Source organism: Pseudonaja textilis, chromosome 3 (assembly GCF_049901715.1).
Source record: "Pseudonaja textilis isolate UNSWEBS1 chromosome 3, rPseTex1.2, whole genome shotgun sequence".
NCBI classification, from domain to species: domain Eukaryota; kingdom Metazoa; phylum Chordata; class Lepidosauria; order Squamata; family Elapidae; genus Pseudonaja; species Pseudonaja textilis.
In genome coordinates, this window is record NC_141992.1 from 176,297,995 (window position 1) to 176,429,015 (window position 131,021).

The 131,021-nt window shown below is 36.6% G+C and overlaps 1 protein-coding gene across 4 annotated transcripts; it reads right to left on the bottom strand.

The window, feature by feature from the left end:
- Window positions 1-36,981: 36,981 nt before the first annotated feature.
- STK3 (serine/threonine kinase 3) lies at window positions 36,982-109,438 on the bottom strand. 4 transcript variants are annotated; one of them, XM_087931539.1, is made up of 11 exons: window positions 109,154-109,438; window positions 103,712-103,792; window positions 99,205-99,333; window positions 95,982-96,096; window positions 92,297-92,461; window positions 91,188-91,355; window positions 57,606-57,743; window positions 55,664-55,789; window positions 44,361-44,559; window positions 40,966-41,141; window positions 36,982-37,591 (listed from the first exon to the last, which is right to left on the bottom strand). In XM_087931539.1, the coding sequence occupies exons 1-11, from the start codon at window positions 109,174-109,176 to the stop codon at window positions 37,568-37,570; spliced, it is 1,344 nt and encodes a 447-aa protein (XP_087787665.1). In that variant the 5' UTR covers window positions 109,177-109,438; the 3' UTR covers window positions 36,982-37,567. The 4 variants fall into 4 exon arrangements, with proteins under 4 accessions (XP_087787665.1, XP_087787666.1, XP_087787663.1 ...); XM_087931537.1 differs by lacking the exon at window positions 36,982-37,591 and adding an exon at window positions 37,628-38,901; XM_087931540.1 differs by lacking the exons at window positions 36,982-37,591; window positions 55,664-55,789 and adding an exon at window positions 37,624-38,901 and having other exon boundaries at window positions 109,154-109,402.
- Between the last annotated feature and the right edge of the window lie 21,583 nt (window positions 109,439-131,021).

Consider the following 131,021-nt stretch of genomic DNA (forward strand, 5'->3'; position numbering starts at 1 on the left):
TACTGGAACCATGTCAATCAATATGGTGCTCTTTAGGCTAGCATTCCTTACCTGAACTTGCAGGAATAATCCAGTTTCAGAAAAGAATATTAACATAACAACAAAATTCCAAATGAGAATTCACTGCAGGAAAAACTTTCTTTAAAAATGCGACAACAGCCGATTATTTGAAATTAGAGATATTCCTAAGAATGTTTATCAATAAAGGAGAATATTTGTAGCTCAGGGTTGAAATGAGTATGTTTACCTAAATATGTTTAACCGCATTTCTCAACTGGATTTAATATATACTTTAATTTTTATTACTAAAAATTGTCACGATTTTTTTTTGTGCCTAAGAAGTGGATTGAAATAGAAAAATGAATAACTAAAAATAGAAAATATGCATAGTTATAAAATATACTTTTCCTGGAAAATCATCGACATTTCCCTTTTGTTTTCAGTATAGTGCCTTTCTTAGGCTGCAAATATCCAATCAATCATCAGATGGGAACAAAGAGATACAGAAAACTGTCTATTACTATCTGCTACTATCTAGTGGTTGTCCAGAGTTCTGTAAGCTTAGATACGCTAGCTAGAAATGCTGTGTAAAATGTGCTTGCACATTTATGTGTACAGAGAATAATGCACTAGGTAGAAAATGCAACTCACCACTGTAGTAACTGTTCCCTACAAAAAGCTGTTACATCAAAAATGAACAAGAATTCATTGAAACAACGAATAGCCGGAATAAAGAGGAAATGATTTAGCAAAACAATTAAGTAAAAGCTGAGAATAAAAATACATAAACGATTCAGTTCAGCTCAGAGAGGGAAGTTTAAAGCTATCAATTTGATTATTTCCATCATGATTACTTAGACTTAAACAGAAACTTTTATTTCCTGTTGAAGAAAACTCTGGCATGAATATGCCATTGCTTCATCAGATAAAAACGATTTCCTGGTGAAGCTATTCTGTGGTCCAAAAACATCATTTTGTCTACAAAACTGAATATTATACTTTTAAGTTGTATAGCAGAAAAAAATGTGTAATGCAAAAACATCCCACTTGTTTTTATAAAATATTGGTTGAAACACAATGACTGTACTACTGAGAACCAACCTGTATTGTATGTGAAAAGGAGGTCATGGTATATTCTAATGTGCTAGCTGCGAGAAAATGGGCAAGGTCTTTAAATAACATTATTTTTTAAAAATAAATTTGAATCAAGCAGAATAAGCCATTCTCTTAGCTATAAGGAAGTATCTCCAGTTGCATTACTGCTATGCTGGAAATGAATAATTGAGAATAATAAGGGCCACCTCCATTCTGCAAATAGATGCACAAATATTCAGCTCAGATGTAAAGAGGCTTAACAAGTTTCTGTCCCTGTCTCAACAGACTTTCCTAGATGGTACTACACCTAGCACACTGAAACAGTATGCATTCTACAGGTGCAGATCAAATTCTTTGTATCATAGCAACAGAATTAATCACATTTATCTAACCAACTTGATAGTCTATGCAGTGGGTAGAGAAATTTACTTGAGTTATGTACGCATTGCAACTATATTTTTACAATCCTTTTTGGAAAATTGCAGAAAAACCAAATATATCATAGAGAAATTGTTTCATGCTCAAACTCTTTTTTTTCAAAATGGATTTCTTTTTCTTCATACAGCTAAACTCTGGAGTCTCCAAAGAAAAAAACAAGAAAGTCCAGCTGCCTCCTGAAAAAGCACCTTCTAGACCAGAGGTCTCCCAACCTTGGCAACTTTAAGACCTGTGGACTTCAACTCCCAGAATTCCTCAGCTGTGGAATTCTGGAAATTGAAGTCCACAAGTCTTAAAATTGCCAAGGTTGGAGACCCCTGTTCTAGACAACCCTGATCTAGATGACTGAGAACCCCCATAAGACTTTAGCTATACACTTTGGGATAAACACCCTTCAAATGGTGTGGGAATATGAACGGATTTCCAGAAAAATTGCAAACTACAGGAACCATTTGCACTTCAGTTTGAAATGCATACAACATAGATTCATCCCCAACAGCCCGTGTTCAAAACATCCTGCAGCCAAGAAGGTGCCACACCCATTTTTACTACTCGGGTGATCCTGAGGACAAAGATAAACCTCCAAGTGGCCTCAACAACTCTCTAAAAGGAGGCAAATGACCAGCTGTGTGCAAGGAGTATAAATCCTTCCATTCCCCACCATCCAGCCAGAACTGAAGAAGCTTCTTGGATGAGAAGTGAAATGTCTTCAAAACAAAAAGAAAGTCCAGTTGCCTCCTGAAAAAGCACCTTTGGGATCTGGAGTTTCTTCTTTGATGTTTCTGGTCTTGGCTTCTGCAAAAACTTAAGTTTTATTTTATGCTACAACAGTAAAACTAGAAAATGAAGCAGAATATGCAATGCTATAATTTTTGTTTTCTGCATAAAAGGATAGGAAAATGATTAAAGTATTTAAGTTAGAAGAATATTATACAGCACTGCTGTATAGTATTCTACTTAACTGAAATACTCAAATCGGACTTGTCTTTGGAACCCAATCATTTATAAGGTAACTAGTATAAACAGTGAGAGCCAGTTTGGTGTAGTAGCAACCAAGAAACTGAGTTCTAATTATGCCTTAGGTATGAAACCAGCTGTGTTTCATACCTAAGCCAGTCACTCTGTCTCAGTTCTAGGAAGGAGGCAATGACAAACCTCTTCCAAAAACCTTGTCAAGTAAACTCCAGGGACTAATCCAGGCACTTGCTAGTAGTCAGTTTTGACTTGAAGGCACTTACATACAAACACACAGGCACAGACCAAAAAGTATAAATAATACATTTTAGATGCAACTATTGCTTTAAAAGATACAGAACTGTTGGAATTAGACACTTTACAGCTTGGAACAATCGTGGAATATTTTTAAAAACACTTTGAAGCACCAGTTGTAACATTCAAGTGCCAAATAGGAACGGAGAACCAATATTTGGATTTAAAAGAGTCATATGGTAGTACACACAGAGAAACTGCTTTGTGAACAGCAGCACTGGATTTTGAAAGCAAACACAGCACTCCAAAGCCAAAAGCAGACAGTTGGAAATACTGTTTCAAAATGTTACGTTCCAAGCAGGAGCAATTTATCAAAACTCTTCTTGAATGTTTCAAGAATTCCCAAGAAATTTCACAAAGGTACTTGCCAAATATTATGATACCTTTCTTCCCAACAAGTTTTAATGAGCGTAAGCTTTTAAATTTTAAAATAAATAATGAGAGTTACTGAAAGAAAAACATTCGGCAGTAGAAAACTTGGCTGAAAATTTGTATTTCAGAATAGAATATGAAACTCTTATTTACCCTTTAGGGTACGTCTAAAATAGACAGCAAGGTCTCATTTCCAGAATAGCTTAAAAAGCAGGTTTCAAAACTCATTAAAGAGCCAGGAGTGAGAGAGAAAGTAATTGTCTGTCAGTTTGTAGTGTGGTCTTTAAATTATCGTGAAATATCTTAACATAAATACACTTGGAGGCGGCAGCAGCCACGGGAGGAGGGATGGGCACCAAGATGGCAGCTACGACCATGTGGTCAAAATAAACGACGACCTTTTTACATGCATCACACATGGAGTCAACATGTCAACATTTTTCACACTTCTCCCACCCCATAAACACCTCTGCTTGAGGGGAGAATGAAATATTTGCGCTCCTTTGGTTCTTCTGAAAGAATACTGCATCAGTTCTTCCTTTCCTTACTGGCAAAAGAATAGATAGAATAGGAATAGAATTCTTTATTGGCCAAGTGTGATTGGACACACAAGGAATTTGTCTTGGTTCAAATGCTCTCAGTATACATTAAAAAAAAAGATACATTCATCAAGACTCATAACACTCAATGATAGTCATAGGGTACAATAAGCAATCAAATCATACTAGGAAACAGTCAATATAAATTGTAAAGGTACTAGTGACAAAGTTACAGTTGTACAGTCATAAGTGGGAGGGATGGGTGATAAGAAGTGATGAGTAATAGTAGTGCAGACTTGTAAATAGTTGGACAGTGTTGAGGGAATTATTTGCTTAACAGAGTGATGGCTTCAGGGAAAAACTGTTCTTGTGTCTAGTTGTTCTGGTGTGCAGTGCTTTATAGCGTGGTTTTGATGGAAGGAATTGAAACAAGTTTATGTCCAGAATGTGAGGGGTCTGTAAATATTTTCACAGCCCTCTTTTATAACCACTTGGCTATAGCCACTGCAGCAGACTGCAATGAAGGCTACACCACCAGACTTGTTCTTTCTGTCCCCATCTGGTGTCTACCACAATAGGCTATTATAAAAATGACTTAAAGCCATTTTTAAAAAGCACCGGCTTCTTTACTTGGTCTTTTTTAAAATCCCTTATCCTTTTTTCTTTTTGATTTTATCAATGAATCTACAGCAATGATTCTACAATTAATCTATTTTCAGCTGAAAATCTATTGAACTGAAATTAGTCAATTAATAGATAATCTTGGAAGTTTTAAGTTCCTTAAAGTATTGGGCTTCACTTCTGTAAACTTATAATGGAACTGTTAATTATAACTTGGAATTATAAATATAACTTGGTTCCTAAGTATGTAGTCTAATAAATAATTACTTAAACAACACTGCCAGATTTCTGTTCAGAGATACTCAGAGACCATGGGACTAGAGTATCATACTAGATCACATTATATGCTACTAATTATATAAATGGAATCCATCAGATTTCCCTCATGGTAAGAAATTAGTTTTGCACTTAGGTAGGAAAAACCAGATGCATTGATATGGGAGAAAATCTGGGTAGCCTTGTAAATCCCCCATGAGCCAGCTGCCAAAAGAGCAAATGCAGTTTTGGGCTGAATCCACTGAGTACAATGTCAAGACAATGTACAAAGATTGGAAAATGTACAAAGATTGTAAGGGGTCTGAAGACTAAATTCTATCAAGAATGATTAAAGGAAATATCTTTAGCTTAAAGAAGAGAAAGATAAATCGTTTAGAGAGAGATTCAAACTCAAAATAGGAATAAGTATCCCAGAGTTGTGGATGATCTATCACTGGAAGTATTCAAGCAAAGACCGGAGAGCTATTTTTCTGGGATGGTATGAGGATTTCTGTCCTGGACAGAGAATTGGACCAGAAGAATGCCAATGACCCTTCCAACCTTATAATCCCATAATGAGTGAAATTATTTAAAAGTGTAAATAAAACCAATATTTACCCACAAAATGTGTTATAAATTTGAAACAAGATGTTTACTTCAAGTTCTTCCTAGCAACTATTTAAATAAATCTAACAGATGCAGTAATCCTTATTAGTTTTTTTATTAAAAAAATATGGATTGCTAATACTGTATTTCTGAGTCATCTGTTTTTCCATCTGCTAGTAATTCCTACAATATGAACTATCAACATAACGACTAACAATAATTTTCTATGGCAATTGCAATAGTGGCTTGCCTGTAGCACTTTCTAAGATTTAACTAGTGCATGCCTCAGATTGTTTTGAGTTGTTAATAGATTCAAGTAACAGACACTGTTTCTTCTATTCCACATTGCCATTCTAATTCATTCCTCTACTGCCTGCAAGAATATGGTTTTATTTTATGAGGTTTAGTCCACCAAGGAGCTCATTTTGTTGAAAGCTGTGCCTGAAATAAGAACAAGTATATTAAAAGCTAGCCAGTTTATTTATCTGAGCTCCACAACCTGCAGCCAAAAGCTGCTCATTGACAGCATTACTGGTCTCATTTAGCAACATATATTTATAAACTTTTACACAATAGTCAACTCATATCAGAGAAACAGAGTATTAGTGCCAAACAAATACAGACCTTAAAGATCAGCCAATGTTATTATTTACTTATTTATCAAATTTATACACATCCATCTCACCAAAGTGATTCTTTTTTAACATACAAATTTTCATGGATTATGTCCACTTTACTAGATGAAGGACAAATGTCAATTATTTTGTAAATATGCATAGTTGGATGGCATAGGTCAGTGGTGGCTAACCTTTTTGGGCTCCTGTGCCAAAAATTGTGTGCGCACTTGCATGCTCACGTGCCAGCACCCATAAGGCAATCTGCACTCTCCCATGCTCCTACGCATGCGCGCGCATTCCCCACCCACCCATCCCCCCCACCGCCTCTTTACCTGCACTGCGCTTCACAACTGATTTTCGGTTGGTTTGAGGTCTTTTTCAGCCTCCCAGAGGCTTTAAGGCTTCTGCAGGCTTTTCAGGCCGAAAACTGGGCTCGTTTTGTCACTTCTGGTATTTCTAGAAAAACAGGAAGTGATGGAATGGGCCTAGTTTTCTTCCTGAAAAGTCTGCAGAAGCCTTCCTAAAACCTCTGGGAGGCCAAAAAAAGCCTCAAACTGGCTGACAATCAGCTGTGAGGTGTGCGCATGCGCAGTGAGGTAAGTTTGCCTGCAGCTCGTGTGCCGGCACAAATGGCTCTGTGTGCCACCTGTGGTACGTGTGCCATAGGTTCACCATCACAGGCATAGATAAAGGTGAAAAGAGGGGAATAAGAATGGGTAAGGCTACTTTGGGTCACTTCATCTACAATCTCCCTGATTAGTTTCTATTCTGAATGTTTGTTGTATTCATATTCTTTCCCATGTGCTCCTCAAATTGTAGGTTTTTTTTCGTTATTGTTGTTTCTTTTAGACTTAGCATATATTTGGCCAATTTTTTTTGGCCCCCTATCTGATTAAGACATTTTTTTTTAAGGAAACCTTGCTGTTGAACCCACCTCAAAATTTTGCACTATATCTATTAGCATGGGCTACTGTAGTCCTATTGATAAATTTATATTTCCTTATGCACAAATAGTTTTAGGAAGAGGAGTGATCACTGAAATGAGCTTATTTGACTGCACTATGTAGCACAGGGAGAATTTTACCTTGAATGAACAAGTGATATCTTCTGATTTCAAGAGCCCTTCTCATTCCTTTTGCTCTCTCTTAGCATCTGCCCTCTCTACTAAATAGTAATTTTGCTAAGAAAATTCTGCATCACAGTATAAAGAGCTCACTTTCCCAAGTGCTCAATCTATTTTTATGTATTGTTCTGATTGAATTTTGGAAAGTATGTGAAAGAGAGAAAGAGGAAGCAATTGACTGATTATTTGAAACCCCAGTGTCAGAATAGTTCAACGTACAGATGAATTAACTATGTAGCTAAATGGGATCCCACAGAAATTTCAGTCTCAACTAATTTTGGGATTTAAAAGGGTGGGGGGGAGAGAAACCCTGCCTCAAAGGAAGCAAATGCTAATTTGTGTAGACAAGAGCCAGTTAAATAGAAAATAGATTATTAATTTAAAACTGAATAATGAATTTCAAAGCGGGCTCTCAAATGTATTCTGGGGCCTAGGTTTAAGAGGTTAAGAAACCCTGCTTTAACTTTTGACCTTGCATGTTGGTCTCTCTAACATCCTGTCCTGATTTGAAGTATATATTCAAACTGAGATTTTTATCTCTATAGTTTTAAATATTCTTAAATGTGGAAAAAATGGAAGAGGACCTTCTTAGCTCTCTCTTTTAAGGTTTGCCTCTTTGTTTCTTCAGTATGTAATAAATGGTTACCTATGTTGAGAATTCTATATACTGTAGGCTAAAGTGTCATACAACAGATCTAATACTGGAAATCTGAAGACAGTACCTTTTGTGTGTGTTTTGCTGAAACTCCTTTAATGTATACATCAATCTCGCTAAACACCATCAAAACAAGGGAAGAATGTGAAATGGGTTTAACTGCTAATAAACAGTCATTATAATCATAACAAAGTAAATCCTAGACAATCCCAGCAAATGGAAAATGATGAAGTTAAGGAATGTAATTTTACGATAAAAATTCAGTATGGATCAATACAACAAGCAGCAACATTTTTTTAAAAATGTAGGTAACCAAAATTGAGTACACTGACTTACAAACTAAATAATAATATTATAGTATCATTATAAAGACACCATGCCCAGTGTATTTTGATATGGGACATTTGCTTTTTTCCCCAAATTCTTCATGTATTGCAGTCTACTGAATAAAATAAAATAATAAATAAAATAATAAAAATAAAATATTCAACTGAATATGTAAATTGAAATTTAATTTTCTCTTTAAATCTGCAATACTGAGGCTTGAATCTAAAAAACATTGAGTGTTTCAGTTTACATTGCTTCCCAAATACAATCAAAGAAAGTCAGTATATAAATAGCAATAGCACTTAGACTTATATACTGCTTTATAGCCCTAAGTAGTTTACAGAGTCAGCATATTGCTCCTGACAATCTGGGTCCTCATTTTACCCATTTTGAAAGGCTGAGTCAACTTTGAGCCTGGGTGAGATTTGAACTGCCAGATTGCAGGCAGCCAGCAGGCAGCAGAAGTAGCCTGCAGTACTGCATTATAACCACTGCACCACCGCAGCTCATTATAGATATTATATTATAGCCAATTTGGTCTAGTGGTTAAGGCACTGGTTAGAAAGCAGAGTTTAAACTGAATTGCCTTAGCCATAAAAACCAGCTGGCCAGTCACTCTCTCTCAGCAACCCACCTTGCAGGGTTGCTGTTGTGGAGAAAACAGGAAGAGTAAGATGTGCTGAATATATTTACCAAGAATAATAAAGGCGGGATATAAATAAAATAAATTATTAAACCCCTTCTAAAAGTAATACCCCTTAGTACGTACAAGTACTCTTCTTTTAATGATCAGTTATCTAATGAGCATTCAAATTAATGGTGGCTTCAGAAAGGGTGCTTTTCTGGCCCACTGAAGCCCTTCTTTTATTTTCCAAATAATTTTATTAAGAATTATACATGATAAAAGTCAACACAAACTACAAAAAAATGCAAACCACAAAAACGGTATGATTGTGTGTCTGTATGTGTGAAAAAGGAAAAAAAAAAGGGAAAGAGAAAGAAAAAGAAAAAAGGAATAGCTTCCTACTTCATCCCAGCAGGTAAAGTTTTTAATAGCTTCTTACCCTCTGCAAATAAAACATAATTTCTCTTCTCCCCAAAGCTCATCACTTAGGTAAGGAAAACAAAATCAAAATGCTACATCCAGTGAGAGCAACCAGATATATATTTTCTTCTTTTAAACCTGATCAAATAAGACGATCATAAATATTTTCTAGTTTCTAATTATTTGACCTCTTAAAAATGGATCTTAGGTAATTTCCTGCTCATTCATATTACAAAGTGAAAATACTTCAGAACTTTATCCAATTTCTCTTGTGTACATAACTAAAATTTACCCTGTTTGTCACATCTAAAAAAGTTCTTCCAAACCTTAGAAAAACTCATTTGTGCATTCAGAGAAAAATATTATTCAAACCAATTTCCTGATTTAATGTCTGTTCATCTCTTGTGAGGAGGAAGTCATCCATCAGACCCATCTGTATTACATTTTAGTCCCTCTTCAAATTAATTTCATAAACATCCACTGCAACTCGTTCTTGTTTTACAACTTCATTAGAACAAGGTCTGCCATTTTTATGAAGTATCTGTTCAAAATTTCACTGACAAGTTTTCAAAAGTTTGCAATAAGAATTTCTGCTCCATTTTCTTTATCCTCTGGCTCTAATGTCCAGCCTTCAAGGTCTCCTTATATAAATCCCCCAAACAATATCTATTTTACCATTTAAATAATGGGAAATGATTTAAATATTATTTAAATAGTTCAAAGCTATAATTCCAAATCCCTCTGGCCCCTTTTGCTGCACGGTCCCAAAAACATGTATTCTTGAAAATCAGATTTATCCCATTATCTTCTAAAGAGAGGGAAAATCATTTGATCAATATAGTACAAGCTTGCCAGTCCAAAGGGTCTTACTCTCCCCATTACATGCAAAGGATAAAGAAAATAATCAAAAAATAATAATTAAGAAATAAAGCTTGTCAAGCACAGTGTCTATAAAGGCTGTTTTGCAAATTGGAGTTAGATGTAAAAATCCCAACTCTCAATCGTACGCCGATATAAAAAATGATAGTTTCCACAGGTTACTCACAAGGAGCTGCTGTCTGGAATCACATGGGTAATCTCCATGATCTTTCCTTTGTTCAGGAGAGATTGTGCCACCTCTGGTCTTGTACCCAGGGCTGATTCTGCTAGTTGACTTGCTAGTTAACAAAACCCAGTAGGGCATTCACTCTCCATGGCACTTGCAGAAAGAATTCTGTCTCTAAATGTCCATGCATGGCAGGTAGGAGGCATCCTCCAAAGCAGTGGCCCCCAACCTTTTTTGTGCCACGGCCCAGTATCGGCATCACAAAATGATCCGCGGCCCGGTACCGGCATCAGCACGCATGACAAGGCAAGGTGAGCCGAGCAACCGGCCAGCCAGCCATCCCCCGCTTCTCCCCGCCACCTTCAATTCCTCCTTTGTATCTTTGTCGATGGGCTTCGCTTCAGGAGGGTCGCTCGGCTCGCCTTGGGTGCTGAAAGAATCCTCGCGCCTTAGTTTCGTTTGAAGCCCCCCCCCTTTCGATGAAACTAAGGCACGAGGATTCCTTCAGGACCCAAACGCCACTTTCCAACCGGAAAAGCTCACCTGGAAGTACTTTCTTGTCAAACAAAATGGCGGCGCCCAGCAAACCGGTGGCCCGGTAGGAAATGTTCCACGGACCGGTACCGGTCCGCGGCCCGGTGGTTGGGGACCCCTGCTCCAAAGGATTTTCCCTTCATGCATGGTGGGAAGGGGAAACCATCCACAGATTACAAGAACAATGCTGAAATCTTTAGGGTTTTAACTTCATTCCTGCCTCCAGCTAAAGGTTTTCTCCTCTATGAATGGAGGAAAGTTGATATAGTTCAAGAGTGTAAAATAGCCTCTCTATTACTACCAGGGGTAATGCTTTCCTTGACCAGTGTTTAGTTGCTTCAAGTGACTATTTTGTTAACTTTTTTCCCATTTCAGTTATATGCAATTCCCTTCCCCTTCGAACTCTCTAAAAGAAGTGAGGCGGTGCTTGAGGGAGGGAGGGAAGATTTCTGCAGGCAGAAGCATTCTGGACAGAATTTTTGGTGATACTAACTACAGGGGAAAAAACACTTCTAAATCTAAAGCAGCAGGTTTATTCATAAGCATGATGAAGTCAGACTCCAATGCATCCACTCAAAATATTCTACTTCAGTGAGTTGATTTGCTTCCATGTAATTTATCTGGTTACAAATGGATAAGTAAATTATCAAACATAGAACAATCACAAGAGACTTCATTATCACCAATCTTCCCAAATAATCTCAAACATGTTTTCCACAGGAGACATAATAATAATAAGCAATATGCATGTCAGTTTTGGGTCAGTTTATTGTGTGTTCAAATGCATATGGTAAACCAATTAAATTTTAAATCAAAAGGTTGTCTTTTAATCCCTGTTCTGCAACAGATTGTACCACCAGAATGTGGAAATGGATTAAATTTCCTGCCTATCCATTTGCTTTGAAAAGTCCACTAACACTGAAAAGATAAGAATAACTGAAGCCAAACTCAAGTGTACTCCCATTTCTCCTAGATTCTCATGCAAATTGTTATTTTAATTCCACAGATTATAAAGTACAATTTATTCATCAACTGAGCATCTTCTACCAGTCTAAACATAGTAGGGCTATAAATTGATGTAACATGGTATTTCTGGTTGTGACAAAAATAAAGTCAGTTGTCTATGAAAATGTGTCTATCCAAAAGACAAATGAAGAGGTTCTTTATATTCTCAAAACTACTTTGGGAAAAAACATATCATAGAGTAGAAAATTTAAAAACAGATATGCAAAAATAAAATATAGTCAAGGGTCAGAGAATATTACATAAATCAAAGTACAAAGCAGGCTATAACACATTTTTGTACTTCAGATCATGTTTTTATTTAATCTGGACAAATCTAGAGTAAAGTACTGACACCATTTAAGCTGTCAGTGGTAGGACTGTATCATGAGGAAGAAAATGCAATGTGCATGATGCTTATTAATAACTTTAATCCTACATAAAAACTAAATTCCTCCTCCACACACTACCCTGCAATATGGATTATGGAAGAATATGAATCATGAACCATGTAATTAATATCACTGGATTTCAAACAAAAGAGACAAAAAATAAAAGCAATGAATGCTATGAGAATGGGGTTTAGGCCAGAATGTACTAGCATCTTCTGCTAAATGCCACGGTTGACCAAAAACAAACAAAACCAAAACCCCACAACCCTTGCCCTACTTCAGTCTATGTGGGACATTGTGTTTCTTTCTTTTTTTTTGTAAAAAATTTATTTGGGTTTTCGCAAAACATAGTACAAATAAAATATCTTTTTTTTTAGAATAGCATGGTCCCGGGTTATCACTTCTCCATACAGACACAAACTCAATTTCATATTCGTCTTTGTGTTCTATTCCATATCTTATTACTATTTTAACATTTTCTCAATAATTTTTCCCTTCCCTTAGTTTTTTCAACCTTGCTTTTAATTATCTCATTCCTTTCTAAATTCAATCATATATATATGGATCTTTGGTTGTTCGGGTTTTCTCCCGCGTAAGATTCGAAGTATCTAGGCAACGTTTCGATGAAGTCTCATTCATCATCTTCAGGCTTCTGTCTCCGGCTCTGTGCTTCTCAGAGTCCCCTGCACTGCCTGCCCCACCACATACATTGGACAAACTAACAGAAGAATAAGTGCACGCATTGAAGAACATAAGAACTCAATCAAAAAAGAAGAAACGACCTCTTCCCTGGTCCAACACCTCAAAGCCACAGGACATGAAATTGATTTTAAAAATACCAGAACTATCGCCAAAACCGAACACTTCAACAGCAGAATAATCAGAGAAGCCATAGAGATAGAAAAACGCCCACACAGCATGAACAAACGAGATGACACCTCCCGCCTTCCAGCCATTTGGAAAACCGCCCTCATGAACAGACGAGTACCTAACATGAAGAAGGACACCAGACCACACCCATGAGAGCCACACAAGATGCCACCACCACACTCCCAAGTAGAAAACAGACTCCCACCCACTCAGAAGATGAGACACGACCATGGACCAGAAGCTGCACGGCAGCTGCATCACTACCCACTTCAAACCCCTCCGAGCCATACATGAAGCAAACCGACACCCACTATGAAGATGCAGAAGGACCACGAACTCGAAGCCAAACAGCAAGATCACAACTCACCAGCTCAAATCCCCCAGCAACTAAGACTAACCTGAGCACAACCAAGCCCCCACCTGAACAGAACACGCCTCCAACCAATCAGAACACGGCTAACCCCCAACCAATCAGAACACAGCCAAACCCCTACCAATGAGAACACACCCCACCCAATCAGAATACAGCCAAGCCCCCACCCAATCAAGTCCCACCCCACTGGCAGTTAAAAGGAGGAAGCAGCTGCAATCTCACATTACTCTGAGAAGCACAGAGCCGGAGACAGAAGCCTGAAGATGATGAATGAGACTTCATCGAAACGTTGCCTAGATACTTTGAATCTTACGCGGAGAGAAAACCCGAACAACCAAAGATCCATATATATATATATATATATGTTATGTCCCACCTTCCAAAATAAACAGATAAGGCTGAAAGCAGCAGTCCTCGCAAATAAAGGCAGCAAACAGGAATCTTCACTGATAACAGCTGTAGATATCCTCCACAAGATAGTCCAAGTTAATAGTTCCAACGAAATAAATCCAAGTCCCAACAAGATATTTCAGGTTTAAATCCTCCAAGCCAAAATCTTCGGTTCTCCTTGCAAACAAACACTTTGTTCCGGACAAAGTGCAAAGTCATCTCTCTCCCTTTATAGAGCAGCAGCTAATTAGTCTAATTACTGATCTGCCCTCCTCCTGTGCTCCCGTTGGTTTCTTCTCATAAGGAGACGCCTGCTTCTGACATCCACCCAGCAATCATCTAAATTATTATCTTCACCTGAAGTCTCCATAAGTTCCTCATTGTCAGCCGTTCCCGGCTGATAACCTGATTGAGAAGCAGAGGAGGTTGAAGGTTCAGGCCGGTCCTGCAAATCAAATGTGTCCTCATTCAAAATATTTATTATCACTGCTGACAGGAACTGTTAGGACTCCTCTTCGAAATTCAAACAGACAGAACTCTTTGCAGTAATGTCCTCATTCAAAACTGCAGGCAAAACTGTTAGGACTCCCCTTTGAAATTCAAACAGACAGAGCTCTTTGCAGTAACGTGCTAATTAACTGGCTTGCCCATCAGATTAACGTTTCCTGGTTCTGACGTCAATCCACGATCTAACAGTCATCAGATTCAAAGTTCCTAACAGGATTGGTCCTTCCAATCACAACATATATATATATATATATATATATATATATATATATATATATATATATATATATATATATATATATATATATATATATTATAAAAAGTTTCAATATCTTTCTAATCATTATATTTATACTTTTGTCTGTCCTGTTTCAATTTCATATTTTCTTTTCTCATTAAACAAAATTTTCTCCTGTAGTTACTGATTGGAGTATGACACCTTTGTATCTTTTAATTTTTGTCCATTCAACTCTTACTTAAACTTCAATTTATGCCTTTAAAATTATAACATTCAACATAACACATAACTTCCAGTCAAATTCTGCTTGGTACATTCTTAAAATACACACTAAGTTCTTAAAGAGGAAGTATATATATATATATAAAACAAAAGCAAATAAAATACTTATTCTAGTCCAATTCAGCTCTATCATTAATGTTAGTTATAATCTTTAACATCTTTAACATTTCTTTTCAATGGGATATCATACTTCCTTAGGAACACTTATAATATTTCCATATTTTTTTCATAACTCATTAATAATTAAAAGGGACATTGTGTTTCTTATAGTTTCACAAGAGAGCTGACCCTCACAACCAATTTTTCCATTCAAGTTTGTTGTTCTATGGTTTTGTCTAGGCTTGTACCCATAGATTTAATTACACTAATCATCTTCTTAAGACTGACTCAGAGGTACAAAAACTAACTTTTGTACAACCTGCTTCTATTTATTTTCTATATTACTATATATATAATAATGATGAAGTTCAATATGAACTTCAGTCTTGACACCTGCTTTTTAAATTAACTTTAATTAAAATAGTATGAACAACATTATTTTTATCTATTTTAGTGATAACTATGTATGTTACTGATGCATTAGCTTTGGTATTTGTTATGTTATATTCAATTTAAATATTTTCTTCATCTGTGTTCATAATAGATATTTATTTACATTGATTATAGGATCATTCTCAAGGAAAGTATATGTGTGACTATCAGACTTCTAAATCTCCACTTATTATAGACATTAAAATTGTGGTTCCATGTTTATTTAAATCCCAGATGCTCCTATAATATATTACATGCTAACAAGCTCGATACTTATTCCTCTTCTAATTCCTCTTTGGAGAAGAACTGTGAAGTATGTGATATAAATCACTCTCAATTTCACCACATGTGGGAGTTGTATTTATTTATGTCTGAAATCTATACACATATACAAATTAAATGGCTGTCATATCAGAGACAAAAAGATGCAGGTACCAATTATTTCGATACCTAAAGGCTATTGAGAGGAAAATCTGAAAAAATATTAGTATTACAATTCAAAGTATAAATATTAACCCATCACATACAGCTCTAAAACCTTTTTAAAATGAAGAACCTATTTTTTTTAATTAATTGAAAAAGCAGGTGTCATAATTTCCTGCAGACTAATCATGCCCTATTGCTTATTGTACATCCAAGGTCCCTTCCAACTCTGTTATTCCATTAGTCTGTTAATAGCATAGAAATGGCAGAGAGAAAAACCTTTTGTTACAATTCTGGAAATCTCCTGTTAAAAAGATCAGATGGCACATGCTATGGAAATTCTCTGCCAACCATCAGACATAGAAGAGATGGAGAATAGGATCTAGTCCTGCAGATGGATCAAGTTTGCACCAGTTTAGGAGTTGAGTAATACCAGAGGATAGCACTTAAGATAAGAGAGGCCCAAATCTGCTTCAAAACTCCATCCTTTGATATTGTTTATCAAGGGCAGTCACAAGTGCATTTGTTGGCACTCAAATTTTTTTTACTACTGGTTCTGTGGGCGAGGTTTGGTGGGCGTGGCAGGGGAAGGATACTGCAAAATCTCCAGTCAGAGGTGGCATTTGCCAGTTCTCCGAACTACTCAAAATTTCTGCTACCGGTTCTCCAGAACTGGCCAGAACCTGTTGAATGCCACCTCTGTTGCAGATCTGGCTTAAGAGGAAATGAATTGAGGCTGGGCTTGGAGATAGGTCACAGCCCTGCTTTGACAGTAGAGATTGCCTAGCTCAGGGCTGTCAAATTCGTGGCCCGCACACTGGATGCATCGCATGGCCACACCATACCCGGTTTAGCGAAGTAAGAAAAAGTCACATGATGCCACTGCGACGTTGCGAGTTTGACGCCCCTGGCTTAGCTGAATTTTCCTCTCTGTAATGTGAATTTGACCTAGGATTATTTAATGTTATATTATCTGTCTTTCCCACCCTTCTCATTTCACTTCAATTCACAGGTGCCATATTTACTCCTACTTCCTGTTTTCAAATGCTTGAATAGGGCCTCTCTTTGCTAATGGGCTATTATGTACTGTACATATGTGCTGTGTTGCCTTCATTTTCCAGCAAACAAGTATAAATGGTTTGCAACACAGAAAGTTGTATATTATAAACAAAATCTGCCACAAGAAATTAATTCCAAGCAAAGTATTTGTCAATTATTGTTTAAATGTAATGGATCTGACCCAATCACAGCAACATTTTTATTACAGTTCTCCATTCACTGATTTCCAGTTTGCATCAGCCTAAAATAATTTTGTCCTGATAAACATTCGTTATCATTCGCATAAAGTTACAGGTGACGGTCTTAACGGCATATTTAGAGAACATCTCTGCTTCAAAAATTAACAGAAACACAGCTAATAAGTTTCAAGAAGGACTAAATATTCATAACAGAATATAAGAAGGTTGGTATTTGACAAAACTATGCAACAAAGGGCCGCATCCCAACTAAATGATACAGGTATTATTCAACAGAAAATAATTTCATTTGATCCCTAAGTTTGCTTTCACTAGCATAAATCAGGATCTAGTCAACCACATTGCTGAAGAATCTGCAATTATAGTATGGTTTTTACAGCTGAAAACCAAGACAAGAATTAAGCTTTTTTGCACATTTGTTTACCTTCAATTATAAATTCAACAGCATACTTCTCTCTTTAATAATATTGCCTTTGTTTCAGAATGATAAAGGCACTTGGCACAGTACAGAATAGCTCTGTGCAATTCCCTCCAGCTGAATGAACCAACAAGTGACTTAGGAAGTTATGAGGAAATCCAAATGAAGTAATTTTTCCAGGTTGCCCTACTTCTGCACAGTATAATAAAGGTAAACATAAAAATGATATCATTTAATCTCTGCTATTCACCTTTCCAATGACCTTTAGTAAAATAACCTGCAGCCAGATTGTGTGTTTTTTTTTAAAAGCACATGACTCATGCAGGCAGGATAATATTACATCCTTACCCACCAGCTAAACACCTTTAATGCATTAATCTCTCTAGAAATAAAAATAAATGTAGTTGGACAGTAGTACGTCAAGGACAAAATTAACTTTTTACGATGATGATTGGATGAAACATGTGCATACACTGTGTGTGTGTGTGTATGCAGAATTCATACATGTATGAATATGCAGAATTCATTCAGAATTTAGTTTTATTGACATTTAGAATTTAAAAGAAAAAAAATGGTGTGCAGAGTTCTGACAAATACTGTATCTATTATCATAAACTGGCATTAGTGGCAATAGTAAAAATTGTCCCGTTATATTATAGGCTGGATTTCTAATTTAGCAAACTTGCTGGTAATCAAGGTTAATGATCCAATTAGCACAATCAAATTTGTTGAGTATCTCTTTATATCAAAGATCAGCAGTCTTTTAACAAGATGAACTTGGTTCACACTGCAGTGAAAAGGTAAAGTTTATGTTCCTATTACAGCTATTCATATTCCTACAACACTGTGACTTACTACGTGGTATGCACTTCATCTAAGCCAGAGGTCTCATTCTCGCGGCCCGCGGGCCAACTGCGGCCCGCAGGACGATATCCTGTGGCCCCCACCATGATATGAAAGTATAATATTAGTGTATAATATAAATATAAAGTATAATATAAAGTAAAATATTATGCGGCCCAGCCTCACCCAGACTCTGCCCCCAGGTAAATTGTGTTTGAGACCCCTGGTCTAAGCCCTAATAATAAAGAAATTTAACAATATAAAAACTATGTCATAACTGTATTGAATATATTGAACCATGAATCACAATCATAGCTAGAAAATGCAACACTGGAAATTGGTGTCACCTACTTTAACAGCTATGACTTCAGCTGTCAAATGTTTCTTGTACTGTAACTTTTGATCAAAGTAGAATAGAAAAATCTGTGTAGAATAGAATAGAATAGAATAGAATAGAAGAGAAGAGAAGAGAAGAGAAGAGAAGAGAAGAGAAGAGAAGAGAAGAGAAGAGAAGAGAAGAATACTTTATTGGTCAAGTGTGATTGGACACACAAGGACTTTGTCTTGGTGCAAATGCTCTCAGTATACATAAAAGAAAAGATACATTCATCAAGAGTCAAGACTCATAAGGTACGACACTTAATAATAGTCATAGGGTACAATAAGCAATCAAATAACAGTAGGAAACAGTCAATATAAATTGTAAGGATACAAGCAACAAAGTTACAGTCATACAGTCACAAGTGGGAGGGGATGGGTGATAAGGAGTGATGAGAAGATTAATAGTAATATAGTGCATAACGTATGTATCAGCATAGAGGTCCTTTAGCCTATTCCTCTTTATGATCTCTCTCAACTCATTGTTATTACGGGGTTGCCTATAATAGGCAGATATGAATTGCTCACTTTGGGTCATGCCAAAAGTTAAGTCCCATTTGATTAAGTCAAGTCCCATCTGGACTATTGCAATGCACTCTACACCAGGACCCTCCAACCTTGGCAACTTTAAGACTTGTCCTAGAACTAACTCTAGGAGTTGAAGTCCACAAATCTTAAAGTTGCCAAGGCTGGAGATGCTTGCTCTACCCAACGCTACACTTGAAAAGTTGGTTCAGTTGGTTCAAAATGCAACCACAGGGGAAATTTTAGGCATTCAAAGAAAAATACATGCAACGCCTCTCTTCTGAGAACTACATTGGGTGCCAGTTTGCTTCCGGGTCCAATTCAAAAAATGTCAGTTGTGACTTATAAAGCCCGACATGGCACAGACCAGGCTTCCTACAGAAACATCTTTGCCCCATTACATCATCTCATCTCATCCGGTCAAGCAGGGAGTATATTGTAGACCCTGTCGATTCAAGAACTCTGATTGGATGGGTTTAGAAAGAAGAGAACATTCCCTATGTTTCCCCCACCCTATGAGATCTTCTCCCCCTGGCCTTCCAAAAAGGAAGTAACACATGGCTCTGAGGCTCAGAGAAGCATGCAGACACAGGGCTGGTTAGTCCTCTGAAAGCTCTCCCTTCACCTTTTATCTAATTTTAATAGCATTTAATCACCCTTGCCTCCTTCTAATTTTTATATATAACTTTTATATTTTAACATTTTACTGTACATTGCCTCACATCAGTAGTGGGAGTTTTTCTTTTTACTACCAGTTTTGTGGGCATGGCTTGGTGGGCATGATGTAACGGTGGGCTTGGCAGGGGAAGGATACTGTAAAATCCCCATTCCCTCCCCACTCCTGGGGGAAGGTTATTGCAAAATCCCCATTTTCTCCCCTCCCCACTAACCTGCTTTCCAGCTTCCTTCTCCTATACAGGGCAACAAAAGAAGACCCAACAGCTGGGACTCGGGAGGCAGAGAATAGATGGGGCCAGTCAGAGGTGGTATTTGCAGGTTGGTTCTCCAAACTACTCAAAATTTCTCGTACAGGTTCTCCAGAACTGGTCAGAACCTGCTAAATACCACCTCTGGCCCAGATCTCTCTGAGGTGGATGGGCAGTTCAGATATATGAAAAATAAATAACATACAGAGTAACAACATAAGGTAACATAAAATAAAGTAACATAAAATAATATAAAATAAAAGTTGCCTTAGCTAGTTAGTACCCTGAAGTGACAAACTGTGGTAGGAGAATTTCAGAGATTTGTACAGGCACTTTGAAAAGCAGAATTAAAATGAATGCTATAATTGTTACTACTGTATACATGAAAGAAGATGGAAAACACATTTATAATGCTATAAAAATGTGGAAAAAATAGTAAAATTGCAGGATGGTGTAACAGAGAAATATTTTAAAAAATGATGAAGTTAACATGAAATGTCTGTGTGACGGTATGTGATGATTGCATCCGTGTCTGATAATTGGAAAAATGCCATTATTGTTTCCTTATACAAAGGAAAAAGAGTGAAGGCAAAAACCACAGAGGGTTTTCTTTGTTAATGTGCCTGGGAACATAAATGGCAGCATTTCATTCAGAGAATATAATAGACAAGGAAAAAAAATGAGAAATGCAATATGGCTTTATGCCAGGCAAAACTAGGATCAGCTTTTAGTGTTTAATTGGTCATTGAGAAATGGATAAATGTAAAAAAGTGGCTTAATTTACTTAAAGCATATTTAACAGATAATCAGAGTTGGAAGGGACCTTGTAGGTCATCTAGTCCAATCCCCCCACCCAAGCGGGAGACCCTACACCATTTCTGACAAATGGCAGTCCAATCTCTTCTTGAAAGTCTCAAGTGATGGCACTACCACAACTTCCAAGGGCAAGTTGTTCCACTGGTTGATTGTTCTGTCAGAAAGTTTCTCCTTATTTCCAGGTTAAATCTCTCCTTGTTCAGTTTCCATCCATTATTCCTTGTCTGGCCTTCGGGTGCTTTGGAGAATAGCCTCCCTTCCTCTTTGTGGCAGCCCCTCAAATACTGGAAGACTGCTATCATGTCTCCCCTGGTCCTTCTCTTTACTAGACTAGCTAAGCCCAGTTCCTGTAACCGTTCTTTGTATGTTTTAGTCTCCAGTCCCCTAATCATCCTGGTTGCTCTTCTCTGTACTTTTTTCTAGAGTCTCAACATCTTTTTTATAATGTGATGAACAAAACTGGATGCAGTACTCTAGGTGTGGTCTTACTTAATACCATAGAGTGGTATTAATTCCCTCAACACTGTTCAATTATTACAAAGTCTGCACTACTATTACTGTTAATCTTCTCACACTCCTTATCACCCATCCCTTCCCACTTTTGACTGTATGACCGTAACTTTATCGCTTGTATCCTTATGATTTATATGGACTGTTTCCTAATATGATTTAATTGTTTATTGTACCTTATGACTATCATTAAGTGTTGTACCTTATGATTCTTGACTTTTAATTAATGTATCTTTTCTTTTATGCATACTGAGAGTATTTGCACCAAGACAAATTCCTACACGTGGTCCATAAAGAATTCTATTCTATTCTATTTTCAGCCATGAAAGTTTATATTATTTGTTACATTTATATGCTGCCTAACTCATTGATAAAGCAATTATGTGTGGCTTAGTTTAGTTTAATTCAGAATACCCATTTTTCCTCAGGAAAATCCAGCCTGCATCAATGGATTATGCGTATGTATTTATGTGTGTGGTGTGTGTGTGTGTGTGTGTGTGTATGGAATGCTATGGAGGCTGTCTATGCAGCATACAAGCGCAAAATGCAAATGTAGAAATCAACTGTGAAACCTTATTTCTAGCACTGAGGGCTTAGAAAGCCAAGTTCCTATGCCTCATTTTGTCAGCTATTATAGTGTAAAATTTGTCCTGAGTAAGATTGTACCTCTGAAATAAACTCTTACTTCTAAAGAGAACTTAATTTTTAGACATGGTCTTCCCCAAACCTGCAGATAACGCACTTTGAGAGCCTTCTATCTTTCCTTCTTAGTCCAGTGAAAATCCCTCTTTCTCATGATTCTCCAAATTTGGACCTAATGCTTCCCGTGTTTCTCTGTTACTAATATAATCATGTCCAGTGACATGTGTGAATTTCTTTCTCGTCCTCTGACAATACTTTTCAAAAAGAGGCATAATAACAGGTCACAGGAGTCAAAGTAAACTAATCATAAACTATTAATTCATCTGTCACTTTCAGGCTTCTTTCAGATTGAAAAGTTAGATGAAAATTAATTCTATTCAAATCCTGTAAAAATTATCTTCTGACCTTTGAACAGCATGAAATTCTCTTAGCAAAACATGCTAATTTTTGTTTATAAATTGCAAACATCAATGTGATGAATGTTGCCAGGAAAATCCATGGCAGTACTGAATATATCATCTTGGATTTAAAAAATGAGCATAGTCTCTCCAAAATAGGCCATAACAAGCAGTCACGCTTGCACAATACAAAATGAACAAAATTGATTTCATGCTGTATAATCATAAGAGCATTAATCATATCAAATATTTCCTCAAAAGCTTGGCAAAAAGTTGACAAGGATTTCTCTCTCTAAATCTAAGCTACATGCTGAGTTATAAACAAGTAATCAGAAGTAAGTAAACACAACCTAATTCACAGGCAAAAATGAACAAAATACATGTGTACGCATGTATTTGGATGTGCAACATTACCATTACTTTAAAAGCAGAATAAGCTCTTGAAACTTAATAAGATTTTTAATAGTAAGAATATTAATAATGTCTCATTAACAAAGCATTAATCCAAAGACATAAAACTATGAGATTTGCCTATGAAATTGAATTTCTGTTTATTTGATCTGAATGATGATAACATCAGAAAGTCACTTCAAAATGAGGTGCTCCAGAAAAAGTGATACATTTTCCCCAGTTTCTTCAAGCCCACTTTAATACTTTATCAAGTTATGTAAATGTGCATCCTTTTTCAGAATTACTGTAGAAAAATAATGCTAGAGCTTTGAGAAAAAGCAAGGAAGAAACACTTCAAAGCAGGATTAATAGCACACACACAGAAACCAAAGTTCTTGTTTAATTAGAAAAAAAATTCCTCAGCTCAAACATTGGTAGCATAACATATGTAGCAATATGATACTATCCTCAGTTAATAACACCACCGAAATTCTAGAGGTGTTATGCTTTATGCTGCATCTTCCTATTTCTACATTTTTAAAAATATTTGCACTATCACACAAACTGCCAAACTCCCAAACTACCATGGATCACAAACAGGAAAGTTTTTAGGCAGTATAAATGTTTTCCAAATAAAAAAAGGAGTGAAACAAAACACTCTATGCAAAATGAAATATCTCTTGTGGTCTTTGATAATGGCTTATGTCCAACTCTCATTCCTAAATGTAAGCCATATTATAAAAATACATTAAGGTTAAAAAAAAAGCCTTAATAGGCATTAAAAGCCTCAGTTCAATAAGTAATAATTTAAAATTATTTATATTATTAATATATATCTTAACGGCATCTGAATAAAATGCTACTAGATATAGCGTCTCTTTATCATTTAATAATCATTTCCATTTCTAATTGTTCATGCCAAGGGATTGATAAAAAGAAACTCAAAGGACTTTGTTTGCAACGAAGTGCATCACATTAAAACAAATATTTTTTGTAAAATCTCAGAAGTGGAAAGGTAGAGTTGCATTAACTTCAATGATCTGGCTTTTTAAAGCAGCTTATTTTTTCAGGCTTGTACAGAAGCCTGCAAGTCAAGCTACTTTAATGAATAGCAAGGAGATGACCTTCTTATATGAAATCCAAAAAATTCCCAGTAGCAATAGCAATAAGCACTTAGACTTATATACTGCTTCACAGTGCTTTACAGCCCTCTCTAAGCAGTTTACAGAGTCAGTCTGTTGCCCCCAACAATCTGGGTCCTCATTTTATCAACCTTGGAAGGATGGAAGGATGGAAGCCTGAATCAACCTTGAGCCAGTGAGGCTTGAACTGCCGAACTGCCAGCAACCAGCAGTCAACTGAAGTAGCTTGCAATAGTGCATTCTAACCAATGCACCACCACAGCTCTTTCAACCACTTTCAAAGGAAAGGTAGAATATTTACTTTGAACAAAATACCTAAGATTTCCCTATAGATAAAAGAATCCCTATCAGTCTTTCATTCTTCATGCAAGTATGCTTTTGTACTATATAATCCCAATGGTAAATGCTATTGCATTAGTTTAAATGAATGAGCTAGGCCCTCTTTGGCTTTAAATAATGCATTATTATTACATACACAAAACTGTGAAATCACAACTGGCAGTTCTTTAGCTGATATTGGCCTTCATACACATCAACTTGTTCCAAAGAACCTAGGATGTTGTAATGTATCGGCAAATCCAAGCAGATTTGTAATTGACAGATGGAAATTTTGTCAATGTACAGATTTTCTGAGTGCTGTTCAAGATTTTTTGGTATGGCACCCACTGTGCTGATAACCCCTGGGACCACCATGGTTAGTTTATGCCATAAACTTTCAACTTATGTTTTCAAGACTTCATAATCTTCTCCAATTCTTTGTCTTCTGTATTTTCAGTATTGCCAACATCAATTTCCATACTTTCTTCTTTTCAACCACAGTTAAATCTGGTACATTATGAGCCAAGATTTTATCAGTTTGCGTTCGGAAATCCTACAATGTTTACCTGCTCATTTTTACTACCTTTTCAACTCCGTGTTTCCACCAATTATTTATTACTGGGACATGATAATTTTTGCAGATGTTTTGAATTTGACATTTTTATCCACCTAGTGAGTCCTTTCCAAGGACCTGGGATAAGAAGATATTGTTTGATAGTGTTAAAGTATTGTTGTAGAAGGTAAACTGTTTCCAGTAAAGCTGACTTTTGCAATTGACTGATGGTGATTTTGTCAATTCCATTCATTCATTCAATTTCTATATCCATCAACCTCAGCAAATGGCTCGCCATTTAAAACATATATTACAATTAAAATTTTAAAAAAGTTTAAAACAATACAAGCATTTGTTCTTAAGGCTTTTAGTACTAGAGGGAGCCTGGAGCATATTATTACTCTTGCTGTTATGATCATAATTCCCTTTTTCATCCAAAATGATTAAGTTTTTATTTTTTACTTGAAACCCCGCATTACAAGACACTCAAGGTTAGCCAGGCCCTTTCAAGGTTTCATCTCCCCCTTACAGAGAATAATCTAATTATGAAGTAGGAAGGGTCCTCAAAAAAACAACTAATTTAAGCATCTCCAGTGTACAAGGAAGCAAATTAAGTCATCCTTCAGAAAAGCCGTCCAGCCTCTTTTTAAAATTGCCTCTTTTTAAAACAGAAGTTGTATAGATCTTACCATCAGAAGCACTAAGAGTTGTTAACTTAATTCTACGAAGTTTCTTTTCTGGAAACATTGTATTGCTAACCAGAGCTTATAAAACTTATGCTAGACCAATCTTGGAGTATTGTTCAACGGTTTGGAATCCCTACCATATATCTGATATTAGCACAATTGAGCAGGTTCAGAAGTACTTTACGAGAAAAGCTTTGCACTCTTCTGTACATAATCGAATTCCCTACGCTACTAGACTCAAAATTCTTGGTTTGGATAACCTGAAACTGTCACTTGTGGTCAGATTTAAGTATTGCATACAAAATTGTATATAGTAATGTTTTACCTGTAAATGACTTTTTCTGTTTTAATTGGAATAATACACATGCAAATAACTGTTTTAAACTCAGTGTAAACTGTTCTAAACTTGACTGTAAAAAATATGATTTTTGTAATAAGAGTCTGGAATGCTCTACCTGATTCAGTTGTCTCAGCTACAAATTTTCACAGTTTTAGTCACAAATTGACTACTGTGGACCTCACTTCATATTTAAGAGGTCCGTAAAGGGGGTGGGCATAAGTGCACTAATGTGCCTAATGTGCCCTGTCATTTTATTTTTATATTATTTGTGTTTTCATTTTTGTTTGACAAATTATAAATAAATAAAAATATTTTTTAAATCTTTAAATAAAATAAAGTAGCATTATTTCTGGTCCTAGTTTCTGTAGCAATGAAAAATAATTCTTATCCATCTTCTCTAAGGTACACTTTTATTCAATAAGCTTTTATGAGAATTAGCTGAAGGTATTTGGGATATTCAGTTTGAAGAAGAGAAATCTCAGGGAAGGCAAAGATATCTTTTCTTCTTCAGACTGAACATCCCAAGCTCCTTCAGCCAGTTTTCATAAAATCGTATTCTCAAAGTCCCTGTATCTCCTTTGGTACCTTCTTCTGAACCTTTTCTTGTCAATATCTTTCTAGAAATACTCCCTGAACTGCACTTTTATCCCAAACTGTTGTGGCGACAGAAACAACAATATGCTATACTAGGTTTGGGATGAGAGTGATACAGGTAAGGCAATCTCTATTCTATTTGCAATAGTTTAAAAAGAGATTCTGACAGTGTTGAACATCTGTACTTCAATCTTCACATCCCAGGTATTTGTGGGCAATTTGTGGGTATCCTGCCATAACATCAAGAGCTTAAGAAAACTTAGAGATATTTATTCTTTTCATCCCACAAGCAACACTTTGAGGTAAGTTGGGCTAAGAGAGTGTAACTGGCATGAAAGTGGGCTTGAACCTCAGTTTTCCCAACCCAAGTCCAACACTGGTTAAGACTGTGCAGATTAAATTGATTTATAAACTGTATTTACAAATTAATTACTGTTCATATAGATGCATGCTACATAGGACAGATTATTTCAGAAAACATGCTATGGTCTCAAATTGGGTGATATCTAAGTTAGAATGTTAATCTGACATGATTAAACTCAACAAACCAAGTCATTTTAATGTATAAATACATGAAGTTTTTTCTAGTATGTAATTTTAAAAACTAAGAAATAATTTATAAATGTTATTTTTATGCAAATTCAAACTTCTGATTGCAATGTTTTTAATTTGAATATTTTTAAATAAGTTCAGTTAGCACACATTTTTCTGAATTTAAACTTTAAGGGAGGAAATGAAAGTTATTAGCATACTTTATATAGACTTCCTAGAGCATTCCCCTGAAAATGATAGATTTAACTTTAATTTCTGGTGGTCAAATTGGACTTGTACCCTGGTCCTTTATTACAGTACTATTTAAACTGATTTGCTCATATTAAGATTAATGAAGTAATATTTCAAAGCTCCCTAGTACATGGGATATCACTATTGAAAGAAGACATATATTAAAGTATGTTGAAATGCTGTATAATAACAGTTCTTAATCAAAACCACTATAATTATAACATTTATTCAGTTCGTTTCATGACTAGACACTAAATGTTATGCAGTTAAAGTTTAGGGACAGATGTAAGAATATAGTTCTAATTGGTATGTAAAAATCTGTGAGTGATTTAATTTAAATGCCGCAAGCAGCAACTTCAAGCAATCCTTGACCATGTAAAATGTATTATAAATAGTTCTATATACAACATTCACTTGGAAGCTCACTAGAGACAAATAATGGCCTTGTATTTTGTTCTCATTTACTCTGAATTATCCAAACCTTCTGTTTCCAATACACCTGGCATCGTTTAATTACACCAAACAAAACTTCATTTAAACAAGAAGGTGACCTTGAGTGTAATCTATCAAAACAACAGCTAGCTTTAAAAGTTAGCAGGTTTTAACAAACTGCCAAGATATACAAGAACAATTTTCATTATGTGCTCAGACATCTTTTAAAGCAGTTTTAGTATATTTAAGGAATAGTTGTATACTCTTTTTGAAACAATGAATCTTCAATAGTTTTTCATAATTATTTAGATTAATAGCTTTTATGTAATTGATAAGCACACATTCATAGTCATGCTCACATTAATTACAACAGAAAATGAGTAGAGTGTTGATGGCTCCTCAAATAACTTTAAAAGGGTTTTTCTTAAAAGTTATTAAAATCTAAAGATGGTAACCAAATTATTCTGGAAATGTAATTTTATTCACTCAGCACACATACAATAAATGTGTATAGTTTCATTCCAAAGCAATAAAACAGAACTCTATTGAAAGCTTTAGATGTGAAATGTAGACAATAAAAAACATAAAGATCTAAGGAACTTTAAGATAATTATTCCAAATAGTGTTATGGCAAAAGAAGGAGCTTACCTTTACACAGACAAGTACAGTATTTATATAAAAGCTATTACATTTTATCATTGTTTACACCTTTAAAAATAGCTCAAAAATACCCTGAAAAGTCATTGTAAATTATTTCTACCCAGCTGCTGACATATAATTGTATTTATAATATAGCCAAAGTTTAATGAGGCATGGTTCAGTAGACTGTAGGCACAGTCAATAGACAACAACCAGGGTTTCTAGGCTTATAACTAGCTGGTCAGACTGGCCATATTCTCCAACTTCAGAGTTATTTTTATGAAAAAAACACCACCACACAGATACACAATGCTATGCTAACCTTGTTAGTTACTATCTCAATATTTGATTATGAAAGGATAACAAGCTTCTGCATCTGATGCAGTTTGAACAATCTGTCTTGCCCTCAATTTCTTTTAGAGTCTGTATGAACCAACTGTTCTTTCGGCAGGGGCAAACTGCTATCAGCACCACCACTTTAATGACATTCTATCTTAATATTTAATAACATTAAACAGATAATCTTGCTAATTTGGAAAAATGCTAAGATAAATCCAAATTATTAGTGTTCATGGTACCTTAAATACATGGCCTTTAACTGCTAATATTAACTAGCTTACAGGAAGATTAATAAAGGGCACTATTCATTATAAATAATTCTTTATTATACTATGTGGCTTGAAATCCTCAGGTATGTATCGTATCATCACAAGGCACAGGGTCTCAATTTCCTGAAAAATATATAACAATATTGTGGAAGTAACATTGGTCACATAACCTGTGCAGTTGCAGGTCAACTAATAAATATTTTTTCCTTATATCCTATCATGAGTGTTTTGGACAGTCAAGAAAAAGCTGAATAACTTCTAAATATCATATTTTTATTAATTGGATTCATTATAGTGAGCTGAACCAGTCTCTGAACATACAATTCTTCTATGAAACTTTTCTTTAAATAAAACTTAAATAACTTGCACAGGAAGTATAAAAAGGCTTCATATAAAGTGGATTAAGATAAAAGTTCAGAACTATTATTCAGGGGGATTCCAGTATTAGCTTTCCTGTTTACATACATTGATCAGACAGCAATCATTCCCAAAGATTGAGGCCTTGCCCTAATAGTTCCTATTTGCAAGAAAGGTAATCAGCTAACTACTGCCTGGTCATTTCCTCAGCAGTATCAGAAAAATTCAGTTATAGACTAAAGGCTTCTGCATATCTATAAATTATATGACAACTATAAAGGTCAGATGCAACTTCCAAGGCCATTATACTAAAGAGATTCCTATTAACAGTTCAGCAGAGATACAGTTTGGTACCATAATTATATCAATCCTATAGTTGCCAAGATTAATAACTTTTACTATCATCTTTTCCAAATTGGCAGAGAAAAATCTAACAATTATCTAGTTATAGTATTATGTAGTTTTGCTCTGGCCCCAAAAGATCACAGGCCAAATACTGTAATGCAGGAACTCAGAAAGGCAGTACAATAAAATCAAGGTGCAGGCCTTTGCAAAATGCCTTAAAATGCACATCTGGAAATTAACCCATCCATATTGCTGCTGTTGGACATCTTCTTCTCTTTGCTTCCACTTTTTCCAGCATTAGAGCCTTTTCCAGAGGGGTAGGTCTTTAAATAATGTGGTCTGAAGTAGGATAATTTGAGCCTCATCATTTAGGCCCAGAGTGAGAATACTAGGTAGATTTTTTAAATTATCCACTTGCTTAGTTTTTTTTTTGGCTGTCCATAATATTTTCAGAAGTCTTCTCCAAAACCAAAGTTAAAAGGAGTCAATACTCTTTCTAGTCTGCTTTTTTGAAAACAATTTTTACTTCTTTGGGGAGGTAAATGGGGGATACCACTGATTGCACTATTCTAATCTTTATAGCATTGGAATATTTTTTTTCCCAAGGTCTTCATGACTGCTCTACCAAAACACAGCATAGTTCCTGACTATTTGTTCCTTTAATATTCAGAGAAGCATTCTATCTTTTTGATATCTTCACTGTCATTGCTAAGGCTAGTCTAAGAGCCAGTTTGGTCTAGTGGTGAAGGCACCAAGCTAGAAAATGGAAGACCATGAGTTACAGTCTCACCTTAGCCATGAAAACCAGCTGAATGACTTTGGGCTGGTTATTCTCTCTCAGTCCAACCCATCTCACAGGGTTGTTGTGGGGGAGAAGAGAAAGCAGTGTTGGATACGTCTACTGCCTTGAATTACTTGTAAAAATAATAAAGGTGGGGTATAAATAAATATAGTAGTTATATTGGTTGTTATTAGTCTGGTCTTCTTTATATTCAATTTTAATTTTAGTCCATTTTTTCATTGTGCTCCTTTGTCTTTACCACTATAACAAATGTTCTTTTGTATTTTCAGCTATCAGCATAATGTCATCATATAACACAGGTTTTTATGTTTCTTCTTCCAACTTTAGAACCATACTCATCTTCCAATACAGCTTGCATCAATATTTATATTCAGCACATCAATTGATCAGTTGAATAAATAAGGAAGCAGCATGCAGCCTTTTTCCACTTCTTTGCCAACCTGAAGGCACTGTTTCACCATGTTCAATTGGTTACGTGGCTTCCTAGTAAATGTATAGGTTTAGCATGAGGACAACAAGATGTTCTAGGATTGGCGCTTTTTCTAAGCACATTCCAAGCTTTGTGTAATCCACACAATCAAAGGTGTTTCAGTAATCAATGAAGTGCCAACTGACATTTTTTTACTTGTTTTCTCAGTTATCCAGCATAAATCAGAAATGTCTCATGTTCCTAGGCCTATTGTAAAGCCAGCTTAAACATCTGGCTTCTCTTTTTCCATATGCTCTAATCTATGTTAGATGATCTGCAAAAGCATTTTCTACTGCAATATACTATAAACCATATTCTTTCTAGATTTAATTTTATTTTAAAGTTTGGGATTTCACATATGGAGTATATCTGCTTGGCATATGCTTGCCTTGGCATATGCAAATATAAAATTAAAAACTAATATATTTTTAACTTTTTAGCTTGATGCTTTTTCACGGGCTCAAGGCAACATAAAGAGCATGCTAACTTTCCCCAAAATGTAGCCTAGGTGATTAAGGTGGAGAGGGAACAATTACAAAAAAAACAAAAAACACTCAGCCATTTTCCTAGTAGAACAGAAATTGAACTTGAGTTTCCAGGGTTCAAGTCCAGCACTAAAAACACGCTATTAGAATGACCACAATACTACGTATGTCATAAATACAATGAATGCTAGTAACATAATTTTTCCCACAAATCTGCTTCAAAAATTCTAATATATATGAAATATGTCTGGATAATAAGGATAAAGGTGTTAAACGGTATCGGATATCAATATTATTTTAACTTACATATTTACCTAGCATTTAACACAACCAAACTTTGAGTGCGACTGGGGTGGGGGTGAAGACATACTGAATATTAGCAGGATCAGCATTACATGAGTGCAAGCATATACAAATGCACAAAGAGAGAAAACTTTCTATCCATATCTCCTTATATAAAATAATAAATACATAGGATGAATTTTGAAGCAACTATACTTCCTCAGTATTCTAAAAGGCCTCTAAATGTTTGAAGGGTTTTTTAAAAAGTCTACTTACATAATATATTCAAAAAGATGACAAAAAGGAGAATGCCATTGATATTTTAATGAATGTTGCAAATGTCATATGATTAGCTTCCTTTTCTAACTGTAATCAGCTTGGCAGATTTGAGCGGGATATTTTTGGCAAGTGATTATTCAACCCTAATAACAGTTAATTAACTGTCAAAGAGTAGAATATTATGATGGTGGTGGTGAATTCCTGCAGGCACTGAAGTATAGCAATATATAAAGTATGTGGATTTTTCATATAGTAGCAAACTACCCCCAAACTTGGTTTTTATCAAAACCTGGTTAAGTATTTTAAGGCAATGTTTCATTATAAACCTAAATACAGACTCTACACACTGGTTTAAAAATAAACCATCTGGTTCTTACATTAGAAAGCTAATGTATCATGTTAAAGCTAATGTATCATGCTTTACATTTACAAGGAAGAAAAAGTATAAATTTGGGGTGCAGCTGTACTTGTAAATGTATTTGACGTGAACATTAAGGAAGAAGACATTAGAATCAACCATACTATTTAAAAATTAAGAATCTTATTAAATATATTGTACTTTTTATGTTCTGGTAAAATCTTTTAATTCTTTACAAAGAGATTAGTTCACTGATTTTGCCATTTTAATACCCTTTCTGTAGAGATTATGTAATGCACTACGTTTTGGGAAATACTTTGTAATGGATTTATTAGTGGCACAAATAAATGAGAATATCAGGTTTTCATTTTGTTGGTTTGGTTTTTTTTAAAGAATTATATCCCACTTTTATTACTTTATTAGTAACTCAAGGCCAGAAATGTACATAATACTCCTTTCTCCTACTTTACCCATAACAACCCATAAGATGGGTTGCACTGAATGAGTGACTGGACCAATTTACCCAGTGGCTTTTATGCCTAAGGCAAGACTAGAACTTAACAGTACTTCCAATTCCTAGCCTAGCACCTTACCCAATACACCAAATAGGATCCCCAGTCTTTGTTTGGTTTTTACTTTCTCTCTCTTTTTTTGCTTAGTTTATTTGCTTGGTTGAGGTATTTTGCTCAATATTTAAATGTCAAAACTTTAAGTCAAAATTGTTTTAACCTTAGTGCAAACAAAAGCACTGCCTCCAAGAAGTAATACCACATGAATTTCCTGGGTTGACTTAGAAACTGGTATGCCCAGGAAAATGATCTTCTTAAGTACTGACAGATTGAGAATAAACCAGTACAATTTAATTTCAAAAGTTAAAACACTACCAATGAAAGCAAGTATTCTGAAATGGCACCTATATCATATATGTCAATCATTGAGTTTAAGAAAAACCTCAACTGGTACAGAGCATTAATAAAAAGGGATAGAGAGAAGCTGCTTATTAACCTAATAAAATACGCTACGTAAAAATGTTCATATTTCTCATCCGTGGTAACTGAGAAATTAAGTTTGTTTTTCAATTAGAAAAAATATGCAAATAACTATTTTGTAAGATAGCACATTCTGCCTGAGTAGGCATGGATGATCAACAACTTCAAACAAGCTTATGTGTGAAAAATTAGAGCATTTGAAGTAAAAACCACTTTTTATGTTTTATATAGAGGATCTTAGGTTACCATCTATGTGCGAAATGTAACAACATATGTTTCTGTAAAAATATCCCCCTCCAATTATAGCAATCCAAAAAGAAAAATTACCTAATTAAGTATTTTTGCCTTAATAACCTCATCACAAGTAAATAAATAAAAAGACGAAAACTGTCTTTGAGTCAAACAAGTCCCTGCAGTTTTCTTGGAAAGATTTTAGAAGTACTTTGTCATTGCCTCCTTCCTAGGGTTGACTGGCCCAAGGTAACCAGCTGGTTTTGTGTCTAAGAGAATTCTAGAATTCATGATTTCTGTTTCCAGCCTGGTACCTACAAATGGCTTTCTATATCAATTTGGAGACACTGAAAAAAGGATTTCACTCTGGGAGGGAACAAAAGTTTTTATTTCTAGATCTTTAATTAATATATTCAAAAAGATTCTGACAATTGTAAAACAACAAAAAGGCCACCAAATAAACAGCACGGAAAAAAAATCTTTAAACCTTGACAACTTTTTAACTAATGTTCTTTCAATTCTTGGCCTGTGGTATCACTTAACTTTTTGTCGAGCTTAGCCAGAACAGGTATAACTATAGTTCGGCCTTTCCTAACTGGGTCCTTTCCAGGTATATTAGGCTAAAATTGCCATTAACCAGGCGAACTGAGAATTATAGAGACTGTGGATTAAGACATCCCATTTAAGGCAGCTGCTATAGCTGATTATGATCAGCTTCTCCTTCCCTGCTTGCCACTTTTCTCCATGAAGTCTTTGCTATATACTTTTCTTTCTTTTCTGGTGTGTGTGGGGGTGGATGTGTGTGTGGGGGTGGGTGTTTTAAACATTATTACAACATATGTAAATGTATATGCATAAGCAAGAATTGGAAAAACAAAAAAAGCCCAGGTGATCCTCAACTTGACTGAAAAAATGGTGGTAGGGAATTTCTGCACTGTGGTTGTGCACAAGAAGGGAATACCCGTAACACGAAGAAGCCTGGTAGGCCTGATTAGACCTAGGTCAATAATTCTCCATCTCCAATAAAACAAACGTAAGTCATAGATCCATTGCTTTTTATATTTTTGATCTAAGGGGGACTAGAACTGTCCTATGAAAATTGGATTCATCTCTGAGGGAAAGAGGGGAAAACTGAACAATGGTTTTCAGAGCTAAAATAGATGTGTCACTGTATTTTCCTTGTTTTTATTTTTAACATGAAAAAGTAGAAGTGATGTTTTGATCGCGATGAGCAACTTGACAGGATAACCTCTGAATTCTGGATAAAGTTCAGAACAAATGCTGTGGAACTGCTTAGGGTAGTCAATCTGTTGCTTTTTCAAAAAGTCTCTCCATTACCTCATTTTCAAAGGTAACACCTCACCCAAAAGCCCTTTAGTTTCATCTGCTATTCAAACTTCACTGATATTTCTTGCCACCCTCAACTTTTGCAGAGGAACGATTAACCCTTTAAAAAATGTACATGGGAGGGAGAGCATTCAATCCAGCTTCATTACTATAGAAGCATTAAATGATTCCATTTGAAGAAGACAGACAAGGGGGTGAAATCTGGAACAAATACCCATTAAAGGGCCAATTTGCTGACTCTGTGAACCCAATGAAAACTTAAAATTGTAATTCTGTTCTCTCATGTGGTTCCTAAGGCAACAATTCTCTAATCACAGAAAACAAGTCCAATGCCGAGAACTATCCACAATTTCCCTCACTAGTTTTACACTAACCAACTTGTTTAAGATCACCAGCAGACTGTTGCCATAGCAGCTGATGTAACAAGTGGAAAGAACAACTGTGAAGAGAGGGCAATTGCCTATAAATCTGATATCCTCCATTAACTCTCCCACATTCTTTTTTCACATTTTGTTTGTACTCTTTTATTTCCAATATATATTTCTGATGTAACTGTAAAGCTATCTGAAGTATGATGGCATGAATGTTCATGGCTTAAGTATGATGGAAAAGACAGTAATATGTGAAAAGGGAGGATTTCTCTCTTCTTTCACTGGAATGGTTCCTCTGGCTCTGAAACTAAAGTGGAAAGCTAGCAGATTCTCAGGTACAATTCATGAGGCAACAGGTTGGCATCCCCCCTCTACCTCTATCTGATGAATACGGAATCAGGGCCTATCCTTGGGACTGTCAAACCCTAAATCAGCTAAAGTTTTCATATTCTGGTTTTGATAACTGCAATATTGTTTGTCGCCCAGAGACAACTGGATTGAGATGGATAGCTATACAATTCTAACTTACAGAATATAAAATAACAGAGCTGGAAGGGACCTGGAGGACTTCTAGTCCAACCTCTGCTTAAGCAGGAGACCCTATGCCCGTGATGGCGAACCTATGGCATGTGTGCCACACATGGCACGCAAAGCCATTTGTGCTGGCATGACACTTAACTCACTGCTCATGCGCATGCCTCACAGCTGGTTTTCAGCCGTCTGAAGCCTTTTTCAGCCTCCCAGAGGTTTGAGGACAGCTTCTGCAGCCTTTACAGGCTGAAAAATAGGCCCGTTTCGTCACTGCCTGTAATACCCGAAGTGACAAAACGGGACTATTTTTCAGCCTGCAAAGGCTGCAGAAGCTGTCCTCAAACCTCTGGGAGGCCAAAAATCAGCTGGGAGGCGCACTGCAGATAAGGGTCTGGCGGGGAGGGGAGATTGCACGCATTGCATGAGCAGGAGGCAGGGGAGTGCACGCATTGCCTTCTGGGTGCTGGCATGTGAGCACACAATTTTTGGCACAAGAGCCCAAAAAGATTAGCCACCACTGCCCTGTGCCATTCCAGACACATGGGAATCCAAACTCTTCTTAAACCCTCCACTGATGTGGCACCCACAATTACTAGGTGCAAGCTGTTCCGCTGATTAATTATTCTATCAGGAAATTTCTTAGTTATAAATTGGATTTCTTCTTGGTAAGTTTCCATACATTACTTCTTGTCCTACCCTCAGGTGTTTTGGAGAATAGGTTGACCCCTGTCTTCTCTGTAATAGCTCTTTAAATAATGGAAGATTGCTTTCATGTAACTCATAGTCCTTCTCTTTGTTAGATTAGGCACACCCAGTTCCTGAAACCATTCATCATATGTTTTAACCACAGCCCCCTAATCATCTTTGTTGCTCTTCTCTGCACCCTTTCTAGACTTTCAACATCTTTTTTGTTTCGTGGTGACCAAAACATTTTTGCTGCCATTCCCACCGGCAAACATATTTTGAAGAGCAGGAACTGAAATTATTACTGAACTAAAATGGTTATCCTAATTAATATGCTAATCAAAAATATAATCAACTCACATATAAAACTAATAATCTGAAGTAGTAGCAGCAGATTATGCCACAATTATTCCAGTGAAGTTTATATTTTTAACAATATCAGGACTATGTACTTATAACTATTTAACTACTGGTTTAACCAGAATTGAGCAACATACAATATATTTTAGGACTGTTATGTAATTGTCCCTTAATGAAATATAGTATACATGTTTCATAAGCATTCATGTTTTGGATATATTTTTTAAAGATAAAGAACAGTATTAAATCTGAAAATTATACAAAATGAACACAATCCTATTTAGCCTTTCAGACAACAACCTCACGGGATATTGCAAAGTTCAGAGTTGGATGGAATAACACAGGTTTATTATACAGGATGGAAATTTTCCTCCTTTATTATTAGAATCATATTAGACAAGTGGAATTTTGAATCTCAAAGCTCAGTTACTCTCATCTTTGGAAAACATCTTCATGTTTTTAATCAAGCTGAAGGCATTTCAAAGCTATCTGAAAACTGAAGAAACTACAGTGAAGTGCATGAGATATTAATAAGAACAATTAGTTACTAAGGCAACAGGGACAAATATAACTGATCTGCTTTTATTTTGTTATTATCATCATTTTCTTCTAATTCATTACTGTTTTCAAATAATTCAGGAATAATAATCCTACAATTAAATAAAAGTAGGAATGCTGGCAAGCAGCTTCTATAACTTTACAGACCCTCAAAGCTGCCAAATAGTTACAAAATTTATTCTAGCTTGTTCTATGGGCTAATTATAATGAGGGACAATAGATTTTTTTAAAGTCTTAGGCTGACATCTTAAAATAATTCTGGAAAGATCTAGCACAACAGTAGCAGACTCTGTATTTGATTGTATAAACTCATGAACTAGCAATCTTGGGCAGCTCTTCCTCACCATTCCTCTTCTTTTCTACATCATTTCTATTACCCTCTAGATAAGGAGGACAACTGTTGAGAAAAAGGCAGCCTCCTTTAATATTGAATTGGCTCTGATACTTTAAATCCCAATTACAATTTCTGAGCTTCTTCTGCTACAGCTATTTTAGATGCAATGCTAACTATGGCTTACAATAACACCAACATACAAGTACTGAGCCTTCTTATAAAACTGAAAAGAGGAGAATCTTTCACCAATTCTTTTAATTATTTAGGTCTGGAAAACGGTAGTTATTTCATACATTCCTAATCTCTTACTCTATTGTGTAATCACTAGTTAAATTTACCTTGTTAATGCATATTAAGCAGTTCCTATTTACAAAGTAATTGTATTTTAATATGTTTGCTGCACTTGGAGAGTCACTCAACATTTTTATCTCTTTTAACAGATCACTTTCTACCAAAAATAGAAAAAATCCACCAAAATATATCAACAGTATAAGGGCAACATGTGATAATTATTTAATATTAAACAATCTGGGATCATACCTATATGGACTTTAGCAAAAAAGAAATTTTTTTTCTCCCCCCAAGCACTAATATAAAATACACTTGCCTATTCTAACTTTTTACTTATCCTAACCAGAAAAAAGAAAGACATTGCATAGATATCGTTTAGATAATTAATTACATTAGTGCTGATGAGGCTTTAAATAGCTAGTTTACTAGCTATTAGATCACTTCGTGCTAATGCCAGCTTTATGTCTTAGATCCAAAACAATAATGCAAATATAAACAGCTTGTATTATTACATCATTTCTAGTTAATGCCTGTTTTATAACTGCCTAAGAACTATTGTCAAAACAAGAATAGAAATACATTGTCCACAGGATACATATAAGACTTCAAAAAATACACAAAAGCCCACATTCAAAGAAAGAAAACAACATATACTAAACTGATTTTATAGAATATGATTGCTTCAGCTTTAGCATATATAAGGGAAAAAAAACATTAGATAGGTAGAGTTCTTGACTTATGGCCACAACTTAGCTCAAAAATTCTGTTGCTAAGCGAGACAGTTGCTAAGTGAATTTTGCCCCACTTTTTCTTTCTAGTCTCTGTACAATTAAAAGATAGACAATATATTCTCAAATTATTGTTTAATTACTTATTGAAAAATATTGGTAAAGATTCTAAAGTTCACTAACACATTTCAGAGTCTCATATTCTACCTTTTCCATGTTAGAAGAGCTAAAACGTATAGTTTACATTAGGAACTAGGTAACTGGAAAGATCTGGAAGCCACAGAATCTTCTGTTGATTGCAGTCATGACAAGCTGCATACATTTAAATACATCAAACCTTACAAATTTATGGTGCTAAAGGAAAAGAATAAATATTATTATCTCAGAACAAATTATACTTAGGTTCCTTCTATTCTGTCAAGGTTCTTTTAAGTTCTACATAATTATATATACAACATGACTTTTACTAGAAAGATTCATTCAATGGCATGGTTAGAATATTCAAAATTACAATAAGGCTTATCCTGAATGATCAGGTCCTTGAGACTGAATTACTTATTTTTGACATAGTTCAATATAACATGGGAGATTGCATTATTGGAAAATCTCAACAGGAAAAAATGCTATACTTGCTGAGTGTTAAAATAAATAGCTTTTAATAAAAAGAAAACTGTTCAAATTTGGTATCAGTATGATCAGAAGGGATTACTGATGGAAAACACAATACCCTGGCAGGAAGGAGACTTAAATATTTAAGTTTATGTATATTTTGACAATATTAAGTTCATGCAACATTTTCAATGTAGTTTACAGTTACTTAATTTATGTAACAGTTGATTATATCTGACACAATTTTAATGTATTTTGTTTTGTTTTGCTTGCATTTTACTGATCCCGATGTGACTACTGGCAAACAAAATCAATCTTCTCCCTCTCTTTATTATGAGACGGATACAAATTAATAACTTTAGAACGATCATGAATATTAGTCTACTTTTCCAGTTTAGAATTTAAATTGCTATTTCATTTTCAAATATCCATTAAATGTTTTTGATTATATTTACTGATAAAAACACAATCAGATTTCATTAGGGGAAAAAATGACAGAAGAGAAAGAGCAGAATTCTTGTATTTTTTATGAACTGGAAAAAGTATGCCAGCAATTTTTAAAAAATATATTTTTAAACAAGTATAAAATATTTGCTCCACTGTTCTCTATTCCTCAGCAAATGTTAGGTCATTCACAATTATTAACAACATACAGACCATCTAAGGTATTTTAATTTGGGAAATTAATCTAAATTCATATACTTCTGAAGGAAAAAGAAGCAAAAAAGTTACTGATATTTTTCAAAATATGTTCGCTAATAAAAAAAACCCTATCAGGTATTTTATAAACATAAATAAATGTTGACATACATGAAGTAACAGTTTTATCAACAACTATCCTTTCTGCAGTGAAGTGAAAATCTCATGAGTGACCTGAATTTTTATGTAAGACTGAGAATATACAGAAAATACTTATAAAATATGTCTATTAATTTCTCTCTGACAATCTATAGGATCAATAATAGCAATAATGAATATTTACAAATATCCTAATTTCCTATGAGACGGAAAGAAAGAAATGGCTAGGAGATAAGGAGAAGAATGTGTGGCTGAAAAACTGTACTGTAAATTTTAATTATTTGTCAACTGTATTTTCCAGTTTAGAGCAGTATGTTAAATAACAAACTGCATCCAATTGTGTGTTTCAACATTATAAAGATATTTAACTCAGGAAAGGCTTTTAGGAGTGGAAACTTTTTTTTTAAAAAAAATTGCAATTTATTCTGCAGTACTTATCCAGAAGTCCTACAATAATTAGGGAATAATTATAATGAGGGTTCTGAGAGAAAGGGATCTCCAAATATCTCTTCTATTTTCTGCACATGTAATATTTTCAAGGACTTTCTAATGTTTCATAGTAATTCGAAAATTGTTTCCTGATTCCATGTTTTAAAATCTTTAGACTGAAATAGGCTTTCTTCCAGTATAGAAAAAAAAAGATTCTAAACATAACATACAAAGGAACTATATTTTAGAGAATATGGAAATAAAGTATTACACTTAGTACCAAATGTATAAGATTATCAGTTTAAAGACAGGAAACCAAAGAGAAAGAGCAGGCTACTTCTATTTGAAGATTTTAGTCTCCTATTACAGAAAGCAATATTCCATATGAATGTATGCTATTACTGTATGTTTAACACAGTGCATAATGTAATATGTGCTGAAAATATACACTATGTTCACATAATTCCCAACCAGAAAGAAAAATATGGAAGTATATTCTTGTATCATGCAGAAATACTAAATCAGCAATATCCACGTAACATCCATCAACATTAGGAAAGCAAACTGTACATAAGAACTTACAAAATCAAAGTCACCATCCTGGGGAACTTTCCAGTTATCAGGAAAAACATTCTTCGCTATGTGATAAGATTCATGTATATTCTGGTTGCAGTTTTCATGGGCCTTATTTTTGGAATCCTGTTTATCAAAATAGTCCATAAATGAAGGTCGCTGAGCCTGTGGTGATGTAGCATTTCCTGTTTTGAAAATAAGAAAATAGTCAAAATATGAAGAGAAACCAAAGAGCTCAAAGTGATTGTGCTGAAAGTTAACTAATTTTAAAAGTATTAATGCTTTTTTTTAAACTACAAATTAAGATACCGTGTTATAACATGTGACAGTACAACCAAATAGAAGTACAACAGAACCACACAAAATCATATTATAATTAAAGCAGTATAAAAATACGTTATCTATATCCAATTTATGCATTGAAGTTAGACTGAAATATAATTCCTTTATATTTAGAAAGTGATATCACTTGGTTGACTTGACAGTAAGTTAAACTAGTAGCTTATCCTAGTTGCTGGGATGGGAGAGACTTCAAGAGCAAGAGAGAAGCAAGGAAGAAAAAGGGATTACATTGCAAAATATAAAAAAGAAATATTTCGATATTTTGGTGAAGAAAACTAGACCAATATCTTCATGAAATTACCAAATCTGAACTCAGCTTAAGAAAGAACATACTTACAAATAATGCTAAATTAATTTTTCATAAAAAGTTGTTTCATATAATTCATGGTTTTAAAAAATTAATAATTACGTAACTGTCAACAGGAAAATAATAACTTATCTGGCTACTTAAGACCCAGGTAAAGATTTTTAAAATCATCCAATTATATATTGAAGTACTGAAGGCAAAACTATGATTCTAAATACATTTTGCCTAATAAGGAAAAATAATCCTGTTCTTTTAGAAATAGCAGGTGCTTATTCTCAATTTTTCAAGCCTATCACTGATGATTAAACATAAATTTGCTAAAGGAAGAGGAAATGACAATTCTTGAAATTCCTTTTTTTAAAAAAATACAATAATATAAAATAGAAGTGCATGAAATCACTTAATAAAATATTCATAAAATGTTAAAGTTTTACATTAAACGATGATGTCTGACTTCTGAAGTATCACAATCATTTTCAGAACTGGTTCATTACTACTTTGGCTGAATTTTGGAGAAAAATATACTATGAAAAATATATTATCAGAATTAATTCCCAACTCAAGTTGCTTTCAGCAACTACATTTTGGAAGAAATAGATCAAAAATGTATAATCCTACTACAACAGTAAGCAAGGGACTTATTAAGAATCCCTGCCTTCAAACTAAAAAATTACAGTAAGGCAAACAAGCCAACTTCTTTTAATAAATGTATTAAGGTAGAATTACAGTAATACTTAGAATAACCATGGGTGGGCAAAAAAAGCAATGGGAATAGGAGTGATTTCAAATTTCCCAATTTACTTTGTTTGTGGGTAGCTTACAGGGAGAAAGTTGGTGCTTTCTCCAAAGGCAGAAGGCAGGTAAGTGATTGCTGCTGGGGAGAGGTTTTTTTTTGGGGGGTAGGAGGGAGGAAGGAGGGAGGAAGGCTGTGTGGAGGTGCAGGTCAAGAATAGTACTTGGAGGTACACAAGATAGTACTTGGGGGTACACATGTTACAGAGGTTGGGGGGAGAAGAATCTGGGGGTCATAGGTATATGAGCAATAGCTAGGCCAGTTAGGGTGCCATGCAGATCAGGGGCAGTGCATGGAGGCATGGAGCAGGAAAAGTGAGTGGGGATGCCCAAGAGGTATTGCATGTGTTGGGAAAGGCATACAGGAGGGGCAGGATGTGTGAGAGTGCACCCGAGGTGCTGGTCAACGTAGACACATAGGCACAGTGCAAATTGAAAACTGTGCAAGAGATGCTATGTGGGTTGCAGTGGGGAATGGCACAAATCAGGGTACTGTGCAGGGGCTTAGTGACCATTTATTGTGAAGTCAAGGACTACATGTGCAGTGGAACCTCCGGTCACAATCGTAATCCATTCCAGGACTTCGGTCTCAACACTATTTGGTCGTGACCGGAAGCAAGACTGACTGAGCATGTGCAGACTCAAAAAAATGGGATGGCAGGGGAAATCTCTGTGGCAGGGAAAATTTCTGCGGCTGTTTGATCACCACCTGAGGATATGCTCGTGACCAGATGCAAAAATTTTCCAAAATTTTTGGTCATCACCCAATTTGGTCTTGGTCAGAAGCAATCATGACCAGAGGTTCCACTGTATTATCTTTCTGATGAAGTTAAAAATCCCTGAGAAATTAAAAAATACTGTGAAAAATTAATACAGCTGTGAATCTACTTGCCATCTACCATTATGCACTTTACAAAACGCATGTTTTAAAGTTTTAAACCTAATTGCCTAATTTTAATGTTGTACATAAAACTTAATGAGTTTATTCTAAAAGTTTATACAGGAGCAATTTTATCATATGTGCATCATCAGACATATGGCAAGATAACCATTAGATAGAATAATTCTGCTGCAATTTATACTTTTGAGAATCAGGCCACTCATTTCCACCTGAATTCCAGCAGATTCATGCTCCATACATTAATCAAAAGAATGAAATGTGTTGCAAGAAATTATTGCTTAATTCAGTACCTAAAGTCTTCTAATCGTCTTTCAACCCAAGGGCAAGCAAATTCACTCAGAAATTTCCAATGAATAATTGAAGTTACTGTGTATTAAGGTGGACCGAAGACAAGCAGCATGTTTAACAAAAAGCAGAGTCCTGCAGACAATTAAACCAACTCAAACAACTAAAAGGTATTCAATAACGTTTTTAAACATACTTATCATTATTCAACTCTAACTTTCAGTTTTAAAATTATGTGTTGTTAAATTTATCCAAAATGGGATCACATTTGAATGATGTATGTATGAATTCATTAAAATGACCTTAATTTAAAACATTCTATAATTGTAGCATATGTTGTCATTTTTCCATTATTCTACACTAAATTGTTGCATTACCAGCTTGAATAAATTACTAATATTTGAAAAATAGAGTTCCATAATAAATAGCATAAACCACGCAAAGGAATTATAACGCCAAAGATGGAAATTCGGGGATCTTGACCAGCCTTCCAGAAGAAATCCACATATCGGAGTGTTTTTTATGTTTCATATTTTTTGTCTTGGTAGCTCAAGTGAACAAACCATTGGAAAGCAGTTTGCCAGGGAAAATTTTGAAAATGTAATATGCAGATTAATTTCAATTTGCACAAACCACGTAAATGTAGCTAGTAGCCAAAATTAGTCAAAATATATTGGTCTTAATTCTAACATTTAATTAAAGTGAGTATTCACTGATTACAGGGCTGAAATAAAAAGCATTGAGAATGTTTCTTTTACAAAGAAAAATGAAACATACTTTTCATGGTTCCATCTTCATCTTCTTCATCATCATCATCGCTATTTATTACCATGGTCCCCAGATCCGATTCTAGCATGGTACTGTTATGTTCAATCATGGTCTGAGCACTGTCACTCATTGTACTGGTAGCCCTCATTGTACCAGCAGTATCAGATGTAGTCTTCACCATGGTGTGAGAATCAAGCTCATCTTCATCCTGCAAACAAAAAAGAAAGAAATTGCCTTAAAAAACATGCTGATGATAAGAACTCACTGACCTTGAGAAGCCCAGGGCATTGCAAAGAATTTGAAAGAGTAATTTATAAAACATATTAGTGCAAGCAAAACATACCTAAAACTAGTAGTGACATTCCCCAGAATTCCCCAGCCCCAGATGCTCAAGGAATTTCCCCAAGCTGTCCTTTTCTCAAAACAGCCACAAAAGCCTTTCTACAGGCCACCGATCCCCAAATGCTTTGAGGAGGAATGTATTATTCAGATGAAGACACTTTGGAAGCCTCCCCTTTCTACCCCCCCCCCCACACACACCTTTCATTGTAATATGCTGGAATAAATGATTGGAGATTCTATTCCTTGTGGGGGGGGGGGTGTTTCTTTCTTACGTTGATGTTTTTAATCTTGTAAACCATGCAGATTTGCTTGATGAGTGGGGCAGTCTTAGAAACTGAAGAGGTAATGTGTTACATTTTTGGTTAAGAAGTAATAAATCTCACTGAATATAACATATGGATATGTCTGAGACTTAAATTATTACTCTAATTCACATTTTTCTCCCCTTTTCCCATTCCCTACCTTGAAACCATTGAAATGTGTACTTTTAGCACAATATTTATATGTGTATATTTAATTACAGTATTTTGAAGTGACTCTAGTTCATCTGACTCAAAACCATGTCTTAGAGCACCTTATTCACTATTTGTACATAAGACAAACTGAAATAAAAGTTACACAGAATTTAAAATGCTCGGAATTTTAGTAATACTATCATGAGTTTGGTGTGGAGATGGCTAAAAACATTGTTTTTCCAGCATGATACCTATTCTTCTAGGACCCTCTAGCAGTTAAATTAAACCACTTCTGGACGCTACCAAAGGTTGAAGTTTTTTGCAGATGTTTGTGATACAACTTTAAAAATGTTTGCTTCTCTTTAATTTTTATTTTTAGAGTTGATTTGGAATTTTTGTTTGGAGTTAGCCCTGATGTTACCAAAAAATATTTATTATAAAATAAATGTTAATTGTTTGAGGGGGTTCCCTTTATTTCTCATGAAGATTCGATGATATGCATGTATCTTTTGATTGGGCGGATATTTTATTGTATTTTGTTTTGTTTTGTAAGCTGCCAGGAGTTTTAAAGATTTGGCAGCATATAATAAGAATAACAAAGACTTGATTTTTTTCCCACCAAAAAAGAATTTTATTTTTGGATTGAACATTTTAAGTCAGGTCTAAAGATCTACCAAAATCAATTCATATTTGCTAATATGAAACTATTCTCTCATTTATTTTAATGGGTCAATACCAGGACTGTCTTAACGCATGGGCCTGATGAGCACTTGCCTAATCTGTGTATGTTAACCCTTCAATGCACCTTGTATCATATAAATACAGCAACATATTTATTACATTTTACTGCATTTTTATTAATACTAACATGCAAATATATGTTTAATTTTATCAACCATTTACATTTTTATTCTTGTGAGTAGTTGTCACAGTACACTGCTTTGCCTGGGGCCCATAATGCTGTAAAGAGGCCCTAATCAGTACTACTGAGTAAGACCGAGTCCAGTCCAGTTTGTGTTCATTTTATTGCTCACTGTACCACGTTAATCAAAAATATCTCTGGAAACATTCTTTAGTAACAGCAAAGCATACTCTTTCTACAAAACCATAGCAGAAAGTCAAACACATTTGGAAAAGATATCATAAAAGAAAAATTATAAACACAGAAAACAGATATACAAATCTGTTTTAAATCATATTATGGGGTCACTAGTGTGATTCCATTTATTAGTGTTTCAGGACTTCAGGCAACTCTACTTTCTAGTTCTTCTGCACTCTTTGAACCAAACACTATTAAGGACTGAATCTGGAACTTTCTCCAAGAAGATTACTTTCTCCAATAGTACCATTTATTTTATTTTATTCCGCCCCCCCCCCCAATGGAATAGACGTAAGATTATAGTGGACAAGTATTCAGTAAATCTAAAACTATTTTCCCCCAAAAAAATCCATCTCAACTGGCAAGGCCAACTTCTCTCATTTGTATACAAAGTGTTTGTTAAAATCATGATAAAAGGGGCAAGATGCTGCTGATGCTTTATAGAAAAGTATCTGCTGAGCAGATGCTTCAGGACTGTGAAACAGAGTTAATTCCAGCAAAGAATACAAAAGCATTTCCAATCAGTGGCAGTAATGTGCCAGGAATGTAAAACAGAGAACTGATGATAATCCAGATCATGAATCATAAAACCCATATGGAATAGAAGCATTTGAAAACATTATTAGGAAATCCTATTCTCTTTCTGAAGTCAGATGTAGAGGATGTACACAAAATCCAAGCTATTTAAAAACTAACATGCTGTTCTATGCCTTAAGTGCACATTCTACTGTCCACCACCACCCCCCAAAAAAATCAGAATGTAGAAGAGCTGTTTCTATAGAACATTTCAATTAATGTCTAATTTTAGATGATTCAAATAAAAAGAAAATTCCTGACTTCAGTTTGCTTTGGGGGCCAAATGAAATCAACCAAGTATGTGTCCAAAACCTATTCTGACATCAGCAAGTTTACAAAATGGCCTATGTTTCAATAACTAATAGAAAATAATCAAATATCACTAATGAATGCCATGCATCCCATCATGAGGAACTTTTTTCAGTTCTTGAAGGCAGGGAGGAAACATCTTAGGAAATTATGTCAGTTGATACCCATAGAATATTTTAAATTATCATTTATGAAGACAAATCCTGCTTAAATATAGAATGATATTGGTCTTTTATGGATTTTTTTTTTCCTTCTTCAACACTGTTTTCCATCTTAAGCCCTCCTTCTTCTTTTTCCCTATCCTGATTATATATAAATACTGCTTTTATTTTCATACATTGGATTATATCCAGTGATAACTTTGTGGTGGCAGTAAACATACCTATGTAAGAGTATATTTATTTCAAAAAATTCTATCTACATAACACAACTGTTTCCAAAGAGTTGCTTTCAAGCACAGGGAACTATGTTTGAACAGTGTATTGTTCTGTTTGGGGCAGGTCATAATAAGCAAGCTAAAGCAGAAAAAATTGGATGCTTTACTTCAGAGCAGAAAATTTTTCCATGTAAAGTTTCAACTGGATATAATCCAATAAATAATCGAAGTGCCTTAGAAGGAGTAGTAAAATTACTGCATTTTAAAACAAAAGATAAAGCAAATGACACATAATGAATGATGCTTCTTTTAAAACAGATAACTAGAACTGCAATTCTATGCATGACGTACTTATAAATCAGTTAAATTCCATTTTACAGAAAGATGTGATGTCTATATGTGCATACAAGCATACTTATTAGCTGAAACACCTCATTTTTCACACCGATGAAGTATCAAGAACATTTTACCTGGTTTATATTTATAATTATTTAATTAACATAATCTAAGCCTCTGGATCAGAATTGCATCTGTATAAAATATTTGCACTGATAAAATAGCTATTTTTTAAATGAACGGAAGCATTCCTGAAAAGAATTTCTAGTGTATTTATAATATATAATGTTAGTTGCATATAATCTTAAAATTCTAATTCTGAAGTTGCATTAACAATTTCTTTTTGAATATCAGTCACTGCCCTCAAAGGTGAAATCAATTTGAATTCATATATAATTTGAACACTGACAATCTGTTGAGAAATCATTTCCATTCCCTCAGTAAAATTTTACTGAGGGAATGGAAATGTTTTCTCAAATCATCTCAAATTTTATTGAGATAATTTTATTATCTACATATTCAAAATTGTCATTTGAGATTCCATTCTTTGAAGTCAAGAAGATAGTTTACATCTTCTTCAGTATTCCAAATATCTATTGAAATACTGATTTTTTTGCTAATATTTTCTGCCTTCAATTCATTTTTTCCTAGAATAAAAAGTTATGGTTTTTCCATGTTTGCTATTTTTCTTCTAAATGTTTTAATCCACATTTTCTGTTCATTTTCTTTTCTAATCTTAATCCTCATTTCCAAAATTCATTGCTATAAGATTGCATATCACCTTCTTTTTCTATGGAACATTTTAAAAAGAGAATAGAATTTTTTTTAATCTCTTTTAATTCTTTTATAAAATGTCATATTTGAATATGATCATAAATGTTTATTTTATATAATTAATTGGATTTTGATTCAATGGTACAATTCCACTGTACCATTCTCAACAAGAAATGAAGAAAGTGATTAAAATCCAAAATACTTCCTTCATAAACAAAGCCTAAATAAAACTGGAATTGTGAGATTATGAGAAGCCTCCACTAGTTTGTTTTAATTATCTTAAAACATTAATACACTTCCTTAAATTTCCTCTAAATTAATTTAGAGTTAATATTGTAATGAAGTATTGATATTTAACAGCAATAGCTTATTTTTTTTCTCAAACTTCACCATATATACATGGTAGATTAAATTCCAAGCTTTTGCTGAGTAAATGGAAGGCTCTCCTATTTACTGAAGAATATACTCGTATAAGTACAACCATGTTTTTCATTCTAGAGCAAAACCTTGAGCTAGGCCTGTGCCAATTAATTCAATAATTAATTGACAGAGAGATGCAATATCTAATTTTGACAAATAAATGATGACTAATTCTGAAAATTCTATTTAATATTTAAAAAGTTTAATGGATTGCATTTCAGAACATGCCAAACTCCAAACTTGGTTTTTGCTGCGTGATGAAAATATCCAAACAGAGGAACAATAGGTTGCTCAGTAAAAAAAAAAATGTTTTATACATTTAAAAGAATATACTGGATATTTTAAATAGCAAATAGCAATCCAATTAGCATTATATCAATGTTATACATACATTCAGTGACAGACAACAGATAGCATAATCTGTGTATCATTTGTCTCAAAAATTATACTATGGTGTAATCTTTATTATCATATACATTTGCCAAATCTTCTTATATCTATAGACACAAAACTGCATTTAAAAGAAGCAGAATTCCTATACCTTTGAGTGTTTATCCTTAATATGACATTATTTATTATGCTTGTGCAAACTAGGTTTCATTTTCTTTTCCAGATCCATTCACTGAAGCCAAGAAGCAGAACCAAATACTTGAAAGGGAACTGATTTGAAACCTCCCGAGAACTTCTTAGCATGTATATGCCTGTCCAGAAAACAGTTTGACTAAGATAGCAGAGGCAACTTTTAAGCACCCACACACATGACTTGGGGTGCCCAGAAGGTTACTTGCACAACGTTTTTGAGTGACTGCAACCATGATAGCTTCATAGTTTCAAGCCATAGACCCAAATGATATTTTGCATGTTAGCAAAATAACTTTAATGATCTGAAGACACTATGCTTTGCACATTCTGTAGCTAATTTTGTAGTTCCAATATATTTGGATACTAAAAAGCTTTCCTCTGAGGAAAAAATAAATAAAATATGGTGGTCACAATCCCACACATAAATGTCTACAAATGTCTGTATCTGAGGGTATTAGATAAATTAAATCCATTTATCTATATCTCATCACCTTAACTTTTTCCTTCATTGTTTTATCTGTAACCATATTAAAGTTTATTATTATTATATTATCCATTGTTTTGAAAATTCTCTTAATTCCATTAATGTTGGAAAACTGTGTCTTGCATAGAGCATATATGCATAGAAATTGCAGCCTGGGAGCTAAATGTCTCTTGTTGGTCAGGGATGTATTACAAGAGGCTAGATATACTTCCCTTCTGTAATTTATCGAATCAATTTTAAAGCTTCAGGTTAATTTCAGTATGAAGGACTGAGGATCTATATTATCTTTGTGTGGACGTATGGACTAAAACATATATTTTTAATAGAATCTTTTTAATTACTATTTGCATTTAATAATTTTTATCCCTTTTACTGTGCAGCCCCCAGCTTTATATTCAAAGAACAAGGGGTACATAATTGCAACCAAGTGGAACTGGCACACCCTTGACCTAGGGAATTTCTCAGTTGTTTAGTATCTTCTTTACATCTTTTAACATCTACTTGGGGGGAGGGAGTGACAATTGATTTACAGGTTTTCTTAAGAAATGTTTACAGACAATACGGTATTTCTTTTTTTACCAGATGACTTCAATCACTGTCTAGTCTAGACAGAAGAAAGAAATGCATTCAGGCAGCAGCATACAAAGTGAGATCATATGAAATGTCTGATGAAAGCAGTATTACAAGATAAACACTTCTCTTTCTTTGTATTTGCATTGTGACATCACACACAAAGAGGGAGTTTGGTGGTGATGACAGTGTAATACTGCTTTCAATTTGATGAAGGCAGCAGAAACTTGCATGCACCCCAGGTAAAAATCTAAATCTCAATTCCAAGTAAAAATGAATTTTGGTTGCTGAATTGATACCAGGACTGATCTAAACATATAAACCATTTCCTTCTTTTTTGTAATAGTTTGGTCACTTATGGTTCAAACACTGATACAGGAAAATTAGGTAATAGAATAGTTAGGACCACCATCTATCAATCTTCATTACAGGTAATCTTTATTAGCAACTGCAATTGGGACCAGCAATGTTATTGCTGCACATGTACATGATATGATTGCAATATGCAAATGATGTCATTTCTTATTCAGTGATTAAATGAATCACTGCAGTTGTTAAGACGTTATGTGACTACAACTTTCGATAGCACTTTAGTGTACTCCATTAATTCTGCTTGTCAGAAGCCAGTTGGGAAGGATGTAAATGACAATCTCATGGCTGCACACCAGTTATAAATGTGCATCATTTCTGAAGCATCCAAATGGGGAAATCACATTATTGTGAGACACTGTAACAGTCATAAATGCAAGAATTAGTCACAACTGTTTAACTGACATAACTTTGAACATTTTCTAAATAAGGCAGTTGTTAACCAAGGCCTATGAATAACATTCTAGCTGCACTTCTTTATCAAAAAAGTAAGATCCAGGTCTTTACTAATTCCCATGTACAATACTGCAATGTACTACATAAGGAAACTGCCTTTAAGAGGGCTTAGAGACTGAGAATAGTTTAAAAAGGGTAAGCACTCTCTATTTTTCTCTAACCACACTGGCTTCTAATTTCTTCTGAGAGCAAATAAAAACATTATTTCTTTCCTATTAAACTTAAAGAGTGTTTAGCTACAGCTATATACACTTTGATATATAGCTAGCACCAAGGGAAAATCAGCTTGATACAGAAATTATCCTGCGGAATTACCTGGATTATGAGACGTTCTCTTTATGGGATGTGATTGGCTTTATCTTTGTTCATTTCTAAATAGTTTCTATCTGTCCAATTTAGTCCAGTAGATTGGGCAGTGCCCTGCCAAGGAATGTCAGCTGGCAGGGACTAGGAAATGTACCTTCTCTACCCTATCCCCTACCCCCGGAACAATCACTCTTCAGAGTTCAGGGTGACCCCAATCCTTTTGGGCTTTTGTAAGGACTTGAAGGTCTGAAGCTTGAAGCCCTAAGGTTCCAAATATATGAAAGGCCTTGTTTCCTGGCTATGTCAATATCTATGATAACATGCTTTGTCAGCTATCATATATATTTAATTTTATGCTATGTTTTAACAGTTTTAAATTGTTTTATGATTATTGACTGCCCAGAGTCACTTGCTTGAGATGGACAGCTATAGAAATTGAATACATTTTGTTGTTCTAGGGACTGCTTTAAAAAAAAAATCTGAAATTTAATTTTCAATTTTATAAATGATGTTTTTTTCTCTTAATTTATTTGTTTTTAGTTTTTTTTTTCTTCTAGGGTACCATTTTTCATCTTCTAGGGTACCATTTCTACTAGATACATTCTACTGGAACAGAGCAAGCCTTTTCGGAACAACTCTCAGAGAAATTTAACTATTTCTTTGTATCCTTGTCGAGTTTAACGAAGTATGATTTTCACCCATAAACTAGTAAGTAAGTATATGAGATACATCTTGAAACCTAGCAATTAGGAAAACTAAGAGAGAAAGTGTGCACTAGAGGGCAGCAAAGACAGTTGAGTAGATTGCAATATTCAACTTTTGAAACTTGTTCAGTGTAAGAACAAAACATTGTTTAAGCACAAATCACTGTCATTAAAAAATAATGCAAATGTAGTTCCTACAGTATTTCAATAAACGTCTTCAGTAGCTATATCAACACACACACACACACACACACACACCCCTACAACTCTAAAAGGATCCAATTATTGACTATTTCAGTAACACATATGATACATTATTTCTAATGGTTCCAATAAAACTACACTAAGGATCATGTATCAGTTACTTCACATGTTAGGTGCATTTTTATTGTTACAGAGGAGAAGCTTAATTTTTTCAAGTTTTCTTTTCTTTTTTTAACTCCCTTTGTTGATGATGTTGCTTTTAAATAGTGTTTGCTAAGGACAAAGAATTGTAGAAATCACTCACGTGGCAGAAAGCAAACATTATAAAAATGTATAACCTGAATTTATAAACTTGAAGTATTTTAAGTAATACTGATAATTTACATAAAATAATTTATATGATCCAATAGATTTTTATTATTGTTCATTTCTTAAATGATCCACAGAAATAAATATTTTGACATGTTTTAGAGGCTGCCAGGCAACAAATTCCTTTACATTTCCATAATACAGCTGCCCAATGTCAGAATCAAATTTTCATCACACTTTAATGCATAAAATGCATTAAGTAAATGCATAAAAGAGATTTTTAGTAATATGTGTAATAAAGCTTAAACTAATGTTTAACATTGATGGCGACCTTCTGTAAGTTTGCAGCTTGCACTTTTTGTTTATTTATTTTTTAAAATCTATAAATCACCACAGCACCTATTAAAATTTATCAATTTGCCAGAACATATCCTCATCAGACCAGTTATTTCAGTAACATGCCTAAACTAAGCCATTTTTTTTTTAATTGTATTTAGCTGAGCTTTAAAAAGAGGAGAGACTGGTACTTGAATATGAGAGATACAAACATTACAAGAATCACATTCAAGCTTTCAAAATATCATATATAATTATTATAGCCATTTTACTTTAATAAACATCTACACTTCAAAAATACCTTATAAGAATCCTTAAGTAAATAATTAAAGTAAATTAAGTATCCTAAATTTTATATAACACCCGACATCCAGCGATTCGGAACAATTTATAAATGTTTTAAAGTATTAAAAAACAAGACAATAAAGATAATAAGAAACATGGGAAAGACAGAGATGGGAGAATACCAAATTCACCAAAGACCTGGGCAAAAAGCCAAATCTTCACACCCTTTTGAAACCCTAACAGGATGGGGACCATTTGGACTTCAGAGGGAACTTCATTCCAGACAGCAGCCACCACAACAAAGGAGGCATGATATCAGGATCCCAATAGATGGTATGGCTTAGTTGAAGGAATTCAATTCAACCTGACAGGGTTGATGTGTTCTGGAGACAGATACTATAGGAGACAGACAGCTGCTCAAGAAATCAGGTCTTGTGGTATATTTAAGAGTTTTTAAGAGTCACTTAGACTCTTAGACTTTAAGAATCATTTTTAATTAATCTTCTCCTTAAATCAAGAGCATCTCCTTTGAGGCACATACAGAAGACTGCTTTAATAACAGAGGTGCTGTGTTTTTATGAAGTCCAAGGAACACTAAGAAAACTTGCCCTACATTTATTTACAGGTTTAAAAATAATATTAATTTAGGTTTTTTTTGTTAAATATGTGTCTCTAAAAGTATTTAAATCAAAACTAGTTCTTACAAACTTTCCAACAAGTTTGTAAAAGTTACAACTTCTTGTCTTTGTTTCTTGTAGCATGTCTAGTAAGAGAGACCAGAATAAGAATTTTTATTTTCTTAATACATGCAGGCCAACATAATGCCACACCTTTCACCTTTGATAATTGCACTGCTTTTTATATTATTGAGAATTTTTCATCAGATAGAAGGGAAAGTTGTTAGTGCTCTGTATGTAGATAGCAAAATTAAACTAATTTTCTAATGCAAGTATTTTGAGTCATAACTTGCTAAATTAGCATCTCATTGTAAAATACATAGAAAAAATATCTTGGCTAAGCCACCAGATATAAATTGCTGATAAGTTTCATTTCACCTAACGTATATTCAACCTGGCGTTTGTATCTGGCAATGCTATTTTGTTTCTAATATATGCCTAAAAAGTATCACTATAGTCATTTAAAATAAAAAACAAAAAAGAGAATACAAAATATACAAAATCAACCATACAGAATTACTAGAATGTCTAATTAGTCACTAAACGTTTGTATACTTTTATTACTATTTTTTCTAGAAATTCTAGTCCTAATCTTTCTAATACTCAAGCTTACAAGCCAATGATGAAATATTGGACTTACAACCATTCATACAGAGACCATTCAAAATTATAATGGCACTGAAAAAAAATTGACTTATAATCAGGCCTTACACTTACAAATGTCTCAATATCCCCACAGTTATGTGATCAAAATTTGGAGGAAAAGCTTGCAAAATCAGGTTTGACACACTTAACAGAAATTCTGGTCCCAATTGTGGTTGTAAGTCAAGAACAACCTAATAACCTTCTCCCTAAGTGTTTCATGGAAGAGTCCTGCGAAGCCCTGGAGTACTGCTTCCTATCATTATTGAGCTACACAGATGAATACTATGAAAACAGAACTGTACAATTTGACATGTGGCAAAATGTAGCCATATTTAGAGAGAGGGCACTTTGGATCTTTGCATTCATTCAACTCTTTTTAGCAGATGCTCCCATAGAAGCTATTTATTCTCCCATATGTTCAAAGATCAATTAAGAAATTGGTAACAATATTTTTTTAAAAGAAAACTGAAAATCATTGTTCATGTGCTATTCAAATACTACATACACAAACACAAATCAATTAAAAAAACAAGAAAATATTTTTGTCACGAACTGCTTTTTGAACTGGAGATTATCAAGGAGGAAGGAAACTCAGAAAAAAATTAAGTGGCAGCAACCCTCTCAATTTATATTACTTAAATATGTTGACAATTTAACAGGCCAAAAGAATTTAAAAACTTAATTAAATTTTCACACACCGAGTTTTCATCCTCTTCTTCCAGTTCCCTCTGTTGTTCTTCATGCTTTTTGGTCTTAATTTCCATAGCTTCGGTAATCAGGTCTCTCAGAATTGAGACTTGCTTGGCATTTTTAATAAAAGGATGCTAGAAAATAAACCCATACAGTTATACAACATGGAGCCTACAGACAATCTGTATTCACAGTATAAATAAAGTAACATGTTAGAACAACATGCCAATCAACTTCACAGACCAGCAGGAGAGAGCATTTCCCTTTGGACAGCAATTAAAATCTGGAATAAGAGAGCATATGATCTGTTTAACTGCTTTACAACTAAATAGGATTTTCCTTTTTGTTTGTTTAGGTAAACAGCAACCATGAGAAGAATGTTGCAACAAAACACAACTGCTTTACAGTTAAGGATATAATTGTCCAAAGGAAATGTGAATTAAATGGTAAATAAACAAATAGAAGATAGCCTGACGTAGAAAAATAAACTTTATAATTCATTCAGTTATATCATTTTAATTCATTTTAACAAGCTGACAATGCAAATTAGCAGTCATAAGCAGAGCAGCCACTATAGCATGAGAAACCTGTATTCTAACAGAACACAAATCACTGAGTTATAGAAAATGATGAAATATAAATGAAGCAAAATTAAAATCATCAGGATGGGCAGCTGAAATACAACAAAAACAGATTTATTTAAAGACAACTTATACTCCTGGTTTTTTTAAAAAAAGCTCCATCCTCTCTATCAGTACTGTGAATTTGGCCCTTTGGAGCATATCCCTAGGACCAGTTAGTGGTGAAGGATGTTGAGAACTGAAGCTCAGAAACATCTGGAGTTTCACAGGATGCCTACCCTAAAAATCATTACTCATTTCCTGTACACAGCACTGATACCTTCCCACAAGACTGTGCATGAGTTCCAGAGATACAGTTTCAATTGTGGATTTGAAATATGGAAAGTGGCCTTTTTCTCTCATATTATATAGCCAATACTTTATGATTGCCCAATCAAATGTTGCTGTGTATTGTAGGCCATGACATCAGTTAGAAAAAATGAACTTGCTCAAGTTTAACAACATACAAGTTATGCTCTTTTGTTCCTGTACTATCCAAAGACTGGTTTTCTTTTCCTAGATCTTTTTTGTTGATTTTCCATTCAATGCACACTTCCATTATAACAAAGAAGTGTTATATAGATAACATTTCTATATAACATTTACATTCTTCTGTAACACTGTAGTTGCTACCAGTGCTATACTGCCCCCCCTCCCAAAAAAGCAACCAAAAAATGAAGGGGCTTTTGAAATCACATCTCTTGACCCCAAAAGAAAAAGATTACAGAGCAAATTCTTAAAAGGATTATAATTACATAAAATATACACATAAAAATCTAGCATCAAGAACAAATGTCTGACTTTATTATGCAACATAAAAAAATACAAACTAAAAAGAAAGGGTGACAAAAAAGAATGAAAGATGAAAAGAAGAAACAATGAGAAATGAAAAGGGTCAGATAATTCATATCCAAATGTTCTGGCTAGTGAAAATTGTTCAAAAATTACTGTTTGGTGCAGGAAATAGCACTAACACTGTCTGAAGAGATAGCATTATTCTAAATGTAATGTGTTCAAAATAAACATGTTTAAATATCATACTAGTGGAGAACTCTTGGAAAATCAAGAGGATTCCTCAGATCTGCTTTTCTGAAAGAATCAACCACTTGCTGTGAGATCTTCCTTTTCTTGCTTATCAAACAGTTCAAGAAATTACAGTGAGACCCTATCACTGTGGAAACACTGAAGAATTTTCTGTCAGCTATTAAGTAGAGAAAAAGTAATTCAGTGGAGGTGAACAGGGAGATTTTCATCTGACTGAACACACATGCCAACTTTCCCAGGCTGATAACTTCTTGAAAAAAAAAAAATAGCTGCATACAGCACTGACCTGCAGAAGGTGAGTTGCAGTAGCTCTCTGCTCAGGATTCTTCACTAAACATTTCTTCACAAAGTCAGTGAATTCATCAGACCAAAGCTCTGGCTTCCGGAATGTTGGAGGGGGGTTTGTGGGAATCATAAATATTGCCTGGAAAAGGAGGGGGGAGGTATAGGCATTCATTAAATAAATAAACAAGAAAGTCACTATTTCTATAATAGAAGTAAGAGGTGCTTCAGGACCAAGCTTCCATTACTATGTTCAGTGCAAGTAGCACAACGCTAGATCATACCAGAATTGTGGAAATGGTGATAACTACATTTTGCAAATAAAAAAGCATCCATTAACTTTTTAAACATCAAAATTACACTGTGTGTCATATCATTTCTGCAAATCAATCCAAATATTCTAATATTTAGTTTGCACAGAAACTATTTACCTTCAGAGAAAGCTGGTAACTAAGTCCATCACATGTAAAAAGATTAACCTCTGCTATAACTATTTTTTTATAGTTGTACAGGAGGGTATCCTGATTTAAGCAAAAATGATACAATACATTTATTCTTTTTAGAGGTTACATGTCTAAATTAATTCTTTATGGTCTCAGTTAAAGAATGCTGAAGTTATGTTTTTGCTTTTTTGCTTGACAAATACCAGTTGTTGAATTCAGATTCAGTAAAACTATCACATTATCTTCAACTTAACAAAGCAAACTTGTAATAACCTTCAGAAGTCCATAAGAAAAAGTTGTCTTTTAACTACTGTTTTTATAGCATTGTCATCACAAAATAAACTTGTTCTATATAATAATTAACACTGATCTATGACACACTGACTCAGCATAATTTTTGTCACATAAGCTATGAAATGCATATATATTTAAAAGATTGCAGCCTTTCAAGATATTCCGAGGGCTATTTGAGAACGATATTGTTGGAAAATATAATTTAAACTACTGAATTTACCATCTGCCCAGTGCAGGAATCCAAGTGAATCCCTGATAAATCTCTGGTTCTGGTTACTGTTAGAAAGTTTCTTCTAGTATTTAATCTGAGCCTGCCTTTCAATAGCTGCAGTCTAGAATGGTAAGGTTTGAACTTCTTCCCTGTGCCATGCTCAGGATGATAATATTACCTTTTAGGACAAAATAACAAACAACGGATATATATAGTCTACTCTTCAGCAGGACTTCTTAAAGAACCAGATTCAACCCAACTAATAACCGAGTAATAATGGAGTGAGTAAACTGTTATAATGTAGCAACTCCATGCTACACATCAATGATACTACAGCTGTAATCAAAAAGTCATTTTATTCACTGGTTCTATATACTGCTACCTGACAAATCATTATATCAGTTAATGCAACAAGAAGACAATAGTATGAGTCTCCCTACCCTCATCCCATTCGGGCATATAATTAGTCACCACAGAATTAATTACAACTACCATTAATGTTTCCAGTCTAGCTTTATACATCCAAAATGTAATACTTTCAGCACCTGGAAGTTTGTTAAATAATACGGCATATAAACTTTAGGTTGAAAAAGTAATTTTAATAAGAAAAGCAGCACATTCAACACTTTGTCTGTACTGTATTACTAAAAAAAAAACCTGTAATAATTCAACAGTACAGTCGAATAATATTGTGGGATTTCTCAAAATATATTTTCAGTTGCTTTTCTGAACTACATCTTCATGAAGCAGTACTGTATATAAAGAAGTGCATAGTCAGATAAAAGACAACTCCAGCAGAAAGAATAAGGAATAACAAACTGTCTTTACCACAGGAGAAAATTACAGGTTCAGTGGAAGGCAGTTTTAAACTGAAAGGTTGTTTAGATCAGGGGTCGCCAACCTTTTGGACTCAGGGACCACCAAACTCATAATGTTAAATCCCAGGGACCACTAACCGGTTCTGTGGGCATGGCCTAATATGTGGGTGTGGCTTGGTGGTCATATGACTGGCTGGGCATGGCTTGTATGTAAATATTATAAATATTTATATAAATATTGCATTTTTTATAAAAAAGAGCAACTTTTACCGAAAATCAGGCAAACCTGGCAGGCAGATTGAGTTGCTCACAGAATCACAGATTCCTTCAGAGATCTATCTATTTGCCATTGGCTAGCTCAGTCTGTCACATAAAATTTGCTTGTAAGCAAACTCACAAAATTAACTCACAACACACCATGTGTGTAAATATTGAATTTTTTATAAATAAAAAAGAGCAACTTTTACCCAAAATCAGGCAAAGCAGGCAGGCAGCTTGAGTTGCTCACAGAATCATTCAGTGATCTATCTATCTTCCATCGGCTAGCTCAGTCTCTCAAATTTGCTTGCCGTGAGTCTGCACTGAATAATAGAACTTTTAGTCCTGAGGGAGGTTCGGCTGTTCATAAAAACAGAGCTGAATATCTAAAGACTAGCTAGAAAGCAAGAAATCCAACCATTTCCTGCTTCCTAGCTAATCTAAATCTCCCAGCACAGTAAAACCACAGAACAGATGATGGTTGGAAAAATTTATCAGGCAAGTTTACCGGGTAAGGAATGAGTGGGCAGGGAGGGTTCCTGTCGACCATGTGGGCGGCATAGCCTTGTGTTTCTGCACAGCCTGGATTAATTGCTTTGGGGGAGTGCTCTGGCGATGAGATTTCTCTGCGACCCACCAAAATTTTCTAATGGCCCACCGGTTGGCAACCACTGGTTTAGATAGGACTATCATATTTGAACTGCACGAATCTGTATAGTTACTGCAGTGAAGATTTTTACTGTCATTTAGAGGTTACTCAGATTTTTGTATTCTAGATATGGCAGCCTTAGTTAAAGGCTTCAAACATTAGACCAATGTTTATTACCAAAATTTTACTATAGGAATCAAAATTTTACTATAGGAATCAAAAAGCTCATGTATTTTACAGTGCTGATATTCTTGCCTGCAACACTGTACTAGTTCAACTTCTGAACAATTCAAAGGCCATTCAACATAAAGTGGAGTTTGATTTGAAAGCAACCAGTGCATTGAGTTCCTAAATTTCTTTTCAAATATAGACATGAAATTACCCTATCTTCTGGATAAAAGTTATGAACCCATTTCTTTGTCTAACTTGGGCTTGAGTGAACCAATAAGATATTGTGGCTTTGATGCTGACCTCCAAAAAGATATTTCAGAATGGGTTTGTCTACATATTGTCTATCCCAGGCAATTACTTTTTTTGGTCATTGCTTTTTTTAAATTTATTTTTATAAATTTTCATTCATAAACATTTTTGAATAACAGTGCATTGGCAGAGCATTATTTACAAATAAAACACGATCAACATACGTCGGTAATTATTTTTTAATTATCACATAGCATAGTCAGTTATAATGCTCCTAAATACTATCTCTGCTACTGCTTAAGAATCTATCTATTTAAGCAATTTACTACCTAAGAATTATTCATTTTTCTCTTTCTTGCTGGTTTGATTATTCAAATTAATTTAATTATTCCTTTTCAGAATAAAAAGGATACTTGGACTTTGTCAGTACATACCTTTCGAAAGACAGAAAAAAAGAAAATTGAAGGCATATTTACCTACCCATCTGCATTCCATAGTGCCTTCCTACAGCTCCCACCTGTGGCACCTACATAGCCACTGCACTCCATAGTCCCTGCTCACAGGAAGTACCCACATCTCTTATCTGCAATTCTCACTCACCAGCCTGCTAACCTGGAATACCTATCTCTTCTGCAGTTACAAGAGGTCCCCCCTTAATGACCCATGTGGTTCGGGTTTTGGACAGCAACCAGGATTTCAGAATTGAAATCACTAAGCAATGCAGTCATGTGCCACCATCCTTTCCAATCATACTGCTTAGTGGAGGAAATTATAGTCCCAATTGCTATTGCAACCCAAGGACTACCTACATGTGAAAAGAAATTCAACATAAACTTCTAATATTGACCACTTAGATAGCATAACAACCTACTTGTCTCTGATCTGGCCTGTTGGTCAGGCAATTTCAATACTGGTAGTATTAAATGTTATCAATAAAGAAAGAAATATCAAGCAAATTCCCTACAATAACCATAACAGGTTTTGGCCTATTTTTGAACTGGAATAGATCTGTTTTCCCAAAATTACTTGGAATGAAGGAAATGTGTTTTTATTATATTTATCTAAAGTCAAGAGGTTTAATAAGAAGTATTTCACTTTTGCTTCCATAAAATCATGAGGTATTATGACTTCCTTCAAAGGATAATAGTCCCAAGTCCTCTTTAGCAGATATTGGTCTAAAATATTTGTCTAAAACAAATATTTATAACTGAAAATGTTGCACTATCAGGTTTTAAACCATTTCATGACACAATACAGATAGTTCTTGAGCCCAAAATTTCTGTTGCTAAGTAAGACATTTGTTAAGTGACTTTTGCCCCATTTTACAACCTCTCTTGCTCCAGTTGTTAAGGGAATCACTGCAATTCTTAAGTGAGTAACATGGCTATTAAGTAAATCTTGTTCCCCATTGACTTTGTCAGAAGGTGGCAAAAGATGCTCAAAGATGATCACATGACCCTGGGACACTGCAACTGTCATAAATGTGAGTCAATTGCCAACCATGAGAATGCTGCAACGGTCATGTGAAAAATGGTCATAAATCACTTTTCTCAAGTTGAAGTTGTAACTTCAAATGATGAACTATTGTAACTTGAGGACTACCTGTATCTGATTTTATGGCCATACAAAAATATATCCAACAAAATGCACTGCAACTTGTCACATTTTTAGCACTTTATGTATTAGATATCATTCATATTTAATGAAACAACGGTAGTGGGAGAAAAAGAATGCAATGCTATTAACACTTCTGAAAAGCTAGCTTAATTGAGTTTTGCTTCACTTCAGTCATGCAATAGTATTTTCCTACAGAAAGATATAGTACAGGGGGGAAAGATAAATTATAGTACTTGCATTTAAAATATCAGTCAAGGAAAGTTAGTTTGAATTAAGAATGTGTATTTTCATTAAAAAACAGTCATAAATAGCATCTAAAGTTTTCTGTTTAAATTGCTTTTAATATGGCATGGAATTTAACTAGAATGTTTTGCTTTTCTATCTTGTGCCAGTAATGTGGTTATCTATAAATCTGTATCTATGAACAGTATACTCCCTTAGAATGATGACCTTTGGATATTATTTCATGCAAAGTGTGGTGCATTTAAATTGGTGCAGTAATACCTGACAAAGAAGGAGGAAATGATAAGGGAACAATTGCCATATGATTAAGAGTAAAGATGAGTTACTGAGATAGACATTCTATGTTCAGCTACAAGATTATTTTGCAATTTTACTCACATTGTGATAGCAATACAAATGGTACAAATGAGTGAAAAAGGATTTCTGAACACTTTTTACACTCAGATCCTTAAAAGAATCTTGATGTGATAGATATGCACATAAATGAAGGTCTATATGCAACCTGGAATAAAAACACATATGAAAGGTAAGCAGCATTTACTCTGAATGCATAAACAGATGAGAGTATAATAGAGATGCAATCTGATATGCCAGCAGAAATTATAGGTACATCCATATCAGTGGTGGGATTAAAAATGTTTGACTACCAGTACTGTGGGCATGGCTTGGTGGGCGTGGAAGGGGAAAGATACCACAAAATCTCCATTCCCTCCCCACTCCTGCAGGAAGGTTACTGCAAAATCCCATTCCCTCACCACCCACTAACCTGCTTTCTAGCTCCGTCCTCCTGTGCAGGGCAACAAAAGAAGCCCTAGCCAATCAGCTGGGACTTGGGAGGCAGAGAATAGACGGGGACAGGGACAGTCAGAGGTGGTATTTACTGGTTCTCCGAACTACTCAAAATTTCTGCTACCAGTTCTCCAGAACAGGTTAGAACGTACTGAGCACCACCTCTGATCTATATCCCAATTTTCTGCACTGCAGAATAATTTCAGTTCTAGAACATTTACCTCAACCATGCTCTATTCTTAAATAAAGTAGATCTGTCTGACAAGGTGTGCTTTTCAAGAAAAGTAACACAAAGTATCACAAACATATTGCAAAACAAGCCAATGCATGTTGTTAGTATTTTGAGAATCTCTGGATTTGTTATTTTTCTTTTCTTTGAGGGACATTTTACATTTTCAAAATTATAAATCTGAGAATCCACAGAAAAAATAAATTTGTAATAGAAAATAAGTTGTCCATCATTAGAATGTCTACACTTGCATTTGATTAGTAAAAGGCCTCTTATGTAGCTGGAATTAGCTTGTTCCATTACCCTCCTTTGTTTGCTTATTTGCTATAAAATCCATTTTCATGTAAACTCCAAAGGTTGATAAAGTATTTAAAAGCCACCACTGTTTTAACATGATGCAAGTCTACAGAATACAACCCCTGGATTCCCATTTTAAAAGAGGATTTAATCAGACTGGGGGAAATGGAAACAATTCTTCCTGTATTCTGGGGACTAAAATAATTAAAGCAATAAATACATAAAGAAAAAGGGAGCTGATTGTCAAAGCTAGATGTGCTACAAACAAAACAGAAAGTTGGACCACTTATAACTAGTATACTCTAGAGCTCAAAAATAATTCAAGAATCAGGGAGATTTGGTTAATGAACACTAGGTAGATGCCATTAAAATCTCTCTAGGTGGCAGAATTCCATACAAATTGAGACTTTTGTCTGGCATACTTAACACAAATGTTTGAGATACGTTGGCGATTTTGGAGACCTTAGGAATAAAAACTGTAATTAATAAAATGCCAAACCACTAAGGTTGCCAACTACTGCATAAATGTCCCATTAAAGTGGTATTAAAGATAAGTTCCAAAAGTGCTTTTTCAAATGGCAACTGGACTTTGTTTTTTCTTGAATATGTTTCGCTTCTCATCCAAGAAGCTTCTGAAGAACGAAACAAAGTCCAGTTGCCTTTTGAAAAAGCATCCTTGGGACAACTTGGATGATTGAGACTCTGCATAGATAAGGTAAAAGATTTTTCCCTGTCCCGTTCTGTCTGACACTAGAGGGCATGTTCATCTCCACTGAAGAAGCCAGCTTTGTGGAAGATGCTTCTGTAGTCATGTGGCCTGCATGATTATACTTCAAGATGCACAATACTGTTACCTTCCCACCGAAGTAGTGCCGATTTATCTACTTGCTTTTGCATTACGACTACATTAGCTTTTACAAGTTCATTATAACATTTGAAATTCCACTGTTTTCAACAGAAACTAGCATACTTCATTTTCTACAGACTATAAGCCAGCATTATAATTTCTGCTTCCTATTATTAAACCTGGCTTTTTTTAAAAATTGAAGCCAAGGTTAAAAAAAGAAATACAGAACTAAAAAGTCACTAATAGATATATATTATTTATACTGAAGTAAAATTTGAAACTATGCTGCAGAGAGGAAGATCAGAAATAGGTCGATAATATTCATGGAAAATTGATACTTTTATTGCACATATTGTTTTTCCAGGCATCAGCTTACATAATTATTTAAAAGGACTTTTAACTGGCTTACAATGGAACAGTTAACACCCACTTGAACCTTCCCCAAATTCCACTACTGTACACTTTCATATTTTTCCTTATCTTATCTGTACCTCCTTGATCTTCCTACCTCTTAAATTGCCAATTCAATTATCAAATTGCTTTCCTATCACTATTAGTGAGATTAGGTTTCTTGCATAAGTTGCAAACTGAACTTTAGAAACATCAGCTGTTCTCAAATCACAACTTTCAGTTTATACTGATGATAACCAAGGGCATTTAAAGAAAAATATATCCTGGGTAAAATTTGGATTATAGTTTTAAAAACTTTTCTATACCGATTCAGTGGAGCAAAGTACCTATCCAACAAAGTATATCACATTTCTTTTGCAAGACATTTAAGTTTTCATAAAAAATAAGTTTTGAACTGGAAAATAAACATGTAGTATTTTACAGACAGCAAGGAAATTTAGAATCAATTAAGATGGAATTTTGTAGATTTTTGAAAGCTTTTAAATATTATAGGTCCATCCTGTGTATAAAACTAAGCTAAGAATCAGAAAGGCTTTCACAAGAAAATCCTTAAGGTCTTGGCAAATTACAAATACGCTATTACCACAAAATAGTTAAGATATGAGCAAACTATTAAGGAATTTTTTTAGTCCAAAAGAAATTAAATTTTACATTATCCTTATGCCTTGATGATGGAGGACTATATTCTAGTAGTGAAGAACAAACGTTACAAACTCAATACAATAAGTTTAAAGAGATCATAACCAAAACAGATGACTAAACCTGCTTTATATTCTCATATTTTATTTATCATACAGAAAATTTTTCCCAACTTTCTCTTTTCCTGTATGAGTCCACAACTATGTGATATTTTGTTTGTATTTCAATTACACTAATTCAATGCAGGTCATTTACTTTTTACTGAGTCCAGATGACATAAACTAAACATGGAACAATTGGTTTTAAAAAGCAAGTATTGCTTGGATAGGTCATACAGTGGCTATAAGGTATGATTGTCTTGATTAACCCCAAAACAGAAGTTAGAAGCAACTAACATTTTGCATTATTTCTATTTCCCCTAAGCTTAAATTGGCATTTAAGCTAACACTACATGAAAGGTAAGCTTCCTATTTTACTTTTTTACCCCTGAGCTTAAAATGCATTGTTGGTTCTCTGGTTATAGAAATAATGCAACATGTACTTCTATTTAAATGTCAGCTGGCTTTCTTTTTCTTGTCTGATGATCTGAAGCCGTTTCACAAAAGGGAAAACAAAGATCAATACTGATTTACTATCCAAACCAGCAATGGTCTAAACTTGCTCTGCTTCTTCAACAGCATTTATACTTTTAAGTCAACATGAATTAAATAATTATGCACTGGTTAATCATCAATGGATTTCAAAGTTGAAAGATAAAAACCTTAAATGAAATTTTGTCAGTGATATGGTCTTTCTTTATATTTCCAGTACAAATAGAAAGAGTGATATAACACAGCTACAAATTTATCTTGAGAGGTGCTGGATAGCTTCTCAATTGTCACTCCATTCTAGCATTCTGTATGACACAACATACAACCAGAAATATCCTGGAAATAGCAGGATATTTCTCTTTCAATTATATCTCTCAGCAGCTACATTTTAAGGTGTTGCCTTCATTATTTTTATTTATCAAATCTAATAATAACTAATAGCCCTTCCACTTTGAATTTGTTTAATCACCTAAACTAAACTTGTCTGTTCTTGAATTAGTCCAATAGCAAATATCCTAATTTAATTATATTTTGATTAATGAAAGATATTTTTACCAGTACTGAATTTTCCAATTCTATTAAATTTATAACTTCCTATTAAATTTGGCCAGTATGCCTTAAAAAACCAATATAATAATTTCTTTTTTAAAAAACCAAGAAATTTGATGATGTGCAAGCACTTAAGTTTCTTGCAGAGAGTAAATTTGTCAAAAGAAGCTTAAACAGCTTTCTGTGATAGTTCTGCCCACACAGTTAAATGGAACTGGATGAGAAATGGATCAGGAGAACCATAAGACTGGGCTAAATGCAGCAAGAATGGACAATTTAAAAAGCAATAGGTCAAGAATGAATCAGCTTGAATGTGAATTGAATACAAAAGTGACCAACCAATATCAAATAAGTATTTTGAGAGGATTTGCTCAGATAGAGAATGAATAGGATCTAAATTGTAAAACAAATATATACACTTTTAAATATGCTCAACATATTTTTGGAATTCCTTAAAAGGGTAAACAATTTGTGATGATCTGTAACTATAATACAGAGGGATGTCAAACTGGATACATCACACGCAGGCCATGCCCACCCTGCCTCCACAAAGCCAAAAAATATCACAATATGTCATGTGACGTAATGTGACACGATCGAGTTTGACACCCGTGCTATAATATCAATATAGGTTTTGACAAAGCATTCTGAGTAAACATAGCAGCATGGGATAAAAACAGAACATTCTGTGGACTATTAATTATTTCTTATCCACTGTATTTCATAACTGTTATATTGGAATAAACTAGTAATTAAAACCCAATGTAAAGCAACTGATAAAGCAAACTATACCAAGTATGAATAAGTCACAGAATTTTGCTAAATAACAGGCCTTAACCTTAAATTTAAATTAAAGCTGGCACAAATAGTAATCTTTGGTGGAATGGCGTTGCACAGTTAAGATGCCAAAGATGAGTCTCTTTCTGCATTTTTACATGAAGTAAAATCCCCAACAATGGGATATTGAATACACTTCCTTGGCAAACTTTAATACACAAGCAGGTAGCAAAGCAGTGTTGCCTTAAGTAATGATATTCCAATAACCACAGCTTTAATTGTTATTATTAACACCCTGAACTCAAGCTAGATATATACTGGCAGCCAATGCCAACCTCACTATTTTCTGCTCTAATTACAATTTCCATGAAGATAGTGTATCAATCTACTGTTTTTAATAGTGAGCCTATCAAATTTGGTCAAGAGTACCCTTAACTAGGACTGACAGGGTGAAAGAGAAGGAATGGCAAAAATGGGGGGGTGGGGGGGGACAGAGTGAAAAGAAGTGTTACCTTAGAATCCCTACATAGTCACAAGCAAACTAAGTCCAATTCCCCTTCAGTGCAATTAACCATCAATGCTGGCCAAGTTGAGAAGATTTTTGTGCATAGGTTCTTACTAATAAATCAGCTTAACTGAATCTTCATGTGTGGTTTCACATCTAACACAGGGGCATTAGTCTCTGAAAACAGACTCGGAAGCTACCTGTTACTTACCTACAAATAAACTATGCTGGGCTTTCATAGACTTAAGCTTTCTATTTCCACAGGTGAGGTAAGAAGATATAATTAAATTCCCTTGGCACAAAGAATTTGTGTAGGTTGCCAAGTTGCCACTCGCAGGTGAATCTGTCCTTCATTTATTTTAATGAAAGACAGCAAATGTAGCATCCCAAGGTAATGTTGCAGCGTCCATTCTAAGTTGGTCACTGGGACCGGAGGTTTAGTTTTCCAAGCTTTTGGACTCGTGCTGGAGCCAGCTTCATTTATTTTCTTCATATTGTACATCACTGAACAATTTTTAACTACTGGACTTTGATCAATTAGATTACAATTTATAAAAGGCATTTTTATTTTTAATCAGAATGATTGCCTAGATCTTGTAAATCATGGCTTCCTTAGCCTCAGAATTGAGCATCTCACTTAAAATGGTAAAGATGTGGAAAAGATTTTCTTTTGTATCTTTATGTACCTCTAGTGTTATGGCCTATAGCCACAATGGTGGACCTATGGCACGTGTGCCGGAAGTGGCACACAGAGCCACTTCTGCCAGCATGCGAGAGCCCCACTGCGCATGCGTGCGTGTTGTGCGCCCAACAACTGATTGTTGGGTATCTGGCACTCATGCGCTGGGGTCACAGGAGATGTGCATGCATGCGCAAAGACACATGGGGGGGTCTCGCGCACATGCACAGAGATGCACAGCATGAGAAGCATGCAGAGAAGCATGAGGCACAGGAGGTCGCACGCACATGCGCGTGGGGTGGCAGCGTGCATTGCCTTCTGGGTGCTGGCACGCGAGCACACGTGCAATTTCCGGCACAGGAGCCAAAAAAGGTTAGCCATTCCAGCAACCCCATGACCATATGATCAAAATTCAGATGCTTGGCAACTGGTTCATACTTATGACTGTTCCAGTGTTCCAGGGTCATGGGATCACCTTTTATGACCTTCAGACAAGCAAAGACAATAGGGAAGCCAGATTCACTTAACAACCAAGTTACTAACTTATCAACTGCAATGATTCTTTTAACAAATGTGGCAAGAAAGGTCATAAAATGGGGGGAAACTCACTTAACAAATGTCTCACTTAAGAACAGAAATTTTGGGCTCAACTATGGTCGTCAGTTGAGGACCACCTGTGGTACAAAAGTAGCCTTTATTAAATTATTTGTATATAATAAAAGTGTGAAGGTTGATGAAGAATCTTCAGAAATGGGTCAGGGAAATGAAGAATTTGGAGACCCCTGAATTAGACTGGACTAGTTCTGTAAAATTATATTAAACTATAAAGTAAAAACACAGCTAGCCTTAATGCTAAATTCAAGGAGCACTAATTTTACAACTCTGCTGGCTAAATTTCAGTATATCTTACAGAATTGGATCTCTGCCATTTGGAATTAATAATGCCTCATAAATAATCTTCAAAAAAGGAGGGAATGATAGACTGTCATTGGAAATGTTATTCAAAACTAAGCAATCACATAGTTATTTCAATTCTATCATATTACCAATAATTTCATCAGAAACATATGTTAGCAACACAATTTAGCTACAATTATTGAATGTTTTTTCACTTTCATAACAAATTAGGCAATGCATAGCTGATGCATCTGAAAAAAATTACTTCAGAGAGTCACAAGCCTTAAAGCAAAGCACTTGGTGTCATAATCCAAACCATCTCTGATTGAAATTCAAAGGCAAAGGGAATCAACATGTAACACTGTGTACCAAGTTGCTTTTATTTCTTATCATCTTTATTTGGTCATCCCAGATGCTAAACTATAGACCTTCACTGAAGCATTTAAACGCTTAAATGTTTTCTGAAAACCAATAAAAAAATCTGTACTATTCATTTTAATAGGAGATGAGACAACAAATTCTACATTGGTACATCTACATACTGCATAAGCTCTGTATGTTGAAAATGATAGTCCACCTCAGCCACCTTGTAATGGCCAACCAATCAACACTTTTATTGTTTTGCCTAGAATTCAGGTATACAGTTACCATTTGGGGACAGAATAATGAGGTTAATAGCTCATCCAGAATTTCTATTTATATGAAAAATGTCCATGTTCCTATAAGGACAGATGAAAGAGTGTAAACTTTACTGCAGGAGTGACCCTTCCTATCACATTATTCCATTTTTGGATACTGGGTGGTGTTAATTATTTTTTAATTCCCAAAATAGATAATTAACAAATACAAAAACTAGAATGCCAGTATATTATTGAAAATGCTGCAATAGTATTTGGTGCTTTTTAGGCAAAGTTATAAAACAGACTCAAACAATTTCAATGTACATGGCATCTGCAATAAATTAGTTACACTTAATTTTACTGGTTTTATATAAATAACCTCCCATCACGTCCTGCTATGCTGTCTCACTGTAGCAAGGGGCAGGGATTTCCTGGGTGGGATGATCAAAGATCATCAGTGCATAGACTAAGAATATACACTCCCACACAGGGACACTCAAGCTTGAGGGTCACCCCATGCGGCCAGCTACAGCAAGCACAAACTCCTGCCAGAGGGCAGTGATACAGGAAAATTCTAGGGGCAGAACATTTTAGTAGCAACAACAAAGGCATCATTTCATACTGTACAGGAGAAGAACAATATGGTTACTCCTGTAGTTTGCAAGGAGAAATCCCATGGATCAATATGATACAGTGACTGATGGGAAGCCCTAAGTCAGATGGGATTCAACATGCTACTATACAAGAGCTGAAGCTCTTTTGGAACGGTAATAGTGTCTATAACATGCTTAGATTAAAACCTCTGAGACAGCTGGTTGCTGATGCATGCCATGCAAGGAAAATAATCTGATGCTGCAAAAAAAAATATTACACTGGAATATGGAATATAAGAAGCATGAACGTAGGAAAGATGAACATAGTGGAAGATGAAATGAACAGACTACATATTAACATCTTAGGCAGCAGCAAACAACTTATAAATTTCTGCCAATCTAATGATGTCTCCATTGCTGCTACTGCATTTAAACAACCCAAATAAAGACTATATACACAAGTATTACCAGACAGATACAGAAAAGACACGGCCAGGGGCTGACCATGAAATAAATCAGGAACTGCTTGTCAGAGTGTGTGTCAGCCTTCAAGATTTTCTTCCTTTGCTTTGCATCTTTGAGCTGTCATAAGTAACAGGGGGAGGAGGGGGGGACATGGCTATAGGAAGCGAGCTGGAGGTGTTACAAAACAGAACTGTATAAGTTGGTGGGGGGGAAGGATCTTGCTTAGGCTTCTATCCTATGCGATGCGCAGCTGCAACTCTTTATCAAAATATGTCAAGGTCAATGGATAGAGGCCTCCTCACCACTTGGAGATGTCCACATGATGCTATACACAACTTTTAACTGGATGAGCCAATTGAACTATTGGGGGTGGGAACGTTGCCATCACTTTGTAGATGTGATTTACGCGCTCATTTTCTCAGATTCAGAATTCTTTTGTTGCTACCACTTGACTTCCAGTAAAAGATATCTTTTCTCTAATTAATGGAGTCTAAGTATTTCTTTCTTGGATTCTGAATGGAGCATCACCTGACAGTGTGGGTCAGAACAGGAGCACTGAAACAGATGACAGAGTTTAATGTGATTTAATATATACAAGGGAAAATATAGTTTATAATTTGCCAAACTTAAATCTGTACATCTCCTTAATGCTCATCCACCCAAGCCTATTCCCCTCATTTTTGCTTGTGCTGTCTGTCTCCCAGCTTCTTTTTCTCTCCTTATCTTAATGGCTGATAATGGAATGCCTGTGAGTTCTCCTTGCTGTCTTACTGCCAAATAAAGCCTTTAACTCACACAATTCCACTGTCCAGTATCTAAACCTCCTTGAACACAACATAGCCTGCTCTCCATATGTTCATAAGCTACTCCAGGATTTTCTTCCTGGTCTTTCTTCTCGTCTCAAGGCCAGAATCTCTGGACTTGCAGGCCCCACTTCATGTTTACCAGGTGACGTCCTCTCCAGTCCTCTCCTCTCCTGCAGCATCTGCGATATAAACCCCTCCCCTTTCTGTTTTTCCTGCCTCTTCTTATATTCCTTATCCTGGATCTATATGTGCCACTCTCCAGGCACCTTCCAACATTTCTCCCTTTTTACCTATAGGCTTGTGGCGTGCTGACTCATCTGCCTTCCTAAAAAAAAATTACCTTGGCTCAGACTCAACCACATTCCTTGGTAAGGCACCTCAACCTGCCACACTGCTAACTTACAAATTTGTAAGTCAAGATAAAGAGGAGTAAAGCTAATTATTTTTCATGATATAACTTAAGTATATACGTACCAATTTCAAGAACATCAGGAATCATTTTTGAGTCCTGAATCTCACTGATAGGAAACCAGGGGAAATATGGAATGAAATCAAACAAGCTAAAGATGAATGTAGATGTCAAACTGCCAAAAACAGGGGAGAAGTTGAAGCCAAGAAAGACAAAGATCTCAGGAAGGAACTTAGCAAAGAATTTCCGAGGGCTATTAGAAGAGATGAGGAGCAGTATTCTAGCAACATCCATCAAGACACTGAAGATGTAAACTGATGTGGAAAAAAACAAAGAAAATCTTCCAAAATTATCTAAAGTCAGAAGAGGGTTTTAATTTCAGATTGATTTGCTAAAGGATGGCCAATGAACAGAAACAACAATGAGATTAAACAAAAATGGAAAGAGTATATTGAAAATTGTATAACAGAGATGTTGACATCCTTACCTTAGAATATATTTCTTATTTATAAAATTCTCTAGTACTAGAAGATAAAGTTACATCAGAACACTAATCATTAGACAATTTCAGGAATTGATGGAATATCTATAGAAATATGCAGTGATAGAAGAAGGATCAGTAAGGTCCTAAGGTTTTTTGCTGTCGTTTTTTTATGACTGCAAATCTGAACGACACGGTCACCAATGATTGGAAGACTTTGGTCTACATACCGAAACCAACTAAAGGAGACTAAACAGAGTGGGCAAAATAGTTAAGCATAATTTAATGACTTACAGTACCTGGAAAGAGAAATGTCAGGTGTTCAAGCTGGGATATAAAAAGGCTGTATCAGCACTGCAGTAGTGCTGATGCACATGGATAACCAAGAGTACAAAAAAATCCTAAACGAACCCTAAGTGTGTGCTTTGCTTATTATGAAAATGTTGACTATTTCAACTCCATCAAGCTGTTGAATGTCATTAGGAAAATGGAAATTCCAGAATATCTCAAGGTCCCCATGAGTGACCCACATGCAGGACAAAAAGCCACAGTCCAGACAGAATAGACTGGCTCCAGGTTGGCAAAGGAATACAGGTAAGTTTTCAACTTACAACACTTCATTTAGTGACTGTTCAAAGTTGCAAGAGCACTGAAAAAAGTGACATGATTTTATTTCACACACGACCTCTGCTGCATCCCCGAGGTCATGTGATCAAAATTCAAATGCTTGGCAACTGATCATATTTATGGTGGCTGCAATGTCCCAGGGTTCATACTTATGACCGTTGCAGTGTCTTGGTTTTCTCTGTGACGTTTACAGAAGCAAAGACTGAACTCTGAAGAGACTAGAAAGAGTATTGATACTTTTGAATTTAGGTGTTGGAGAAAACTTTTGAGGATATTATGGATAGCTAATTACTGTACAAATCCAAAGTTCTCTTTGACATATAAATGACTCATAAACTCAAATGGTCAAACATTTGGCTCTTTTGAGAAATGTATAATGCTGGTAAAGGTGAAAGGAAAAAGAATAAGAAGACAAACAGAAGCATGGTGGATGGACTCAATTACAATGGCAACTATTTGAACACTTGACGTTTCAGGCTGAGAACAGATCATGCTGGAGAAAGTATCTACCAGTATGTGATCACTAAAATTTGATACCAAATTGATGGCATCTAACCAATATAGAAACAGATACTGTACATTAAAGCTGTACTAAGAATCTGGAAATATTTTACTAAATCTATTCTTCATAGAAAAAAACACAGTTTTTTAGGAGAAGACAGGAAATGGCAGGGAAAACTACCCCGTAATAATAATCCTGTCCTAGTTAAAAAAAATTAAGAAAAAGTAAAGCACAGATATATATTCTGTATCATTTATGTCATGCCAGGATGCTGTTGTCATTTTGTGATTTGTTTCTTGTAGATGGTGTCCTATATTTTTCAGCTTAATGTTCTTTTCATGTTTTTTAATTCGACGCTCAATGTCTTATGTCCAGTTCGCCCAATGCAACTGTTCCCACACTGGCATTTTATTTTGCAAATTGCCTTTGTTCTTGGTTTTGATAGTTTATCCTTATTAAACATTGTTTTATCTTGTTCACCATTTCTTGTTTTATCATGTTCACCATTTTAAAACTTTTTTTTTCAAAAGTATTTCTTCAGGAATACCAATTCTGTTTTTGCAAATTTGAAACAGAGCTGCACATGCAATATCAGTAAAAATTACAGATTCTTATATAATCTTCAAAAAAAGAGAAAGATCAAGCATGAAGCATTACAAATGACTAGAATATTTGCTTAAATATATGATAAATATATTCAATGATTTTGCAGAAGGATATTCCCAAAACTAACCTTCTGGCCACTCCATAAGCACACATACTCCCAAACTTCCTGCAGACTGCTCCTGAGGTAGTCAAGCATCACCTGGTCCAGTACTGCTCTTGGAGAGAAGCCACTGTCATGCATACCAATGTGGTATCAATAATTATATCTGCAATGTGCGGTGGCCTAAAACTTCACAGACACAGTGCTAGATTCCTACTCATATTGGCCTGAGCCCACAGCATTTGACAGTATTTGGCATCCAAACAAAATACTGGGCCAGACCTGAGCATTAAGCATATCATACAAAACATACTGTATTAAGTGTAGTTTGGGATACACGTTCTCATATTTATGTTAAGTTTTACAACATATTTGAAAAGTTCTACAAAAACATGTCCTAATTTGCAGTATCCTTTGTTGTTTTAGAAAAGGAGATTCTTAAGATTCATGGATATGAAGGGTATGCAATAGTTTAGGACTTATTTTAAATGTATGGAACTTTGGTTCCTGTTAGGAATGTAAGTCACCTAACAGTTGGGTTGGAAAATATATAAACCAGGATAGACATTTTAATACTGTCTCTTTAAGGGAATGCTAAAATGGTAATTGGGTGTGGTTCCTCAAATGGCCATTAAGATGGAGCCAGAAACCTGGGTTGTTCTGTTCTGTTGTTGCTGAGAGTGTTGCCGTTCCTGCATTTCTCTATTGACTGTTGCTAATCATAGTTATTCTTGGATTTGATGTGAGTCTTTTACTGAACTGTTTTTGATACTGGACTTTGTTATTTGGATTATCCCTGGACTGAAAACTGATTGCCGTGAATGACTTGGTCTGCTTGTTGGACTTTGCTTAACCGTTTACTGGCAGTAAAAACCTACATTTTACTATACAGTGTAGCTGTGTGTGTGTGTTATTCAATATTACTCTCACTACATCTTCCTGTGTGCACTCATTCTCCTAACGGGGAACTACCTCAACAGTTCCTTATTAACATTTCTGAAGTTTCTTCTCAGAAATTCAGGTAAGTTTTCAAATGAAGTTAAAATAGACAGGCTTCAAGACTTTTATTATAGGAAATATGCTGAGCATGGCATTTCTCCTACTCCGGCAAAAGATGACTATAATGAAGGCCTTTCATCAGAAGAATATTTTTCAGACTTTATTGTCAATCCTGTTCTTTTACAATCCTGTTCTTTACTGCATGCCTATAGACATGCAGACATTTGGAAGCATATTGCTCATTCAATGGCTTTTGGGAGGGGGGGACCACAAATTTCAATTGTCAAGGCTTCACAAAATCAATGGGAGAAAATGTATTATATTCTTATACTGCCAGCATTATATTCTCAGGGAGTTGGATGAGGGCTACAAAAATTCCACATGTCTAATACTCCTCTATGTTTGTGCCAGTTGGGAACACAGCCAGGACTGCTTTAGCAGAGGTAATAAGTTATGAAGCTACTGTCATAATATGTAGCCTCATTCACAGGTTGTGCAATCAGCTCTTATAATGTTATACATTCTATTTGTATTAAGAAGAAGGTAAACAAAGCTGCAGAAGTTGCATGATTAAGAATTTTAACAATATTTTTCTCCTACATCATTGCAGCAGAAATATAACATAAAATAGCCAGAATGAATACAAAAAATAATCTCATATATTTTTAAAGTTCCCTACAATACATGGTATATTCATATCATGAAAGGATTTCACACTTCCTGCCAAAGAAATTCCACATATCCAGAGAAATGTTTGTCTTTCTTTTCATTCTAAATAGTACAAACATCTCTTGCCTTCTCATTCCCACATATTGTAAAGCAGGGGTGTCAAACTCAACTCAAATGGATCCGGTCTGCAGGGCTACCCTGGAAACAGTGAAAGACCAGCCCGCAGTGCCTCTGCCAGTGAAAATGGAGCTTGGGAGGGCCATGCACAGCCCTCCCAAGCTCTCTTTTTGCTGGCAGAAGGTTGCAGGAGGACGTTGCAGCCAAAAACAGAGCTTGTGAGCCCATTTTCACTGGCAGAGTGCTCGGGACAATACCAGCACCCCTGACAAGAGTGACATTACCTGGCCAGGCCCACCGTGGTCCCCTAAGATCAAACATAACCCTGATGAGGCCCTCAATGAAATCAAGTTTGATACCCCTGTTCTAAAACATTTATAATGAATCTAAAACATTGCGTAGTCCTAGAGATGTTTTGTATATATTTGTCTTACAACATACGTTTTCTATCACAATACATGATTCTATTCTTATTAGCTATTTTGTAATATACTTTCTAAGTAAATGATTCTAAATCAGTCAAAGGCAATCATGAAATTATCCTTTCTAAGTACAGCTATTTCCTGAATTTCAAAACTTTGTGAATTGTGTCCAGGGAGTAGATAATGGATCAAGAAAGGATTGTGATACTGAGCAAATAAGAGCCCTTGAAACATTCTAAATAATTACTTTCCATCTATCAAAGCCAGCTTGCCCATTCCCAATGCTAGAATGCAAAATTTTCAGTTAAGATGGCAGACAATTAGCAAGTTTTCTCAACGTGCACATAAACAAGTCTCATTTCAATATAGTCTTACATAAATGTCTAAACAGAAAAAATGATATCCATGATTTCTGAATGGCCATGTAACAGAGACCATTTTTACCTTAGCATTTCATACAGGACACAGCTCAAGTCAGAGCTGGCTGAAAGTTTATGACCTGAAGTAAAGGATAAGATAAGTACCCTTTGATATACAGAAATAACTAGACTGGGAACTTAAATTCAATTACTGAAAATATTGGCATGTAGGATCTCAAAATGTTCATCTGAAAATGCGAGATAAGTGGGATAAACTGGAGGAGAAAAATGGTCCACAGCCAAAAGAAGCAAGTGTTTTATACATGAAGGAATTAAGAGCAGATCCGTTCCAGGCTAAGAAGGGGAGTAGCAAACTTGGCTGATTCAGGAAAATAGCAAATTATGTTAGCAGAGAACTATTCCTCCCAAAGGAGAATAGGGAGAAAGAAAAATAATGCATGCTACACAAGAGATCAGTTGACCCACGACTGCTATTTTGAAAGGACAACTCTGATATTTTTTTTTTTTAGTGTAGAAGAATAGCTATTACTTAAAAAAAAAAACATGATTTCCTATCCAATTTCCCTTTGGCCACCAGGGTCCAAAATAATTGTTCCATTTATGTGGAAGGAAAGAATCCATGTGACTTTCAAGACACTTGCATTATCCAATACATTTGTATATAATTACAAAAAGTATTCTTCAAACCTTTCTGGTTTTAGGAATGGCAGCAAAACTTATCGAGTTCTACAGTCTTCCCTTGTCTTGCCTTTTCTAATTTACCATGAGAAAAGAGAAAGGAAAAAGAAAAGAAAAAAGAAAAGGAGTATCATGCTTAAAAGTCCATACATACAGTATCTTTATGCATTTAACGAATGTTCATAGTCAATGTAAACTTACTGGCACTGTCAAAAAGACACAAGGGTAAAAAAATCTGGAGGTAACATTTATATTGGCTCTCTTACTTTCCCATGGGAATCTCAATAATGAAAACTAACTCACATCTGGAAACAACCTTGGATTTAAGCAATGTTAAAAATGGACCATGCAAGCTAAAAATATATACTTTTTTAGGTCTATTTCTCAAGAAGGGAGCTACTCTTCATTTAAAATACACATTCTTAATTATTGCTTTGTAAAACATAAATCATAGTTTAACTCTGTTTTCATTCAGAGCCCTGAACATAAAGACAAATTTAAAAGTAATCCAGAATTTTTGTTTTAAAATTGCAAATTATGTACCATGAAGTTTTGCTCTACAGCTATGTCACAAACTATAACAGATGTGTTTTACCTCTGTTTAAATATTTAGTCAGCAAACTAAAGGGCTAAAAAGAGAAGGCCAGAGTGATTTAATTCTTAAATCAGGGTGGTCTATTGGTAACTTTTGGTACCATTGGTGTTGCTGTGGGAACAAAAATGAAACCAGGTGCCATCAAATTCAAGTTAAAGGTTTTGTGCTTTTTTAAACAATCGTAAACTAAGTTTCCATAAACTCTTTAAATGATACTACTACAAAAATTGACTATTTTATAACAAGAAAGGAATTATAAGTTATCCATAGACCATCAAATTCTACCTGCAACAAATTTAAATTGATTGGCACCTATTCTTTATAAATAAGACTGTTATAAATATACATCATATTCACCATAATATATATTGGTATTATGCTTTTTTGACTAAGCTAAGAAAAGAAATTGCATAAAGGTTTTACCAGATTTAAATTTAATGTTACATTTTAAACTATCTTCTAGTCTAAAAAAGTTTTTGTTTCAGCAGTCAATTGCTGCAATGGACTTGTAAAAAGAAGAGTAAGATAAAAGCTTAATATTGTCCAGACTGTAAGATTTTATCCTACTTTGTGATTAAAACTTTGAAAATAATCTTAGCCCTCCACAAAAACCTGCATTTTAAAGTATAATGCACTACAAATATGGATGCTTGCTGACCAAATTTCTACTTATGATTTTATCAGAGCAGTTTTTTGTTAGAAATGTTTAAAAAACACTGATGTAATGTATGTAGGATATAATTTATATGTAATGTAAATCTGTTAATGACTGCTAATATTTGTTTATATAGACAATAATCACAGAAGTTATTGTCACATGCCCATTAATAGACATATTATAATAGTCAACTGAATGTATAGAAAATACCCATCAAATCTGGAATTAATTAAAGAATAATAATTCAATTAAAATTGTTGCATATTCTTTAGATGTATACATATTGTGCCATCAAATCAGTCAACTCCTAGCAACTATACGGACTTTGTGCAATTTTCTTGACAACATTTTCAGAAGTAGTTTATCACTGGATTCTTCCTGGGGCCAAGAGGGAGTAACTGGGCCCAAAGCACCCAAACAACCTAAAATATTATTCCCTTTGCCTCTTAGCTTGCATTAGTAACCAAAATAAAAAACAGCTCAGTCCAAAAATGAGAACAGAAAGAACTAAGGGCTGCCTCCCAAATATATAGAATGTACCTTGTAGATTAAAAACTAAAGTCAAGTTTATGACAACATGAAGACATCCAAGAGGTTTTCTTGGCAATAATATAGAGGAGGATTAGCACTAAGATTTTTTTATTTATTTCTGATCTAATTCCAGAGCCCTGGAATCTCTGGATGGCATTTCCTCCAAGAACTATTAGGTCTGTCTCTGCTTAGCTTTTTTGTTAACAACCAACCTAAGCTTTACTATAATTTAAAGAATGCCATTACACAATACTACGTTCCAACCAATGGAGGTAATATGACTTTTGTCTGAACTGAATTTATAACACAAGAGAGAGAGGCTCTATCTGCTAAAAGAAAAGGCAAGTAAAATGCATTTCAGTTTCAAGGGACAAATAAAATACCACACACTTTGGTTTAGAACCCCAGCATAAGCAGGTTTTCTGCAACAGGAGCAAAAAGTACGAATTTAGAATATACAGTTCTAGTATCCCAAACCATACCTTAGAAATGACCATATGAAACATATACTGTGATACATCAATATAGATATATTATTTAGGATTAGATATGTAGTCGCCTGAACCACAAAATGGACAGGAAAATAAATTTGACAAATAAAAATATATAACTAGCAGGAGCTTCAGAATGATAAAATTGTGGAATAAGGAATTCATTAGGACCTTTAAGATAATCATGTTCAATTCAAGACTCCCACATCCCAAATAGATGGCCTTTCAGCTTCTGTTAAAATACCTCCTATGAAAGAGATTTAGTCCACTCCTGTTGGAATGCTGTTACCATTAATTTTCCCTGTACCTAACCAAAACATATTTCCTATTAAGTTCATTGTTTATTGTCCTATATTCTGGAACAGTTCTAAACAACCGGTCTTGTCTGCAAATTTGATATTCATATTTTCTAATCTCATAAGTAAGATGACAGAACACATCCAAGAAGACCTGAAGCATTTGACTCAACATTTATATCCAGCTTAACATTGATTTTTGCTGAGTACTGTTATTCACCCATATAATGGTAGCACAGTCCAACTCTCTTTTTCTCATCATTTCTATTAGGCTATCAGGGGAAACTTTGTCGGTTGCTTTATTGAAGTCAAGGTACAAATTGTTTACTACCTCCCTGTGGTCAGCTCAATTTTGAACTTTTGCAGTTCATACTGTAAAATAATTTTTTCTTACACTTTGTCCCATCTAGAGATTTTAGTCTGTCACATCCTAAATATGCATGCAACCTTAAACTATTCAATGTACTTTTATTTCTAACTTTTCTCTTAGAAAAAGCAAGCTGGCTTATTACCACACAATAATAATTCACATTAAGCAAGATTTATTGAGCAAATTAACCACAAAGATTGTTGCATCAAATATATCTTCAACAAAGCTTAAAAATGTCAGGTTTCAATCCAAAGTATACAACAATACACAAGGAGACTTCTATTGACATCAGAGAATGAATAAGCTCTTAACTATTGCTAGGGTGTCTTTGAAATTAATAGCCCCAGCTTAAACATCTTCCTATTAAACATCCTAAAAAAAAATGAAGAGAACCATGAAACTGTTCTTTTTTTCAGATTATCACTTGTAAGTATTTGAAATATGTAACAAAAATATACAGCATTACATGAAATTTACCAACATTATACTTCCTTTACAGTTATTTTAGTTAAGGTTTCAAGTTAACTTGCTGGCGTGTAATTATGAAATTATTGTTCTGATCCTCTGCTTACTTTGAAAGTGATTAATCAAAGTCAGAGAAAGCCAACCATCAAGTCGAGTATGTTTCAAATTTCCTATTCAAGGATAAAACTAAAAAGATGAGCTAATTTTGTTTTAATTAAATCCTCATTTAGAAGTTTGAAATAAATGTTTTCTATTTAGGTTTCAATTAGACTTGAGTTGTAGTCCAGATTTCATATATTCTTTCCTTCTGCTACTCTATTACACATTCCCAATTATGTTTTCCTAGTTATATACACAGCTACATAAAAGATTTCAAATATTTTTGTTTAGTAACAATACACATTTTAACTCCACAATAGGGCTATTTTCCAGAATTTCAGAAATCTGGGCCAAGGCTCAGGTTTGTAAACTCAGTGAAAAATTCCTGCCTCGTCAATTATATTTCTTTTCAGACTGGCATGCATTTTCCCATTTAGAACAGGAAAGAGGAAGAATGACAAAGCCTCAGCCAATCTGGAAAGTGACTGTGCTCTGGGCAAAATCAGTTTCAAACACCAACAACTTTAGCAAAGAAGAAAAAAAATCCCTTTCTCACCACTCAAGCTTCTCTATAACATCACATGAAAAGACAGGGGTGTCTTTATTCCTTCATTAGAACAAAGTATGGAATTTGCCAAACTCAGTGTTTCTCCAGTGTATTTGATTGGAGTCAGGTTCCCATGCTCCAAAGACATATGTGAAGGATGCTTCTTTTTTTAAAAAAAAAATTCCTGTCTAAATCTAGGAAAGGACTCTAGGTGAAAGTACACTCCGAATGTTAAATGCAGTTTATACAGATTTGTGCAAAAAAGACATGTTATAATATTTTCTTTTTTTATAAAGAATTTTTATTTTTAAAAACAAACAACATACACATACAAAACATAAAAACATAAAACCATTTTATATACATACAGTGTGTCAGTTGGTTGCAAATCTTTTGTGCTATCCTTTTGTAGCCATTTACTCACAGTTTATATCAGTTTTCACATTGTCGAACTAACATGTGCGTATATATTTATCAGTTATTAATCATTCATGACTAAACTATTTATTCCATCATTTTATACGAGATGTTCCCAAGTTTTATCTTAAAATTTATGTTATACTATCAACCAGTGGCTAAATATGTCAATATTATGTTTTATATCAATCTATTAGATTTCTATCACAAAATTATCTAGTCTATTATATTACCATGCCTTTTTATCCAACCATTGATAAAACAAATCCCGTATCATATAAAATTGCTTATCTTCTTGTTGTCTAATTTCAAATATCAATTTACTCATTTCAGCACAGTCCATAATTTTCTTAATAACTTTCTCCTGCATAGGTATTTTATTGTTTTTCCAATTCTTAGCAAATACAATCCTAGCCGCTGTTAATACATTTACAATCAAATATTTCAACTCTTTGTTATATATTTCCGGTATTATCCCCAATAAAAAAATCTCTAGTTTAAAGTCTATATTGTTGTTTTAGCATTTTTTCCAACCATGTGTGAATTTTAGTCCAATATTTCTTTACGTCCAAGCATGTCCACCACATATGGTAATATGAACCAGGTATCTGATGACATTTCCAACATTTATCCAATTTGTTCTTAAACATTCTCAGAGTTAAGTTCACCCTTTTCATTCAATATCTCACCATATCTAACTGTTTGTTCCTTTTTATATATTATTGGATAAGAAAAAGCTTCAATGGTAGATATCCATAATGGAATTTTTAAATAGTATTGTCTTTTTATCTTCTCCCAGTTCAAAAACAATGCCTCTCGAATATAATGTCTTCTAAAGTGCTCCGGTGTTTTAGTTCCCTTATACCAAAGGAAGGCATGCCATCCCAACAGCAAGTCATGTCCTTCTAAGGTCAATAGTCTATTGTTTTTTTGTGTTATCCATTCCTTTACCCACATCAAATTTGTTGCTTGGTAATACAACTCCCAGTTAGGCAAGGCAAACCCTCCTCTTATTCTTGCATCTTGTAACAATTTCAGTTTTATTCTTGCTTTTTTGCCCTGCCAAATATATTTCAACACGATTCTATTTAAGTCTTCAAAAAACTCTTTCCCTAATCGGATTGGAATTGTCTGGAATAAATATAAAATTCTAGGCAATACATTCATCTTAATTGTAGATATTCTCCCAATCAATGATAATTGTAAGTTTCCCCATTTTGTCAAATCTGTCGCAGTCTGCTGTTTAAGATAATTATCCTCCTTCAGTGTGTTACATCTTGATGTAATGTATATCCCTAAATACTTGACCTTGTTTGTGACCTGAATTTTTAGAAATTCTTCGAACTCTTTCTTTCGTCTTACTAGCATATTCTTTATTAGTATCTTCATTTTATCTTTATTTATTTTCAAACCTGCTACTTTTCCATATTCTTCTATTTTTTCTATTAATTTAGGTGCTGTTTCCAATGGGTCCTCTAATATAAATACCAGGTCATCTGCAAAGGCTTGCAATTTATACTCTTCCTTTTGGATTTTCATTCCTTTTATTTCTTTATCTTCTCTAATATTCCTATTCAACACTTCCAATGTTAACACAAACAGCAGGAGCGACAGTGGACAACTTTGCCTTGTCCCTTTTTTTATATCTATAGATTCTGTTAGTTTTCCATTTACCATAACTTTTGCAGTTTGTTCGTGGTATATCGTTTCAATGGCTTGAATGAATTTTTTACCAAAGCCCATTTGTTCCAGTTGCAATAACATAAATTGCCAACTCACGTTGTCGAAGGCTTTTTGTGCATCTAAAAACATCAAAGCCATTTGCTTTTCAGGGTGTGCCTCATAATATTCTAAAGTATCCAGAATAATTCTCACATTATCTTTGATTTGTCTCTTTGGCAGAAATCCATTTTGATCAATATGGATAAAGCTATTTAGGTATCTTTTTAGTCTTTCTGCCAAGATTGAAGCAAAGATTTTATAGTCTGAATTTAATAAGGATATAGGTCTGTAATTTTTTACTTGCTGCAGGTCTGTATCCTCCTTCAGTATAAGTGTAATGTATGCTTCAGTTCATGTTTTGGTTTTTTTTTTTAACATAACTTCATTCATAACTTCTAATAGGTGAAGATTCAGTATTTCCTGAAAAGTCTTGTAAAATTCCACTGGTAAGCCATCTGGACCTGGTGCTTTTCCAGCATTCTGTTTTTTTAAAGCTTCTGTTAATTCCATCATTGTTATATTCCCTTCTAGCATTGTTTCAATATCTTTAGGTATCTAAGGTAAATTCGCTTTCTGTAAATATTGCTTAACTTTTTCTTCTTGAATATTCTCTTGAGAATACAATTTCCCATAGTAAACTTGTATAAAAAAATTTTCTCATTTCCATAGCATGTATGTCCATCTTCATTTATTAGTTGGCTAATCCTTCTTGATTCTCTCTCTTTTCTCAATGTGTAGGCTAGCCATTTGCCTGGTTTATTTGCATCTTCGAAGTAATTTTTTTGAGCTAGTTCTTCTTTTTCCATTAGTCCCATTTTATGTTTAATTATATCCATTTTATTTTTAATGTCTTTTTTTTTGCAGGGACTTCTTTAAATCTTTTTCCAATTTTTTATAATCATCCTCTAATATTTTGAAAGCCTTTTTCTGTTTTATATTCCTTTTTCTTGTATAGTCTTATTATCAAGCCTCTTGTGTAGGCCTTCATCGTGTCCCAGAGGTTCTGTAAAGATGTATCCTCTTTTCCAAGTAACTGTCATTGGGTTATGATCTGCCCAGGTGCTTGTTTCTATTTCGATCTCTCGTATATTAGCCAGTAGTTCTGCTGACATCCATATCATGTCTATTCTAGACCATGAAACATGTCTCTCCATATTTCTCTCTCTCCAAGCATCTTTTAAGTTAAATTCTTCTATTATTCGAAAGAAGGATTTTGGTAATATCTTTCTAGCTTTCTTTGTTGATTTCTGTGTTTGTAATCCAACCGATCTTTAACTATTCCATTAAAATCTTCCATCATACAAATATTAACATAGTCCAATTCAATTATTTTCATATGCAATTTCCTGTAAAATTTTTCTTGATTATCATTCAGGGCATAAATTGCAATTAAAAGTGTTTTAACATTGTCCATGATTTCCACCATCAAAATCCTTCCATCGTCATCTGTATAAATTAATTCTGCCAAAATTGTATCTTTAATATATAAAACCACACTTCTTTTTTTAGATTGTGCCAGCAATGTAAATAATTTCCCTATTTTTTTTTTTGTTTAAGTATATATTCAAGTTGTTTTTTAATATGTACTTCTGGTAAGCAAATTATATTTTGATTTCTCTAATTTGTGAAATACTTTCCTTCTCTTAGTAGCCAAATTAAGTCCATTTATGTTAATCGTACTCAATTTTCTTTCATCCATGTTAAGCATTATGAGGGGGTTTTATTGTTCTAGTAGGTCTTAATTCTCGTTGTTCTCTGGGTACATCACCTACTGTTCGTTCTTCTTTCTCTTTTTCAATTACTGCTATGCACTCCTCTTGGAATTCAATTAGTGACGCTTCCTTTCCAGCTTCTTCTTCCTTTCCTCTAAAATATTCCAAATAGAATAGCTCAGCTTTTTCAACTGTGTCAATTCTGTGTCTTTGTTCCTGCCAGGTGAACAAGAGGCCTTCTGGCATCAGCCATGTGTAATTTACTCTTCTTTTAAGTAACTCTTTAGTCAAAAATAAATCTCATCTCTCTTACTCATCTTGGTACCTGTTTCAGCATAATTTCTTTATCTTTGTACTTTAAGGTTTTCTCTCTTGCCACCTGTAGTATCTATGTCTTAATCTTTTTAGTGAATCTAATATGAACTTCTCTTGGTAGTCTGTTTCTCATTGCATATCTTGTATATATACGGAACACTTCATCCATCCCATATTTATTGAATTTTGTGATTTAGACCTCACAAGGTGATCAATTTTTTTAAATTTATACTGTTGATCATGCTCCTCTGTTTTGAATTGACTGAAAAGTGGAATATATGTCCCTTTTTCAAGAAACATTAACTCCAAGCATGCTTTGCAGTAGCCTCTTCAAAAGCAATTAACTTCTCTAGAGGAATCAAGGGAGGATCAATCGAGGAGTTATAATGTGAGTAAACAGTCTGCAGTGGCAGCTTCATAGGAAAATACAATTTTAGGTGCAATGGTCTCTGCAGAACAAAGGTAAGAATTTTTCTTATGTTTTAATTACCAATCATATTATATATTACTCAGCATTATCTTGGGAATTTGGAAGAATATCCAGTTGCCAAATATTACTCCAGGCATAAAAAAAGGACGGGGGAAAACTACAGCCAAAAGTGTTCAAAGATAACATTGTTTTTCCTGTGCTTTTTATTAGGATACCAGTTTCCAATGGAATAACCCGATCTAGGATAAAGCTATAAGGCAATATAAACAACATCAATAACTCTGGAGAAAGGCAGCTGCTTGTAAGATACACTGGAAAGAAACTAGTGATCACAAGCAGATTAGTCCATGGTGGCAGTGACACAAGCTAAGCAGGAGGTATGGATAATCTGGGTAAGTGCCATGGAAAAATAAATATCATGATTGGACTTCAGGCAAATGGAAACATTTCAAATTGGCTTCCTACAGTATTCTGTGGAACATATGATGTCCACATGTCCATTACCAACAACTTCGGCACAGAACACAATAAAGGCAAATGCTGGATATATTTTCAAGATATTGCGTTACAAGCCACTCTCAAGACAAAAAAGCATAAATTAGGGGAGGGGGCAAATTTGCAATGCTAGCTTACTTATACAAAAAGCTGGCAATCTTTTCTTGGAGCACCACCAGGATTGAAGCCTTTTTGGAAAGCTTATGTGGGTGTAATTTAAAGGATAAAGGAAGGAACATTAAAGTTATCCCAACTGGGCTTCAGAGGCCTCCCATCTATTTTTTGCTATCCTAAATACTTGCAGGTTGATACAGATTCTATATCCCTTATTTCTTGGTATAGAAAATGTATGAATGTTTTACATCCAGACATAATGCATATATGAAATTCATTCATCAAAGTATACTTTGCCATTTTGGGTTTTCCAGAATTATCCATGCAGGAACTGAATGTATGGAATGCTTTTGTGTGTATATGTACACATAAATACAAACACATGCACACATATACATATGCTTAAGAGCATTTTGAAATACAATGTGTTTTTACTATCAAATTTGTCCATAAACATGACCACTGAAACGTTAAAGGTATGCAGGCATTAACCTTAATATCAGAAGATGTCTTACAGTCAGAAAAACGAAGGGTCAAATAAATGATTCCCTGTCCAAATTTAGACCTCCATAATATTTCTCTTCAAACACTTTTCTCCCAATATAAATGCAAAGGTAAGTAACATTGTTCGAGCAGAAAAATGCCTGGGGAAAAGAAAGTGCAAGTGGAAAGAATTTCAGCTTTCATTATTCATGCAAATGTTGTTCAAGACACAAATATCCAGTCCAGTCTTAGTTTAAAGATGTTAAACATATTCCATATTTAGGCAGCTGTCATTACATCTCCCTGAGTCCTGAAGTTTGTTTTAATTTAGAACATGGCACCATAATCTCCAACAAACTAGTGCAGCAGTTAAGGTTTTGGAATAGCATAAAGAGGACCCAAGTTTGTGAGTTACCCTCAGCCACAGTAGTTCACAAGGTGACTTTGGGTCAATCACCGCTTTACATACTAATAACATTTGTATCATGGTGGGATTCAAAAGTTCCCACCACCGGTTCTGTGGGCGTGGCTTGGTGGGCATGGGTGCAGGGATGGGATCGCGCAACTCGTGCGACTCATGCAATTGTGCACGTGCATGTGCCAAATGTGTGCTTTGTGCGCATGTTAAAACAGTAAAAACTAAGCTACTGCGCCTCTCAGCTGTTTAGCACAGCAATCTGCTCTGCCACGCCAAACAGCTGAGAGGTTAGAAAGGACCTAGGAGCAGGGGTGGGGATGGGGGGCAACTGCAGAGACTCGGAGGGACTCGGAGCGAACCTGTTATCTGCCAGCTGATCTTCAGCGCTACCAGTATGGAACTGGGCCGAACTGGTAGAATACCACCACTGATTTGTATACTGTAATTCCCATCACAAAGAGAAAAATAAAGGAGGGTGCTTACAATGTATACCTACTTTGAGCTATAGAAGGGAAAGTAGAATATAAATGTAAATTAATCTTTAAAATGTATTACAGATCAAAATTTGCAGAAATATGAAGAAGCTTTACAACTGGTTTACAGCATTCTGGTTGTCACCTTCTTTCCAGCCATGAGAATGTGTTCATTTTATATAAAGAACTGATATATATTCCCATAACCATAGCCCTATAGTTCTTTTAATAGTGTCTTTAAATCCGAAATCCTTTCCTTACCTTTGCACAAATTTTAGCACAACTCCTTGAGTAGCTAGTGTGTGGTTAGAAAGAGGAAGCTATGCTTGTTTGCATGGAATCTGCTATTTCCGCCACTGCCAAAACACTTGTTTAAAAAGTCATGTAATATCTCTATTAGACTGTAAATGCAATTGACAAGGAAATGGCCTACTGACAAAGCATTACCTTTGTGGCAGCGCCAACCAGCCTACAGCAAAATAGCATACAGAATAACTTCAGCATGCATTCCCAAGTAACAAAACAGTGTTTTACATAAATACCACAGAATCTAAGCAAGATCCAGAAAAAGCAATGAAAGTTTGCCCAAGCTTTCATGCTTGCCTGTATCAATTGAATGTCTTAACTAAAACAAAATAGAAAAGCATCTACATATGTCCAGGAATCTTATGAAGTTGGATCATATAACACTGGGAAAACTATCACAACTGAAATCTGTGTATTTCTTCTTAACCACTGTAACAACTCACTAATAAAAATTAAGAAGAACTATGGGGTATCAAATATACAAAAGAATATTAACTGCATACAAGCCCTTAAAGACCAGAACACAAATTATTAACAAGAACATGTGTTCTGTGTAAAACAGAATTGTTTTTTTAATGGTTTTGTCCTTTAATACATTTGATTACAAGGATTAAAAAGCTTCACAACCTGTCAGTTTGAAAAAGTGACCCTTTAGTTAAAAGTAGTTATTTCATACTAAAAGAAATGTTTTTAATATAATTCTTTTCATTTAGTGCCTTTTATAAGCAACTGTTAAAATTATAAGCAATTATGCTAAAATTATTCCAGATATTCTCAAGAAAATATTTTATTTAAGTTATAAACCACCCCTCTCACAAACAAGGCAACTCTGCGCAGCTTACAAACAGTAAAAAGATAAATATAGAAATGATTAATTACAATTGTTATACTATATAAAATGTTTTTATTAAATGGAAGTGTTGTTTAACCATTACAGACAATATCCAGCATTACTGTAAATGTCTCTGTTTCTAATATGTCTTATTATTAGTTCAGACATTGCACTAAGCAAATAATCTATGATTTACAAATCACAGCTGCTGAATTCATACAATATAGTCTGTTCCTACTATTGCAATCAAGCATTTTCCTTACTGGTAGGACACAAGAACAGAAACTAAATGTTAGAAATAATATATTTAACAGCCCAAGCAAAGATTTAAAGCTTTTTTCCAATGCTAAAACAGTGTTTTAATTTTGAAGGGTTTTTCCCCATATACCAGAAAGGAAACCATGTTCGCCCAGGAAGTACTTTAAAAATATGATGAGAGTTATACAAGTGGTTTTGGAGGAAAAAATGGCCCAATAGAAAAATCGAAGTCTTGGGTTTAGAATTAAAAAATATATAAAGTTCTTTTCTCTCTCTCTCTTTCTCTCATTATGCTGTTACCCACTGTTTCAACATCCTTGATGACATCTAAAGGACACACATCTATAATGACATCTAAAGGTGAATTGAGAAAGTAGGTACAGTTTAATATTTGAGACTACTGACAATTAGTTTCCTTTCTAATTATGAATCAAATAATACTGCCTATCAGCTTAAGAAAAAAGAACTTGCCAATATCACATAAAATGACACCTCCATTCCTAACCTTTGAAGAAAAAAACACAATTATTTATCAGCTATGATATTTTAAAACTGTGCTGAATGGATAAAATTACTATCCTTTATAGTTAGCTGTACTTGTACCAAAGTGACAACTCCTAAATGCCAAAATTAGCTAACACATAAGCAAATGTCAAAAGGGAATCTTAACAATAAATGGCATTTTGAAAAATAGTTGCATGCTTAAACTGTATTACAAAATTTAAAGCAGCAATTATTTTTCCTAAACCCTGTTTGAAAATATTCTTTTATTTAAATATCACAAGCATAGCATAAAATACTTCAAGACCCTCTGTCACTGTAACAATTGCACAAAATGCAGCTTAGCCAAGTACTGTTTCTACGTTTCAATGAAAACAGCCTACAAACCAATTATACAAAAACTCACAATGTCTGTTTCTTACCCTCATTGGATGAATATCAGCATACGGTGGCTTTCCTTCAGCCATTTCTATTGAAGTAATACCAAGGGACCAGATGTCTGCCACACAGTTATAACCAATTTCTTGTATTACTTCTGGAGCCATCCAAAATGGAGTACCTATGACAGTATTGCGTTTTGCCATTGTATCCTGTAAAACAATTTTTAACTTAACACTAAATGTGCAGCTTTTGGGAGGGATGATAACTCAACAGGCTCACCTGCATGGAAAGACAATCACATCAGCCACTCTGTAATCATGAAGCAGCCCCAAACTACTGAACCTACTACTTATCAGCAACAACCATCAGTCAAAAGTTTTTCTTTATTCGTTTATCACTCAAATGTTGAAATCAATTTGTTCAATAGAGTCCTACACTAAACTGTTTACATTGTGATCATTAGCAATAGCACTTAGGTTTACATACCACTCCATAATGCTTTACAGCATTCTCTAAGCCATTTACAATGTCAACATATTGCCCCCAACAATCTGGGTCCTTATTTTAATGATTCTGAAGAATGGAAGGCTGAGTCAATCTTGAGTTGGTCAGGATCGAATTTCTGGCTGTGGGCAGAGTTAACCTGCAATACTGCATTCTAACCACAGCGCCATCACAGCTCGTCTAATATTATCTTTTAGAGCATTATAAAATATATATAGTAAGTTGCATCTTTATCCCAAATCTACACAGGAAATCACTGTTTGGACAAAACATTGAAAAATGCTCCTAAAACAACTAATGCAGCAATTGTACCTAACCTTGGTCTTCAAATCCTTCTACATTACAGAAAAAGACTTGAGACAATGAACCTAAACCTTTAGAATTATCCTGATTAATGCTGCAATTAAAAAACTCACTGGACAAAACTGCCTCTTCTAGTATACACCACATAGGAACCGTAAATAATCCCATAAAACTGATGTCAAACTGATTTTAATTGGAAAAACTTCTTACACAACAACCTCACTATTTAAAACATATTATCTTTCAAAAGCCTCTCATATCTTTATTACTGAAAAATAGCAAATACAGTATTTATCTGTTGAGTGTACTAACATATAAAATATACTTTTATTTTTACACTTACAGTTAACTGTCCAGCCACTCCAAAATCAGCTAACTTGGCATGCCCTTCAGTATTCAAGAGAATGTTCCCAGCCTTTATATCTCTATGTATTTTTCTCATGAAATGCAAATATTCAAGTCCTTTAAGGGTAGATTTAAGAATGGTTGCAATTTCATCTTCTGTAAGCTGTAAAAAAAAGTACCAAAATTTCTCTTTGGTATACTCACATTCCAAATGATTGCATATTTATACAAACACAGTGAATCAAACTACAACATAAAATTACTCATGTGGCATACAAATACTGTACAAAATATTTTAAAATTGTAGAAAGCAAGGCTTTATCAAGGACCCATTCATGCCACGTGGATTCTTTGAGTCTACATAAAATTGTGAATCAGTCAACAAGTTCAGGAAGGAGAAAGAGGTATTAACAACGAACACTGAGACTAAAACCTAAACAAATACCCAAGTAAGAAATGCCTAAGAGATGGTAAGAATTTGTCTGGGTTTTGAATTGCATTCAGTTTTCTGTATATTCTCAATGAAATTTAATAAGTTTAGGGTAAAAACTCTTCAGATACTATAATTTTGGAATTTAGAGCTATACCAACACAGGAAACATAAATTTCAATATGATAGATTTGATTGCAAGACCCTTTGCAATTACAGCTCCATTTCATAGATATGCAGCTATCCAATTATTTTTCTTAAAATTAAGATCGCTCAAGATTTCCTAAAATAATTTCATACCACATGTTTATTCTTTCTAAATGTTTATTCTATTTCTGCTTGAAATTTCATTTGGGCTTTACTATCCCTCTATATTTGTGATATACATGTGGTTTTTATTTTTGGGGTGAACTCAATTAAAATTGCATCAAATGAAATGAAATAATATTGCATAAATATAATTTGCGAATACCATCCAAAATTCTTGGATGTCACTAAAATAGAAATAAATCATTTCCCACAGAAGTTATTTCTAAACCAGCCATCTCTGATTTCAAGATTCGTGATTTAAGTGGTTTAAGTGTTTCAGTTTTTTGTCTCTTCGGGATACATGCCAAATTTGAAGAACAATTTGATCTGTCAATAAATAAACTACTTCAAAAGTAAATTCAGGAAAGTAAACATAATATTAAGATAATAATAATAATAATACTGAGGTGACTTCACTAGAGCAATGTATATAGATATACCAGTCAGAACAAACAGTAGAACATTGTTTAAAAGCAGACATATTTTTAACAAAGTGTCTTTTAAGGGACAACCAAAGAGTTTTTAATGTTAATGTTAATGAATATGAGATGGATATATTCAAGGATTATAGTCTCATTTCAGTTTTCTAAGCATCTATGATGCACAAAAATGGTCTCAGAGCCATATCAGATCATGCAAGTGAAAATAAATATAAGCAAAAATAAAGCAAACAGTACAAATAGAGACCATATATAACTTTATTAGCAAAGGAGAATTGCCAAAGCGATAGAGGGATTTTTCAATAAAAACATCAGGGTAGAAGCGACAATTCACTTCTACAACATCAGCTTCAATTAAAAAGATCAATTTTAAAAATTTCTATTTATCTGAAAAGGCAAATAGGGTTAAAGGAAGAAATGGTACAATTGGAACAGCAACATAAAATTACTACAGCTAAAAAAGTTCTACATTACAAGCCAATGCTTTGAATAAGGAATTTCCCCCTTTGAAAAATGAACATGGCAAACAAATTATGAATACAATTGGCAAAGGCTGATAATATTGGCAATTTTAGACTGATATTATACAGTCTAGAGCTGTGATGGCGCACCTATGCCACGCATGCCCGAAATGGCACGTAGAGCCATCACTCTGGGCATACCAGTCGTCAGCCGTTGCTCTTATGGGTTCCGGCACGTATCTTCATGCACGTGGGAGTGCCAGAAACTGGAAGAGCATGCATGTTAGAAACTGGAAGCTTAGCACATGCGTTGGGGAAACTGCTCTTATGGTTTCCAGAGGGCAAGCACGCACGATCTCATTTCAGCACTTACTGCTGAAAAGGTTAACCTACAACTGGCCTAGAGGTATAAATAATTATTTAAAGAAACTTCAACCCAACTTATTATGGAAGAGAGAAATCAATTGGCAAGGATTACCAATGGAACTTGAGGAAGTAATCAAAATGCTTAAAAGGTAGCTACCATAGTTATGGGTTTAAATAATTTGACCAGTTATTTTCATTAAAAATAAATAAATATTTCCATATTTCTATCATTTTTATTATTCTATCCCACAAAAGGGCTTAATTTGGGAATCTAGGCTCAATCCTAGAACAATCTCAAAACATAGGAAGATCATATGCACATTTACAAGTATAAGCATTCATTAGTGAACTAACATATTAAAATGTTTATATCAATATCAGACAATATATGGAATTTAATTATTGATAAATATATTGATATACACCAAAAAGATTTATCAAAATAAGTGTTATTTAGATAAATATAACATCTTCAGTATTTTGGAATGTTTATTATTGTTTAAGACAGGACTGTCGAACTCCCGGCCCACCATGCACTGGCCAGGCCCACACCTGGTTTAGCGACGGGGGAAAAGTCCTGATATATCATGTGACACCACCGTGACAACCTTGGTTTAGGACACTGGAAAAATGGAAAGTAGGAGTTATGTTTATACATTAAATACACTTTTTTTTAATTTAAAATCAATTATTTAGATTCACAACTGGTAATTCATCAAGTGGAACAAAACAGATTAGACCACCCTCTCCTCTATTGTATCTAATGCCACTGAAGGATTTTTTCCCAAACTTAAGAAAAACTCAGCTACTAATAATAGCAATACAATATAGTCAATATTGTTTTGTAATTATGTAAATCAAGTAAAGATTTCCCTTAAATCATAGAAGAGCATTAAATATCCAAAGCTAACAGCTTCTTTAACATATATATTAAATGTATATTGCACCAAATATATTTCACCAAATTATAGAATGAATTAAAGGATATATATTATTTCAAGATTAAACATCTGCAACATTTAGGGATTTTCATTCTATAGTCTATTTCCAAATTATATAATATTGTATATTCAAGTCAAAGACTTAAGGCATGTCATCCATTAAATTTATCCATTTGAAGGAAAACTATATCCTTACACTTGATTACAGTCTCTAACCTATTATATCTTTTTCAGACACTATTATTTCTCCTTACTTAGGGAAAAATTATCATGGAAATATATTTAAAATGTGTATTCAAAAATTGGCTAGTTATAAATAGAAAAGTACTATAATTGAAAACCCCAGATGGATGGAAATTTCAAAATAACTTGTTTTATTTTATAATTTTCAAAATGAAACGTATTGTCTCCATCTTATTAAGAGACAAATTTAAAAGAATAGTAGAAATTAAATTATCCATTCGTACATTCAAAATCTGAGTCTAATCTTATTTGTGAGCCAATGGACTTAAAATGGCATGAGAAAATCTAAATCCCTTTTTGAAATTGTCTATCAAAATCTGACAAAGTGCTGGCAAAAATTAATATTATCCCCTTCTCTACTAATGTTCTTTACAGGACATCAACATTTCTTGAAGAATTTAAAGGAGCTATATGTTAAAACTTCAAGGCGGCTTTATAAACATGTTCCTAGAGCAAAAATTTCAGATATAATATTTTATAAAATAAAACTTACCGTTTTATTCCGTAATCTAATTATGTCAGAGACAGAACCAGCTCCACAGTACTCCATAACAATCCAGAGGTCTGTGTTCTTGAAATAACTGCCATAGTACTTGACAACATAAGGGCTAAACATAAAAACATGGCTGTCAACATATTAAAGTTAATTTTTAAAGATACTAGGAAACTGTTCAATGTTTTTTCCCCTGAGCAGCTGCCCCATTTTTAAATGTTATAAGATGTATTAATCTTCAAAGAATAAAACAAACTACTGAGCACCTGAGAATGATAAAGTCTTTCTTATTACATATTACTCACCAATTTGTATAAGGACACGTCTTTTTAAATATTTGTATAAGACAAGACTAAGGGAAATATTCCTCAACTGAAAAGTATCCATACACACTTCCAAGTAAGTGCAATTTGAAAAATAGGTGGTTTTTTTCTGAAAGATAAAACATGTCTACCACCATCCAAAAATTGGTATATTTATTTAGAAAAAAGAGAGCCAATTTTCTCATTAGGAACTACCAGATGACCCACAGGATGCTGCAAGCTTTTGAGTTTTCCCAAAAAATATTTATTAGGAAAGTCAGAAAGTAATCCAGAATTTTGCATGAGGTCTGCAATCCCACCAATATACTGAGTCTACAGACTGAATGCTTCTGCACAATTGAGCAACTGCCTCAACCATCACACTGATATCAAGGAAACCTTATGCACAACTGCCTTTGTTGTTTCTAATTTCCAATCAGCAAGGGAGTTCCAGATGCATGTTTGTCCATAATTCACAATTTGACTTCGTTCAAAATGCTCCCTAAGACGTTATTTGACTACCAAGTTATCTTGAATGAGAACACTTGCTTTGTATGCAGAGGATCCTAAGACCACTGTTTCAATCTCCAAGTAGAGTTGAGGTGTGGGGGGAACAAACCATGCCTGAAGCTCTGCAGAATACCAACTGATCAGTGTTAACAGTTTCTGTCTAGGTAGACCGTAATCCAACTCAATAGAAGTGAGTCCATCCCTCCAGTATAGTAATCAGACAACAAATAATGGATAATGGCAGAATTTAAAGCTTCCAATCTCCTGAACCTAGGAGCTTTCAAGTTAGAGGGAACCTCTTTTTTCAAACTTTTTACTACCAACTTATGTATACCTATTACAATCTCATACTAATACCATCATGACTTCTCGGCACTGTTAAATGAACATCAACCACTCATCTGATCTAACTCTAAATAAAATACCTAACTTTAAATAAAAGTACCCTAACATTCTTATCGGAGATATATAGTAGACTTTAAACCTTCCACCTTACAACTGTGTTATTCCTAAGATACCGTATGCTGGACCATCACTCTAACTAATTCTGACAACCTTACCCTAAAAATTAACAACCTGCAATAAAAAGAGGGATTAAAGAACCGCCGAAGTATATGATATTTGAAAATTTAGAGTCGAGTAGTTTTCTTCCAATTTTGTAAGTCAGGTTATGTTAGTCTTACTTTAACTACTGTGTGTTTTTGAGCATTTGTAATTTGTCCATAAAGATCTTTACTGATATAAAACAAACCTCAAAAGAGAAAGAGTTTTTTCTCCCTGCAAATATTTTACAAGGGAGCGATTCACCAATATTTTACTAAGGGCACACCCTTATCTTTGTTCATCACCTATAAATCACTGCCAACTTTGGTATGTAAAGAAACCCCACTTAATCCTTTGTACTATATTGTCTACCTTTGCAATCTATCTGAGGAATCATTTATAAAGCTCCAATGTTACTCTTACACAAATAACTCTGCTTATGGTGTAAGAAACTTCTGCATGTTAATATATTGGCTTTTTTCTCTCTGCTTTATTGTCCTCAGATTTTGTCTCAGTTAATAAATAAAAATAGAAGCATTTATTTGAAACAATCATATTTATGGGAAAAACTATACAGTAAATTTCCCAAGGTTTTCAATCTGATATAAACACATTGAACATAAATAACATTACACTGGGAGCCATTGTATATGAAGCATACTAAATGGTACAGTTGTGCCCCTTTAAAAAAGGTTTTGTAGAAAGTTTGAGCACAGTATCTTTCACCCATTAGAACAGGTCATTATTTTTTAAGCTATATGTGACCCGTAAAAAGCTTCAGATGCTTTAAGGAATCATTAAAATTAATCTGACTCTTAAAACAGCCACTTGGTTTTCAGGTACAGATGGTGATCTGAAAAAGGATGTAAATAGAAGAGGCAAATACTGTGCTCATATGAAGCCCTAAAAATTCTTCCAAATCATTCCCAAGCATGCATACACCTTGTCTTCTGATTAAGTCAATTCATAAGCATTTCTACTTCACCTTACATAATAGTATAATTCATTAGACAACAGCTTTTTGTTTATGCACACACATTTCTTTTACTGATTATTTCATTTCAATATTTATCTTCCTCCTGATTAACAGGAGTCAATGCGGTTAAAATGCTGGGCTTGTCAGCTGGAAAGCAATAGTCCAGGTTTGACAGCCAAGTGCCCCAGCTCCTGCCAACCTAGCAGTTTGAATGCATACAAATGTACCACTTTGGAAGGAAAGTAGTAGCATTCATGCTGGCCACATGGCCACAGAAACGTATTTGGACAGCGCTGGCTCAATGGCCTTGAAACAGAGATGAGCACCGCCCCCTATAATCAGCAACGACTAGCAGAGTAAAATCTGCAGGGACTTCTTTACTTTTTTAAAAAAATCTGATTTTAACAATGATCGGTAAAAAGTTGCACATTTTAAGATGGATACAAATAGAACCAATTACCTAGGGTGCGAATAGTCTCCTTTAACTGACTTTGTTCAAGCCGCCATCTGGCACAAATATTTTAATTCTGTATTCTTGCATTGAACAGAGGATTGGTCTCAAAGACCTAAATTGCCCCCATGAATCCTATAATTCTTTATCATATGCACAGCATTTGCCAGACCTAAATATTTAAACTTTTAATAAAACCAAGAAATATTGCAATAGTTGTGTTTTCACAATGTTACCTTCATCAATTCATTTTATCCATTCATCTATATAGCCAGCAAGCAGGAAAGCGGGAAAGCAAATAAAGCATCTAAATTTTTATCACCATCTTATTTAAAAAAATCAAGTGGCCTTCAGGCTCTGCTTGTGTTTTTAACATATCGCTATCTAATAAAAATATTTTTTTAAAAAATGGCAGAATTCACATTATAAATTTATCCATACCTGTCACATTGTTGCATTATGGAAATTTCTTTAATTATTTCCTGTAGATCTGATTCAACAGGGACTTGCTTAATTGCTACAACTTGTCCTGATTCCTTATGAATAGCTTTAAAAACACTGCCATAAGACCTGAAAGGGAAATATCAATTTATGCCGTTATTAATAAAATCACCATGCCCATTCAAGCCACTGATTCCAATAGTTTCTGCAATAAAAATGTTTATCGTTTTACACATTAACTCCAGAATTATGTAGTACAAGAGGAGGAATAAATGAGTTTGTGTCACAGTTCAATATGGCTTTTCATTACTTATTCATTGTATGTTTTACATAATTGTACATATACTTTATTTCTTAATTACTTTCATTTTGCATTAGCTGCCTGTTTATTTTTCCTGTCAGTCCCTGTTCAGCAAAACAATGGAAAACAATGCCTTTCCTCTTTTAGTAACCAGTGAGGAGTCTAATGGCAGGAAGAAACCAGCAAAGCTCTGATAGTAACTTTTCAGAATTGCTAAGAGAATGACCTTGGGTATCCCAATTCATTCCCAGCAACCATATTAAAATTACTGCTTTCTGAACAAGATGATAGTGCCTCCCTCTTAAGCATGGGCATTGACATTTAGACAGAAATGCACTGGGCATTTGGAGAACGAACCCACTGTTAGCATGCATGTACACAATTCACCTTGCAAAAGGTCTATCTACAAGTAGTCCCTGACTGATGACCACTGAGCCTAAAATTTCTGTTCCTGAGCAAGGCAGTTATTAAGTGAGCTTTGCCCCATTTTACCACCCTTTTTGCCACAGTTGTTAAGCGAATCACTGCACCAGTTAAGTGAATCATTTAGTTGTCCTTCTACTCTTGCATCTGGGTTCCCCATTGACTTTGCTTGTCAGAAGCCATCTGAGGTTACAAATGGTAATCACATGACCCTGGGAAAAGGCAACTGTCATAAATACATGCCAATTTCCAAGCACTGCAGGGGTGCTGCAGTGGTCGTAAGTGGGAAAGGTAATCATAAGTCCCTTTTTTCAGCGCCGTTGTAACTTTAAACAATCACTAAACAAATGGTTGTAAGTTGAGGACTACCTGCATATGGTTGCAAAGAGTTGACACTGACTTGATGGCAGGTAAGCAATCACAAATTAATATACAAATCAAGACAATGAGAAGAGCGCACACATTTTTTTCTTAATCTTTAGCTTTCTTTTAGGCTTTTTGTACACACTTTCCACCAATATATGCATTTTTGTAAATATCTGCCCATCATGCTATTCCTATGTTAAACGCAGAAAAGGTATTTTTAACTTAAAAAAAATAAAGATGTAAAAAGAAGAGGGTGTACAGCTAAATCTAGTTTGAATCAATACAATTTCCTATACCTGTTTTATGTCTTTCTACTCCTGCAAATCATCTCTCCTCTCATTATGTCTATATATTACTTCATTCCTTTTATTCTTTAAACTTCCCATCTCTTCTCTCTTGGAGTACCTCATTGATTTCTTCCAATCATGATGTTAGGCCTTTCCCTTTCTCTTCCCTATATATTTGGTCTGCAATGTGATTCTCACTATATGAACAAACCTCAATATATTATCTAGAAAAAAACAACTAATTTCAGCTGATAAAAATGGCATGATATCCTCTCATTCTACAGCTTCATTTACTGTCACATGCTCCAAATTCCTCCAATCTCCAAAACAGGTTTTAAGGGGGGGAGGCTTCACAGGGAAGGAAAAATATCATCAAGTAAACAAATTTCCACTTGCCTAATACCAGAATTCATTTTAATGTTAATGATTTTTCTTAATCATTTTCTTCATTTTTATAATTAAAAAGTGTTACTCAGAATTAACATTTATCTAAGACAGTTCTCAATGTGTGGTTTGAGGATCTCCTACCTATCAATAAATATAAGCCAGATAAGCCAAGGGAAAAGTATGTATTGCAAAGAAAAATAAAGCTACTGGGCAAACTATCTTAAACTAGTAATGCCAGGAACTCTCTCTCTGAAAGAACCAGTGGCACAGCTAACCCCATGGAAAGACTGACCACAGTGAGCACACAATTACTTATGTTTTGGCAATCATTGTAAATACCTTCCTAATCATTGCAAAGAAAGTTTAGAAGTCCCCTGCAATGGCTCGATTGGGATTGGTAGTATAACAGATTTAACTGGTGCTACAGATCCTACTCTCTCCGTCTTCACCCATCTTTCTCTTCTATGGCAGGTGCAAGGTAGACAAATATTGAAATGGGGAGAGAGTCCTCCAAGTTGTATGTTTCTGGAGTTCTTATCCAATGAACAAGGGAATACAGCAGCATGGTAGTTTGCCCACAATTATAACTGCATCTGTGGAAAATATTAGTCAACTTAGGATATATATGGGACACGTTCAGCTTAACTGGCAGGCATAACTGGAGCCTCTGAGGTATACCTAGTTTGAAACTATACAACATTCTCTCACAAAATAATTTATCTTCTCCTTTAATCAAAATCACACTTTGCCATTAGTTTTATATATTAAGAATACACCACTGAGCTTGTTACACTGAGCAATTTGTAAGTTTTACTTTATAATACAGCTGGTCATTTAACAACTACTCATTCACTGACCATTCAAACTTACAACAGAACTGAACAAATGGTACTTAAGACCAGCTCTTGTACGTACAACCACTGCAGTGCCCAAAGTTACATGACTACAATTTACAACCTTCTCTGCTGACTTCTGACAACCATAGTCAAGGGAGGAGCTGGCAAGAAGTTGCAAGTTGCAGTCATGTAAGATCCTTGCTTAACGATGGCAACTGGGATGATCAGAAGTGCCAACAAATACAATCACATGATGTTTTGATTTACAACCACATTGCTTAATGATTAAAGTTTCAGGCTCCAATTATCATAGTTAAGCAAGGTCTACCTGTACACAATCTCATTAGGCTGAATCAGAGGTGCTATTCGACCAGTTTGCACCTATTCGGGCGAACCGGTAGTGGTTATTTGGCATGGGTCGCCGAACTGGAGGCAATCCCTGGCTGACCACGCCCACAACCCAGTCACCCAGTCACTCACTTGCAATCGCTCTCCTAGCTTTCCATTCCCCAAATCCTCTTTCTCCCCAGGGAAAAGGAAGAAAGGCAAGTATCAATTTCCCCATGTGAGTAAAGTGCCTGGAGTGAGAAAGAGTGCAGTCTGATAGAGGGGGTGGGGGTGAATCGAGCCTTGGAGCACTTTTGCAATGTAAAAGAATTCACTCAAGCCTTGGAGAAATTTAAAGGAGCTCCTTCCAAAATGCTTGTCTGTTAAGTGCTGTGTGTGTGTGTGTGTGTGTGTGTGTGAGAGAGAGAGAGAGAGAGAGAGAGAGAGAGAGAGAGAGAGAGAGAAAGAGGAAGGTAGAGAAAGAAAAAAAATAGGAAGAGAGAGAGATAAAACAGTGTGCTATTATTTTAAATTGTTCCATTATTTATCACGTGTTAATATTTTACACTGCCCCTACACCTAGAGTGATTTTTCTGTGTTTCTTTTGCCCAGGGCTACCACATATCTTTCAGGGTTTACATCAATTCAATGTCAATAGTCCAGAGCATAAAATACACATGTGTTTTACAAGAGCTGAAAGGGACCTTGGAGGTCTTCTAGTCCAACCCCCAGCTCAGGCAAGAAAACTGAGGATGCCAAACTCTGAGTAGAAATCCTGGGAAAGGTGTCAGAATAATACTTAGAAAGGGACCTTGGGGTGAACCCTGTACCATTTCAGAGAAATGGCTGTCCAGTCTTTTCTCAAAAACTTCCAGTGATTGAGCACCCAGAACTTCTGGAGACAGGCAGTTCCACTGGTTAATTGTTCTCACTCACAGGAAGTTTCTCCTTCGTTTTAGGTTGCTTCTCTCTGTTCAGTTTCCATCCATTGCTTCTTGTTTGCATTCTGCTTTTTTGGAAAATACATTGTCCCCATTTCTTTGTGGCAGCCCCTTAAAAGCCTATTGCCTATCACACTCTGGAGTAAAGCATGTGAGCCATTTCCTCCTTTCAGTGGTTCATGAAAGTACATCTATAGTATGCAGATAATGAAGTCAAAAAAGGTGAACAACATTTTTACAGAACTATAGATAAGCTGAGGCTGGGTGACAAGGAATGGCTGGGGGGGGGCAGGTGAGGCACCCCTTGATGTGAGTGACATTGAGTTGGCCAAGCCCACCCAGTCACATGACCACCAAGCCATGCCCACCCACTCACATGCCCACCCAGTCACATGACCACAAAGCCACACCCACCCAGTCACATGACCACAAGCCACACCCACTAAATAAGCCACTTCCATAGAACCAGCAGTAAAAAAAATTGAATTTTACCACAGGGCTGGATGTTGGCACCAGTCCAAATATGGAAGATTTTTCAACTCACAATCAAGCTCACTACCTTCCATTATATTTGCATAATATATGTATTAAATTTCCATAGCCATCCATACATCCCTACATAAACAAAATTGTACATACCCTTCGCCAAGTTTCTCCAAGACATCAAATACTTCTTCAGGCTGTTTAGTCAAGCTGTCTTCACTGAGCTTTTTAAGCTTGCTAATAAAAATATAAAAACATTTGAAACAGTCTATAATTAGTAATTTGCAATTTACTTTTATCTTTAATTACTAAACATACCTTTTTATTTTCTTAATAAATAGAAAGCTACAGAGTTTCAATGTGCATCACATACCTCCCCCCGAAAAGACTAACTTCTAGTATTTTATTTATCTATAATTAATTCTTCCCAAAACATAAATTAAGGTTTTAATATGTTAGTGTAAAAATTACAATTCTTAAACACAAGGGCATCCCGTTTAGAAGAAATCAACTGCTCACTTGAAAAGAGTTTTAGTGGGCCACTAAGCACACAAAGGGGAAATAACAGAAAGAAGCAATCATAGCTTGGGGAGGATAAAATCTGTACAAAGGGAAAGCAAGCCAACAATTGTGCCACTGACTGCCACTTTATTGGAAAGCCATCAAACTTGGCTACTCCAGAGAGCCTCAGGAATAAAAATGAGGGGCACATGTCTGTTACAGGGTGGAATGTGGTTGTTTGTTCCCTAAGATATTTTTGCTTTCTCCTTGATATTATTTATCAACGTCTATCATAAGGCAAGCTGCTCAGAATCCCACATGGATTGGAGCACAATATAAGCTAAAATTAAGTTGTGTCCTTTTCCATATATATGTTACAAATTCTAACACAGAAATTAGTCCACTATCATTCATCATCATTTGTAACACTTAAAATTTGTATTTATTTGTCATTCATTAGAAATCGTACATCTCTCACATACAGAGCTTTGAAAAACTGTTTGATCTCACATAAACAAGACAAAACTAATCCCAAGGCAGTATAGCTCAAGACTGATAAGAATATTTACATGGCAAAATATAAAAGGGATAAACTATGACCTATGTGATACATTTCAAGAAGCATACAAAGTAACATTTGTGTTTGTTTTCTTAGATTATAACATTATTACACCCATGAACTAGATACAGTAATGGCTAACTTTTTTGGCACCAAGTGCCTAAAGCGCGCACTTGTGCACATCCCCAAAATGCAATGCATGTGCGCGCCCTGCACATGCACCTCGCCTCCCCGCACACGTGATCCCCCCCACCCCTTGCATACATGTGGCCCCGTGTGCAGCCCACCCCCACGCATGCATGCACTGCCTCCATGTGTGCCCCCCACCCCCTTGTGCATGCGCAGCAGAAACCAGAAGACCAGCTTGCTGGTGGAAGCGCAAAGCTGAGCTGGGGAAATAGCTCCATGCCCAGAGAGAGGGCTCTGCATGCCACCTCTGGCACGCGTGCCATAGGTTTGCCATCATGGAATTAGAAGAAATACTGTATCTCTGAATCATCACTTAAAATAAGCTATTCTAAGGTCTCTCCAGTTTAAGTTTGTATTTAGTTTGCAAGAAGTCCAACAGTTGAATTCTATCCTGAATTCCAGGTCTGTTAAAAATTTATGTAGCGCAGATGCTATAGTAATTTATCAGATGGGGAAAAGGAAACTCAAATTATCATATGTTCAATTAGTTTTGTTTTATTTTGTGTGCATACATGCATGTGTGCACAGACAACTCTTTGAACTTTTCTTGATAGCATTTGCAGAAATGGTTTACCATAACCTTCTTCCTAAAACTGAATGAAAGCAACTGACTCAGTCACCCTGGTAGAATCTATAAGGCAGGAATTGTTATTATTTTCTTGCTCAACAAGCAATAACAACACTTTTGCAAAAAGCATTCTGAGAATATCCTACATGACTTAATGGAATTCATTTTTAAATAGGCATACATAGCTGTCCTTTATTGCAATGTCTGAAATCATCTTTATTGCCAATTAAAGAAAAAAAATATTTTTCTGTATCCTGTGCAGATACCCAAGACACATTACACAATGGAATAAAGGAGGCGGAGATGGAGGAAGAAGAGGAAGAGAAGGAGGAGGAGAATATATACATGTGGGAATTTTCAAGTATTTTTTTCTGAGCATAGAAAAGTTATTGAATAATATTATTCAGGTTTTTGAAGTTAGAAATGTAAATGTAAAAACTTCCAGTTATTAGTGCAAACTCCCTAGTTTGAAATAATATTTATTGAGATTTTAAAGATGTTTGTGAACTGGACAGATGTATTTAGATTTATCAACATGGTCTTGATTTGTCCTACTATTATGACATATAAGGCGGAAATCTGACTTATTAATACTTCTCTGGAATAATCACTATACATTAAAGATGAGAAATCAATCAGGAACCAACTTCTTTGGATGCCTGTAACATGGATTAATCAGATATCAGTTGACAAGTCCTAATCAAGAGCTCAGTCAGACCAGATTAACTGCTGTGAACTGCCCAGAAGTACATCACAAAGCAGCTCCCTCTGCCCCTGAAAATATCACACAGTTGCTACCAGAATATCAGGACAAATAAAACTAGACCACAGCCATTCAGCCCAAACATTCATCACTGCTTCTTTATGTCTCCAAAGACTGCTGGTTCTTAATCTGTGCTTATATTTTATAAGACTTTATATTGAAAACCTCTTTTCCAATTTGTAATCAAGGTAATGTTCATATTTACTCCAATAAAACAGCTTTGAAGAAAGAAACAACAAATACCTCTGCATGTGAACATCCTCTTTTTTCCTTGGGAATATTCATATGCTCAGAAGTTAGATACCATATATGGTTATGAGGATTCACGCTAATAGTATATTTTATGTGCTACTTTGGTTTAGGTTTAACAATGTTATTCCTATTTTTAGTGCAGTGTACATTTGCACAAGGGTGTGATTTCAATGCTTGAATATACAAAACTTGTATATAGCCTACTGTACTAAAAGAGCATATAATTTTTAGAGTCAAAAATTATATTTTGCTCATTATCTCATCTTTTTCTCAAATTAAATAGCAACAAATACTTGATATGGTCACGCATGTCATAAAGCTAACACTGGGTATCCTACAACTTCCGTTCAGAAGCATACTAGTCCAGTTGAAAGAAAAAGATAAACTTAAGAAGGAACCCATAGAGATTCTATTAAATTACTGAAGGCTAAAACAGGAATAAAAGCTGTATTATATATAGCATCATGCTGAACACAAATGAAATGGTCTTGTTTTTCTAGCACCTCCTTGGTATTGGAGTCCCTCTTCCAACAGCTCATTCATTCACCTGCATGGAATTTCTGGCCAACTAAGCTAGTGCTCAACTACAAGGCTCAGCTGAAGGTAGAAACTCTTAATTCTTACCAGGAACAGAAAAACATCCAGGTAAAGAAAGAAGAGAAGGAACAACATGATGGCTATCCAGACTAGTTAATTTCGCACCATGATGTTTTCAAGCAGTTTTAAATGAAATAGGTGGTACTGTAAAAGACAGGCTGCGTCAGAAAGATTCCAAAGGAAAGTTCCAATAACTATATAGTCTGGGCTCATATAATTTACAAATGGAAAAATAAACAGGATGACAATTTCTGGAGGTGAGGAAATTGGAATTTAATCTAAATCTAAAATGACAGAAAAAAAGAGCTGTAGGTGCTGAATCATGGCCAGCTTAAAGATTTAATACATTCATTAACCTAAGCAGCACAGGATAAAAAAAACATTAAGCACACCCACTAATATCAACTTCCTTTTTAGTGTAGTTGCATAACAATATGGAAACTCAATATATAAATTATTTTCTTAAGTGCCACCAGTCATTCTATCAAAGAGCGTACATCCCACTATGATAGAAATAGCTCACCCTTTCAAGAAGATTGTTTATATGTTTACAGGCATTATGTGTTATTTATAATTTTAAAACTCTTAATCTTTAATGACTTACTGCATGTTTTACTTGAATTAGTTTTGAATCCCCCTCTTGTACATGTACCTCCAATCACTGACACTCCTTTCAAGGAGATGATAATATTATATTGATAATACAATATAGATGATTTAAAATACTCTTTTTTCTGAAAATATTTTGCAAATGCAATGTTTATGTATATGTAGAATACTGCTTCTAAAACTATGTTTGCATTATTCAAAAGTTCACTATTTCATGACTGAGCAACTTCTCAACTACAGCCCTTGTAAATGTATTGTAACAATTTAATGTGAACAAAAACACAATTTAAGCCACAGTCTTCTGCCATTGTCCATTTCAAGCACATATTTTCAAAACCCATTGTGGTAATACCAACATGCACAGATTTCCCAAGTTTCTATTTTCATATACTTTCATGAAGACGGAGTCAAATGCCTTACTGGTGGTCATTTACCAGAGAACCATTGGGGGCATATTCTCTGCCCCAGGGAGGAACCAGCAGAGAGGTCTTACGTGGGCAGTATGAATACATATTTCATATTTCTTGTCCCATTACTACCAAACTAGGATTAGGGCTGGTGGGAGGTCTTTATTTCTGTGTGGGCTTAAGCACAACACAGTGCACACCAAGGACATATTAACGGTATGTTGAAGCTTCCATATAATTTTACTGCCATACAAAGGGCCAGGCTCAAATTACCTTATTTGGGACACATTATGCAAAAATCCAGCTCTCTGGAAAGATGTACTGTTGGGAAGGATGGAGGAAAGAAAAAAAGAGGACAACCAACAGCAAGGTGGATAGATTCAGTTTCAATGGCAATGGGAGCATTGGGAGACATAAGAGACGTAAGGGTTATGGATACTATTATCAAGGAGAAAATCTATGTGGTTACTAGGAGTCAAAACGACGTGATGGCACATAATCAATGTAATCACACTGCCATACTAAGGACTGAATGATTAAGGAATGCTAAGTGAGTAATTTACAGTATTTTCCCTAAGAAAGCAGGCAGGTAAACCTCACACAGCCACATACTACATGTGTATGTGGGAACAAGAAAAGTCCATTTCTCTCCAAGGGTTGTGCATTAAGGGTTTCTTTACACGTAAAACAGCCTTATCCCAGGAGGAAAGCCCTCCAATCTATGGAACTACAACTCCCATCTCTAGCCAGCCAGGAATGCCCTCCAATCTATGGGACTACAACTCCCATCTCCTCTAGCCAGTCAGGAATGCTCTCTAATCTATGGGACTACAACTCCCATCTCCTCTAGGCATCCCGCTGAGAAAGGCTGGGAAAGCCTCCCTTCGGTGCCATCCAGAAATAGGGCGGATGAGCCGCCCCCTCACGCCCCCTACAAGCGCCGAGGGGTGAACCAAAGGCGAGGGAACACCTCAAGCCGGGAGGCCTGCCGGATGTCCGGGGACTCCAGGCTTCGAGGAGCGGCGGACTGCGGGGCACGCGGCCTACACCGGCCTTCTTCCTTCCGCCCAAAATAAACCTCGCTGCTGCTGCTGCCGCCGCCGCCGCCGCCGCCTCAGTCTCCCGGGAACGGAGGGGAGGCCCTGACCGTTACCTTTTAGGCGCTGCCTGCTCCATTCTGCGGCCAGAGGCTGCCCAGACGGTCGGCCCCAACCAAGGCGCGGCGCTCTGCTTGCTAACCCTGAAGGGGCCGGACAAGGACCAATCAGGGAGCCCGAAGAAGCAGCACCCACCCCACCCCTCAGGAAACTCTGCCCGCAACTTTCTTCCGCTACTGGCCCTTTAAAAAAAAAAAAAAGCCAAGCACGCCTCCTCTCCCAGGGGGCCGTTGTCGGACTCCAATACTCAGCTGAGCGGTCGATGGGCTACTCCAGAAATACCGCCCCCCCAGTCCTCCAATTGGCGGAGAACGCGCGGATCCAAAACGCGCATTGGTCTTTCCAAGTGCCAGCCGGAACTCCGGAGAAGACGGAAAAGAAAGTTGTTTCGGCCCGAGAGAAACTGCGTGGTTGCAATGCTATAGCGGCCGGCGAGGGAGTTGGTGTGACGTCATGGGCAGAGGACCGCGGAGGAGAAAGGTCTTCTTTGCCCCATCATGCGCCGCGCCAATGAGGTGCCTTCGCAGAAGGATGCATCTTGGGTTGTGTAGTTTTTATTAGTCTGCGCCGGTTTAGGGCGTTTAGTTATCATTATGAGCAAGTGAATTCTTTGCAGAGTAGTATTTATCACTTCTGAGGAAGCGGCGTGTTTGCGCGACACAGTAACCCTTGGTTTACTGAACCATGCTTCCCTGAATTCATCCAGACCTCTAGATTCATTCACACAACCCACTGAACTCAAAATAGCCAGACGCATTTTAACCTAGGTCTATGTTTCTCAACCGTGTGGATTTCAATTCCCAGAATTTCTCAGCCAGCTTAAAGTTGCCAAGGTTGGGGGGGAAAAAACACTGCCCTAGAGTTGTTCAAAACCAGTGTCATAATCGCAAGTCCTTTCGATTTAACCCTGTATATTGAAGAAAACCTGCATGTACAATGTATTTCAACAATATAAGCTGTCATTTACCAGATCCTTGCAGATTTGCAACTTTTAAGCAAAAACTGCAGAGCTAATCTTTTTGTCTATTTCCTAGTTTTGGGGACATTGTTTCTCCCACACACACTCCACCTGTTTTATCCCATATTTCTCTCTTCTCATCCTCACTCTCCCTGAGGTTTGGATAGACAACAACAAAATATTTACTCTCCCAAAAGGAAGAATTTCCTAAGGTAAATGTTTTCAGAATGTCTGCGGGTACTATTAACGGGCAATCTGGAGCATTCAGTGGTAGAGAGGGACTGCACAGGACATTTCTTACAGCAGCAAGTGTTAAGCAGATCTAAAATTGGTAGACTGTGCACAATCTCTGGTCATTGTTAAGAAGGCCACAGAACAGAACTACAGGCTATCCGCTTGTTTTAAGTGTGCAGATATTTCCCTTTAAAGCAGCTGATGACACAGAAATGTATTAATCTATCAAATGGCACATTCTATTCTAATTAGAATTATCAAAATTATTTGCTTGCATCAATCAGAATACTTGAGCAACATGGAAGTTTCATAAGAATGGGGTAATTAACTACCTTGACATATGTTGCAAATCTAATTTGGCAAAGAGTTAGAAATCTAATGTTCTCCTCACTGATTTGATTTCACAGAAGGTAGAAGAAGGAACTGCGGGATCTGTAGTCTTGCACCTACTTCTTACAAGAAGAAATTGGTTGAATAAAAGGTAAATGGAATCTTCAGAAAAAGTGCCCATGTTATCCCTGAATTCATCATGGCAAAGTGAGGAAAAATAGAGAACAGCCAAGTTATTATACTAGATTTTGAAATCCTGAAGGAAAAGTGTGTCTAGAAGGGACAGGAAACCCTATGAAATGAGAGACTGAAGGTGCAAATACAACCAATTCCCACTAGAAAAAAATGGGGAACATCGAAATAGATTGTTGTGGATACATAAAGAGATATTCTAATCTGCTATAGAGAAACATTCTCCTTTCCACTATATTCTTATCCATGACATGTACAACTAAAGATTTTCTGTTGCATTGGTAGATTGATAATGTGGCAAAGCATGTTTGGCCTGGCTTTCCATGTGTTGAGAAGGCTAGGGTTGTTCGGTAATCCCTATGGACACATCATCATCTTTGTCCTAGATTTTGATCTTGGCTGCTTCTGAGTTTTTTTATCATGTGAATAGCCCTTTCTAAAATTAAAAGCTACATGTTTTGATCTTGTATGGTTTTTTTCAGTTACTTATAGTCTGGCTAGTGTCTGCTTCAAATGGGATCTGGCCACAGGGTTTTTTGGCAGCCTCATTTCCTTTTACCACCAGCCATTCAGAGCATAATTTCATTTTCTAGTGAGTTTGAGTGCCTGACATGCCTGAAATAAGTAAAGCAACATTTTGTGATTTTTGCTTTAAGCAGCTTGGGGACAAAGCCTTGTCCAAAGTGCTCCCAGTCAACCTGTACCTGAGGTGTCACTTCTGCTAATTCAGAATGCACAGTCATCTACTTTTTCATTCAGCCATTTTGTATCAGATTCCCAGGATTTGTTGCCTTATCATGAAATCAAACACTTTCATAAATCTTTGGGGAGGGGGGAGGAGCAGAGGCAGAACAACCAATTTTTCATCAGATTTTCACATGCCAAAGAGATAGGCATCTTTATCCTCAGCAGCAATAGCAAATGGATAACATTTGCTCTGCTTGGATCCCTACATCCAGCACAGAATTGTTTATGATTGGAATGGCTTATAAGCACAATAAAATAAGCAACTAAAGTAAGCAAACATAGCTTTGTTTATTCTCTTTACAAAAATGTTTCTACTATCCCACGCGTTAGTCCAATATTAAACCATAATTACTTGTTTCCATGACGGGAAAAAAGCTGGATCTATATGTCGTGTAGTAGGCTAGAAAGAAATATTCTTGTGCTTAATGCCCATTTAATCGGGTCCAGTTTTCATCCATTTTATGAGTCAAATCACTCTACATTTTCTGATCTTTTAGGGCTTCTGGCTGGTGTTGGCTTTGATGGTGTCTAGCCACCATTTTTGGGGGGTATCCTTGTTTCCTTTTATTGCTGACCATTCCAAGCATAACTCCTTTTTCCAGGAAGTTTGAATGCATGACATGACTAAAATAAATAAGGCAGAATTTTGTGGTTTTGCCTTCCAGAGGTACGTCTGGTGTTATTATTGTGCTTAGAGCTTGGATTTAAATAATAAATGGGATTTAGATTAGTCATCATTGATTTGTCTCCACTTCCTTGATTTCAATAGACCCATAGCCAACAGAGCCATTCCTTGCCTGCCTTTCCCTCTGTTTGTTTCCCCTTGTCCTTCCCTCTACCAGCATCACCTACTGGCAGGAAACATGCTACCACCATGACCTGGTGCCTTTCGGCTTGGCATTCTTCACTACAATGTAAATTTAAGCATGTCTTCTGATCCTGTTGCCCCACTCCCCCACGTACACGCTCTTCATTTCATTTCTAAGAGCTCAACGTACCCTATGTCAGGCTAAAAGACTGCAAGTTTCATCTGAAAAGCAGAATTGATTGCAGGTAGTCCTCGACTTACGATCAAAATTGAGCCCAGAATGTATGTTACTGAATGAGAAATTTGTTAAGTGAGTTTGGTCCCATTTTATAACCTTTCTTGCCACATTTGTTAAGCGAATCAACTGCAGTTGTTAAATTAGTAACCCGGTTGTTAAGTGAATCTGGCTTCCCTCTTGACTTTGCTTGTCAGGAGGTCTCAAAAAATGGTCACATGGCCTCTGAGACCCTGCAACCATCATAAATATGAACCCGTTGTCAAGCATCTCATTGTAAATCATGTGACCATGGGAATGCTGCAACGGTCATAAGTGTGAAAAATGGTCATAAGTCCATTTTTTCAGTGCCGTTGTAAGTTCAAGCGGTCAGTAAACAAACTGTTGTAAATTGAGGACTACCTGTACACTGGGTGCAAGAAAATCTGTTGAAATTCACAAGGAACCTTTGAACATTCAAAAACATTTCTTTCTGTGTTTCTCAATATTCATTTTTGTAAAAAAAACCCTTTGGGGAGGTGATTGTGAGAATGGTGCATTTGCTTGTATGTGGCAGGTGAGATGGGGGAAAGGAGAAAAAGAAGTGTGCTGTGAGAAGCAATTGGGCTGATATTCAATCAAATTCATCATTTTGTATGGAGAAGTAAAAAATCCTAACAGAGAAGGCAAAAACCACACAAAATGTAGAGGAGTTCAGAGCTAACATTGAAGAAACAATGCAAGAGCAGTTTGTTAAACTTCCATTTAGTCCTGGGAATGAAAAGGGAATGAGAAAGTAACTCAAGATAACCTCCATCTTGATATTCTTTCGTATAAGAGGGAGCAGAAAGCAGCTCTGCCAGGCTTCCAAGATTATATTCATATCCCCTACAGATGTAAAGTCTTTATGGTGTCTATTTCCTGACCTGGCTATCTTGAAGGACTTAGAAGAGATGCTAGCCAGTAATTGGAAGTGGACATGACCTCAATTTTAGATAGTCCAGCACCTGTGGCATCATCAGGATACATTTCATCTGAATTTTGGTCATATTCCCTCAGCAGACATAGTCAACCAGATATTAAGACTAAATTAAGCATTTTTATCCACCTATTCAGTCCTTCTCAAGGACTGAATATTGCAGCATCCAATGTCTGGACTCTTTTGCCTTTCTTATGGTCACTTGTTAAAGTATGGGGTGATATGTGGCAGGTGCTTGTCCGTTTGGTTTCTAAAGTTCCAGAGGGCTTTAGTCTTCATTTTCTATTATTTTGTCTATTTTGTGACACCTATCCATTCTTGCTTGCAGGCAAATAGTATTTCTTCCATCTAATAGTATTAGATGTTCAGCGTACAGGTACCATTGTTGCTACTTTGCCATGCCGTTGCTTATTGTCAGTCTGTGCAATCTTCTTGAAGCAGCTAACTGGGTGGTCTACTGTTTCTTCAGCTTCTTTGCAGAGATGGCATTTGCTGCCTGTTACTACCTTCTCAATTCTTGCTTTGTATGCATTTGATCTTAAGGCTTGGTCTTGTACAGCCAGAATTAAATCCTATTCTTGTATAGCCTAGTCTTTTTCTTAATTTTCCCTTTCTTAGCCATTCTCAGGTCTTGGTGTTATCTGTTTTGCCTGCTAGTTTCTTTTTTATTTATTTATTTATTGGAATTTGTCAAACAAAAACAAGAAGTAAGAGAATAAAAATACAATGTCAGGGACGATAGGCATGTTAGTGCACTTATGCACGCCCCCTCTAATGACCACTTAAGTGTGAAATAAGGTCCACGGAAGTCAATTTGTGACTGAAACTGTGAAAATTTGTAGCTGAAACAACTGAATCAGGTAGGGCATTCCAGACTTTGACAAATCTGAAATCATAATTTTTACAGTCAAGTTTAGAACGATTTACATTGAGTATAAAGCGATTGTTCATGCATATATTATTGCGACTAAAACAGAAAAAGTCCTTTACAGGTAAAACATTACATGTAATTTTGTATGCAACACTTAAGTCCGACCGCAAGTGATGCAATTCCAGGTTATCCAAACCAAGAATTTTGAGCCTAATAGTGTAGCGAATTCAATTATGTACAGAACTGTACAAGACTTTTCTTGTGAAAAGAAAATATTGTAATATTTTGTAATATTTTGTCTTGCCATGTCTCTTTTCTATTCCTGTTTTGCTCTTCCTTATAAGCCAGTTTGGTTTCCCCAGTATTCAGTAAGCCTTCATGGTTTGCTTCAATGTCCGTCAGATATTTTTCCAATGCCCCTTTTTCTTCTTCAGCTGTCTGGCATACTTGCAGCATTCCACACCCACCTATTTGCCTTGGTAAATATTCTGTCAACATCACTGCCTAGATGAAGGAGTGATTCATAGTCATTATTTTTCTGGTCTTCCTATCCCAGGACTTTTAGGTCTGCTTAAGGCAAGTCACTATTCCAGCTGTGTATCTAATGCCTAGAATTGCTCAGGCGTTAATTGCCTTGATGGTATTTATTATTGTTATTGTGATTCATTGCACAGTCAGTCAGATGTTTAGACTGGATTTGACATTTTTGTCCACCTATTAAATACTTCCCAAGGAGCTGAGATAAGCAGACATTGTTTATGGTTCTTATTATTATTACTTTGAATATAAGGTTAGTGTCGCTAATTTGCAGTTGCAACAATAAGACATGGAAATGTGACATTCTCTGGGCTAAAGGTGATGAGGATTAGGAAGATAATTATTAGAGAACTTTACCTCCCTGAACAGATCTCATGAATTAGCCAGCGTCCTTGGCTAGGTCTTCTTCTCAAAACAAACCTGTAAGGCTGTACTCTCCTCCAGTAGGTGGAATGCTGATCTTGCTCCTGGACACTGAGCAGCCATACCAGGTGAAATCAAGGGGCACAAAGAAATTGAGAGAAGAGAGAAGCAATGGCAGAGCTTTCTGCTCTGGTACTTGCCCTTTGGAACATTGTTTTGCTGGAGGTCAGGTTGGCATTGGCCTTGCCCTTGCAAGGGCCAGAAACATGGTTCTATTATCTGGTCTGGAGACCAGTGGTGGAATTCAAATATTTTTACCACTGGTTCGGTGGGCATGGCTTGGTGGGCGCACTTTGCATGTGTGCACACACTTTGTGGGCACGCGCACCAAACATGCACTTTGCATAGGTGCAGAGGCATTCTAACTCACCTCCTGCAAGCCTGCACTCTTCCGGTCGCTTCAGCAGCTGCCGCGCAGCACTCTGCTGTGCCGCGCAAAGCAGCTGTGCTTCAAATTCAGAGGATAAAGGTGAGTATGGGAGCCTGGGTGGGTGGGCCCAACAGCAGGGTGGGCCCAACAGCAGGATGGGTGGGCCCAACAGCAGAGTGGCGGAAAGAACTGGTTTGGTCTCCGCTGCTCATCACTGCTACCGGCTCGGCAGAACCAGGCCAAACTGGTAGAATACCACCACTGCTGGGGACCTTGTAATGTGTCTATGATGTCTGTAAAGTAGCAATGGCAATAGCACTTAGACCTATATGCTGCTTCATAGTGCTTTACAGCCCTCTCTAAGCGGTTTACAGAGTCAGTATATGGCCCCCATTTTACCGACCTCAGAAGGATGGAAGACTGAGTCAACCTTGAGCCTGTTAAGATTTAAACTGCCAAATTTCAGGCAGCCGGCAGTCAGCAGAAGTAGCCTGCAGTACTGTGTTCTAACCACTGCGCCACCTCGGCTCTTAAGTAGTTACACAGGTAGCCCTCAATTTACAACAGTTCATTTAGTAACCAAAGTTAGAGCGGCACTGGAAAAAATGACTTGTGACCATTTTTCACACTCAGGACTGCTGCAGCATCCCCAAGGTCATGGCATCAAAATTAAAATGCTTGGCAACTGGCTTGTATTTATGATGGTTGCAATGTCCCAGGATCAGGTAATCACCTTTTGCAACCTTCTGACCAGCAAAGTCAATGGGGAAGCCAAGTTCACATAACATCCATGTTATTAGTTTAACAACTGCAATGGTTCACTTAACAACTGTGGCAAGAAAAGTCATAAAATGGGGTAAAACTCACTTAACTGTCTCACATAGCAAGAGAAATGTTGGCCTCAATTGTGGTCACAAGTTTAGGACAACCTATATTGTTATATAACATTCACAAATTGTACTTTATAGCTTTGGTGTTTTTAGCGCTTTGAGTGTGTTTTGATATGTTTTTTGTTACTTATTGTACTGTTCTTTTAAAAAACTTTTTTCACCATCTACATCAGTTGTGAGATTCAAATTTTTTTACTACAGGTTCTGTGGGTGTGGCTTGGTGGATGTGGCCATGTGACTGGGTGGACGTGGCTTTTTTTTCCCGCTTTTTTGAAGCCAACTCCACCCATTTTTGGGGCCTTCTGGGCTTCAGAGGAGCCTCTGGTGGGGGGAGTTTCTGCTCCCCTAAGGCTCCTCTGAGGCTCAGGAAGGGAAAAAAAACAGCGTAGGAGGGCCACGCAGCACCCCTCCACACTCCATTTTGGGAGCTTCCTGGCCTCAGAAGAGCCTCTGGGGGTGGGGGGGTGAGCCATTTTTTGCCTTCCTGGGCCTCAGCAAGGGGAATCCTGGCACAGCTGATCGCATGTACAGCTGATTGTCGGGAGAGGAAAAAAAAGAAAGAAATAGCTGAGGTGAACGTCAGGCGGATGGGGTGAAGCAAGCATCAGGTGGGACGGTGAGTGGGTCAGGGGCGTGGCCAGCCAGAACTTACTACCGGTTTGGCGACCCATGCCAAATTCTTGCTACCGGTCGCCTGATCTGGTGCGAACCAGCTGAATACCACCACTGATCCCCATATGTAAGATGGGAGGTGATTTACCAAATAAATGAATAAATATGCATTATCCAGAAATGTACCACAGATATTGAATGAGACATAAAAAGTTCTAGCGATATGGAAAAGGAATGGTTGACTTCAAACAAGCCAATTTTCAAAGGTTGCTAACAGCAGATGAATACATAGACAGCAGTAGCGACTTAGGTGGAATTTTTCTTCGGGGTATTTATTCTTTGATCATTGCTCTGTGCTTTAAAATCCCATAAAAGCTGTTTGGAAACAAGTGAGTTACCAGTATCTATCTACCAGGCTTCTTCATCCTTTAAACACAAAAGGCATAATTATTTAGGCTGTGAGGCGAAAAATCCAAAATCCACATTAAAGCTTAGGGTTTCAGATTAATGTGCAAGCATTTGATTTTCTTGAACTTTTCACCAGACAAGATGGTTTAAAGAAAATTAAAGGGGAAGAAAAAGAGAGCATGTAGTCATTTGTTCAAACCATGGTTATGCTCAAGGAAAGTCTTTGATGTAATATGAGCATCAACTGCAGACAAGCAAATTAATCCTATCATCTGCAGAAGTGGTGTTATGTTTCACCAAAGACTCTCCCAAAAATTGCTGGAATAATGAAAAAAAAAAAAAAGCAGCCTGCTGGTTTCCCATCCCACCCACCCCCTGGGGAGTAAATGGCATTTTAATTCATTAAAATAATGATGATTGTGTATGCTGGGTCAGTTCAAGCCAAATTGGTAAGTGATCCAGACATCTGTATTCAAATCTCTACCAGTGGCATACTGAATGAAAAGGCCACTGTTCATATCCACATATAAAAATCCTGCTTTCTGTATTCTGAATAAACATATATTTTTTTAAAACAAAAATCTTAGACCAACTTCAGAAAGTTGGTCAGTGGCTTAAACATCTTTACTTTACTTTACTTTACTTTACTTTACTTTACTTTACTTTACTTATTGCCATTGCACCTCGTACAACGGAATCAAACACTATTTTCAGTGCATATTACGGCCATGAAAATAAACACAAACACACATCCTTCACACTCCACACATTGAATTGAAAACCCCTGACACTGTACCAACACTGCACTATACAGTAGAATTCAAAAGAGCTACTGCCCTGGGATAGAAGCTGTTTGTCAGCCTGTTTGTCCTTGTTTTTATTATTCTGTACCGTCTGCCAGATGGTAATAGTTCAAAAAAAGGGTTCCCAGGATAAGATAGATCTTTGAGAATGTTTTGAACTTTCTTAAGGCAGCGGGAGCTATAAAGCTCTTAGTATTAGTAGTCACTTTTTCAAAATTATCACTGGATTTTAACAGCTATTGCGACAACACTATAAAAGGACAATATATTGACACCAACAAACTATCATTGCAAGTTTATTAATTGCCTGATTTAAGTACTGCTGCTAGAATATACATTTTCCATAGAACTAGAACTTCCATAGGCCTACAGGTAGTCCTTAATTTACAACTAGCCCCTTAATGACCATTCAAAGTTGCAATGAATCCCTCCCCGCCCCCCAAAAGCTACTTATGGCCCAGTTTTTAAGTTCCATCATTACCCTCCCTCCCTTGTGGTCACATGACTACATTTTGGGCGCTTGGCAACTGGGCCACATTTATGGCTGTTTGCAGTAAGCCATAATCATGTGACCATGATTTATGTTTTTGCCAGGAGCCGGTATTTACTTCCAGTTTCCAGCAAAATCCATCCCATAGTGAATAATAGGTTCACTTAACAACCACAGTGTTCACTTAACAACTGTATTTGTTTAATTACTGCCACAAAAAAGGTCATAAACATGGTGACCTATTTTACAACCCTCATGACTTACAATCATAATTACCAAGCTCAATTATGGTCGGCTGTAATTCAGGGACTACCTGTACTTCCAAGAATGTGGCTCACCTGCCACATTGTGAAGTGAAGTAGTAGCCAATTTCATCTAAAGTCCATCATCCAGCCCCATAGGAACACAGAGAACAGAATCCACAAGTGCTTAATAGCATCACTAGTATTGTAGAAAACCATGACACTTTTAATTAGTTTTCTGTGAAATATTACATTAGAATGGGGAATTAGGGAATTGGGTGCATGTATTTCTCTCTGGCAATACTAGCAATAAGTCTGTGATGACCCGGGGCGTGGCACAAAGGCAATACAGTCAAATAATAAGTAGGAGTCCCTTTATTAACATGAACTTTGCCCGCATTGTCCTGGTTACCTTCTGGTCTGGAACAGCCTTTGGCTGCAGAGATTTAAGTCCAGAAAGTTGTCAACAAAAACTTCAAGTCCAATCAAGGCAAGATAAGGTAATTAGTCCAGCAGGGCAAGAGAAGGAATTCCAGACATGAAGGAATGGCAGTAAATCAACCCAGTTGGGAGGCTACTAGGAACACAGATAACCACAGTCAACGCAAGATAAACTCATGTTTGTTTCCAGAAGCTGCCACTCTCAGCTTGCATCTCTTTTAAACTCTCTTCCCAGGTGTGCCTAATGAAGGGAATCTGAATCCTTTCTTTCCCCATAAGCCACACAACCTGTAACCCACGTTGGTCTCTTCTCTGTTCCTCCCTGTGTGCCCTAGGATGAAGAGGGGGTGGGCCTGGGTCTTCCTCTGAACTCCTCTCCCTTGTTCTACCTCTCCCCTGCTCTGCCCAGAGGGACTTTGCCCTTCCCCAGTTTCTTCCACAGCCAAAGGAGCCACACTCCCACTCCCTGTCAGTTGTTTGTCTTCCTCCTCAGATTCAGACTCCAACAGTGGCATGACAATGTCCTGAAGATATCCTGCATTTCTTGAATGAAACAGAAAGATGTAAATGAACAAGAAAGTTCAGAAATATCCTTGAAAGGGAGACAGTAAAACCTACAAGCATTACAAGGCACATCTGGAAAAAGAAACCAAAGCATCTTGTCTAATACAACCCTCCTACCCCATATGATTTCTCCAAAAAAAACAACCCTGTCTTGGTGGAGAATATATGTAGTTCAGAGTTGAGTTGTTCAGTTTTTTATGCTTTCTGAGCTTCTCTTAGCTTTCTTTGCACAGCCTGAAGGAGAAAAGAAGCAAGCATGCATGTAAGCCACAGCTAATGTTGTCTGGAGAATTCTGGGAGCTGAAGTTCACGCATCTTCAAAACACTGCTGTCCAGGCTAAATTTAAGGGAAAGCATAAATGCGGGCTTACAAAAAAAAAGGTTCTTTTATCTTGTTTCAGTTAAAACTGCAACGATTTTCTTGGCTGCACTGTTACTTCCCATACTTCTCAAACAGCCAGAAAAACACAAGAAAGGAAGTGCGTTAGAACAACGATTTTCAAACTTAGTGACTTGAAGATGTGTCGATTTCACTTCTCAGAATTGCTGGCTTTGGAATTCTGGAGGTTGAAGTTCACGCATGATAAAGTTACCATGTTTGGAAAATGTTGCATTAGAACACGAGTGGGCAACTATGGCACACCTTTACTGTGGACTTCAATTCCCAGAATTCCCCCAAAAACGCCTGGCTCAGGAATTCTGGGAATTGAAGTCCACAGGTCTGTAAATAGTTGCCATAGTTGCTCACCCCTGTATTAGAACATAGATCAGGGGTCTTCCAACTTGACAGCTTTAAGACTTGTGGACCAACTCCCAGCATTCCTCCTCCAGTCATGTTAGCTCAGGAATTCTGGGAGTTGAAGTCCACAAGTCTTAAAATTTGCCAAGTTTGAAGACCCTTGACATAGATGAACATAAACTTGAAGAGTTGAGTTTTGAAGAATCCACGAAGGTAGGCTTGGTAAAGCCGGATTAGGAAAGCCAAGTCTTGCCCTCCTTCTGGTCTTCTTACAGCGAAGGGAGTTGAATGTTGAGCCAGCTCCTCTTATGAAAAGCAGACCCTCCCCAAGAGAGCTACTGCCTCGTGTTCTAAAGCCGGGGTCTCCAACCTTGGCAACTTTAAGCCTGGAGGTCTGGCTGGGGAATTCTGGGAGTTGAAGTCCACCAGGCTTAAAGTTGCCACGGTTGAAGACCCCTGTTCTAAAAGACAGAGACACCCATGAGCACCAATGTTCTGACCACAAGACTTCTCGCCTGATTGGTTATCAATTTCTTTCTCTACATCCCATGCATCACCATCCGCCAGAGGTGCAGAAGCTTCTTGGATGAGAAGCGAAACGTCCTCAAAGAAAAACCAAAAAGCCCTGTTGCCTCTTGAAAAAAAAAAAAAAAGCACCGTGGATGACTGAGAATCTCTATAGACAAGTCACCATCCTTGGTTGCTCTGGGAGGTGGAAGGCTGTGCTGGATCGCTCTGGGGTTGCAAAGAAATTCTGACTTATGGGGGGGGATAGAGTCCCACCACCACCACATTAAAAGTAACCCTAGCTCCCGCGGAACACATCCATTGCAATTCTCAGCCGAAACCCTCCCACCCTCTCCTCCTTATTCTCTACTCCCTTTAGGAATCCGTCCCCCTCTCCTCCTTATTCTCTACTCTCTTTAGGAATCCGTCCTTCTCTCTTCATTCTCTACTCCCTTTAGGAATCCATCCTCCTCTCCTCCTTATTCTCTACTACTACCTTTAGGAATCCGTCCCCCTCTCCTTATTCTCTACTCCCTTTAGGAATCTGTCCCCCTCTCTCCTTATTCTCTACTACTACCTTTAGGAATCCGTCCCCCTCTCCTTATTCTCTACTACTACCTTTAGGAATCCGTCCCCTCTCCTTATTCTCTACTACTACCTTTAGGAATCCGTCCTCCTCTCCTCCTCATTCTCTACTCCCTTTAGGAATCCGTCCTTCTCTCTTCATTCTCTACTCCCTTTAGGAATCCATCCTCCTCTCCTCCTTATTCTCTACTACTATCCTTAGGAATCCGTCCCCTCTCCTCCTTATTCTCTACTACTACCTTTAGGAATCCGTCCCCTCTCCTTATTCTCTACTACTACCTTTAGGAATCTGTCCCCTCTCCTTATTCTCTACTACTACCTTTAGGAATCCGTCCCCTCTCCTTATTCTCTACTACTACCTTTAGGAATCCGTCCCCCTCTCCTTATTCTCTACTACTACCTTTAGGAATCCGTCCTCCTCTCCTCCTCATTCTCTACTCCCTTTAGGAATCCGTCCTTCTCTCTTCATTCTCTACTCCCTTTAGGAATCCATCCTCCTCTCCTCCTTATTCTCTACTACTATCCTTAGGAATCCGTCCCCTCTCCTCCTTATTCTCTACTCCCTTTAGGAATCTGTCCCCTCTCCTCCTTATTCTCTACTACTACCTTTAGGAATCCGTCCCCTCTCCTCCTTATTCTCTACTCCCTTTAGGAATCTGTCCCCTCTCCTTATTCTCTACTACTACCTTTAGGAATCCGTCCCCTCTCCTTATTCTCTACTACTACCTTTAGGAATCCGTCCCTCTCCTTATTCTCTACTACTACCTTTAGGAATCCGTCCTCCTCTCCTCCTCATTCTCTACTCCCTTTAGGAATCGTCCTTCTCTCTTCATTCTCTACTCCCTTTAGGAATCCATCCTCCTCTCCTCCTTATTCTCTACTACTACCTTTAGGAATCCGTCCCCCTCTCCTTATTCTCTACTCCCTTTAGGAATCCGTCCTTCTCTCCTCCTTATTCTCTACTACTATCCTTAGGAATCCGTCCCCCTCTCCTCCTTATTCTCTACTCCCTTTAGGAATCCGTCAGGGAATAAAGTAGATTTTTAGGATTCTTTGCAAGTATAAACAGCGATCGAGCAAAACGTAGCTCGAGAACATGGTTGCTTTAAAAACAAACAAACCCGAGGGTGAGTTTGGTTACCAACTACCCGACATTGTCCCACTATCGATTAAAGGATGAGACTTTTACAAAGTGGCTCATTAATGAGAAGTGTTCACCCTTAAGCTCAAACTACTGGTTTCATCGGAACAGCGTTAGAGGTTTTAGGATTTCGTTGCCTGTTTTCGGGACACCAAGGTACTCCCGGTTTATTCCTGGAGGATCGTCAAATAAGAGTTCCCGGTTTTGAAAACCAACGAGTTCTTTTTGTTTTTCTTTTTCAGTTGGGAAGACACATTCTTAAGGGAGGGGGCACTTCTGGAAAATTAGTCTCTAAATTGCCATCTGCTTTGCTGAATGGTTTACAATCATTGTTTATCAGCATAAGGTATAATAACATATGTGTACAATGTCTGTAGTAAATAAAACCATTTCTCCATTAAAACCAAGCTCGCAAATCTACTGAGCGTTGTTATTGGGGAGACTGGATAGATCGTTTGTTTTACAAACCTAGCTTTTTTTTTAATCATCACTGATTTTTCTGTCAATATATGTCCATAATAGATTTATAAAGATGATGGTAATGACTTCGATTTTGGACTGGGTCTAAGAGTATTAAAAAGAAAAACTCATCTTTTTATCTTCGTCCTAGGCTACAAACCAGCACAGCTCTAAATATGCTCAGCTCCAATCAATCTTCTGACATTAGTTTGTGGACTGGGCATCTGGCCTCCCTTGCCCGGGCTCCCAAACCCAGTAAGATCCCATTAGGTTTCTTCTTGGATAGGAGACCACCCAAAAAATTCCCCAGCTGTATGCCCCAACTCCTTGGTGGGGGAGGGGCACCCCACTCCTGGAAGGCTGCCAAGGAAAGTATATGAAAGGGCCGGCCTAGAGCCAGGAATCCAGTTCTCCCGCTCTTCAATCATTTCCCTTTTAGGACGGTCTGAAGGAGAATGTAATGCCATGGCTACTCCTAGGTGTGTGTGTGTGGGGGGGAGACAGATTCCTTTGGGAAGAGGTGCCCTAGTCCTCTCGCTTAGGGCTCCCCGGTTGCAGCCTGTCCCACTCTAAAGTGCAGATCCGAAAAAGCCCAGAAGGCGAAGGACTTCTAAAAGCCAATCAGTGCTGGATTTTGACTGTCAACATTTCCCCCCAGTGCCTCGACTCGCATGCACCATTAAACCCAACGGGCGTGATTTAAAAACCACCAGATCATCTCTCCCTATTGAAGAAAAGAAAAAGAATCCCATTGACTTCTTAAGGACTTGTTGAAAATTAGGAAGCAACTCAATTCTGAAAACAGATTTCTCCAAAACAGCCCATCATCCGCCCCAACCCTCCGTCTCTTCCCTGGATGAAATGCAGATGCAGCAAAGCACTGAGGTTGCGGGTAGGGTTGGAAATAAAGCCCGCTGAATTTTGTTTAAACGAGAAAGAAAAAGAAACAAACTTGGGAGTGGCATATGGGGCGATCTTGGTCCGAATGGCACGTGAAGAATGCTGAACAGTACACAAATATTCGCATGGTTAGTGTAGTATTTAGAAACACGGTGGGGTGTTAATCAAATCCAGGACTCCCTTTGTATCTTTTGCAAGTGAAAATAAGAGTCAGGGTGATGAGGGATGTGCATCAAATGTACAGTTCACAATAAAATAAACCAACTCCTTCCATTTTCCCCCCTTTCCCAATAGGAATAAATAAACTTTAAAAGTTTTTCATGCTTCTGGGACGAAGTCCAGAGATTATAAAAATGTTGTTTTGAAAACTCAATAAATCCAATTAACGGTAACAAAACTCTCTTGTGGACTAATCCTCTTCGTGCTGAAACGGCCCAAACACTTGGATTTGGGTCGAAATACATGACCGCGACTCCTCTGAAATCCACGCAATTGGGTTTAACGGAACCAATGAGTTGGCTTACACCAACTCATCTTAGGTTCCCATAAGTAACCACATAAAGTTGCTACCCGAAGTAACTCCGGATGGGGAGAAGGGATTCAAATGTAGACAAGGCAGGACAATGAAAATCTAGGTGGTCTGCTTTGACTCACCTGAGCAATCTTCAGGTGCTCAGATATGTGTCTGCCAAGTGGCCCAACACACTGGGCTTTGACAAAGCAGCCAACTTCCAGGTGAAAGCTGTGCAAACTCAGCCCTGTGGCTGGTTCGTGGTCACTCTATCCTCAGACCCCAGAATATGAGGAAAGCTGGGTTGAGACAAGCAGATCCTTGTGGCACCGTCAGTGTTTACTGGATGGCAGGAGCACCTGGGAAAAATATTGTTAGGTGAGGGAAAGGAACAATCCAGAGTCTTTGATTCTTTCTTTGAGTTGCTGGCAGACATCAACTGTTTTGGGAAGAATTTGAATTTTGATAGCGGAAGGGAGAGCTAAATCAACAGCTGGCTTCAGAAATGGGGTTGGTTTCATTTTGGCTTAGTGTGTTGGTTGAATCCAGCAGTTGTGATTTATTGGCATGCCAAGCCCAAACAAACTATTTATTTGGATCAATGGATGATTCAGGTGAGTGTGTTGAGAAGTGTAGAGGTGATGGCATTAGCAGAACTCCAGAGTGTTGGAAGATTCATTCCCTCAGTGCTGTGAGTTACCTTCCTGGGTCAATCCAGTTGTTTCGGTATAAAGTCTGCCTTTATTTATTGCTAGGTTGCTACAGTCATGGTTGGAGAAGTGCTAAAAGAAGTTGTAAATTTCAAATGCATTTGTTTCAGGAGTGAGTTACAAAACGAACAGGAACAAAAGATCTGCCACCTTCAATGGGAAAGGGAGCCAGCTGACCTAATGGAGAGAGCCCTGATCTTTAGGTGATTCTTTTACTTCCAGAAACGATCCCTTTACTCTTGACTGGACTCCTGTCAGGTATTTGTGGCCAGAGGCCCAGAGCAGTAACAACCTGGCTCAGATTTCTCCTTTCCTATAAATGGACCACTTGGCTTCCCATTCCTTGGCTAGTTTTGGCCCTTGATCATTTCTAGGCACCTCCGAGCAACCTGGGTTTGCTTTCACAAGTCCGGGCCTCTAGTCAAACGGTTCAATTGAACGGTAGGTCCAACTCAAAGGCGTATCAGGTGTAAGAGGAAGGGGGCTCCTAGGATCCCTGCCCAGGCTCCCTCTCTAGCCACTCCTTGGCCCACCTCTTCAGTAAACCTGCTGAGGAGGGGCCACCTGAGCTGTGGAAGTGGAGGAGGAGGGAGGCGAATAGCTGTTTCTGCTGAGCAATGGAAAACGAGGGCTCCCTGAGTCCCCCAAGGCTGCCAGTCCTCTCTTCCCTTGGTCCCGAAGCTTCTTGCGCCCTCCTACAACTGTCACATGTTGGGGACAACAATGGTCACCCAAGATGCCTTTCTTGGCCCAGGAGACAGAGGACTCTAATTCCTCTCCTCCACTTCTTGCAACCCTCTACCACCATCTAACTGAAGACGACTTCCTTTGAAGAAAGTTGTATACCATTGTTATTAATGGAAAAGTTTATTATGGAAATAATAAAAGGCTGGCACCGGATCCAATGTAACTGCACACTGCATGTCTTTTGGGGGAGGGCAGTTTCCCCAGCCTGGTGGCCCTCAAACCTTCAGTGTGATCTTTTCAAGGCCAGCCAAAGGCAAGACCTCCTCCTCCTCCTCCTCCTCCTCCTCCCTGGAAGTTGGACTGCTACACTTCCAGCCTCAGCTCCAGCAGTTTCTGCCCCCACAGTTGGCACACTTCATGCCTGGCATGCATGATATCAGCTGGGCGAGCCATTCACCTGTCATGTGTCAGAGGTTATCAAACCCCCGAATCCCCGGCTGGAGACACAAGAACCGATTCCTTTCTAAGCAGCAGCAGCAGCAGCAGCAGCAGCAGCCGACTCGGATGAAACCATTTCCCCAGAATTTACCAGGCAACGCGAGAAAATCCTCAAGTCAAGCCAAGCCAAGTCAAGCCAAGTCAAGCCAAGCCAAACTCCCCGAAAGAGTCTAGAGGCGGCCGTTCTTCTCGGGGCTCTTTCGGCGTCCTCCAAGCTTTATCTGCTCCCAGCGACGTCCACCTTCAGATGCTCCCCGGGGGTGGGGGGTGGGGGACACCTTGCTGAAGCCACGCCTCCGCCTCGCGGGCAGGGAGATTCCCCCCCCCCACTTCCTCCGCGGGCAGCAAGTGCCTTGGCCGTTGGAGAATGCAGCCTGTCAATCATGCTCGGGCGGACGCAGCTCTTCTTCTTTAACCGAAGGACATCAGTCGGGAAGCCGGCCAGGGGAGCCGGAAGCGCAACCTGGCCTGCTCTGCCTGAACTGGCGCGACTCGGCAGTTCCTCGGCTCCACGTGCGCAGACTTGAAACCTTAACCTCCCAAGCAGAAATGCATCTGGGACTCCGCGGAGCTTTGGCCCGTAAATAAACGCTCCGTGTGGGCTGAATGAAACTAACAGTCCACCTGTTCCCCACTGGGCCGTCGCTCCTGCCAGCGAAATGATCTGCTGAGCTCCTTCCGTCTCATGTACTTTCGCAACTCGCTTGACATAGTCCTGCTTCCTACGATGCTAGGATGAATAATGATGATGATGATGATGATGACGACGACAATAACAATAATTGTAGCCACGCAGCAAGAAAAAAATCACAAAGTACCGGGACTTACAAATTGACGTTGAAATCGTGTGTTCTCCCAATTGTAATTGGAGCCCTTGGAGCAATACCTAAAGGGCTGCCTCGCCATTTGGAAATCCTGAATTTATCAGACTTGAATACCCAGATTCTACAAAAAACCACCCTACGTGGAACATCTTATATCCTCCGACGACGCTACCTCAACAGTTCCTAGGTCCTTGGTTAGGACTTGAGCTGTTGAGCTACCAACCAGCCCCAAAGGCTGTGAATCTCACTAAAGATTGGCAACTTTAAGCCTGGCGGACTTCAACTCCCAGAATTCCCCAGCCAGCTTTGCTAAAAGTCCGCCAGGCTTAAAGTTGCCAAGGTTGGAGACCCTGTTCTATTGCACAGTGCTGTGTTTGATTATTACGATTGTGTTGCACATGAACATACAGAGTCTAAACAGACAAATACACAGCTTCAAAAGACTGCTTTCATCACGATTTGGATTTGGGGATTTTTTAAAAAAGCAATCCTATCTAGTACTCCTTATGTAGTAATAATCCCGCAGTAGAATCAGTGGAATGGGTTTCTTAGAGATGCAAAATTGCACTTGACTAAAGGAATTTTCTGGACAAGTATAAATCTGTACTGCAGTGTTATTACAGAACGGAACATACCAGTTTAATTAATTTCTCTAACATTCTTCTATGGGTCCCTGGTGTCTGAGTAACAGGCAGAATCGTTAAGGAATGAAGAAAGTATTCTGCACATGCTTACATAACCTCTTCTTCACAAGACCCCAATGCTCAAACTTCAGGGGACTGGTCCAAATTTTTGGCTATTCGGGGAGGGGGACTTACAATTTGTCATCTCCTTCCTTCCCTCCCTCCTTCCTTCCCTTCTTCCTTCCCTTCCTTCCCTCCCTTCTTCCTTCCCTCCCTCCCTCCCTCCCTCCTTCTCCCTTCCCTCCCTCCATCCTTTCTTCCCTCCCTCCCTCCTTCCTTCCCTTCCCTTCTTCCTTCCCTCCTTCCTTCCCTCCCTCCCTCCTTCCTTCCCTCCGTTCTTTCTTCCTCCCTCCTCCTTCCTTCCTTCCCTTCCTTCCCTCCCTCCTTCCTTCCTCCCTCCCTCCTTCCTTCCTCCCTCCTTCCTTCCCCTTGCCCCCCGCAACTCTGCGGGATGCCTCCAGGGGGCGCCGGAGGCCTTAGTTTCCTGCTACTAAATGTCTGCCGCAACTTCCCTCGCACCCGCTTTCTAACCCGGTTCTTCCCAATGAGCGCCTTTGCGGGCCCCTCCGGATCGCGCCTACTGAGGGATGGCCCGTCCCGTCTCGGCCTCGTGAAGGGTGAAGCCTGCTCAGCGGGTGAACGCCGGGAAGACCCTCAGCTCCATCACCGGCAGCGGTTGCAACTTGCCCGGCGCACGGAGTTCCCGGAGAGAAAGGGCAGCGCGGGGGAAACGCGCACCTGCTCTGGGAACTGCCGGCGGAGAAGAGGTTACTGGCCTTGGCTTTCCCCAACCCGGTGCCCTCTGGATGAGTCGGCCAATAACTCATCCGGCTGACTGAGGGAGAAGGCGGCTTTTAAGGCACTCAAAGGCGGGGAGTGTTTGTCCCAGGGCACCCACGGGAGAAGATTCGCGGCGAGAGCGCTTCCGGCCATGTGCAGAGTACGTTTACTCAGAGAAAGGAGTTCTCTAATGAAAAAAAAAAGTAGGGGGGGAGACATAAGCAGATGTGGAAAGCCGTTCTTCCTTTCCTTGGAAAGCAGTACTCGCCCCTCGTCTCCCGATTGTTGGTTTCCTTGATCAGGGGTCCCCAAACTTGGCAACTTTAAGACTCGTGGACCAAGAAAGCAAAGATAGTACTAATAGTAATCGGCACCTTGAGTGTAATCCTAAACCTTCTGGAGTATCCCTTGAATATCAGTGGCCTTGATAAAACCATCAATCAATTACCAAAGGCAGTTGAAATCCACGGGTCTTCAAGTCTCCAAGTTTGGAGACCTCTGTCCTTGAGGGAGAACGCAGGGTTTGCAGAAGGAGCCTGCAGTTGCAATTCCTCTGGAGGAGGAAGCGTGAAGATGGGCTGCTGGTGCAAAAGGAAGAGAGGCGCGTTAGAAATCTCGGAGACCCTCCTTCCTTTCCAGACCACCCCCCCCCGCCCCTGCAAGGTCGAGGAAGAGAGGCAGGGGGAGAAGGAGGCTCAAAACTCCCACCAGCGCACGTGGGCTTCGAAGTTCCCGCTGGGCCCAGCGAAAGGCAAGGGGCCGCTTTCGTTCAACCGAGAAAAGAGGGAGGTGGTGGGGTAATAAACTCACTGCCTCCTCCCTTCGCTTCATTCAAAAGGGCCCCCAAATGCCACAAGAAGAAAGCTCCCTCCGCAAATGCGGGTCTTCTGTTGCTTTCACCCAACTCCCCTTCCCAGTCCTAAGTTTTTTTTAGGGAGAAAACGTCCGGATAAGTACTAGGAAGGACAAGAGGACGGCATTTAGGAAGCTGCAGTTACTACACTATAGGTTTCATTGGCAGGAAGCCTCCGCCAAGCTGACCTCCCAATGAAGGGCAGCTGCTCACACCAACCAGACTGGGAACCTGGGATGTAAAGGGGGGTGGGGGGAGTTAGGATCAGACCCGCTTCCAAATGGACAAGGAACGGCTCATTTCTCATACGATTCAAGAGCCTCTCTAACAAGCCCTTCAACTTGGCTGGCAAGTAACACCTGCTCGGCCTTCCTTAACTTTCTTTGGAGGATCAACCTTTTCCTTTAGCTTCCCCTTCGAGGAAGTCTCACCGATCCCAAAAGAGAAAATGTCTTTATCTGCTCTAGCCCTGCTAACTGTGACTTTGGTCGCTGAATAATTGTGGACGAAGAAATCCATGCTTGTAAGGATAGGAAATAGGAGCCCTTAAAGCAACACCCAAAAAGCAGCCTAGATACATGGAAATCTGGAAATTCTGGGAGTTGAAGTCCACAAGTCTTAAAGATTAAAGACTAGATACACCTGAAAATTCTGACTTTACAAAAAAAAAAACCCCACTCTACCTATATATTTAGATGTTACCTTAACAGCTCTTAGGTCGTTGGTAAGGACCTGAGCTGTTAAGTTTGTACTAGTCCCAGACTGAATCGAATTGAAGATTAATAATAATAAATTGCAAACGTAAGGTTGGACCAGCTTACATCCTGCAGGCGATACCTTTAACACCCTCAAACAACATCTTCCAATTGCAGGG

Bases quoted from the DNA above. Each gene is read 5' to 3' on its own strand.
- STK3 (XM_087931537.1), bottom strand. From the start codon at position 109,176: ATGGAGCAGGCAGCGCCTAAAAG. The intron at 96,097-99,204 runs GTATGGATAAAT...TTTTATGTTTAG, and splicing joins ATAATGCAACAATGTGACAG to CCCTTATGTTGTCAAGTACT. The intron at 55,790-57,605 runs GTCAGTGCTGTA...TTTATTTTCTAG, and splicing joins CTGCAACTCACCTTCTGCAG to CATCCTTTTATTAAAAATGC.